We start from the raw sequence: 144,179 nt of genomic DNA, 5'->3' as shown, positions 1-144,179 counted from the left end.
TGGTACGGGAGAGGCAGACTGTCAAATGAACTTTGGTGAGTTGCTAGGATCTTTCAAATGATCTGTGTGAAACAGCACTGATTTTCCAATCTTACATACAAATAATGGCAAAGATAGGTATAAAATGCTGGAGTAACTCAACCGGACAGGCAGCATCTCTGGAGAAAAGGAGAGACTGTCTCAATTCGAAGAAGGGTCTTGACCCTAAACGTCACCCATTCCTGCTTGTCAGAGATGCTGCTGTCCTGCTGAGTTACTCCAGCATTTCGTGTCTATCTTCAATGTAAACCAGCATCTAAAGTTCCTCCCAATACAAATAATGGCAACTTCCGAACGGGGAATAGAGCAGCAATTATGATTTATTTTATCTTCTGTATTACAGCACCAAATAAGGACTCAAACACAAAAACTATGTTTTTTCATGAACCGAAATGAATCATAAATCAATGAATAAAAAAATTGAAGATCTCGTTCTTATGTCAGCTGACCAGATATCTAGTTCTTATGTCAGATGTCCATATTGTGATGGCATTAACCTAAAAACTGCAATGTTCATTGTTATGTTATGAAATTAACGGAGATTTCAGGATTTGCTCAAATTTCAAGCCCCACAGAAAATCCCTCAGCTGATATCGGCATTTCTGAGATAAATTGTTTGCAAGACATCTTTCATGAAATCACATTTAATTTATTGATTAATTTCAGAATACATAATTATCATTTCATTGTAAAAATAATAAATAACTATGATTGGTGTGCAAAGTGTCTCTGATTCTCTTTGGTTTGTGTGAAGGAGGATATATTTGCTAGTACTACAGCTCAGGGGTACTTGACCCTGTTCAGCAACTGCACTTGTTATGAATGTCACTAAAAAACATATTTGCAGACCACTGTTTATCTGGAACTTGCTTCGTCTCAGGAGTTGGAATAATTAAATAATTGCTTAATATTTTAAAATTAAATCAGCTTTTTTAAAATCATAAGGCAACCATTCAGAACTATTTACAAACTAGCCATTCAGTAAATATCCTGAAAATTGTTTGGTAGACAAGGCCTGAGTGAAATGATTATGTAAGCTATTTCTTTAAATATACAATAATGGCGTGTTATGTGAAAAAACGTGTCCAGGAACAGTAATTGTATATGAGCACATTTTATTCCAAATGCCACTATCTCACAAATATTTCAAATATGTGGGAGTTTGAAATATGCTTTACAAGGTTCATGGTATTTAAGCTCCTACTTCTATTGCATACTTTTCAGATATTTAAAACACTAGTAAAAATTCTGCCTTTTTATCCCAGCATGCAATGCTCAAATGTACGAGATGTTTATGAAATTAGAAGCAAGTTGCACACAATTTGCGGCTCCGTTTTATAGCTGAAAACCTGCCTGTTTATTTCATACAGTCAGCAACCTATTTTTAGCATACCTGTTAGTTTTGAGAAGTTACTTGATTTGCACAAAATTGTTACAGAAAAGTCAATTATGGTAACTAATAGCAAACGTATCCCACTGAAAATGGAATAATTGTAGGAAAAAAAACTGCAGATGCTGGTTTAAATCGAAGGTAGAGACAAAATGCTGGAGTAACTCAGCGGGTCAGGCAGCATCTCTGGAGAAAAGGAATGGGTGACGTTTCGGATCGAGACCCTTCTTCAGACTGATAATAATTGTAAGTTGCTGTCGATTTAGCCCTCTTTTCAAAAAGAGAATATAACGGAATTATAAAAGCAAAAGTGGCAGCTATTTGGTCCACACAATCTATGCTAGCTCTTGGTAGAGCAATCCCATTACCTAACTCATTCATGATGCGAGAGTTCCAGAGATACAGCTGAGAAATTGAGATATACAATGTGACTGATGCTAATTTTGTCTGTAAAGATGGCCAGATTTCAATTGGAGAATGTAAACAGATATTATCATTATTTTTAAACTGTGTTCTAGCTGTCCTGGCTGTATTTGTATCAACAACATTTTGGGGTTAGGATTACTTTGCTTCAGAGGCAACTACATTCTGCATCAAATGGACCTAGTACTGTATGGACATGTGTCTCAGTATAACCTACTGCATATGGCAATATACACGAGCATAGAGACTGATTTAGGTGAAGAGGTGAGATGGGAGAGAAGGGGGGACTGGGAGGGGGTGGGAAGAACAGAGGAAAGATAGGGAGGCTGCTTGGGTTTGGAGAGAAAGGATGGGCAGAGAGAGGTAGAGTAGAAAATTAAATGAAACATAAGACAAGTCAAAACTGGGATTGTGTCATGAAGCAGTGTATGGGAAGTTTTAATCAATGTCTAACTTTACAGTACCTGCACTGACAGTGTTTGATGAAATAACATGGAAAGCACTTCACTCTGCCTTGAATTTATTCTGTACTGCATTTGAAACGATAATGAAAAAAGGGATTTATTTTTCAACTAACCTATCTTTGAAATATTTAACAAGACAATCTGAAGATGTAAAGATGTGACATTAGGTTAGGGAGGGTGAATCTGTTTTATATGTCCCAGTGCTGTAACACTATCAAACGGCAACAATGAGCAACATTAATAGTTACAATGCTGTACCTGGAATGGAAAAGTAAAATAAATATTTCAAACCAATTATTTTTCCACTGAGGGCAGCAGACAGGAGCACAGGAGACTGCAGGTACTGGATTCTGCAGCAAAAAAAGTGATCCATGGAAGAACTCAGCAGGTCAAGCAGAATCAGGTGGAAATAAATTGATAGTTGACGATCTGGTCAGGACCCTTCATCTGGACCAACCCACAGATGAGTTCCTCCAGCAGTTCTCCCATTTTTGCACATAGGCAGTTTCATATGTCTTCTTACACTCAAGATCTCTTTAAACTTGTAGGTAGGTCTAAGTTTTAAATTAAGTCACAGAACAAAATATTTATTCCAGCTCCAACCTGAAAATTCAGGACATCATGTGCCAACTGTTCAAATTGCAAACATGCCATGCTTGCAGGGGTGAAAAGTAACATGCATTACATAACACAAGTACAAAGGTTAACAAACATACACAAAGTTAGTGGGTTATGCCAAGCAAGTTAAAATCCAACATGATCAATGTTTTATGAATGCTTTTACACACTCCGAGTATGGATAATCAAAAGTACACTTAGTGTTTATTCACAAAATGCTGGAGTAACTCAGCAGGTCAGGCAGCATCTCGGGAGAGAAGGAATGGGTGACGTTTCGGGTCGAGACCCTTCTTCAGACTGATGTCAGGGGGGCGGGACAAAGGAAGGATATAGGTGGAGACAGGAAGATAGAGGGAGATCTGGGAAGGAGGAGGGGAAGGGAGGGACAGAGGAGCTATCTAAAGTTGGAGAAGTCGACGTTCATACCACCGGGCTGCAAACTGCCCAGGCGAAATATGAGGTGCTGCTCCTCCAACTTCCGGCGGGCCTCACTATGGCACTGGAGGAGGCCCATGACAGAAAGGTCAGACTGGGAATGGGAGGGGGAGTTAAAGTGCTCGGCCACCGGGAGATCAGTTTTGTTAATGCGGACCGAGCGCAGGTGTTCAGCGAAGCGATCGCCGAGCCTGCGCTTGGTTTCGCCGATGTAAATAAGTTGACATCTAGAGCAGCGGATGCAATAGATGAGGTTGGAGGAGGTGCAGGTGAACCTTTGTCTCACCTGGAAAGACTGTTTGGGTCCTTGGATGGAGTTGAGGGGGGAGGTAAAGGGACAGGTGTTGCATCTCGTGCGGTTGCAGGGGAAAGTGCCCGGGGTTGGGGTGGCTTGGGTAGGAAGGGACGAGTGGACCAGGGAGTTACGGAGGGAACGGTCTCTGCGGAACGCAGAGAGGGGAGGGGATGGGAAGATATGGCCAGTGGTGGGGTCCCGTTGTAGGTGACGGAAATGTTGGTGGATGATATGTTGGATCCGCTGGCTGGTGGGGTGGAAGGTGAGAACGGGGGGGAATTCTGTCCTGGTTGCGAGTGTCTTCAGCAATATACCAGAGCTTCCACTAATTATTCAATTCCTTCCAGGTGCAAGGCAAAGATTTTCTAAAGGTCTACAGCATACATGAACAATATTGAAGATCAAGATTTTATGTAAATGTAAATCTTTACCGATTTTGTCAAATATGCATTTTCTGTGATATCTGCCCAAGACACATGTACAGCAATGAAAGACTACACCTAGAATAGATCTTATTTTATCTTGTAATAACATATCTATACTAAGTCATTAATAATTATATAATTTAACATACAATTACACCTTGACCTTATTTAAAGAGGTAACATAAATGAGCATAAGGCATCCGCACTACAGTGCTCGAGGCCCAGTTGCACAGCTAAAGGGTGCAGAGGATCAACAAGACAAACTCACTACTGTTGCTTCATGCAGGTTCTGCTGAATACGGACATCAATTCCGAACACAGAACCAGTCCCGACACAATCCATCCCTTTGTAAACTTTAAACTTTTATAATAAGGTTATTTAATAAGTTTTTATAAACTCCCAGGCATTCCCCTTCCATAAATATGAACTAACAGGCTACCCTTGCAAGTGGGAAAATGTAAAGAGATGCAAGGTGAGAGAATTAATGACAACTGCCTGAGTGTATCCTGTGTCAAGTTAATTAGTCTCTGCTGTTAATGGTCTGTTATGAAATTCAATGAATGGACATTTGCCAGCAATATATCACCGTCAAATTCATTCAATTTTTGAAGAATTAAATTAATTCTGTGTGAACTACTTAAACTCTAAAATGTGGCAGTATATTATGAAAACAGAAATTATTTACATTCCCAAAAGTGAATTTATTATTAACTATTAAGAAATGAGTTAACATACTCCAGATTTGCAGAATCAATTGCAGACATACATACACAGGCCTGAAAGTTTTTTTCAAGTGGAGTTAATTTGGCTGCCTCAAGCAAGTTCACTTGAACTTTCTGGCGTGCAGAGACCAGAAATGGAACATGTTGAAGGGAGAGCTTAAAATGGATAAGATATTGAGAATCATTGGTTTCATGGGTTTCTGGGCACTGCATTGTAATGAAATTAAGTCTAATCTCATATGACCAAGATTTTTGAGGATTTCCTTTGTATTAAAACAGAAATTTGGTAAGCATATTTAATCAGAGTCATATTTGCATCCATTATTTAAATTATTAAATCACTTTTTTTTATTATTGCACTTTACTCTTAAAGACGACCAATTTAGCCCTTGGAGCTCTGAGCTGCACAAGCTTTGTTGTTCAGCTATGTTGTCTTCATTTCTTACCAAAGTCTTGTCCCTACCTTTTTAAAAAGTTATCAAAATCATTACATTGTGCACACTGATACATTTGCAATATAAACATAGCACAAAAAATAAGGAAATTTGTGTTTGGTAGATTATTTCTTTGTTGTAACAATGCTTCTTGGCAATAAATCTTATACCGTTGGAAAGCCTGTTTATTTCCCTTTTAAATGGTGCCACATTTGTAAGGAACATGCATTTGTGGGATGAGCAGCAGAGCTGAGTATGTGGGTTGAGCCCATGAAAAACCTGCCAAATCTTCTCTGCCAATGCCAAACAGCTTATTCTGCCATTGACTCTTGTTTGGTGTTGTTTGGTGGATTGGATGATTGAAGTCTGAAGAAACAAGACATATTGGCAATTTAACAATTTATTCATTTAATAAACGGGAGCCTCAGTAGCGTGTGGAAGAACCATACACAGCCACAACAGCCTGGCACCTCCTCCTCATGCTGGTCACACACTGTTGTGGGATGGCATCCCATTGTTCAACCAGCATTTGTCGCAAGTCAGCCAACGTGGCTGTGTTGGTCACTCTGGCACGAACAGCACGCCCAAGCTGATCCCACAAGTGTTCAATGGGGTTGAGGTCAGGACTGCTGGCAGGCCATTCCATCTTCTCCACTCCCAAATTCTGGAGGTAGTCTCTGAGAAACCCTGCTCTGTGGGGGCGAGCATTGTCATCTTGGAGGATAGAGTTCGGTCCCAGACTGTGGAGATATGGGATTGCCACTGGTTGCAGAATCTCATCTCGATATCTCTCTGCATTGAGATTGCCTCCAATGATGACAAGCCTCGTTTTTCCAGTGAGGGAGATGCCGCCCCACACCATCACACTGCCTCCACCAAAAGATGTTACTCTATCGGTGCAGCAATCAGCATAGCGTTCTCCACGTCTTCTGCACACTTTGACCCTATGATCCAACTGCCGTAGGCAGAATCTGGACTCATCGCTGAACATAACCTTCCTCCACATGTTCAGGTTCCAGTGCACGTGTTGCCGACACCAGCGCAAACGGGCCTGACGGTGAAGGGCAGTCATGGCAGGCCTCCTGGCAGCCCTATGAGACCGGAGATCGGCTGCGTGCAGTCTGTTCCGAATTGTCTGGGCAGAGAGCCGTCGGCCATATCGTCCTGCAAACCTTGACTGCAAATCTGTAGAAGACAGCCTACGGTTCCTAAGTGCTGACAGGGTGAGGAAACAGTCTTCTTCGGGTGTCGTCTTCTTGGGACGCCCACTTCGCGGCCTGTCTCTGACATCCCCCGTTATATGGAACTTGGCCTTCACTTTGGAGATGGTACTAGGGCTCACTCCAAATAATGCCGCAACTTGGTTTTGCGGAACACCAGCTTGAAGTTGCCCTATCGCACAGCCCTATCCAGATCAGTCAAACGTGGCATGCCGATTCTTGGAACAGACACCTACTGACCACTGTAGCAGGGCCCATGCTCACAGATGCTGCCAATCAGGTGCCAATCAGGCACCTGATTGTCAGCACCTGGGGGTACCAGAAGCTCAAAACAAGAGTCAATAGCAACAGCAGAATAAGCTGTTTGGCATTGGCAGAGAAGATTTGGCAAATTTTTCATGGGCGCAACCCATATACTCAGCTCTGCTGCTCATCCCACAAATGCATGTTCCTTACAAATGTGGCACCATTTAAAAGGGAAATAAACAGGCTTTCCAACGGTATAAGATTTATTGCCAAGAGGCATTGTTACAACAAAGAAATAATCTACCAAACACAAATTTCCTTACTTTTTGTGCTATGTTTATATAGCTACTCTTCAGATTACAACCGCCATCAGACTATTAAACACTACAACCTCCAGATAAGCTCTGAACTACAAAGACTTGGGACCACTGTTTTTGGCTTTGCACTAATACTGTTTGTTCATTTTTTTAAATATATTGAACTTTTTTGCTGTTTATTCTGGTGTTTACAGGGTACTGTGTTTATATATTTGTTGTGCTACTAAGTCAGAATTTCATTGTTCTGTTTCAGGGCAATAAATCATTCTTGACTGGACTTTTGACACAAGAAGCTGGAGTAACTCAGCTGGACAGGCAGCATCTCTGGATAGAAGGAATGGGTGACGTTTTGGGTCGAGAGAAAGGTCTCGATCTGAAATGTCACACAATTCCTTCTATCCAGAGACGAGTTACTCCAGCTTTTTGTGTCTATCATTGGTGTAAACCCAGCATCTGCAGTTCCTCCTACGCACTTGACTTTTGGCAGACTGGATGTCAGGAACCTGGTTATATGTAATAAAAGGTCAATAAGTAATCTGCCCACATTATGGTTCTGGTATTTTTTTCACAATGTAATTTAATTAGGCTGCCAGCGCCCCTTCATAATTTGAAAATGTAACACATTAATCACAATCAATCACATACAGCACATTCAATGCACTACCATTAAAGTTGTTAAAGGACTTGAGTGAATGTTGTCCTGCAATCCCAAAATCTTCCCAAGTCACAACTCTTCTTAAATTTGTTGCATCCTTCAGCCTTACATCCAAACTCTTGTAACCATCATATTTATGTCTCTCTTCCTTTCTCGTCACCACTACGATCCATACTTTCAGTCTTGAATGTTTTGGATAACCCTCCGAAAAGGCATTAATCTGCCCGAGTCATGTTGTTTGTTTTTTTCTCCTCATTTGTCCCCTCTGTGAGTGGAGGACACGCCCAGACTGATCTGTCTGGCAGGTCTTTCAGCTCCGCATTTTGCAACTACATACTCCCTTCCTCCTTCCCTCCTTCCCACCCCCCCCCCCCCCCCCCCCACCTTGTAGGACTTGAAACATTCACTCTGTTCCTCTTTCTGCTTTAATTTTACCTCTTCAACTCACACTCCTTTAACATCAACCTTCTAAATTCTTCCACAAGAGTTCATTCCCACCGTACCAACTCCCTTCAGGATCTTATATGTTTCAATCAAATCAACCATAACTGGTTATGCTTATCTCCACGATGTGTTGATAAGTGCTAGATGAGGCCTAATTTGGTGACCTGCCTGTTCTGGATATTCATCTAATAAATCTTCTCTGAACTATTTCCAATATATCGTTTTTTTTAAAATAAGAACAATAGTGTAAAATGTATTCTCGATGTAGTCTTCACCAATGCTCCATATAACATGAGCATAACTCCCTCGAAATAAACAATAACATTCTGCTAACTTTCCTATAACTTGCTATAGTTGCATACTATAGATGGTGTCTGACTGCCAGCTATGTCTAGTATTTTCTATTTTACGTTAATCTGTAAATCATACTTCCAATACACAGTAAAGCTGTGTTTTTATATAAAACTAGCTTTTCCTTGGAGTTTTCCTTCCTGCATTATCCATTCCTTCCAGGCGGACAATACCACAGACGACAGGAATATAAAATAATCAGAATAGCAAATCCTTCTCCAGCAGCAACATGAATGAAAATATTAAAAGTTCCCTGAGGAATTGAAACTTCAGGTCTCAAAGTAAACTGTCAGAATACGTTTCAAAGTTTAGTGAAAATGTAAGAGCTGATCGGAGACGTATGTGCTAATCTAAACTGAATCTGTGCAAGTGTGTATAATGGACACTTACAGAGAGGATGTCTTCAAATCCTTGCAAGGGTGGGCTATTTTCCAATGTTGTCTTGAAAGAAAAAATATTTTCAGCATTGAAACACAGCTTATGAATGACACAGGCTTAATGTTGTTTGTCCGATAATATATCTGGGTTGTATCTAAATGTGCACTGAAAAGGAATGCAGCCCTACTCACAGCTTGGATATGTATAAAAATATGATACTGGAGAGATTTTTTAACGTTATTTTCATTTGTCTGCAAAAGTATATTCTGTTTACTTGATGGGAAAGTTTTGCTTGTATGTGGTACTTCATATAGCCATGTAATACATAATATAAACTTATGGTTCCAGACTTTCTTCAACTGTTGATTTTGACCCATAATTCGACACAAAAATGTGACATTTTTTACACATCATAACTTATGTGAAAATATATACGTATCGCAATGGCCTACATTTGTCTAAACAAATTTTTTTTGAGGACCTTTGATATGCCTTTCCAAACCCGACTTTGCTTGGAGAAATTAGTTGCACATATTCATTTGGGAGAGTAAAAAATATCATGCTCATGTACGTAACTCATCGTGTCCTGAGAGTTAAGTACGTAAGATGCCGTTGGAAGTCATGAAAAATGAATATTTTTCGGATCGATATTCATTTGTTTCTATGATGCTCAAGCCAAGTAAAAAATATATATGTCCAAAAATTCTTAACTCAACATACTTTAAAGCAAACGAGACATAATGTGCTTACTTTGTTCTCCGTGTCCAAATCGTTACGTACATAAGCAGGCATCATTAACCCGCTGTTTTCATGTCTGGTGGATTTGTCAACTTATAAAAACATTTTATAAAAAAGTGCAAGAGTAGTTTGTCAGTTTTCTGCTGACGGTGCTGCAGCCTGATGACCCTTCGTGTCTTCGGAGCGTCTGCTGGTTAAATACAGGAGACGTTCAATTGTCCAGCGCTATCTTCCTAATGAAAGCTGCCCATCGGACACCATCTTATTTGCGTTTTGAAAGGTAAGATTTTGTTTGTATTTTAAATGTATTTTGGGGGAAATATTAGCCGAGTCAGGTCGAGATTACAGCGTCTTCTGAAACATCGTGAAAATTCCCACGCTGTCAATGCTTCTCCGGCGTCCTAATTTTCGCTGAAATCACTGACAAGTCGGTAAGTACTTGAGAGTTTGGAACTATAACATCTTGTATGGGTTACTTAAAAACCAAGCTTCACTGTAACAAGGCATAAACCGGATTTACTTCCAGTTTACTAAGAGATGTATTAAAAGTGGTTACGTGGATTTTTGCGAAAAGTGTGTGGGCATTCTTTGAAAATGTAAGGGAGATGCATATCTGGTTTTTGGGTTGAATATCTGGGTTTGGAGCCCACTTTACATGTAATGGCGGTGGCCAAAAACATCGCGAAAATTCCCACGCTGTCAAACTGTTGCCTCCAATCTACCTGTCAAATGGCCTGACGGTAAATAAATTGGTTTACTGTCCAATTTCATTGTGGACCGCCACGGATAGGATGTATAACTACCATTTAATGAATTAGAAAAAAGAAGTTCTACCATTGCAATAAAATGCCATTGAGACACCATGTTACGTACGTTAACACTTTTATGGTAAATTTTAAATTACCTGAAAAAACTACTTGCAGTTGTGGAACTATCTTTCTTTCTTTTTGATAGAGTCAGACGGTTGTCAAACTTGTAAATAAATGTGTTTGGATTGGTTTTTACAACAATTAATTTTTGGGTGTCTATGTCACGCTTCTATGTCCCAGTATCATATTTATACACATATATTCATGAACTGAGTAACTAGCATGAACTAAAAGTGACAAAATATCACATCTAATAAAACTGTACAGTATTCCAAATGGAAACAGGCCCATTGGCCCAACTTGCCCACACCAACCAACATGTCCCATCTACACTAGTCCCCCTTGCCTGCATTTGGCCCATATCCATCTAAACCTGTCCTATCCATGCACCTGGTCTAATTGATTCTTAAACAGTGCAATAGTCCCTGCCTAAACTACCTCCTCCGGCAACCCGTTCCATGCACCCACCACCCTTTGCGTGAAAAGATTACCCCTCAGATTCCTATTAAAAAATTCCCGCTTCACCTTATACCTATGCCCTCTGGTTTTCAATTCCCCACTCTGGGCAAAAGACTCTGCATCCACCCGATCTATTCCTCTCATGATTTTATACATCTCTAAGATCACCCCTCATCCTCCTGCGCTCCAGGGAATAGAGTCCCAGCCTGCTCAATCTTTCCATATAACTCAAACCCTCAGCTCCTGGCAACATCTTTGTATGTCTTCTCTGCACCCTTTCTAACACATCGAGGATGTTTTCAAATCCTTGCAAGGGTGGGAAAGTGTATTCAAGTTTAAGTATTCAAGTTTTATCAAATGAAAACTCTTAACATAGCCAATCAAATGCTGGTCCCCCATCAAAAAGCAAATAACTGTATGAGGATATCCCAAAATATGTTTTAAAATTTAAAATACAGTTTTCAATGTGTCTAGATTATTAAGGTTTAGTTAACAGGGTGTAGCAGGGTTAAGTTCCATGAGTAATTCTGTTGAATAAGAACCTGGGCAAGTGCCAGTAAGGATTCAGGTAGAAAACTGGTCTGCCAGCTTACAGCTACTTCCATGACAGTGGCTGTTTCATAAATCTACTCAAATCAGGGTTGCAGGTTTAATAAAACTGCTGTGAAAATGCAGAAGTACAGCATTTCATTTTTCATCTGTATTACAGTAATCCTGGCCTCTGTGAATTTAAAGCATTCTGGAGCACAATACCTTAAGATATTGGGGTAGAGGGATGAGGTTAAATGATCCAAAAAGAGCACAATGGTTTCATACTTTTCATCTGATAGCTAACAATTTAAAATTGTTGGATTCTTCTTCAGCAACTGCAGAGGTCTGCTGCAGTGATTTATTTCATTTCCAATGCATGACACCAGACGGTAATCTCACCAGAAGTCTCCCCAAAATATTTAAGTAAGCCTGGGAGTTGATATCAAGATCAAAGGCTTTGCCTACCATTCTAGCCAACAGGTAAGTTGCCAAAAAAAGACGGGCCTAAACATTCTGGGACACCCACATGGTATGGGTGTGTCTAGCCAATGGCTATTTCAGTCATAAATCTGCCATTGCAAGCTTCTGTACGGCCAAAGGCATCATCGGCATTTAAAAGGAATTTCATATTTACTTTTGTTCAAAGTGTGCAAACCAGTCTCGATTGACCCTGTGTGACTGGGCGGGGAGGGAGTGAGGGCCAATGACCAGAGGTCCAATTGGTGCCATGGGGTGGATTGCTGAACAGATTAAGTGACTGAGGGAGGGAATTATTGTGAAAGGAATTTTACAAGCCAGATCCAGGGCCAGGAGGGAGTCATTGTGGTGTCAGTTGAGTTGAGGTGTGGATCTGAAAATAAGATTGTAACTTGGAAATGAAGGATCAGCAAGGACCTGATGGTGGAGTGATAGGGACAAATAAGAGCAGCGAATCTATGCTTCTCATCTGGGTCAGGATCCAGAATAGGATTTGGGTCAGCAATGCTGAGGAAAAAGGGATAACAATAAAAAATCCCTAGAATTACTGAGCAAGTCAGACTTGATATTATCGGAACGTAACCCCATCGTAAGTCAAGGAGCACCTGCAATAACGAAGGAAATTGAGGCAACCTACTAATATATGCACAAAACTGATTAGAAAGTAGGAGATACAATGTAGACATTAAAGCTATGTATTTCAATTGACAGAATATCTTCTAACAATTGGCTCTAGAGCTACAGCTGGTGAAAGATTCTAGATCAACATGCAATGCCTACATTTAGTGTAGGCTCATTCTGGAGGCAAATGGTAAACAGAAATTTCAAATGGTTTCCTCTCATCTCACAAACACACACAAGCAAACAAAGAAAACACTCAAAGCACAATCAATTAAAGATTTCTAAACTCAGGTTGATATTTGTAGTTAAAGATGAAAGACAGATAGATGGAGTTCAGGTACAGATTAACTAGTTATTTTGATGGTTTGCATATTGAATATTCTTTGACTATAATCATAAATTTAAATAAAGTTAATATCTAACTTGGCAAACTGACCAAATATAATGTGCTATTATAAATGAATTATATTCCTACTAAGAGTAATTTCCCAAATATATTTATACACATATTTTTTTACTCTGTGGTTCGTCTAACAGGACAGGGACTATTCTGCCACAAGTCTATCAGCCGCAATGACAATTTTGCATAAAGCGGTGAGGTAATAGAAATGAAGTGATCAACATACATCGATTCAGATTGAATTTGACCAACGGGAATTTTAATTTTCTCCTCTGAACTCACTTTATTTCCCAATGCTGATATCTCTATTTGATTTCCTACACACTACAATAACATTTAGAACTCCTCTCAGAACCATTCTAATTTCTGACTTGTTACAAGTACAGCAATGACTAGAAGAATATCTTTGGCATCAAAATCATCAAATCTAAATCTCAACTGCTTTTTTTAATTCAAAGTTATATTTAAAATCATAGGGCACTGAAATGAAAATATGATTTGGACAAGTTCTCCAATGCCCTGTGCAGCTTTTATTTCTCAGCCAACATCATCAAATGCAAATTATCTGGTTACCCATTTGTAAAATATTTGTGGTGCAAACTGGCACCGAATTTGCTTATTATAAAAAATACATAATTCAAAGTAATTAATTCCATGTTGATGATTTAGGATGTCCGTCATGATAGGTCTTACATTATATCATGCTGATATTATGTACAAACAGAATTAAATGTGCAGTCTTCCCATCAGAAAATTCACCAAAATTAGCACATTTAAAAAGCTGAAGAGTTAACTGAAGAAAATACTTAAAGATGGTACTTACTCCCTGTTTGCCTTGAAAGCAGATGACAGGTTGATCTGGCGAGGAAGCCTAGGAAAGACAGTCACTTTTAGTTTGAAAGAATACAAGTTTTTAAAAGAGTTGTACAACATGAAAAGAGAACCTTCGGTCAACTTTCCCCAAAATGATAGGTTACATTTATCTTTGTAGGTTTGAATCTTTAATTCATTTACAAGTGTAGAATTTGCTGACAGTAACTGCATTTACTGATCATCGACGTAGCTTTACTAATCAGTGTTTCAAAAATAATTTTAATTGTTTACACTCCTAGTTTTATTTTAACTTTGGATACGTAACTGTTGTGAGGAATTATCTGGAAACATTTTGTCAATTCCTTGTATAGTTCTCAAAACAAATCATTTAGAAAACACTAGTTTCCCCATAATATGAAACGACTAAAATAAATGAATATACTCCATGTTTTAAAATAACATGTACTGTATTACCAAAAATGCTGAATTCACTGCTGTCTCACACAAGATTAATAAAACCTTTTTATTCACAAAATGCTGGAGTAACTCAGCAGGTCAGGCAGCATCTCGGGAGAGAAGGAATGGGTGACGTTTCGGGTCGAGACCCTTCTTCAGACTGAAGAAGGGTCTCGACCCGAAACGTCACCCATTCCTTCTCTCCCGAGATGCTGCCTGACCTGCTGAGTTACTCCAGCATTTTGTGAATAAATCGATTTGTACCAGCATCTGCAGTTATTTTCTTATATTAATAAAACCTTAATCAACGAGTGTGAAGCCCAACAATTACAATGTTTCACCTTCAAAATGCTATCAGAATTACACGCAGCCATGGATATTGTCTAAGGAAAGACTGAAATAGATGGGTCATTGTGGCATTAAATGCTTTCTGTATGTATGTACTAGAAAACAAACTTCAATGGTTCCGAGTTTATGGATGAATTATTAAAATCAAGGTTCCATCTGTCAGCTAAATTCTTGCTCAACATTCCTATCTCAATTCACATTATAAAAAGATTCAACTGTCATTATCTCATAGCAATCTGGATGCCCTATATCTTATCGACTTCCAAAATAAATGCTTATTCCTGTGGAATGCTTGAGATTTTGTTAGAAAAGTATTAAATTCCTATTCTAAATTCCATTTTTTAATGAGCAGAACAGATTACTTATACAATGGACAGTATGTGTTTCTCTCCCAGACCAATGCAAGGAAAACTAAAACTCATTAATAAACGAAAATATTTTTCTGTAATCTTAAAGTCCATTGGGCAACTTCACCACGAAATGTAGAATTATTTTTTGTCTTCTCTATTTAAAGATTACCACAACGGAAATCTGAATAATAAAATTTGAGCCCTTAGCTGCAAAACACATCCAAACTAAATATTTCAATATGAACTCTCTTAGATCCTTTGCACGTGCCATTTGTTACGAATACTCAATATTCTGAACTTCCCATGTGTATAGCTATGATTGATTACAGTGTAAGCTAATCTGAAGAACTGTTTCCATTTTACTGAGGCAAAATTCACGAACAAACATCAAGCAAATCTTTTTTAGGGCTGAAAGCACAGTGCAATGTACAAGGCAACTGTATTTGTGAGTGAAATCCTACATAATGCACAATTAGACCCACTTCAGGTCAAATAGCATATGACAAACAGGCTGAAATTCCAAATGTTTCACTAAATACGACTTTGGCCAACAACCAACAGCAAATGGTGTAACAAGTCTTCACTGATGCTCAGAGTAATTTGATTACACAACATAAATATTGAGCCACAAAATTTACAGTTTATACAGCAACAATTAAAATTCACCTCAGAATTTGTGTACTAGAAAATGAAAAACTAAGCCTGGATTACTGCCATTTGATCTTTTGATCTGTAATAACTGATTTACTAAACAAAATAGAACTCTAAAAACAAACACAAAATCAGATTTATATACAATGTCCTTCCAGTTGAATAGTCAATTTATCTTGAGTCTATTTAAATAAGCCATGGAATTAAGATTGCAGATAAAAAATGGCAATTTTCTCAGGTAATAGTTGCTAAAGATTTACATAAATATTGAGAATGCAGGTAAGTTCAATATTTAAGTACTTTGAGTTAAAATTGGAGCCAAGTGAAAATTCATAACCACATCGTAGATCCCGATTACTAAATGAATCATTTTACCAAAAACAACTGTCCTAATTTTTTTCTTTCATTCCGTTTGATTTGTTAGAAACTGTGAACATCTTTAACTCAAAATAAGCAAACTTTCGGTTTGGAGGAGAGGAGAGAGAAGTTTGAAAGCATCAACTAAACATTCTGTTTCACCAACATTTTCAAACACTGGTTGAATCTGGCAGTCTTTCTATACTGAAACCTGCTTTATCCCATTTTGTGGCACAACTCCTGAAGTTTTAGGTGTGCAGGGTGTATTTTCCTGGTGAAAAGATTTCACGGTGAAAATTCTATTTAATTATGAACATACAGAAGAAATTAAAGATAAATGAGCCAGGCAATTATATCCTAGTATTTTATGCAAGCACAATTGTTTTGTACATTTTCACAACACAGATTTGTGCTCTGAATAAAAACCAGAATCAACATGAAATCAATGGTAAATAGAAACAGAAAACACTGCAACTCAGTGGGTCAGGCAGGGTCTTTTTCCATCTATGCCACCAGAGCTGATGGGTGTTTCCACCACTTTGTTTTTACTTTGGATTTCCACCAGCTGCGTTTTAATTTTTATTTTCACTGAATCAACAGTTATTTAATTAACCGAGCCAGCCAAAGTGCAGTTTGCCACAAAAACACTTTAAAAAAAAAATCAAGACTTATTTATGTGGCATACTTATTTTGGTGTACTTTCTATGCTGTTGTCCTGAAAGTAATGCTCCCTTACCGGGGCTCTGTATCATCTTTCTAAAATTACTGGGCTCCATGTCTGAATCAATGGTAAATAGCAGATTTCAATGGTAAATAGCACAATGATAAATATCAGAGGGACACTGGATGGACTTGCTCAAAAATAAGGGAAGCATTTTTGGTTCAATGTTATTCTCAGCTTACATGCCTGTATATTTCCAGTATGGATGAATGGAACATTTCCTGATTTTTTCTTTTTAAATGAATGAGCCTAGAGAGCAATAGCAGTCTTGTTCACAAAATCCTGAAGGAGATGAACTGAATCACTTTTGAATGTCTTCCTAACTCTCTGGGTAATCTATCAATGGTCTTTACCAGCTGAAGCAAAGGACAACTGTCTGTTACAGTTTAAAAGCACAGCCAAGGAATTCTCACTAAGGGGAACCGTAATGAACAAATAGAAAATTACAATTACAATGTAAATGACGACATTTCAGACAGAAATGTAAAAGCATATTGTTTAAATTAAACATTAAATCATTTGAAAACATAATCATAAAATTGTCATATAGATCTTTTAACAAACGTGGACTTGAACAAAACATATGTCATTCCACAGATGTTTAGGATTGATGATCAATATTAGTGATCATTTGGACACATGTGAATTGATTAGGGAAGGCAGAAATAGTTTGTTAAAGGTAAACTGGACTTAAATAATGCAATTTCTTTTGTTTAGATAACAATGAGGAAAATCCTTTGATCCTTTAAATCAGTTGATGTTTTACACATGAATTTCACCGGTGTCACATCATCAAGACTGAACCCCATGCAATACAAAGAGAGGTGGCAACATGGATAGAAATCTGCCCCACACTCTACCTTTAAAAACTTTTCCCCTCTAACCTTAAAGCTATGTGCCCTTCAGTGTTTTATCTTTCCACATGGCAAAAAGACTAACTGTCCACACTATCTATGCCTCTCATGATTTCATAAACTTCTATCAAATCTGTCTTCAGCCTCCAATTCTCCAGAGAAAGCCTCCACATAATTTCTGTAATGGGGCGACCAGAACGGCACATTATTCTCCAAATGTGGCCTAACCAAAGTTTTATAATGCTGAAGTACGTCTTCCTGACTCTTAAACTCAAAGCCTCGAATTATGCTCATCTAAATTTGAGAGTATCTGTCTCCACCTTGTTACAACCACCTTCAAGGTGACACGGAAATTCTTCAAACCCCCTTTATATTTCCTATCCTTTAACTGAAACCTATCTCCGCTGGTCACAGCAACCTCCACAAAGTTGAAAGGTTTCTCACCATCAGCTCAATCCATGCCCCTCAATTTTCTACACCTCAATCCGACTCCCCCAGGCTTCTCCACTCCACATGAAAAAAACAGACCATCTATGTTTTCCTCATAGCTGAAACACTTCACCCCAGGTGGCATTCTGGTGATTTTCCTCTGTACCCTGGTTAAAGGAAGCAAATGACCATGCTAAGGGATCCCTGAAGTCACCTTCTCCATCAATGCCCTATCCTGGAGCATGAACATCAAGGTCCTTCTGCGCCTCAATACTTGCTGAAGTCCTCCACTTATTGTGTATCTACTAACAAACATCACAAGTCCTACTGACATGCATCACCTCCAATTTTAACAGGATTAAATACCATTTTGGTTTATCTTACCAACTAGTCAGTCTTATTCTGTAGTTAAAGACAATCTTCTTCACTATGAAAAACATAAGCAATTTTGATATCACCTGCAAACTTACTAATTATATCGCTACCTTCATATCTAGGTGATTAATACATATTACAAACAAAGGACCCTGCACCAATCCCAACAACACAACTGACCATAGGCATGCAATGGCTAATACAGCCATGCAACATAACACTTTGCCTCCTCCTCATTCGACCAATGTTGATATAATTTGCTAAAATGCCCAGGACTCTAATATTTTTCTCAATTTCACCCAAAGAGAATAGATTCACCCTTTTAATTACTTTCTCTTACACCCCTCAATATATATTTTATACGCTTAATGAAACTCTCTTGTTTTCAGTTCTCTAAACCTGCTAAAAAGTAAATTTTATTTCTCATACAACTCTTGACATCTATCTGCCTTTAAGATTTATGTGTATTTATTTAGTCTTTATTTCAATGTTCAAGTAAAGCTGTGTGAAACATTGAACATTTTGATGGTGGTCAGTCTGAACTTTTATCAAAGCTTTTGCATTTAATTAACTTGCTTAAATACACTAGATACATCTTCCACAAAAAAATACAGCTAATGACTGACAAACTGAGTTTCTGATTCCAAGACCTTTATTGCTATGTGTAGGAAAAAAAGTGCCGATGCTGGTTTAAATTTAAAAAATGCTGGAGTAACTCAGCGGGTCAGGCAGCATCTCGGAAGAGAAGGAATGCGTGACGTTTCGGGTCGAGACCCATCTTCAGACTGAAGGGTCTCAACCCAAAATGTCACCCATTCCTTCTCTCCCGAGATGCTGCCTGACCCGCTGAGTTACTCCAGCATTTTGTGTCTACCTTTATTGCGAAAGCAGGAGTTTAAAGAACTATACACAACATACAAAACATCCAATTGAAAACAGTGACTATGGCAAACAAGGATTCAATGAACCTGCAGTAAACATTAGACACAAAAAGCTGGAGTAACTCAACGGGTCAGGCAGCATTTCTGGAGAAAAGGAAAAGGTGATGTGTTGCGCCAAGACCCTTCTTCAGACAGATAATCGGGGGATAGGAAAACAAGAGATACAGACGGTGATAGAGATATGGAATAAATGAATTAAATATATGCAAAAAAGTAACAATGATTAAGAAAATGGTCCATTGTTGGCTGAGGGTTCAACAAGACGATGAGGATGATGTGGGGGAGAGAGGATCCAAGTGCTACTTGAATGATTCAATTGTAAGCTCCAAAGAAATACGAGGACGCACAGCCAAGGAGACCAACTGCAAGGAGAATAAATTGGGAACCAATTTGACTGAATACTAGTCAGAGAACAGGGTAGAATGGGATGGAAGAGGCTAACAAACTGACTGATGGAGATGGGTGTGGGTATGGGATCGGAGATGGGTGGAGTGAGGGGGGATCCGTGCGGGTGAGGGGGGATCCGTGTGGGTGATGAAAATGGGGATGGTGGAATGGAGCTGGATGCAGTTGAGGGGGTGGGTTCTGATGAGGGAGGAGATGGGTGCCAGTGAGAGGGGGGGGAGATGGGTGCCAGTGAGAGGGGGGAGATGGGTGCCGGTGAGAGGGGGGAGATGGGTGCCGGTGAGAGGGGGTGGGAGATGGGTGCCAGTGAAAGGGGGGGGGGGAAGATGGGTGCCGCTGAGAGGGGGGAGATGGGTGTCAGTGAGAGGGGGGAGATGGGTGTCAGTGAGAGGGGGGAGATGGATGCCAGTGAGAGGGGGGAGATGGGTGCCAGTGAGAGGGGGAGATGGGTGCCAGTGAGAGGGGGGGGAGATGGGTGCCAGTGAGAAGGGGTGGGGGAGATGGGTGCCAGTGAGAGGGGAAGATGGGTGCCAGTGAGAGGGGGGGGGGGGGGGGAGATGGGTGTCAGTGAGAGGGAAGAAATGGGTGCCAGTGTGAGGTGAGTAAATTCGTGCCGGTGAGAGGGGGGGGGGGCGGGAGATGGGTGCCGGTGAGGGGGGGGAAGGGGGGAGATGGGTGCCGGTGAGGGGGGGGGGGGGGAGATGGGTGCCGGTAAGGGGGACACGGATCACAACCTGTAGGACCGTCCGGGACACCGGGGGAAGATACCAGGTGTTGGAGTAACTCCGCGGGAGTGGCGGCGGGAGCCCCAGAACACTGGAGGAGCGACGCATCGACACCGGGCACCCACGGCACGGCACTGCCCGGCACGGGATGGATGGACGGACGGGGGAACCGAGCGGGGAGAGGAATGGGGGCAGTGAGTGTGAGGGGAGAGAGGGGAGTCCGGGCTGAGGGTGGAGAGGGGGTTCTCTCTCCCCGGTTACCGGAGGGGTCGGGGTGGGGAGTGAGTGAGAGGAGGGAGAGGGACGGGGGATGGGGGGGGGAGTGAGGGAGGAGGGAGAGAGAGAAGTGGAGGGAGGGGAGGAGTGACGGACGAGTTCCCGGTTACCGGAGTGAGGGAGAGGGACGGGGGGAGTGTGTGAGGGGGGGGGGAAGAGTGTGAGGGGGGGAGTGTGAGGGGGGGGGGGGAGTGTGAGGGGGGGGAAGAGTGTGCGGGGGGGGAAGAGTGTGAGGGGGGGGAAGAGTGTGAGGGGGGGGAAGAGTGTGAGGGGGGAGTGTGAGGGGGGGAAGAGTGTGAGGGGGGGAGAAGAGTGTGAGGGGGGGGAAGAGTGTGAGGGGGGGGAAGAGTGTGAGGGGGGGGAGAGTGTGAGGGGGGGAGAAGAGTGTGGGGGGGGGAGAAGAGTGTGAGGGGGGGGGAAGAGTGTGAGGGGGGGGGAAGAGTGTGAGGGGGGGGGAAGAGTGTGAGGGGGGGAAGAGTGTGAGGGGGGGGAAGTGTGTGAGGGGGGGGGAAGAGTGTGAGGGGGGGGGGAGAGTGTGAGGGGGGGGAAGTGTGAGGGGGGGAGAAGAGTGTGAGGGGGGGAGAAGAGTGTGAGGGGGGGAGAAGAGTGTGAGGGGGGGGAAGAGTGTGAGGGGGGGGGAGAAGAGTGTGAGGGGGGGAAGAGTGTGAGGGGGGGAAGAGTGTGAGGGGGGGAGAAGAGTGTGAGGGGGGGGAGAAGAGTGTGAGGGGGGGGAGAAGAGTGTGAGGGGGGGGAGAAGAGTGTGAGGGGGGGAAGAGTGTGAGGGGGAGAAGAGTGTGAGGGGGGGAGAAGAGTGTGGGGGGGGGAAGAGTGTGGGGGGGGGGAGAAGAGTGTGGGGGGGGGGGGGGGGAAAGAGTCCCCGGTTACCGGGCGGGCTCCCTCCCTCCCTCCCTCCCTCCCTCCCTCACTCACCGCCAGCCGCTCGTACGCCTCGAGTGCCCGCAGCGCCGTGTCGGTGAGCTTGAGGTGGTAGATGGAGAGGCGCTGCCTGCAGCCCGCCCGCCGCCCGCACGACAGCCCGAAGCTCCGCTCCTCGCCCAGCGCCGCCGCCGCCGCCATCTTACAGCAGCAGCAGCTCAGCGAACGAACGCCGCCGTCTCGCGCCCTCTCCCCCCCTCCCCCTCCTCGCGTCTCCCGGACCCGCCGCCGCCGCCGCCTCCGCCGCCTCTTCCTCGCGCGCCAGCCAGCCAGCCGCTGCAACGGGCACCACTCACTCACTCAGCCCAGCCCAGCCTGCAGGCAGGGAGGGAGGGAGGGCAGTCACTCAATGCACCGGGGAGGGGCAATGCAAAACTGTCTCCTAAATGCACCGGCTGGGAAATGCAAACTGTCACTCAATGCACCGGGTGGGAAACGCAAACTGGCACTCAATGCACTGGGGAACTTAATGCAACTGTGTCGGGGAGGGGCAATGCAAACTGTCGCTCAATGCACCGGGTGGGAAACGCAAACTGGCACTCAATGCACTGGGGAACTTAATGCAACTGTGTCGGAGAGGACAATGCAAACTGTCTCTTCATGCAGCGGGGAGGGAGCGGTGCAAACTGTCACTCAATGCACCGGGGACTCGATGGAACTGTGTCGGGGAGGGCAATGCAAACTGACACTCGATGCACTGGCGACTTAATGCAACTGTGTCGGGGAGGGCAATGCAAACTGTCGCTCAATGCACCGGGTGGGAAACGCAAACTGGCACTCAATGCACGGGGAACTTAATGCAACTGTGTCGGGGAGGGCAATGCAAACTCGCTCAATGCACGGGGAACTTAATGCAACCGTGTCGGGGAGGGCAATGCAAACTGTCTCTTCATGCACTGGGGATAGGGCTGTGCAAACTGTCACTCAATGCACCAGGGACTTAATGCAACTGTGTCGGGAAGGGCAATGCAAACTGTCGCTCAATGCACCGGGGATAGGGCTGTGCAAACCGTATCTTCATGCACCGGGGAGGGAAATGCCAACTATCACTTAATGCACCCGGGAACTTAATGCAACTGTCATGAAGGGCAGTGCAATCTGGCATCCAATGAACCGAGGGCGGTGCAACATATAATTTAATGCATCGGGAGGGAATTGCAGCCTGTCGTTTACTGCACCGGGGAGGCAGTGTAACCCCTCACTTAATGCAACGGGAGGGAAATGCAAACTGTCAGTCTCTCAATGCACCGGGAACTTAATGCAAACTCTCAATGCACCGGGGAGGGCAATGAAACGGTGTCGGGAAGGGCAGTGCAACCTGTCAGCCAATGCACCGGGAAGGCGGTGCAAGTTAACACTTAATGCACCCAGGAACAATCCAACTGTGTCGGGAACGGCAATGCAACCCGTCATTCAATGCACCTGGAGGGCGGTGCGCCCTACCACTTCATGCACCTGGAACTTAATGCAACCGTGTCGGGAAGTGCAGTCACTCAATGCACCCGGAGAACCTATCACTTAATGCACATGGGAACTTAATGCAACTGCGTCGGGGAGGGCATTGCAACCTAGCACTTATTGCACCGAGAGGGCGATGCAACCTATCAGTCCATTCGCGGTCACAGCGCGCCACAATCCAACTTAACATCACGGGGGGCGGCAGTGCAAACTCTCATTCCAAGTCTGCGCTGCCCATATCTCACTGTGTCGGGGCGATGGGAACTCGGTGAGACCTATCGGCCAGCACGCAGGGACCCGCAGGATAGTGCAATCACTCATTCACCGAGAGTACGTTGCAACTTCTCACTGGCTGCACAGGCACCCAGGAGGTCGGTGCAACCTTAATGCAACACAGGGGTACCGTGGGAGGACAGTGCAACCTGTAATGCAACACACTGGCACCGTGTGGGAACAGTGCAACCTGTAATGCAACACAGGGGTACCGTGTGGAACAGTGCAACCTGTAATGCAACACACTGGCACCGTGTGGGAACAGTGCAACCTGTAATGCAACACAGGGGTACCGTGGGGGAACAGTGCAACCTGTAATGCAACACAGGGGTACCGTGGGAGGACAGTGCGACCTGTAATGCAACACAGGGGTACCGTGGGAGGACAGTGCGACCTGTAATGCAACACAGGGGTACCGTGCGGGAACAGTGCAACCTGTAATGCAACACAGGGGTACCGTGTGGGAACCTTGCAACCTGTAATGCAACACAGGGGCACGGGTGAGGGCCAGTGCAACCTGTAATGCAACACACGGGTACGGGTGAGGGCCAGTGCAACCTCTCAACCAACGCAGTATTTAATGCAAGCACATTTGCAGGGCAGTGCGGCTTGGAATGAATCCCATGAGGTGCGGACAGAGTGGAACAACCTGTCGCCCTGATGCACAGAGATAGATAGGAGTGGGCTGGTCATATAACTTGCCAAGAGGTGGGGATCGATCTATCCTGTTGACCGATCGCCGCCACTGAAAGGTGGCTTTAACTAAATACATGGGGCCGGACAGCGCAGCTTCTCGCTCAGTGCACAGGGATTTCGAACAAGACAAATTGTCACAGCGAAAGAGGACTCTTCTTAGATTTGGATAACAGAGAGACACTCGGTCAAGCTGATCCGAAGTGCCACGGAAGCGATGTAAACTATCACGGTGTAAATGTGAAAACAAAGAACTGCTGGTCCATGCACAGAGTGCTGGAGTAACTCAGTGGGTCAGGCAGCATCTGTGGAGGACATGGATAGGTGGTGTTTCACAGAGTGCTGGAGTAACTCAGCGGGTCAGGCAGCATCTGTGGAGAACATGGATAGGTGACGTTTCACAGAGTGCTGGAGTAACTCAGCAGGTCAGGCAGCATCTCTGGAGAACATGGACAGGTGGTGTTTCACAGAGTGCTGGAGTAACTCAGTGGGCCGGGCAGCATCTCTGGAGGACATGGATAGGTGGTGTTTCGGATGGAGACTAGTTTGAAGAAGGGTCCCGACCCAAAATGTCACATGTCCACGTTCTCCAGAGATGCTGCCTGACCCGCTGAGTTACTCCAGCACTCTGTGACCTATTACTGAATGTACATGAGTTGTGTAGCTGTACAACATTCTGTAGAGCATTCTGTAACAGCATATAGTCTTTCAATATCCTGTGAATATAAACACACCAGCAACCTGTCATTGATAAAACACTGAATAGTTTACTCAAAGATAGGGAGCACACAGTATTCTATAACACAGTATACCTAAAACAGACAGATTAAGTCTTATCACTCAGTGGACGTGAAATAATTTGTGCAAAATGACACAAGGTGCTGGAGTAACTCATAAGGCCATAAGGAATAGGAGCAGAATTAGGCCATTCAGCCCATCAAGTCTACTCCGCCATTCAATCGTGGCAGATCTATCTCTCACTCCTAACCCCATTCTTCTGCCTTCTCTCCATAACCCCTGACTCCCATACTAATGAAGAATCTATCTATTTCTGCCATAACAATATTCACTGACGGCCTCCACAGCCGTCTGTGGCAAAGAATTCCACAGATTCACCACCCTCGGAGATAGATCAGCCGTGATTGAATGGCAGAGTAGACTTGATGGGCCAAATGGCCTAATTCTGCTCCAACCACTTATGATCTAATATATGGTACTGATATCACCATGTGTGAAAGAAATGCAGCACTCATCAATGCGCTGGGGCCATTGTGTTCAGCAATGCATGCACTGGAAATAATTTGCACAAAAACAGCAAGAAGGCGTCTTGCGATGTTACCTAATGCAATGGGACTCGTAGGTGCATAAAAATCGGGCATCCTGTGGATTAAGAGAGGCATGTAATTGGAGAGGGAGGGGCACAATGTCCCCTGTCACCCTGCACAGCTGCAATAATGTGTGTACAGTGAAAAATAACACACCTGTTAACCAGTCACTGAGCCATAGAAAAGGCGTGATATTCCGTCAATATGTAGGCAAGGAGAATGGCCAGCGCCCAGCAATTAACAATCCAGGGACAGTATTTACCAATGGACCAAAGGGTCTCATCAAACAAGCAGCACGTCCCCCAAGGGCTGGAGATGGGGGAGAGAGAGAGCCTGCAACGGCAGAATCAGGAGCAAGGGGGGTAAAATGGTGAGCCAGGGTCTGACCTTCTGCTCGCTCAAGGTCGGCTGCGAGAGGAGCCCCTCCCTCCCTCCACGGGGCACGAAGGCCGAAGGGGGCCGGGCGAGGAGAGGAGAGGGACGACTGTTCACGGGACGATCCGGCCGGAAGCGACGGCTGGAGGCCCGGCAACAGCCTGGGGCTTGCCTGGATCGGGCACCGCTCCAGGAGACCGGACTGGTCGTTGAAAATAGCATGACAACCTGGCGACTCTTGCATGCGGTCTCAGTGGACTATTTCTATGCACTTCATACTAATCGGGGATTTCGCTTGAAGTACTAAACTGTACTTTATTGTACTGTACTTCAGATACAATAGACAATAGACAATAGGTGCAGGAGGAGGTCATTTGGCCCTTTGAGCCAGCACCACCATTCAATGTGATCATGGCTGATCATTCTCAATCAGTACCCCATTTACTGAACTGTATTAATAAAAACCATTGAACCATATTCTAACAAAGGACTAAAACTGAACTGCATTATGAGAATACCTTTACCAAAAGGATTGCAGTGGTTCAAGAATGCATCTTTCCTAAGGGCGATTGGGAATAGATGATAAGGTCTAGACACAAAATGCTGGAGTAACTCAGTGAGTCAGGCAGCATCTCTGGAGAAAAGGAATAGGTGACGTTTCAGGTCGAGGCCCTGCTTCAGACTGAGAGTCGGGGTAAATAAGGGCTATTTAGTGACTGAACAATCAGCCACAGGAGTCCAGGATGAGAAGGATGCATTAGCACCAGCTCAGTGCAGCCAAGGTGAGGAGTTAAAAGTTAACATGCCGGAGGCCTTGAAATCTTATGAATCATCCTTTAAAAATAGTGGTAAATTTGCAAAATTGGTTCCCCAGTTCACGTTCAAATTTGCCTTAATATATTTCTATATTTCGAGCAAATAAAGCAACATCAATTTTAAAAAATGACGACAAATATCTATTAAATTGTGTCAAATAAATATTATTTACCAAATATCAGAACCCACTGCATAAGATGGCAATAAACAACAACATTGAAATATATAATATGGGTGATCATTCATACAGGCATCATTAAATTAACAAATGTCTTGCAGCTGGACATGCATGGAGTTGATTTGACCTAACATCATCGAAAACTTAATTAACTGAAACTCTCGTAAGATTTTGGCAATAATGTTGTGCAATCTATGACTCCTTAATGATGTGATACTTATTGATCTGCTGAACACTATATATATCCAGCCAGGTGTTATTTATCGGCTTAGCTAGTATTGATCCAAGCTGCAAAGCGTGATCTGTATTTCATTCGACTACTGGATTGAATTATGTTAATTGGACTGAAATACATTTTTCTGGCACATGCCACAGTGCTAATTCAAAAGACTTGCATTTATAATACCTTTGGGGAACAGAGCCATAGGCTATGAAATTCCATTCAGAAGTTCTCTGAGCCTCTGTAAAACATATATCTGTGAAGATAGACACAAAATGCTGGTAACTCAGCGAGTCAAGCAGCATCTCCGGAGAAAAGGAATAGGTAACGTTTCGGGTCGAGACCCTTCTTCGGACTGAGAGTCAGAGGAGAGGGAAACCGGAGATATTAAAAGATGCAGGGTACCTGTGGTTGTCTATTATTTTTCTCTAGGGATGCCCCCTGACCCACTGAGTTACTCCAGAATTTTGTGTCTATCTTCGGTGTAAACCAGCATCTGCAGTTCCTTCCTGCACATACATCTGTAATGGTTGTATTTATATCACGTTCTTGGGCTGTTTTAGTTTTAAAGATGAAGCTTGGAAACAGCCCCTGCCATCCACCAAGTCCACACGCCATCGATCACCCATACACACTAGTTCTGATTTATCCCACTTTCTTATCTACTCCCTAATCTACACATTAGGAGCACTTTTTTCCAAGTCATATGGAGAACATGCGAACTCCACATAGGCAACCGCTATGATTAGTTTAGAGACACAGTGTGGGAACAGACCCTTTGCCCACTAAGTCCACACATCCAATTGATCATCATTAGTTCCATGGTATTCCACTCTGACCATTGGGGGCAATTTTCCAGAGGCCAATTAACCTACAAATCTGCATGGGTTTGGGATGTGGGAGGAAACCGGAGCACCCGGAGGAAAAGCACCCGGTCACGGGGAGAACGTGCATACTCCACACAGACGCTACCTGAGGTTGGGATGGAACCCGGGTCTCTGGCACTGCAAGGCAGCAGCTCTGCCAGCTGCACCAATTCCCATTCTGCCTGAGTTTTGGTCTACGCTTTGTGGAACTACCGATGACAAAAACTATGTAAATGCGAATAGTTTTTGATGCCATCAAGGTAATTTTAACGTCACAATTTTGAACAGTCTTCAGTCAGTATTAACATGAAATACATAAATGAAAGCATGCAAGAAATACTATTTTCTTCGGCAAAATGAATGAAGTGTGAAGATTGCAATGGTTTCACATGGAGCAGATTTGTTTACATACTGCTCTCCTCGATTACACTGACTCAGTTAGTTCCCGCTGAGCTGTTTGCATTTAGCTTCACAGTTGTCCAATCAGTAGGACAATTATTCTTTTGCAAACATGCATTTTAATTGATCCTGAAGGAAAATGCTACAGAGGACAGGAATCTGAAATAAAAACAGGGCATGCTGCAAATTCTCAGCAGGACAAACAGCATCAATTGAGAGAACTAGAGAATGAACATTTCAGGTAACAAATGTTTCATCCAAACTGCAGAAAGGTTAGATGCAAAGTGTTGGCGTAACTCAGCGAGACAGGCAGCATCTCTGGAGGACATGGATAGGTGACGTTTCACAGAGTGCTGGAGTAACTCAACGGGTCAGGCAGCATCTCTGGAGAACATGGATAGGTGACGTTTCACAGAGTGCTGGAGTAACTCAGCGGGTCGGGCAGCAACTCTGGAGAACATGGATAGGTGACGTTTCCGGTCGAGACACTTCTTCAGACTGAGAGTCAGGGGAAAGGGAAATGAGAGATATAGATGGTGATTACCAAGATATTGAACAAATGAATGAAAGATATGAAAATGTAACAATGATCAAGGAAAGGTGGAACATCGTTACTTTTATTGCATATCTTTCATTCATGTTTAGAATCAATTTGTTCAATCTCATGCAAAGCAGCTGTGCAAATTTCATACCACAGGACAAAAATGTACGACCAAATAAACTAGCTGGGCTGATATTCTAAATAAAAGTAAGAACATTTGCTGCTGGTAAATTCCCCACACAAATGACGTTGGATTTTTGCATTGTTTAAACATTAATTATTCGGGTACAGGTATTGCTTGGAAGGATCCCCTATGTTAGCTTTGGGCCTGGGTCATAGATTCCATAAAGTCATACAGCACAGAAACAGCTCCTTCAGTCCACCATGTCCATGGTGACCGTAAACATCTATCCATACCACTCACACTCACCATGGGTTCATTGCTAGCTATGCCTTGGCGCATCGAATATTATCGGCCGCCTCATCATTATACATAAGTTTAAGATGAAGTTAGTTAGTTAGTTGGTTAGTTTAGACTGGAGCGACTAGGCTTGTATACACTGGAATTTAGAAGGATGAGAGGGGATCTTATCGAAACGTATAAGATTATTAAGGGGTTGGACACGTTAGAGGCAGGAAACATGTTCCCAATGTTGGGGGAAGTCCAGAACAAGGGGTCACAGTTTAAGAATAAGGGCTAGCCATTTAGAACGGAGATGAGGAAAAACTTTTTCAGTCAGAGAGTTGTGAATCTGTGGAATTCTCTGCCTCAGAAGGCAGTGGAGGCCAATTCTCTGAATGCATTCAAGAGAGCGCTAGATGGAGCTCTTAAGAGCGGAGTCAGGGGGTATGGGGAGAAGGCAGGAACGGGGTACTGATTGAGAATGATCAGCCATGATCACATTGAATGGCGGTGCTGGCTCGAAGGGTCGAATGGCCTCCTCCTGCACCTATTGTCTATTGTCTATTTATTTGGCATTCCACTCCTTACGGATCATGCAACGAATGGGATGAAACAGAGTGCCTCCGGGGGCAATAGTGCAATACAAATGCAAAACATATAGACAGGGGTTGACAGTGCAGGACAATACGATACAGTACAATACAATTAGACAGTGCAATACAATACAATACATATAGACAGGGGACTAAAGCATGTAAACGGTAAAAGGTAAAGCATAAAGCAGGGGAAAAGATTTAATAGGAACCTGAGGGGCAGCTTTTTTACACAAAGGGTGGTAGGTGTATGGAACGAGCTGCCTCGGGAGAGGGGGATATATAGATATCTATGTATCTCCCTCTTCCCTGACATCAGTCTGAAGAAGGGACTTGACCTGAAACGTCACCCATTCCTTTATCTACAGAGATGCTGCCTATCCCGCTGAGTTACACCAGCATTTTGTGACTATCTTCAGTTTAAACCAGCACCTGAAGTTCCTTCCTACATAACTGAGACAGGGACTATCCCAACATTTAAGGAACAATTAGACGGAGACACGGATAGGACAGGTTTGGAGGGATATGGGCCAAACGCGGGTGGGTGGGATTAGTGCAGTTGCGACATGTTGGCCGGTGTGGGCAAGTTGGGCCGAAGGGCCTGTTTCCACACTCTATCACGTTCTGACTCTGACTATAAAGAATCTAGAGAAAATATTGCAGACTTGTGGACCTCACAATAACTCGCTTTACCTTGAAGTTGCATTGTTTAGCACAGTTCGACATTATGCAACTTTAAAGAATTTAAAAGCTTATATAGCAGTGATATTTGAAATGAGTCATGACCGAGTAATGACAGCATAGTTGTTCATTTACCATCTAATGTAAAGTTGTAGTCAACAGAAGAATCTACTGATAAATTACTTTAATGAGGGTGTGACCTAGTTAGACCAGATTGATTATGATACCTACTGACAAAAATAAACTCTGGAGTGAGGATTGATGAGATAAAACTGAAGATGTTGGAGGCATTCAGCACGAGCGATGGCATCTGTGGAGAGAGCAGGTGATCAAAGCTGGAAAATTAGGAAACCAACATGCTTTAAGTGGTAGAGACCAGCATCGACCAGCATTCAACCCAAACACTAACACTAGCATACACACACTTGGGACAATTTACTGATTTTTTTTTCTCTGTAACCTTGGAAATTGTATTAGAATTTTTCCTGTCTCCACCTATATCCTTCCTTTGTCCCGCCCCCCTGACATCAGTCTGAAGAAGGATCTCGACCCGAAACATCACCCATTCCTTCTCTCCTGAGATGCTGCCTGACCTGCTGAGTTACTCCAGCATTTTGTGAATAAATACCTTAGAATTGTAATTGGTCCTTAATTTTATTTGTTACACCCCTTTTTCCTTTCTGTATAAAAAAGTAAACAATCGTGGAAAAGTTGTTCTTCCCCTCTCCTGAGTTGAGATCTTTTCAGACACTAGTATTGTGTCTGGAGATTCTCACGGGAAGAACCCCACTGTGGAATAAACCTGATGTGCTCATCCAGTATTACGTGTGATTATTCAGACTGAAGGTAAAGAACTCGGATTCCCATTACAACTTTTACCAGGATCATTTACAATTTTTTGTACTGAAGCCAATTAACCTACGAACCTGTACGCCTCTGGTGATGTCAGGTAGTAACTGTACCGCTGCTCCACTCTGCCACCCGGTAACGTAGAGAGAATAGATGGAATATCAATTATTTAGAAGAGTACAGCACAGGAATGGGCCCTTCATCCCTCAAAGTTTGTGCCAAACATGAAGCCAGGTTAAACTGCTCTCGCCTGCCTGCTCGAGATCCATATCCCTCTATTCCCTGCACTTCCATGTCCCTCTCTAAAAGCCTCTTAATTGGCACTATTGTATCTGCCACCACCTCCGCTCTGACAGTCAGTTCCAGGTGGGTTGCCAACTTCCTCACTCCCAAATACGGGACAAGGTGACGTCACCGCCCCGCGCCCCACGTGACCTCACCCAGCCAGCGGCCACGTGCTCCCGCACAACCAATGGCGGCAATTCTTACATTTATACCAAACCGATTATCCTACAAGCGTGTGGGAGGAAATTGAAGATCTCGGAGAAAACCCAGGCGGTCAGTGGGAGAACGTACAAACTCCGCACAGACAAACACCCGCGGTTGGGATTGAACCCGGGTCTCTGGTGCTGTGAGGCAGCAACTCTACCGCTGCGCCACCGCGCCGCCCGCAGTTTCCTTCCCGAGTCCTTTCAAACATTGCAGTTAGCAGAGAGTGATGATCAGTAAGAGTAGCTGGGTGGAGATACAGACTGTGATCCACAGCAATTAGTTTTAAGCAGCTAAACGTACAGCTGTTCATTAAAGTGCCGCCAGGTAAGCTTAAACCTTGTCAACATGAAATAGCCCCAAAACCATTGGCTCAAAACCAGATTACCAGGCAGGCACATGTAATTCGAGCAGCATCCACCCAGCATCTGTTTTCAATCTTTCACCATAATAACCCCAATGGGATTAGACAAATATTGCAAAGTGACACTAAAATAGGTGGTAGCACAGACTGTGGAGATAGTAATCAAGAATTACTAAAGGAACAGACCACTGCCTCGATTAACTCAACAAGTGGACTGAGGAGTGGCAGATGGAGTTTAATTCAGATATGCGTTGCATTTTGAGAAATCGAACCAGTGTAGGACCTCCACAGTGAATGGTAGGGTACTGGGGAGTGTTGTTGAGCAGAGGGATCTAGGAGCGCAGGTACTCAGTTCCCTGAAAGTGGTGTCACAGGTAGACAGGGAGTGTTGTAGAGCAGAGGGATCTAGGAGCTCAGGTACTCAGTTCCCTGAAAGTAGTGTCACAGGTAGACAGGGAGTGTTGTAGAGCAGAGGGATCTAGGAGTGCAGGTACACAGTTCCCCGAAAGTGGTGTCACAGATAGACAGGGAGTGTTGTAGAGATATATTGTGGAAACAGGCCATTCAGCCCACTGAGTCCACACCGACCAGTGATTCCCATACACTATCCTACACACTATGAACAATTTACAATCTTTACCAAAGCCGATTAACCTACAAACCTGTACGTCTTTGGAGTGTGGGAGGAAATCGGAGCACCCGGAGGAAACCCACGCAGGTTATGGGGAGAACGTACAAACTCCATACAGACAGCACTGTAGTCAGGATGGAACTCGGGTCTCTGGCGCTGCGAGGCAGCAACTCTACCACTATGCCACCTGGATCGTCAAGCATTGATTACATCATTGCTTGTAAAGATGTGTAAGCAAAGATGTACATCTAATTCTGTGACATTCACTGCAGTCTGGTTTACGTAGTCAGGTCCATCTACAAAACCCTTGTCCTTTGTATTGACTTGCTCTTTGTTTGATATCCGGGCCACCCTTCTTTCATAAGAAATGATTAGAAGTGTTCATGAAGAGACAAAACTATGACGTGAATAGATCACATCCAACCTCTCAGCTCTGCAGATAACGGTGAGTCATGAGATATTGCCAGATGAATCAGCGATGACTAAGTGACAAGCATAGCTAATCAGGAGTCTGTTGGTTCAAGTCTCAAACACAAGTTCACAAGTTACAGGGATAGAATTAGGCCATTTGGCATATCGACTACAGTCCGCCATTCAATCATGGCTGATCTCTGCCACCTAATCCCATTTTCCTGCCTTCTCCCCATAACCTTTGGCACCCGTTCTAATCCAGAACTTGTCTATCTCTGCCTTAAAAATATCCACTGACTTGGCCTCCACAGCCCTCTAGATCTAGGCTGGGCATTGTGTAGGATGCTGGGGTTTTTTGACAACTGGTATATTTTGCCTCCTTTTGAAGAATAGAAGAGGGATCGACCATGCAGCAATAGCAAAACACCGCAGGTGCTGAAAATCTGAAGAGTAATCTTTTTTATTCATTCAGAGCCTGGGGGGTTTGTAGGCTGAGCCAGCATTTAGTCTGGCATTTAATTGCTTATGAAGAAGGGTCTCAACCCGAAACATCACCCATTCCTTCTCTCCAGAGATGCTGCCTGTCCCGCTGAGTTACTCCTGCTTTTTGTGTCTATCTACCGTTCCTTATTCAACAGTTTGAGGTGCCCTGGTGATATGTGGCCAAGAAAAGACGGTGTGTTTCTTGGAGAGCAACTCCAGGAGGAGGTGTTGAGATCTTTGGCCCTATTGAGTCTGTGTGGACCATCGACCACCCATTGACACTGATACTACCTGAATCCCATACTCACACTGGACTCCTGTCAACTCTCCACCTCCCATCCCCCAATCATTTACACACTAAGGATAATTCACAATGGCCAATCAAGCTACCAACCCACATGCCTTTGAGATGAGGAAGGAAACTGGATTGCAGCGTGGTCCCAGTGAGAACATGCAAAATCCACACACACAGCACCAGAGGTCAGGACTGAACCTGGATCTCTGGCAAAGTGAGGCAGCTGCCCTACTGTATCAACTGTGCCAGCTCACCAAACCTCTGATGGTTTGATAGTTTAGTTTATAGTCACACAATGCTGGAGTAACTCAGCGGGTCAGGCAGCATCTCGGGAGAGAAAGAATGGGCGACGTTTCGGGTCCAGACCCTTCTTCAGACTGAAGATGTCTGAAGAAGGGTCTCGACCCGAAACGTCACCCATTCCTTCTCTCCTGAGATGCTGCCTGACCCGCTGAGTTACTCCAGTATAAGTGAATGAATGAATGAATGAATGAATAAGTTTATTGGCCAAGTATATATGCATATACAAGGAATGTGCCTTGGTGCTCCACTCACAAGTGACAACACAAACATACAGTTAACAATTAGGAACAATTAAGTGTGTCTACCTTCGATTTTAACCAGCATCTGCAGTTTGTTTCCTACGCACATAGTTTATTGACACGCGTACGGAGGTACAGTGAAAAGCCATTGGTCGCAAGAAATTGGAAACAGTATTGGATAGTGTTCTTAGTTTTTAATTTCGTTTTTATTGTCACATAAAGTTATTATCTTGCGTGCTATCTAGCTATCATATATTGCTGTACTTTTACAAGCACACCAATGCAACAACACAACAAATAAATATAAAATGTTCAATAATACAATAAATTATCAATAGTTTAGTTTATTGGCACATTTACTGAGTCAGAGTGAAAAGCTTTTTTGCTGCATGCTCTCCAGTCAGTGAAAAGGCTATACATAACGCAATAAAGCTGTCCACCATCCACAGATATGGGATAAAGGGAACAACGTCTCGTGCAACATAAAGTCCAGTAGAGTCCCAGTAAATATAGTCGGAGGATCTCCAATGAGGTAGAGACGAGGTCGGGACCACTCTGAGGAACGCTAGTCTGATCATTATTGGTCGCAACTCAATGGTTTCTCTCATCCCAGCCCAGTGAGTTGTTTTGCAGTTTGTGGGCACTCCTAGTTCATTTAACAGGGCCTTTAGCCAAGTTAAAAATAAACTGAATACATTTTGTGGTTGTAAATTCTTTGGTTAAGATAGGTTACATCTCACATTCCACTTCACCGGTGCTGAATGTTGATGGGTTTGTACTTCCAGCAGCCACTGTATGTACTCCACTTAAACATCAATTAGCCCAAAGGCAAATTTCTCCCCCTTATAAATTCATAAGTTCCAGGAGCTGAATTAGGCCATTCACCCTGTCAAGTCTACCCCGCCATTCAATCATGGCTGATCTATCTTTCCCTCTCAACCCCATTCTCCTGCCTTCTCCCCGTAACCCCTGACACCCTTATTAATCAAGAACCTGTCAATCTCCGCCTTAAAAATACCTATTGACGGCCTCCACAGTGATCTGTGGCAATTAATTCTACAGATTCATTACCTCTGACTAAAGAAATTCCTCCTCATCTCCTTTCATTAATATTATTCCATATCTTTTATTTCTGTGGAGTGTGGGAGGAAACCGCAGATCTCAGAGAAAACGCACGCAGGTCACGGGGAGAACGTACAAACTCCACACAGACAGCACCCCTTGTCAGGATCGAACCCGGGTCTCTTATGCTGTAAGGCAGCAACTCTACCGCTGTGCCACCGTGCCACCCTGTTGTGAGAAGAGGAATGGTTGGTGGAGATGGAAGTGTGGACCTTTCTGACGGCTAAAATGTCAGGTGGTTTGCTTTCTCTTGTCTGTGTCAGAACTAATTCTGTCATGAAGTTATTCATCTGAGATATTAACAGTCTCTTTCAGACACAACCTGATGTGTTGGCGATTTCCATTATTCCACTTTTGGTTTCATTTCTCCACACCCACTCATTAATCCATCATCCCTAACAAAGAAACTCTCCATAAACAACATAACGTTGCCACAACTCTGACCTCACTCATGCCATCAGCAACAGCCCGTACACCCTTCCCCCACCCTCACCGTGACCTGCAGCTAGTTTATTGCCACGCTCTTCCATTTCCAATGAAGGGACTTTGACCTGAAATGTGAACTTTGATTCTCCTTCTGTGTACACTGAGTGGTTCTAGCTTATATGTTTTAGGCATCCAGCATCTGTGGTTTTATGACTTTCAATCCTTGTGACAATGGTTGGAGTTGGGTTCTTGCTAGGGTTGCCAACTTCCTCACTCCCAAATACGGGACAAGGTGACGTCACCGCCCAGCGCCCCATGTGACCTCACCCAGCCAGCGGCCAAGTGCTCCCGCTCCACCAATGGCGGCCGCCCGGGCCGAGAGGTGGGTTGCTACGCAACCTCCGTTAGGCGAACACACTAGGCACCGCTCCCCGAACACACTCCGTTAGTCTACACTGTCCCGGCCGACAGTGGCCGGCGGGCTAATACGGGACAAGGGAGGGAGGGGGGAGGAGGGGGAGGAGATTTAATAGGAACTTGAGGGATGACTTTTTTTACACAAAGGGTGGTAGGTATATGGAACAAACTGTCAGAGGAGACAGTTGAGGCAGGTACTGTCACAAAGTTTCCTCTGTCCCTCTCTTTCCCCTCCCTCTTCCCAGTTCTCCCACTAGTCTTCTTGCCTCCTACTACATCCTATCTTTGCCCCGCCCCCTCCCCTGACATCAGTCTGAAGAAGGGTCTCGACCCAAAACGTCACCCATTCTTTCTTTCCAGAGATGCTACCTGACCTGCTGAGTTACTCCAGCATTGTGTCTATCACATAGTTTAAGAAACATTCAGACAGGTACATAGATTGGATAGGTTTAGAGGTACACGAGCCAAATGCAGGCAGGTGGGACTAGTGTAGATGGAGCATATTGGTTAGCATGGGCGTGGTGGGCTGAAAGGCCTGTTTCCACGCTGTAAGACTCAATGACTCTCTATCTCAACCAATTAACCATCAATTTGCTTCACATTTATCATTGGTCCCTCATCCCAAACCCCTTCCCCAAACACGGACTTCTCTGCATTTCCCATCATCTATCCCAGCGCCTATCAACACTCACTTCATTTTAGGGATACAGAAATACAGCGTGGAAACAGGCCCTTCGGCCCACTGAGTCCGTGCAGATCAGCAATCCCCATACACTGACACTATCCAACACACAACTTACAATTTTTTACAGAAGCCAATTAACCGACCAACTTGTACGTCTTTGGAATGTGGGAAGAAATCAGAGCACCATGGGAAAAGCCACGCGGTCACGGGGAGAACGTGCAAACTCCGTACAGGCAGCACCCGTAGTCACGGTCGGACATGGCTATCTTGTGCTGTGAGGCAGCAACTCTACCGCTGCGCCATAGTTATCTTCCTTCACCTCTTGTCTCCCCATTGCTACACCTCCATTGTTACCCTTCTCATCTGTGGCCATTGCCTCCCTCCAACACAACACCATAAAATGGAATGAAAAATTAAAATTGATCAACTCATTTCAGAGATGTAAAAGATTGTGGCTTGGCAGTACCAAAGACACTAACAAACACTGCAACAGCTGCCATGCATCGACATGCTACCTTGTATTTCATGCACCTTTGTAACGTTTTTCTAAACCGCAGTCGAGCCGTTTGGAGCACCGATTTTAGACCTTGGTATGATTCTGCATTTTCTGAGACCAATTAAAGATTTTAAAGAACTAAAAAAATATTCTTGCAGGATGTATTTGTAGATCAGTAACTGTTTGTTTCCTCTCCTTTTCATCTCACCCGCCTCAGGAGGATATCTCAGAGTCAGCAAAACAGTGGAAAATAACAGGGTTTCTTTAGGGATTTTTTCAGCTGTGTTTTCTTCATGTGGCAAGGATCGTACATTAGCTCCCCTCCCACCATTATCAACAACTCTCTCCCACCACCTCATCCTTTCTTCCATCTCCCTCACCCCACTGCAAGCCAATGATTACAACCCAGCTGTTTAACAGGTCCATTCTCACAGGAGAGTTGCAGTAATCTCCACTTGGCCTTCCATGTCACAGGTGAGCTACTTGCACTTTACCTGAGATCCTGGTCTGATTGAAACAAGGGCCAAAGTGCAATTGCTCTCAAGCTTCAAGCGTAGTTCTTCTGGAGCAAAGTCACCCCTTCAACCCATGTCCCAACCTGAAACGTCACCTATCCATGTTCTCCAGAGATGCTGCCTGACCCGCTGAGTTACTCCAGCACTCTGTGAAACGTCACCTATCCTTGTTCTCCAGAGATGCTGCCTGACCCGCTGAGTTACTCCAGCACTTCAGCCATTCAACCCCTGTACTCCGGCACTTTACAATTTACATTGGAACGTTGCAACAATGTCTGCATGGCCTCTGTATGTAGATGTGCTCAAAACCATGATACCGACCAAGCGGGCAGTGCCCTGTCCCAGTGGGACCACAGGAGGTTGGCGGAAGATGGTTTGAATGGTCTCCAACAGGAACAAGAATCCTTGGTGATGATCCAAGAATAGTGCAAAGCATTTCATCCGTGGTCTGGATCGAAGCTGGGTCTCTGGCTCTGTAAGGCAGCAACTCTGCCGCTGCGCCACCGTGCCGCCACGGCGCTCTGCACTCTCCCGGCACGCAACGGCGGAGGAGCAGCGGTGGAGGATGCCGATAACTTTGCTTGGTCAGGCCAACCGTCCAACCTTGCCGGGACAATAGGCCTTTATGGCCAGCTGCAGCTTGGACATGGAAAGTGGTGCCAATACCTGGCGACCCTTGGATATGGTCTCAGTGGGCTATTCCTGTACACTTTGTACTTAATTTTAGAGATACAGTGTGGAAACAGGCCCTTCGGCCCACCGGGTCTGCGCCGACCGGCGATCCCCACACACTAACACTATCCTACACCCACTAGGAATAATTTACACATACACCAAGCCAATTAACCTACAAACCTGCACGTCTTTGGAGTGTGGGAGGAAACGGAAGATCTCGGAGAAAACCCACGCAGGTCACGGGGAGAACGTACAAACTCCGTACAGGCGGCACCTGTAGTCGGGATCGAACCCGGGTCTCTGGCGCTGCATTCGCCGTAAGGCAGCAACTCTACCGCTGCACCACTGTGACTGTCCTGGGATCGTGCTCATGTATAGTAATAATTTACTGAACTGTATGCACAAAATTAGAATTTGATTGTACCTTGGTGCAGGTGATAATAAAGAACCATTGAACCATTGATCAGGCTTGAGGTACCTTGATCCTATTCAATTGGCTGTTATTTTTGTTTCACTGAAATATCATAATACCTTAAGATGGCCTATTTGTTTGATTTGAAATAAAATCAATTTCTACATGGGTGTTGTGACCTTATTTGAGCAGTGATTTACACAGCAATAACTTAAATTAACCAGCTGAAATTGTTGAAATCTATGCAGCTCTAAATGTCAGCTGAACTATACAAACGATTGAGATTTACAGCAAAGGTACAACCATAGGTAGCAGGTTGGGAAAGCAAACAGCGATTAGTTTATAGTCAGAGAGACTTACAGCAAGGAAACAAGGTCCTTTGGCCCAACTTGCCCACAAGTTGTGAATTGCCCCGAGTGTGTTGGATGTCAAAGTGGGATAACAGAGAACTAGTTTACTGGTGACCAACATGCCCCATCTACACTACTCCCACCTGCCCGCTTTTGACCTTCTAAACCTGTCCTATCCATGTACTAGGTAGACACAAAATGCTGGAGTAACTCAGCGGGTCAGGCAGCATCTCGGGAGAGAAGGAATGGGCGATGTTTCGGGTTGAGACCCATTATGTCACCCATTCCTTCTCTCCCGAGATGCTGCCTGACCTGCTGAGTTACTCCAGCATTTTGTGTCTACCTTCGATTTAAACCAGCATCTGCAGTTTTTTTTCCTACACTATCCATGTACTTGTCCAGATAGTTCTTAAACGTTGCGATAGTCCCTGCCTCAACTACCTTCTCCGGCAGCTCGTTCCACACACCCACCACCCTTTGTGAGCAAAAGTTACCCCTTAGCTTCCTATTAAATCTTTCCCCCCTCATCTTAAACCTATGTTCTCTGGTTCTCAAATCCCCTACTCTGGGCAAGAGACTCAAATTGGAGGAACAGCACCAAATATTTTGCCTGGGCAGTTTACAGCCCAGTGGTATGAACATTGACTTCTCCAACTTTAGATAGTTCCTCTGTCCCTTTCTTCCCCTCCTCCTTCCCAGATCTCCCTCTATCTTCCTGTCTCCACCTGTATCCTTCCTTTGTCCCGCCCCCCTGACATCAGTCTTAACAAGGGTCTCGACCCGAAACGTCACCCATTCCTTCTCTCCTGAGATGCTGCCTGACCTGCTGAGTTACTCCAGCATTTTGTGAATAAATACCTTCGATTTGTACCAGTATCTGCAGTTATTTTCTTATACTGTGAGTCTACCCGATCTATCCCCCTCATGGTTTTTTTGCACCTCTATAAGATCATCCCTCATCCTCCTGCACTCCAAGGAATAGAGTCCTAGCCTTTTTAGTGAACCTGTTGGTTTTTGCACGACAAAATGACAGATTGAAACATGCGTATCTTGGCAACCAACAAGATTATTGACAACAGACTGAACAGACTTGGGCTATCAGTCTCTGAATTGCAAATGAAATTCCTAAACTGTCAAGATATATGGGCAGCAATAGGCAACAGTTGATTAGCGTCAGGTCTTGCCATTAACTTGGGACCTGAGTATATTTGTTTGTAAATGCTTGCACATTCTAACAGAGTAGATTTAGTTTAGCTTAGAGATGGAAACTCCCCGTTGGATTGCAACCTTGTTGTGGTCGGGGAGCTTGTGTTTCTCAGTGACCCCTAGAGCTAAGCCAGGGGGCGATTCTTCTCCTGTTAGGGTTTCCCATGCTGGACAGGTCGAAGGGTAGAGACGAGACAAAGAACGATCCACTGGTCCTCCAGGCTGGGGGTTGAGCACAGGGCTAACAATCCCGCCTCGTAAAACGAATATGTTACGCAAACAACAACTGAAGGAATCAACACTACCGGGTGTGACGGTCTTCCAGGGCTATCGACAGATGAATGTCAATGGTGAAAGCCGAAAGGATCTCCTTGCTCAGTGCCAGCAAGAGAGTATGGATACCATCATCATGAGAAAGTGCTGGAACTGGATTGGCCATGTACTGAGAAGAGAACCAGACAGCATCCCACGAATAGCCCTGCACTGGACACCAGAAGGGACAAGGAAAAGAGGGAGACCCAAAACCACGCGGCATCGAACTGTGGAGGAGGAGATGAAAACTGTGGAATTGACCTGGGGTAGTGTCCAGAAACTAGCCCAGAACAGACAGGAGTGGAGAACCTTCGTTGTTGCCCTACATGCCAGGAGGCATCATGGGCAGTAAGTAAGTAAGTAAGTTAGAGATGGAAACAGGCTCTTTGGCCCACTGAGTGCACACCCACCATAATCACCGACACTCGTTCTATCCTATAGTTGCACAGCGGGCAAACAGGCCCTTTGGCCCACAATGACCAACATACCCCATCTACTCTAGTCCCACTTGTCTGCATTTGGCCCATATCCCTCTAAACCTGTCCTATCCATGTACCTGTCTAAATGCTTTTTAAACATGTGATAGTGCCTGCTAATATCTATCCATCCTACACACTGGGGACAATTTACAGAAGCCAATTAACCTACAAACCTGTACGTCTTTGGAGTGTGGGAGGAAACCGAAGATTTCGGAGAACACCCACGCAGGTCACGGGGAGAACGTACAAACTCCGTACAGACGGCGCCCGTAGTCAGGATTGAACCCGGGTCTCGGGCGCTGTGAGGCAGCAACTCTACCGCTGCGCTACCGTGATGAGTTGTTTACACAGTTAATCAAGATGTGCAAATGTGTTGTGGTGGTGGACTAATTGGTTAATTGGCCTCTGTGAAATGCCCCTGAGTGAACTTCTTCCAACGCTGTAGCTCAAAATAAAAGTAGCCAAAATGTTCCTGGGGTGGAAAAATATATAATGGAATATACTGATTGCGACCTGTGTCTGATCCATTGCATATTTACTTACTCTCATTGATATATTCACATGGAAGGAATGCCATTGGAAAGATAACAACTATCTTCTCAAAAATGTGATACATATCCTGACTGATGGAATTAGGACGTATATAGTCCAAGAAATAGAACACCACCCTATTTTAATGGCTTCCTCAGACTCGTGCCATAAGGAATTTTCCAGGTGTTTTTTTTTTAGCCTGATTTAGAAATCTTACAAGATATAAATCGGAGTTAGACACAAAAAGCTGAAGTAACTCAGCGGTTCAGACAGCATCTCTGGAGAAAATGAATAGGTGACGTTTCAGGTCTGAAGAAGGGTCTTGACTCGAAATGTCACCTATTCCTTTTCTCCAGCAATGCTGCCTGACCCACTGAGTTACTCCAGCCTTTTTGTGTCTATCTTTGGTTTTAACCAGCATCTGCAATTCCTTCGCACACATATAAATCAGAGTGTTGGCTCAGCGATGAGCCACTTGTCTCTGAGTTAGATGGTTGTTTCTTCAAATTCGTGGAAAGGTCTTGAGTCTAAAATCGATGCCAATCCACTGGTGAGATAGCGAGGCTGGAATTTAGAAGGATAAGAGGAGATCTTATCGAAACGTATAAGATTATTAAGGGGTTGGACACGTTAGAGGCAGGAAACATGTTCCCAATGTTGGGGGAGTCCAGAACAAGGGGCCACAGTTTAAGAATAAGGGGTAGGCCATTTAGAACTGAGATGAGGAAAAACTTTTTCAGTCAGAGAGTTGTGAATCTGTGGAATTCTCTGCCTCAGAAGGCAGTGGAGGCCAATTCTCTGAATGCATTCAAGAGAGAGCTAGATAGAGCTCTTAAGGATAGTGGAGTCAGGGGGTATGGGGAGAAGGCAGGAACGGGGTACTGATTGAGAATGATCAGCCATGATCACATTGAATGGCGGTGCTGGCTCGAATGGCCGAATGGCCTCTTCCTGCACCTATTGTCTATTGTCTATTGCACTGCCTCAAGCTGCCATATACTTGACAGGACATTAAACTAGACATCTATCTAATCGTACAGCTTCTGCACAAAGATCCGATGGAAACCAGGAGCAGAGCAGTATAGCTGATTATGCTCATTACAGAAAATAGCTGAGAATAAAAAATAACTCAATGACATTTTAATTTAGTTTAGAGATACATGTGGAAACAGGCCCTTCGGCCCACCGAGTCCGCGCTGACCCGCGATCACCCCGTACACTAGTTCTGGCCGACACACTAGGGACAATTTTCAGAAGATAATTAACCAACAAACCTGCACGTCTTTGGAGTGTGGGAGGAAACCGGAGTACCCGGAGAAAACCCACGCTGTCACCTGGGGAACGTGCAGACAGCACCCGTAGTCAGGATTGAACCCAGTTCTCTGGCACTGTGAGGCAGCAACTCTACCGCTGCACCACCGGGCTGCCCTGTCTCCTTCAGTCAATTTGGAATATCATTGTTAAAAATCAGAGGCGGCACGGTGGCGCAGCGGTAGAGTTGCTGCCTTACAGCGAATGCAGCACCGAAGTCCTGGGTTCGATCCCAACTACGGGTGCTGCCTGTGCGGAGTTTGTACGTTCTCCCCGTGACCTGCGTGGGTTTTCTCCGAGATCTTCGGATTCCTCCCACACTCCAAAGACGTACAGGTTTGAAGGTAAATTGACTTGGTGTATGTGTAAATTGTCCCTCGTGCGTGTAGGGTGGCGTTAATGTGCAGGGATCGCTGGTCGGCGCGGACTCGGTGGGCCGAAGGGCCTGTTTCCACACTGTATTGCTAAAACTAAAAAAACGAAGTAAACAGGGACTTTGATCGGAAAGGGTCCCTTATTGCTAACTAGGATAACTCCAAAGTTGGGGTTATTTTATTTCATGATAATTCTTGAGTTTGGTCCTGATTATCAATTTATTTAACGAATGAACTAATTACGCAGTAATACCTAGTTTGAGTACTCACCTTTTTTTAAAAGTTAGGGACTCCTTTGACTCCTAATGTCACACTGCGACCCATTCCTACCAATGCTTTAGCTGTGAACGCAGTTGAAATATACATCAATACCTAAACTACAGAGCTAACAGTAAACTCTTTGGATGCATTTCTCTCATTAGTAAAAGAGTGGTGTGGAATAATTACGGGAAGAACATTAAAAATGCACAGGGTTCTTGAGGTTTTTTTTATGGATCGATTTTTATTACGACAATCGCCACTGGTTTTAAAGCATATTGGAATGACTTAAAGATTGTACAAGGCACTTTATGAAATAAATAGCTATCTATTTTTCCGAGAAAAGGCCAGAATAAATCAAGATTGAAAATAGCTCTCCAGTTTCTGTGTGTTTGGCGTGCTTTCACAACTTCTTGGGTTGATGAGTGTTATTCCAGATTCGATGCTAAATTGAATCTGTGGTCTCTGTGGGCCTGATTCCAAGCTGTAGGGAGATGGAGCTGCACGATCCTCCAATGTGTCCACATCTGTTTCCATCAAGTCTGTCCCTGGAGTGCCCTCCTAGTGAATGTAGAGGACACATTTCAGCCAAGATTCACCTGTCTGCTGAGAGCTACATGTATGTTTTGTGAAAACTTTGGAAACGTATCACTAAATTGAAGGAACGAGAGACTTATTCTAGCACCTCATATTTCGCTTGGGTAGCTTGCAGCCCAGTGGTATGAACATTGACTTCTCCAACTTTAGATAGCTCCTCTGTCCCTCTCTTCCCCTCCCCCTTCCCAGATCTCCCTCTATCTTCCTGTCTCCCCCTATATCGTTCCTTTGTACCGCTCCCCTGACATCAGTCTGAAGAAGGGTCTCGACCCGAAACGTCACCCATTTCTTCTCTCCTGAGATGGTGCCTGACCTGCTGAGTTACTCTGACATTTTGTGAATAAATACCTTCGATTTGTACCAGCATCTGCAGTTATTTTCCTCAGACTAGTCAGGGGTCTGACTAGTCCGACGTGTCGGAAGAAGGGTCTCGATCTGAAACGTCACCCATTCCTTCTCTCCAGAGATGCTGCCTGTCCCGCTGAGTTCCTCCAGCATTTTGTGTCTATCTCCTGTGTCACCTGTGGTGTGATGTATGTGGAGCCACCACAGGGTTGGGCCTGGTGCAGGTTCATTCTCAGCGTGTCTCCACTTCCTTGCTCTGGTAAGTCTTTGGCAGGCGCAGTGGCGCAGCGGTAGAGTTGCTGCCTCACGGCGCCAGAGACCCGGGTTCGATCCTGACTACGGGCGCTGTCTGTACGGTGTTTGTACGTTCTCCCCGTGACCTGCGTGGGTTTTTTCCGGGTGCTCCAGTTTCCTCCCACACTCCAGAGACGTGCAGATCAGTAGGCTAATTGGCTTGGTATAAATATAAATTGTCCCTGGTCTGTGTATGATAGTGTTGATGTACAGGGATCACTAGTCAGAGCGGACTCGGTGGGCTGAATCTGCGCTGTATCTCTAAACTAAACCAAACTAAAACTGCTGTTAGCTGGAGTTTGTACGTACGTGTTCACCACTCATGTGACTTTGCTTTCATCCTTTCTACAGAAAAATTTGGCAATAATGTTGATAATCCCCAAAGTAGTGATTAAGTTTAAATCGTTTAAGCCAATCAAGATCTCCAGTGGTTACAGAGCTGCTGAAAACACTCAGTCAATGAACATTGAATCCAATGTAACTGGCTCTGCATCTGGGTTAGCTGCTGAACTTTATTCCAGAGTCATCAGCAGGACCAAGTAGGCCTTGCACGGCAGGTTGCTCAGCACCTGTTGCAGTTCAGAGCTGAGAAACATTAGATGTAGGTTAATTGGCTGGGTAAATGTAAAAATTGTCCCTAGTGGGTGTAGGATAGTGTTAATGTACGGGGATCGCTGGGCGGCACGGACTTGGAGGGCCGAAAAGGCCTGTTTCCGGCTGTATATATATGATATATGATATGATATGATATGGGTGAAAAACAGACCTCAGCTGAATCAAAATTGTGGGAGGAAGAGGTGGAGGGTCACAGCATAGACAAAGGAAAGTTTAGGGCTTTAGTTTAGAGATGGGGGTCTGTTGAAAGATAGAGTTTGTGGGATCTTGTTGTGTATGAAGGCATTGCCACTTTACAACAATGACTACAACTCACGAGTTGTAAAGGGCTATGGACAACCATTGGCTGGTAGAAGGCACACCACATGTATAAGCTGTACTATTCATGGACATAAGAAGAGCTTTGCTCAAGGTACACCTACTTTGAAGATAAGATGCCTACTTTGAGGATCTCCGTTTCCTTCTCCCCTGACTCTCAATCTGAAGAAAATTCTCAACCCAAAACGCCACCTATTCCTTTTCCCCAGAGATGCTGCCTGACGTGCTGAGTTACTCCAGCTTTATGATGTGTCTATCTTCTGCCTTCATATAACCACCTTGACAGAAATAAAATGGTGAATTGTTCAAAAAGATACATGGGCCTCCTCTTAAATCTGCTTCACCAAACCAATGCATACAAATCAGGGGTAATTTTGATTCTATATGCCGACCAGCGACTACCCCATACACTAGCATTATCCTGTACATGAGGGACAATTTTTACCAGAGCCAATTAACCTACACACATGGACATCTTTGGAGTGTGGGAGGAAACCGGAGCACCCAGAGAAAACCCACAAGGTCACAGGGAGAACGTACAGATCCCGTGCAGACTGCACCCATAGTAGGGTGGCCAACTGTCCTGTATTAGCCGGGACATCCCGTAATTTGGGCTAAATTGGTTTGTCCTGGACTGGAACCGCACTTGTCCCCTATTAGTAGGGTTGCCAACTTCCTCACTCCCAAATAAGGGACAAAGGGTGACATCACCGCCCTGCGCCCCACGTGACCTTACCCAGCCAGCGGCCACGTGCTCCCGCTCCACCAATGGCATCACCTTTTGTCCCTTATTTGGGAGTGAGGAAGTTGGCAACCCCAACCTATAGTCCGAATCGTACTTATGCCACCTCAAATGATTTCCTGTCTCTCATCATTGGTATTCTGCACTGTCTTCATTTAGCATCAGACACACCCACATACCCTAAATAGCACCAATTGGAAACACATTCCTTGCCCAATTAAATGTTCCTGACTCTGCTCATGCATTAGTTTAGTTTAGTTTAGAGATGCAGCAAGGAAACAGGCCCTTCGGCCCACCAAGTCCGTGCCGACTAACCGAATGTGGGAGAAAACTGGAGCACCCAGAGAAAACCTACGCGGGAGAACTTACAAAACCTACAGGGAGACCGTACAAAACTCAGTACAGAAAGCACCCGTAGTCAGGATCAAACCCGGTTCCCTGGCGACGTGAGGCAGCAACTCTACCGCTGCGCCACCGTGCCGCCCCTGAAATGTTGACAGTGGTATTTAAGAGGCCTTTAGATAGGCACATGAATATGCAGGGTGGGGTATGGATCATGTACAGGTAGGCGAGATCAGTTTACATAGAAACATAGAAACACAGAAAATAGGTGCAGGAGTAGGCCATTTGGCCCTTCGAGCCAGCACCGCCATTCAATATGATCATGGCTGATCATCCAAAATCAGTACCTCGTTCCTGCTTTCTCCCCATATCCCTTGATTCCGTTAGCCCTAAGAGCTAAATCTAACTCTCTCTTGAAAACATCCAGTGAATTGGCCTCCACTGCCTTCTGTGACTGAGAATTACTCAGATTCACCACTCTCTGGGTGAAAAAGTTTTTCCTCATCTCAGTCCTAAATGGGCTCTCCCTTATTCTTAACTTTTAAGTTGATATCATGTTCAGCACAGATATTGTGGGCCGAAGGGCCTGTTCCAGTGCTGTACTGTTCTATGTTCACATGTTCACTGCAATGTCTGTCTGATAATAATTCAGGGAGCCTCTAAGAATTCTAAAAGGCAGCAAATGAAGACGGCACAGCCAGTAGCTGTTCTGCAATGGGCTCGTACACATCTAACCATGATTAGAAGCGTGCTAAGTATTTCAATTTCATTGTAACTTTATACGTTAAATCAGAACATTTACTAAAAAGTGCAGCAAGTTGCACCTTTGTGGGAGTGCGGCCATGTATTTATAAGTGCACAATATGCCCTTTCATATGTCCACAGAGACTAAACTGAACCTTGAGATTTTGTTTCTCTTTCTCTCTCTCTCTCTCTCTGTTTCATAGACTTGCAGAACAAGGTAAACTGGTTCCTAATGCCCCGACGTGCCCAGCCCTCTCTTGCCATAGGTATCCTTAGAAAATAAACTGCCTGAAGGTCTAACTTCACTCAAACAGATGCTGCAAATCAATGTGCTTCATAAACACATAGGCTTGGCTCCCAGTCACTAATCCTAGTGCAAATAAGTTTGTCAGCAATTTTAATGCTGCATGTTTTTCTTGGCTGAGTTTTCTGGTAGGTAAATGGCCCTTTTTTTCCCCCCTAATGAACTCCCTGTGAGTAGCTAATGCCACATTTATCAGAAAAGACAGTGATTTAACCAATAATAAACCCAACCCAACCTGGAGAGATTGCTCTGTTGAATTTGGCAGCAAACTGAGGTAAAATTAATATCTCAGTTTAGTTCAGAGATACAGTGCGGAAACAGGCCCTTTGGCCCACCGAGTCCGTGCTGACCAGCGATCATCGTACTCTAACGCTATCCTGCACACACTGGGGACAATTTACAATCTTTTACCAAGCCATTAGTCTACAAACATGTCCGTCTTTGGAGTGTGGGAGGAAACCGTAGAAAACCCACGAGGGTCACGGGGAGAATGTACAAACTCCGTACAGACAGCACCCGTAGTCGGGATCGAACCCGGGTCATTGGTGCTAAAAGGCAGCAACTCTACTGCTGCTCCACCATGCCACCCTGTCACATGTACCGAGGCACGGTGAAAACCTTTATGTTGTTCGCTACCCCGTCAGTGAAAAGACTATACATGATTACAATCAAGCTGTGCACAGTGCACTGGTACAGGATAAAGGGAATAACGTTTAGTCCCTGCCTCAACTACCTCCTCCAGCAGCTCGCTACACACACCCACCACCCTTTGTGTAAAAAATGTTACCCCTCAGTTAACTATTAAATCCTTCCCACCTCACCTTAAACCTATGTCCTCTGGTTTTCCATTCCCCTACTCTGGGCAATAGACCCTGTAAATTTACCCGATAATAAAACTAAAGAGGAATAAAATGCAGGAGTGTGGGGTAGTGAGACTTTATGGATAGGTCTTTCAAACCTTTTGATCCCGACTACGGGTGCTGTCTGTGTGGAGTTTGCACGTTCTCCCCGTGACCTGCGTGGGCTTTCTCCGAGATCTTCGGTTTCCTCCCACACTCCAAAGACGTACAGGTTTGTAGGTTAATTGGCTTGGTAAATGTAAAAATTGTTCCTAGTGTGTATAGGATTGTGTTAAAGTGCGGGCATCGCTGGTCGGTACGGACTCGGTGGGCCGAAGGGCCTGTTTCCACGCTGTATTTCTAAACTAAACTAAACTAAAAGCTTTTCAATGTACCTCGGTAAACGTGACAATAAACTAAAGTGAACTGAAGTGAGGAACCAACACAAACAGAATGGACTGCATGGCCTTCCATGACACACGATTCCTTCATTCTTTGATTAAGCTGGCAAATTGGAGTTACTATCACCCTGAAATAAATGCCTCCGCTGTGAGTGGGTAATCATGTGTGGCACAGCAAGGAGTCAAACATTCTGCTGAACCAGAAGCAGGTTTCAACGAAACCTAAAAGCATTCTAGGAAAATGTAACCAAAACTTGTAGCAAGCAACGTTTAAGTAATTACAGGCCAACTAACGAATCAGGGCAATGAAAATAATTAAGCTGGGCGTGCAGAATATAATAAAATGGGGATAATGTGGAATTCTATGCAGGCACAGAGCTAAATGAGTAGCTCATTCAGAGAATGTGGCAGGGGCTTCTTTCATGGTGGAAACTTGGATAAATTCATGAGCCTGAGTCACGGAAAATTAAACTCCTTCATGTGTTGATCTGTTTGCAATTACGGTGACCAGGAATTGGATGCTTTGATTAGTGTTGCCTTCCCATGCATTGATTGGCCATTGGGCATTGCTTCCTTACAGCACGTACAGCGTCAGAGACACGGGTTCCATCCCGACCGCAGGCGCTGTCTGTGCGGAGCTCGCACGTCAGCACCTTCTCCGTGACCGCATGGCTTCCTCTGGATGCTCCGGTATCCTCCCACATCAGTCTCTTGCCCAGAGTGGGGGAATCGAGGACCAGAGGACATAGGTTCAAGGTGAAGGGGAAAAGATTTAATAGGAATCCGAGGGGTAACCTTTTCACACAGAGGGTGGTGGGTGTATGGAACAAGCTGCCAGAGGAGGTAGTTGAGGTTGGAACTATCCCAACGTTTAAGAAACAGTTTAGACAGGTACATGGATAGGACAGGTTTGGGGGGATATGGACCAAGCGCAGGCAGGAGGGACTAGTGTAGCTGGGTCATTGTTGGCGGTGTGGGCAAGGTGGGCCAAGGGCCTGTTTCCACACTGTATCACTCTATGACTCTGACATCCCAAAAATGAGCAAGTCCGTAGGTTAATAGACAATAGACAATAGGTGCAGGAGGAGGCCATTCGGCCCTTTGTGTCAGCACCGCCATTCAATGTGATCATGGCCGATCATTCTCAATCAGTACCCCGTTCCTGCCTTCTCCCCATACCCCCTGACTCCGCTATCCTTAAGAGCTCTATCTAGCTAATTGGACTCTATAAATTGCCCCAAGCACATAGAGAGTGAAGGAAAAAGAGGGATAACATAGAACTAGTGCGGACAGGTGATCAATGGTCTGAAGAAGGGTCTCGACCCGAAACGTCACCCATTCTTTCCCTCCAGAGTTGCTGCCTGACCCGCTGAGTTACTCCACAATTTTTGTTGCCTCTCTCCAGTGTAAACTAGCATCCACAGTTCCTTCTCTCCTGAGATGCTGCCTGACCTGCTGAGTTACTCCAGCATTTTGTGAACAAATACCTCCCAACACACATGACCGATGGTCGTTGGGCCGAAGGGCCCGTTTCCAAGCTGTATCTCTGAACTAATTATGTCTTTTCATACAATTTCAAAACCCCTGAGAAAATGCATGCCGTTTAATCCCTGCCTGGGGAGAAAAATGTCCAGCTGAAACTCCCTGCAAGCCTGTGATAGTCCCCAGAAAGCCTTATTCCCCAGGGGACTGCTATAACTTGTTTACCTCAATTACGTTGGGTGTGTGTGAGTGTTCTCAGGACAGATCTGACGCTGCTATTTTAATACACAAAATGCTGGAGTAACTCAGCGGGTCAGGCAGCATCTCGGGTACCGAAACGTCACCCATTCCTTCTCTCCCGAGATGCTGCCTGACCCGCTGAGTTACTCCAGCATTTTGTGTCTACCTTCGATTATAACCAGCATCTGCAGTTTTTTATTCCTATACTGCTATTTTTATATCTATGTTCTGTGATACCTGGTGCCATAAACTATATTCAGCAAATACTGAACTCGCTGCACTCGCTGGAGTTTAGAAGAATGAGGGGCGACCTCATTGAAACTTACAGAGTAGTGAGCGGCCTGGATAGAGTGGATGTGGAGAGGTGTGTTTCCACTAGTGGGAGAGTCTAGGACTAGAGGTCACAGCCTCAGAATTAAAGGACGTTTTTATAGAAAGGAGATGATGGAGGAGAAATTTCTTTAGTCAGAGGGTGGTGAATCTGTGGAATTCTTTGCGGCAGGCGACTGTGGAGGGCAAGTCAGTGGATGTAATGGGCCGAAGGGCCTGTTTCCACGCTGTATCACTCTATGACTCTATGACCTAGACAGGCTTCTATCTGTAAGCTCACTCCATCTGGCTTTACATTTCACTCCTTATCTCCTTATCTGACACCTTCTGGTCTTCTTGTCACCTAGAGACTTTGTCACTTACACAACCCATCTGCCATAGAATCTCCCCGCCCTCCCCCCCCCCCCCCCCCCCCCCCAACCTGTATCCACCTATCACTCAATAGATACAAAATGCTGGAGTAACTCAGCGTAAGTAAGTAACTCAGTGGGACAGGCAGCATCTCTGGAGAGAAGGAATGGGTGACGTCTCGGGTCGAGGCCCTTCTTCAGACTGGTTAGGGATAAGGGAAACGAGAGATATAGACGGTGATGTGGAGAGATAAAGGACAATGAATGTAAGATATGTGAAGTGTGCGCATGTGCGAGACTCTCGGGCGGGCGAGGCCTGCAGAATCAGCGATAATCTCCAGACGCTTTGAAGATGTGTATTACCGAAATGAGTTGCTTAAAGCTTAAATAAAGTTTAAGTAAATTGGAATTCTCATTTGCCTCACAACAATATGCAAAAAAGTAACGATGATAAAGGAAGCAGGCCATTGTGAGCTGTTTGTAGGATGAAAACGAGAACCTGGTGTGACTTGGGTGTCACTGCCAGGCTTTGTCCCGCCCCCATCTCTCCTTTCCAGCTCCCCCCCCGTAATCAATCTGAAAAATCTGAAAACATTTATGCAGGAATATGTAATTTCTGAAGATGGTATCGACCCGAAACGTCACCTATCCATGTCCTCCACAGTTGCTGCCTGACCCGCTGAGTTACTCCAGCACTCTGTGAAACGTCACCTATCCATGTCCTCCAGAGATGCTGCCTGACCCGCTGTGTTACTCCAGCACTCAGTCTACCCCACAACAGAAGAGGGAGGGGTTGTGCAGTTTGAGAGCCACAGGGTAAAATAATCTCCCGTGGCGTTCGGCGCTGAGGGGCGAAACACCCTACTCCTAACTCACTCTTGTAAAGAGCCACATATTTATCGGTCTACAGACATTCTCACTGCTGCGGTTCTTCCCATCTTCGTTCCTGAGAACCTGGCGGGTAATCAGTGACCAATATCAACGGGGTGATTGTGCAGGTGGGGCAGCCTTAGGGGATAAGAATGACAAGGAAGTACTGCTTAGTGTCAGAGCTGCAGGGTAATCAACATTTAATGAACGATGGAACAGCCCGAGATATCACAGTCCTCTCGTTCACCTGCACTTACACCGTCTTTTTGTATGTGCAAACAAATGTAAATACGTACAAACCTATGTGCATAAATTGGTCTGGATTTTATCGTGAGGTACTGCACTTTGGGTGTTTAAATGCAAGAGGAAAGTGTACAGTTAATGGCAACAGCATTTATGAGAGATCTTGGGGCACTGGGTCCTTGAAAGAGGCAGCACATGTAGGTAGATCGGTAAAGAAGGTATACAGTATGTTGAAGGTAGACACAAAATGCTGGAGTAACTCAGCGGGTCAGGCAGCATCTCTGGAGAAGGAATGGGTGACGTTTCAGGTCGAGACCCTGCGGGGAGGGTGTGTGGAGGGAGGGGAGGGTGTGTGGAGGGAGGGGGAGGGGAGGGAGGGGGGAGGGGAGGGGAGGGGAGGGGGAGGGGAGGGGGGAGGGGTGGAGAGGGGAGTGGGAGGGGGGGAGGAGAGGGTGCTGCACCAATGCAGGAGAGGTTTGGGCCCAATGGGTCCACTTGGTCTAGTGATATATAAAAGTACATCCATCCCACCCCGGCCACCGTCTGTTTGTTCATCTGCCCTCTGGTCGACGTTTCAGGTCGATCAAATCCCGAACAAACAGACTTAAGAACAGTTTTTACCCCAGGGCCATACGAGAACTGAACACTACCATCTGCACTAGGCAACACTGTTAAAACTTTTGTACTTAATATAATTGTATTTATTTGTTTTTGCATTTATTGCATATATGTTTTTACGCACCGTCAGGATTGGCTATTTTTAAATTTCGTTGTACTCGTTGCAATGACAATAAATGAATATTATTATTATTATTATTATTATTATTATTATTATGATGAGAGGCAAATAGGGTAGTCAGTCAGAAGTTTTATTCCTGGGCTGGAAATGTCGAAGACTAGAAGGCATGGCTCAATGTTGAGGGGGACAAAGGTTCAAGGAGATATGTGGGAGGGTCTCGACCCGAAACGTCACCCATTCCTTCTCTCCCGAGATGCTGCCTGACCTGCTGAGTTACTCCAGCATTTTGTGAATAAATCGATTTGTACCAGCATCTGCAGTTATTTTCTTATAGAATGTGGGACAACTTTTCTTTTCAGAGAGATCGGTGGGTGCCTGGAACGCACTGCACTGCCAGGGGCAGTGGTGGACGTTGATATGGCTGGCTCTTAGATAGGCACATGGTTATTCAGAGAATGGAGGGATATTCAGTAAATCAAGAGCTGTCAGAGGAAAGGAGGGAGAACTTCACAGAGGGTGGGCAGAGGAGATCAGTTTAACTTTCCATCATGTTCGGCACAGGCTTGTGGGCCGAAGGGCCTGTTTCTCTGCTATACTATTCGACGTTCAATTGTTCCAGTCTTTGCAGTTTTTTAATTCATTGAAGTCAATGCTATTTTTCAAATCAGCGAGGTTGAAAGATAAATTGCGCAGGGGAACAGAGGTTAACCATGATATGTCTGTTAATGTCGTCTGGTGAAGTTCTCCACTGCAAAAAGGATTGAATTTCCCGATTTTACTTTCAACCGGATTTAGCTCATTTTGAATACTGTAGCACGGCACTTTTTTTTTGTATCGAGTTATGTGTAGGAATTTCTGGACTGCAGCCTTTTTGGTTCAGCAATTTTAGCAAAGAGAAGAGAGACATAAAGTGCTGGAGTAACTCAACGGGTCAGGCAGCATCTCTGGAAGAAAAGGATGGGTGATGTATCGGGACAGGACCCTTCTTCAGACTGGAAGGCTCTCAACCTGAAACATCACCCATCCTTTCTCCCCAGAGATGCTGCCTGACCCGTTGAAGTACTCCAGCACTTTGTCTCTATCTTTGCTATAAACCAGCATCTGCAGTTCTTTGTTTCTGAGTCCATACTGACCATCAATCACCCATTCACACCAATTCTATGTTATTCTACTTTCCCATCCATTCTACACATTAGGGGCCATTTACAGAAGCTGATTAACCAATTTCTATCCAAGATAGAAAAAACCAATAAAACAACTTCTCATTCACAATATTATAAGAAAATAACTGCAGATGCTGGTACAAATCGATTTATTCACAAAATGCTGGAGTAACTCAGCAGGTCAGGCAGCATCTCGGGAGAGAAGGAATGGGTGACGTTTCGGGTCGAGACCCTTCTTCAGACAGACCCTTCTCATTCACAATATTCATTTTAATGAGTCCATGGATACAATGATTCAACTACAATCTGTGAAGGTCATTTAAGGTAATTCAAGATCCATGCAGACCCTATTTTCACGTTTCTGCCAAAGTAGAATATTCTTGGCCCAGTGTTTGCTTCTCTCTGCTGCCTTCTCCAGCAGCAAATTCCATTTGGCTTTTCTTCCCGCATTTTATCACATTCACGCTTCACTGAAACTTCCCGTTCACATACTGGGACCAGTTCATAGCAATAAAGCTTCACTCCGTGATTAGGTTTCACAGATTTCTTCTCCTGGGCTGCCCTGATCCTGGTCTTGTGATGTGGCCCCTCTTGCCCTCTCTGCTTCTCTCCCTTGTCTTTGAAGATCTTCACCAAACCCTCCGCTTGGACCAAAGTACGCACGGCTCAGCGTTCTCGTGCATGTCAACAGGTCATGTTGCATTGAAGCCAACACTAGTTTGCGTGCTGTATTCAGCAAGCCTTTGTGAATACAGTGATGTATCAATGCAGCAATAAAGTTTGTGAACTTCGTCATTAAGATTCTCACTCCATTACTGACCGAGCTCTGCCCTGGCCCCTCCTCTCTTCCAGCTTTCTTTCCAACCTCCCCCCTTCAAACAATCTAAAGAAGGGTCCCGACCCGAAACGTCACCTATCCATGTTCTCTAGAGATGCTGCCTGACCCACTGAGTTACTCCAGCATTCTGTGAAACGTCACCTATCCATGTTCTCCAGAGATGCTGCCTGACCCACTGAGTTACTCCAGCACTCTGTGAAACATCACCTATCCATGTTCTCCACAGAGCCGCTGAGTTACTCCAGCACTCTGTGTCTTTCTGGGCTGCAGGTGTTATGATTTAAGCCAAATACAAGTCATCAATGGGAAGCACGGTGGCGCAGCGGTAGAACGTTGCTGCCTTACAGCACCAGAGACCCGGGTTCAATCTTGACCACGGGTGCAGTCTGTACGGAGTTTGCACGTTCTCCCAGTGACCTGCGTGAATTTTCTCCGGGTGCTTTGGTTTCCTCCCACAGCTTTGTCGGCTAATTGGCTTTGGTAAAATTTGTAAATTGTCCGTTGTGTGCAGGATAGTGTTAGTGTGCTGGTCGGTGCGGACTCGGTGGGCCGAAGGGCCTGTTTCCACGCTGTATCTCTAAATGAGACTGTAATGGGATCTCAAAACAAAAGAAGATGGATCCTGGTTTACTCTTCGGGGTTAAATAGTAGAGTGGGGAAATAGGGATAAGAAAGCTGGAGCGGAGAGACTTGATATGCTTCAGAAATATAGTGAGACAGTGCGAGAGTTCCATGCTGTAGAATCCTGGTGATTGGAATTGGTTCAAATTCAACATCACAACATTCCTCAACGATGAATGTTATATTCTTTCACCTTTACTCTGAGGCTGACAAAAACCGCAGGCCTCAAAGTTTAGCACCATTAGACCTTTCAACACCAATAGACTCTTGTGTAGGAAGGAACTGCAGATGCTGGTTTCAACCGAAGATAGACACAAAATGTCGGAGTAACTCAGCGGGACAGGCAGCATCTCTGGAGAAAAGAAATGGGTAACGTTTCGGGTCTCCCGTGACTCTCAGTCTGAAGAAGGGTCTCGACCCGAAACGTCACGAATTCCTTCTCTCCCGAGATGCTGCCTGTCCCGCTGAGTTGCTGAAGCACTTTCTGTCTACCAATAGTCTCTTACCTTATTTAATCCAAACAGCACAGTTGAATAATGTGGAAGAATCAAAAAGCACACAATTTTATTCAATCAGCTAATTGTATAGTTTCTAAGTCCACTTACAGTATAAGGTGACTGCCATCTGCACAAAATTCGTGTTGAATGCAAAGCCTAGATTCACATCTCCCCGAGTTCAACTGAAACTGCCTTTTGGGCAACAATACAATACAATATAATACAATATATCTTTATTGTCATTGTACAGGGGTACAACGAGATTGGGAATGCGCCTCCCATACGATGCAATAATTTAATTAGCTAGTCGTTGGAAGAGAAAACCTTCTCGTGCAACGTGTCATAAATGGGGAAAGACGATGATTCTTGATTCTCCTCGATATTGAGATTCATTGATAGTTTAACCTTGTTAAACCTGGCGCATAGAACAGGAACAGGCCTTTCAACCCACAATGGATGTGCCAAATGTGATGTATGTTCCAAGTTAAACTAATCTCCTCTGCCTGCACGCGATCCATATCCCTCCCATTCCCCACATATTCATGTGTCGGCCTAAAAACCTCCTAAAAACCACTGTCATATCAGCTTCCATCAGTAACCCCAGCAATGTGCTCCACGCACTCACCACTCTGAGTAACAAATGTGTCCCATACATCTGTTTTTAAACTTACCCCCTCTGACACTAAACCTATGTTCTCTAGCATTTGACATTTCCACCCTAGGCAAAAAGGTTCTGACTGTCTACCTCATCTATGCCCCTCACAATTTGAGATACTTCTCTCAGGATTTCCCTTAGCCTCTCACGCTCCAGAGAAACAATCCAAGTTTGGCCAACCTCTCCTCTTGCCCTTACACCCAGAGAGCATGCTGGTAAGCCTTGTCAGCAACCTCTCCAAATCTTTTGCATCCTTCCTGAAATTAGTTTAGTTTGGATTAGTTCAGAGATACAACGTGGGAACAGCCACTTTGGCCCACTGAGTCCGCGCTGACCAGTGATCATCCCGAACACTAGCATGATCTTACACACTAGGGACAATTTACAGAAGCCAATTAACCAACAAACCTACACACCACTGGAATGTGAGAGGAACCTGGAGTACCAGGAGAAAACCCACGCAGTCACAGAGCGAACGTACAAACTCTGTGCAGACAACACCCGTAGTCAGGATTGAACCCGGGTCTCTGTGAGGCAACAACTGTGCCTCCCATTTCCAGATCCAGGAACACTTTCTTCCCATCAAATAGCAGCTTCGTGAACCTCCCTGCACAGCCTTAAACACATCCCTAGCCAGGCACCAAACCACTACAGAGGTTAACACCACAAGAATATCTCCATGTACTGTTGGTCCGTAAGGAGGAACTGTTGTTGCCAATCCGTACGGACGATGACAAAGTGGAGGACCCAGTTGCAAGGAGGAGTAGAGACCCATTTCCTGAGATTAACGATGACTTTGGAAGGGATGATGATGTTGAGCACTGAGCTGTAGTTGATGAACAACAGCCTGAAGAAGGGTCTCGGCCTGAAACGTCACCCATTCCTTCTCTCCAGAGATGCTGCCTGACCTGCTGAGTTACTTCAGCCTTTTGTGTCTATCTCGGGTTTAAACCAGTATCTGCAGTTATTTTCTTATACTACATGTCCCTATTGTCCACTTGGCCCAGGACAAAGTGAAGAACCATCAAGACCACATCCGCTGTTGAGCTGTGGTAGTTAGTGGGAGCCGGGCTGAGGCAGCTGCAGGTCATTACTGAGGCAGAGTTGATTATGACCAACTTCTCGAAACACCTCATCACAATGGAGGTGAGTGCCACTGGCCAGTGGTCACTGAGGCATTTCACCTGTGCTGCCAATGCCCATTCAAAGCAGGTGAGGACCTTGCACCATACCAGTAAAAAGATGAAGATTTCCACTAAACCACAGTGGAGCGGTGATAGAGTTGCTGTCCCACAGCGCCACAGACCCAGGTTCGATCCTGACTACGTTTTCTGTCAGTACAGAGTTTGTACGTTCTCCCCGTGACCTCGTGATATTTCTCTGGATGCTCCGGTTTCCTCCACATTCCAAAGACGTACAGGTCTGTGGGTTAATATGGCTTCTGTATAAACTGTCCCTGGTGTGTAGGGCGGAGCTCGTGTACGGGTGATCATTGGTCAGCATGGACCTGGTGGGCTGAAGGGCCTGTTTCCATGCTGCATCCCTAAACTACATTAAACTGAAAACTCCAAGGAGTTGGTCCAGGCAAGTTTTGAGAAGATGGCCAGGTGCACAACTAGGTTCAGACACTTGATCTCTCATTCTCTAGTAAGACTGTAACATCTGATTTATAGTGCAAGAAAGAACTGCTGATGCTGGTGTACACCAAAGATAGACACAAAATGCTGGAGTAACACAGCGGGTCAGGCAGCATCTCAGGAGAAAAGGAACAGGTGACATTTCGGGTCATAGAAACATAGAAACATAGAAACGTAGAAAATAGGTGCAGGAGTAGGCCATTCGGCCCTTCGAGCCTGCACCGCCATTCAATATGATCATGGCTGATCATCCAGCTCAGTAGCCTGTACCTGCCTTCTCTCCATACCCCCTGATCCCTTTAGCAAAAAGGGCCACATCTAACTCCCTCTTAAATATAGCCAATGAACTGGCCTCAACTACCTTCTGTGGCAGAGAATTCCACAGACTCACCACTCTCTGTGTGAAGAAATGTTTTCTCATCTCGGTCCTAAAAGACTTCCCCCTTATCCTTAAACTGTGACCCCTGGTTCTGGACTCCCCCGACATCGGGAACAATCTTCCCGCATCTAGCCTCTCCAACCCCTTAAGAATTTTATATGTTTCTATAAGATCCCCCCTCAGTCTTCTAAATTCCAGCGAGTACAAGCCCAGTCTATCCAGTCTTTCCTCATATGAAAGTCCCGCCATCCCAGGGATCAATCTGGTGAACCTTCTCTGTACTCCCTCTAAGGCTAGAATGTCTTTCCTCAGGTTAGGAGACCAAAACTGCACACAATACTCCAGGTGCGATCTCACCAAGGCCCTGTACAACTGCAGCAGAACCTCCCCGCTCCTAAACTCAAATCCTCTTGCTATGAATGCCAACATACCATTCGTTCAAGACCCTTCCTCAGATATGGATTCAGTCATAGTGTTTTGTTGCTTATGAAGATGGTTAATGAGACCAAATTGGGCTCAGGTGTCACTTCCCCACAGGTAACTCAGATGTAGGGGTACTGAAGCACAGTGGTTCTTGATTTTTGAGATTCTCTTTTCCTCTTTGCTTCTGGTTTCCTCATGTTAGCGAACACCTGCCCACATGGCGATCCAATGCTCTTTGTTTAATTAAAGGATACAGTGTGGAAACAGGCCCTTCAGCCCACTGAATTCATGCTGACCAGCGGTCACCCCTTCACACTAAATGTGTAGGAAGGAACTGCAGACGCTGGTTTAAACCGAAAATAGACACAAAAAGCTGGAGTACTTCAGCGGGACAGGCAGCATCTCCAGAGAGAAGGAATGGGAGACGTTTCAGTCCTAGACTCGATCACTAATGGAAAAATCTTCTCCACATCCACTCTAACCAGGTCTTTCACTGTTACAGAGAACAAAGTATATTAAATAATATACAAAACATATTAAAGAGAACAAAGATTCCCATCTTATTGTCTGAAGTCTGAAGTCTCCCAACCTGAAACATCACCTATCCATGTTCTCCAGAGTTGCAGCCTGACCCGCTGAGTTACCCCAACATATTGTGTCTATCTTTGGTATATAACAAGCATCTGCAGTTCCTTTTTTATTACATTCCCCTTCATAATGTGTCTATTTTAAAGGAGCTTTGTAAATGTAAACCAATGTAATTGCTGTCCTGAAATAAATTATTTTTCAAAGTCTTGAATGCAAGGCCCAATCCCAGGTGTCCATGCCCCATGCCCCATGCCCAGGAGAAATAATAACTACAAGGATGCATTGATAAAAACATTGGTGCTACAACCAATATTTTGTCATGAAACATAATCAACCCGAACCGATTGAGCAATAGGAATGTCCTGGATGTGCCGGTGAGTTTAGACTTTCGAGATACAGCGCGGAAACAGGCCCTTTGGCCCACCGAGCCCATGCCGATCAGCAATCCCCACACACTAGCACTATCGTACACACTAGGGACAATTTTCCATTTTACAGAAGCCAATTAACCTGCAGAATTGTACACCTTTGGAGTGTGGGGGGAAACCGGAGCACCCGGAGAAAACCCACGTGGTCACTGAGAGAATGTGCAAACTCTGTACCAACAGCACCCGTTGTGAGGATGGAACCCGGGTCTCTGGCGCTGTGAGGCAGCAACTCTACTGCCGCGCCACCGTGCCACCACTGAGCCTTTATTAAATCTGTGGTGGGTGGATACTGTTTTATTGTTGTTGTAAGTGCCAGTCTAATCCGGGCATTAGGTTCCTAGGGGCACTAAGTGCTGGAGTAGGGTTGCCAACTTCCTCACTCTCAAATACGGGACAAGGTGACGCCACCGCCCAGTGTCCCACGTGACCTCACCCAGCCAGCGGCCACATGCTCCCGTCCGGGCCGGGCGGCCGCCATTGGTGGAGTGGGAGCACGTGGCCACTGGCTGGGTGAGGTCACGTGGGGCGCGGGGCGGTGATGTCACCTTGTCCCGTATTTGGGAGTGAGGAAGTTGGCAGCCCTACTAATACGGGACAAGGGCGGTCCCGTACGGGACAAACTAATTTAGCCCAAAATACGGGATGTCCCAGCTAATACGGGACAGTTGGCAACCCTAGTGAAGTGTTAAAATGGGACCAAGCACTTGCCCTTTCTGATCCTCAGCAGGTCAGGCAGCATCTGTGGAGAACATGGGTAAGAGTCTTTTAGATGGAGACCTTTCTCCAGACTTGACTCTCCTTGGATTAGTCAACAGGATGTTGCCAAAGGAGGCAGGAAGAGTGGGTGGTGTGACGTATGTGCGGAAAGTACAGTGTAAATACTTCTCTCAGCCTATACCTTGCAATGACTGGGATGGGAGTCAGAGCTCGATCCATGAGAATTAATGACTCACTGGAGAAACATAACCAACCTCATCCTGTCTCAGTGGATCGCGGCATCTGACACAGAAACAAACAGTTTCCTCCAACATTTCCGTCACCTCCAAAGGGACCCCACCACTGGCCACATCTTCCCATCCCCTCCCCTTTCTGCGTTCCTCAGAGATCGTTCCCTCCGTAACTCCCTGGTCCACTCGTCCCTTCCTACCCAAACCACCCCAAACTTTCCCCTGTAACCGCACGAGATGCAACAACTGTCCCTTTACCTCCCCCCTCAACTCCATCCAAGGACCCAAACAGTCTTTCCAGGTGAGACAGAGGTTCACCCGCACCTCCTCCAACCTCATCTATTGCATCCGCTGCTCTAGATGTCAACTTCTTTACATCGGCGAAACCAAACGCAGGCTCGGCAATCGTTTTGCTCAACACCTGCGCTCAGTCCGCCTTAACCAACCTGATCTCCCGGTGGCTGAGCACTTTAACTCCCCCTACCACTCCCAGTCTGACCTTTCTGTTGTGGGCCTCCTCCAGTGCCATAGTGAGGCCCACCGGAAATTGGAGGAACAGCACCTCATATTTCGCTTGGGCAGCTTACAGCCCAGTGGTATGAACATCGACTTCTCCAACTTTAGATATTTCCTCTGTCCCTCTCTTCCCCTCCCCCTTTCCAGTTCTCCCTCTATCTTCCTGTCTCCACCTATATCCTTCCTTTGTCCCGCCCCCTTGACATCAGTCTGAAGATGGGTCTCGACCCGAAACGTCACCCATTCCTTCTCTCCTGAGATGCTGCCTGACCCGCTGAGTTACTCCAGCACTTTGTGTCTATCTTTGGTGAAAGGCTGGAGCAATTTGGCTTGTATACACTGGAATTTAGAAGGATGAGGGGGGATCTTATTGAAACATATAAGATAATTAGGGGATTGGACACATTAGAGGCAGGAAACATGTTCCCAATGTTGGGGGAGTCCAGAACAAGGGGCCACAGTTTAAGAATAAGGGGTAGGCCATTTAGAACGGAGATGAGGAAGAACTTTTTCAGTCAGAGAGTGGTGAAGGTGTGGAATTCTCTGCCTCAGAAGGCAGTGGAGGCCAGTTCGTTGGATGCTTTCAAGAGAGAGCTGGATAGAGCTCTTAAGGATAGCGGAGTGAGGGGGTATGGGGAGAAGGCAGGAACGGGGTACTGATTGAGAGTGGTCAGCCATGATCGCATTGAATGGCGGTGCTGGCTCGAAGGGCTGAATCGCCTAGTCCTGCACCTATTGTCTATTGTCTATTAACTGAAAGGCCCGCTTCCATGTCTAAACTAAATTAAGAACTACATAAATGACCATGGATAGACACGAAATGCTGGAGTAAATCAACGGGTCAGGCAGCATCTCTGGGGAAAAGGAAAAGGGGACGTTTCGGGTCGAGACACTTCAGACCCGAAAGGTCTATAAATCTGGAGACCTTTGTTGCCTCTGGAATCTCACGTGCAGTTAGTACTAAGAGGCAATCAGCCAGCATCATTAATGTGGCATTTGCAAGGGTAGATTAGCCTTGCAGAGGGCAAAATAAAGACAGGAAACCCTGGGTTTATATCTGAGCATTCGAGGTGTACAGTAACACTGCGACCATCAAAGATACCGCTGGGATAATTTCCCGTGTCGATTATACAAAACTTGGAATTATTTTTATATTTAAAACTGAAAGGAATCATGGGTTGCTTGACATAATTAACTTTGAATGATACCTTGTAGACAGGATTTTCCCACTCTAATCTGCAGGGATTATCCCTGCAGAAGCCTTACTGGTATTGTTTGGTGGACTTGTGACACCATTTTAGCCCTTCATGGTGTATCGCTGTCTGCCTGTGCTGTCTTTGCTGTGCATATCTTGGTCTGTTGGTGAACTAGTTCGCCCCTTTCTCACATTGTGTGGCTTTAGTTTGTGAACAGGAGACTAATGGACTGATGGCCTCCAAGTGACTCTGCAACTGAGCGTTGTCTTGCAACACTTTGCGAGTCTGGAACAAGTGACCGAGGGGAAGGAGGGGTCGGTTGGTTGAAATGTTCTTCCACTCAGTGCATCCGCCGGGCAGTCCAGATGGCGAGGCTTGGGCGGAAGACGATGAAGAGTCGGGAGATAATTGGATCGACGAGGAAGAGAGTCAGCCGTGTACACAACACAAAGCCAGTGCAGATGGCAAGGCCATGGTTGCTGAAAGGGATAAGCACCATCTCACGCCGGCAGCATCATCAGCTGAAGGTCCAAAGCCTGTTGACAACGCAGCTCCGAAAACCATGAACGAGTCCGACAAGGGATCGGTGGGACCCGACGAGACAGAACAAACGAAAGTGGACAAAGTTGCAAGGTTGTGCAAAGCCGTTCGGTTCCAGCTGCCTCCCAACACAAGACGAGGTTCGGGAGCTGATGACTCACTGGTTCCATTTTTTGAGATTGACGGTTTTGGAGAGCGTTGTGTTGGCACTTCTGTGAATACTTGTCACTCCGAGAGCTGGATTGGCATCACAGGCAAGTACTGACCCCCTGACCCGCTAAGTGGATAATTTGGCTTTTGTCTCCATTTTAAGCTAGAAATGGGCGCTTTCTAAAGCAGTAAACTGTAAATAAACATCTCGATCCAAATACACAAATTAAATCATCCTATTGTTTTAAATGTTAAAAACTATAGCCTGAGATAACATTTTAAATCACGAGTGATTAAAGATGATCTCTTATAATTTACAGTGTTTAACAAAAGCATAATTTCTTCATTTATCAAATGATTATTTTATTTCTCTGGAACCCTGACAAATAGATAAAGCATTCAGTCATTTTAATTGTTAGCAGGAAGCATTGAATGTTCTCAAATGCAGGAGTAAACACACATTTTCAACGATGAATAACATTTTCCATGAGACTAATTTTGAAACAGGCATTTTCTTTAACGACAAGGTAATTATATCTGTGTGACTTCATTTCTCTGGAAACTGGTTACAGGATTTTTAAATCAATATTTGTTATGTTACACTACTTACAATTTTACTATTAAATATAGTAAAGGTGGTGCAACGGTAGAGTTGCTGCCTCACAGCGCCAGAGACCCGGGTTTCATCCTGACTACGGGCGCTGTCCGTACTGAGTTTGTACGTTCTCCCCGTGACCGCGTGAGTTTTCTCCGGGTGCTCCGGTTTCCTCCCACACTCCAAAGACGTGCAGATTTGTAGGTTAATTGACTTCCCTAGTGTGTGTGTGTAGGATAGAAGTAGTGTATAGGTGATCGTTAGTCGGCACGGACTCGGTCGGCCGAAGGTGTTTCGGCGCTGTATCTCTAAACTAAACTAAAAAGAGTTGAAAGGGGGAACCTTCAATAACTGCAGAGCACCCCTTGCCCTTTCCACCAACTAAGTAGTTTAAAATGGCCCTTGCTTTTACGTAGGGGAATGCAACAGCCAGTCAGCGCACAGAAGGCCTCTATAGTCAGCAAATGCAGCAAATGCCAGACAATCTGTTTTACATAGCTGATGGTTTACAAGTTTACAGATCATTACTTGGAGGTTTGGACAACATATTTTTAAAATTATTTTCAAAGTCACGAGTAAGCAGCTTCTAATATTGTGAATAGTTACACTTCAAGAACAACTCTGTTGCTTTTGTGAAGATAGACACAAAGTGCTGGAGAAACTCAATGAGAGAGAATGATTGGGTGACGTTTCAGGTCGAAGACCCGACCCAAAATGGCACTGATGCTCGTAGGCACTTTGTGCTTATCTTTGGCAGTAATCAGCATCTGTAGTTCTTTGTTTCTAAATCTTTAGCTTGTATTGCCAGGCAACCTGCAGTATAATTGGGTTAGCCAGTCAAGTTTGGTTTCCTCAACACCTCCGGTCCTTCACTTTAGAAACAGATGCCAAGTGACCACTCCATCATCTTCACCTTTCAGGCAATTGGCTTCTTCAGAAACAAATACTGAAGGAAGGGCAAGGGGAGAAGACCAGACCTACTGTGGGCCAAGAGGTGACCATGAAGCTGCTGGGAGTTCTGGAGGACGGGACCATCATAGACAGAGACCCAAAGTTGACGTTCCACCTCGGTGATGGCGACGTTATTAAGGTCAGTCTTATTTCTATGCATTCACATTATTCCGATTTTATAGAGTCGCAGAGTCATATACAGCACGGGAACAGGCCCTTTGGCCCAACTTGTCCATGCCAACCAAGATGTCCCATCTACACTAGTCCCACCTGCCTGGGTTTGGCCCATATTCCTCCAAACCTGTCCTATCCATGTACCTGTCTAAATGTTTCTTACACATTGCGATAGTACCAGCCTCAACGACCTCCTCTGGCAGCTCGTTCCATACACCCACCACCCTCTGAGTGAAAAAGTTGCCCCTCAGGCTCCTATCAAATCTTTCTTGATTTCCCAATTCTGGGTGAAGACTCTGTGAATCTATCCGTTCTATTCCCCTCATGATTATACACAAGATCGCTCCTCAACCTCCTGCGCTCCAAGGAATAAAGTCCTGTCCTGCCCAACCTCTCCCTGTAGCTCAGGCCCTCATGCCCTGGCAACATCCTTGTAGATCCTTCATTGGTACGCTTGCAACTACATTGTCATATCCATTGAATCATATCCTTGTTACACCTGATTAAAAATAGAAAATGAGGAACATCTAAACAAAACCTAGAAACCAGAGTTTACATAAAAGTCAGTAGACTCAGAAGGGGAATGAGAATTAACATTTTTTGAAGGATGTGTTTTAGGGTCCCTATTTCCAACATTTTATTTTTATTTCTTATGAATGACAGATCATTATCCATTTATAAAATTTACATCCTCATGGAAATGGAAATTAATAAATAGAAATGAGTTGAGATTCTCTTTGGATTCTCGTGAGATGTTGACTTCATTATCACCTATTGTTTGTCCATCGTTTGGAATTACTCAAACATTCGATTCTTGGAAGTTAAGGATTCCTTGGGGGTGGTTTCTATGTTTGAACATAATACCAGTTTATAGAATTTGATAAGGATCTGAAACTGTGACCAAAACAAAAAAATCAAAACAAACCAAAAAAAAGGTAAAGATATCACAAAGTTTCATATTCACAAGACAACCAAAGCATTTACATAGCATTTTAAACATGGAAATTGGCCATTGGATGCAACAGGGATGTATTGTGCTCACACTCCACTATGGTTGCCAACTGTCCTGTATTAGCCGAGACATCCCGTATTGTGGGCTAAATTAGTTTGACCCGCACGGGACCGCCCTTGTCCCGTATTGGTAGGGTTGCCAACTTCCTCACTCCCAAATACGGGACAAAGGGTGACGTCACCGCCCCGCGCCCCAGGTGACCTCACCCAGCCAGCGGCCACGTGCTCCCGCTCCACCAATGGCAGGTCTCGGGGAGAACATACAGACAGCACCCATGGTCAGGATCGAACCCGGGTCTCTGGCGCTGTGAGGCAGCAACTCTACCGCTGCGCCACCGTGCCGCCATAACCCTGCAGGTTACTAAATTTTTTTAATGTATTATATTTTTACAGGGTATTATGTTTACATATTCTGTTGTGCCGTTGCAAGTAAGAATTACATTGTTCTGTTTGGGACATACGACAAAAGAAACAGTCTGGAAGAAACTACAGTAATGTAAATGACCAGGTTTTTTTCTACTTCACAAAATGCTGGAGTAACTCAGCAGGTCAGGCAGCATCTCAGGGGAGAAGTCCCGAAACGGGTCCCGAAACGTCACCCATTCCTTCTCTCCTGAGATGCTGCCTGACCTGCTGAGTTACTCCAGCATTTTGTGAAATAAATACCTTCGATTTGTTCCAGCATCTGCAGTTATTTTCTTACAGTTTGTTTCTGCTGATGCTGATGCAGGATATTCTATGATTGCTCGCGCTGTGGAATGTTTTTGCATTCAAATGAAAAGCAGGAAGAAACCTGCTAAATATTTTATCCCAAAAATAGCACTTGTGGCATTCCTCAGATACTTTAATGCTGCTCTGAGATGCCGGTCAAAACTAGTGATGCAGGGCCAGAGGCCCGGGTTTGATCCTGACCAAAGGTGCTGTCTGTACGGAGTTTGCACGCTCTCCTTGAGACCTGCGTGGGTTTTCTCCGGGTGCCCCGGTTTCTTCCCACATTCCAAAGACGTTCAGGTTTGTAGACTAATTGGTTTTGGTAAATTGCCCCTGGTGTGATTGTTGCTCGTCATGGAATCAGTGGGCCTAGGGTCCTGGTTCCGTGTTGTATCTCTGAACTAAGTATCAAAGTTCCTACACATGCCTAAATAAACATCAGTCTAAAGATGGGTACTGACCCAAAATGTCATCTATCCTTGGACAACAGGCATTGAGTCATCGACTATGACTCTCCATGTCTAAGACTCTATCCATGTTCTCCAGAAAAGATGCCTGACCCACTCAGTTACTCCAGCACTTGTTGGGCGGTCACGGTGGTGCAGCGGCAGAGTTGCTGTTTCACAGCGCTTGCAGCGCTGGAGACCCGGGTTCGATCCCGACTACAGGTGCTATCTGTACGGAGTTTGTACATTCTCCCCGTGACCTGCGTGAGTTTTCTCCGAGATCTTCGATTTCCTCCCACACTCTTAAGACGTGCAGGTATGTAGGTTAATTGGCTTGGTGTATGTGTAAATTGTCCCTAGTGTGTGTAGGATAGTGTTAGTGTGCGGGGATCGCTGGTCGTCGCGGTCTCGGTGGGCCTGTTTCCGCGCTGTATCTCTAAGCTCTTAAAAACGTTGTAGGTTTCTAGAGTTTAGAGTTTGTGGATACAGTGAGGAACACAGCGAACACTCTCAGTGCTGTGTGAACCGGGAGGGATGTGCACTCACCAAACTCCTTTGTTTTCACAAGGAGGAAATGTTCAGTTGCGTTGCAGGAACTGTTGTTGCTCAGTCACAGGAAACCTTCAAACAGCTCGGTCTCACTGGCCCCTCCGGCCCTGCTTCCACACCGCTGCGATAACACACATTCATTGGCACTCCCTGCGCACAGAATCAATACATCTCGTGCAAAGCCAAGCTAGGTGAAGTCAACAAGCTGCCTGTCATTGCCATGCTGGCCCTTTCATCTTCCTCTGCCAAGGCTACGTTTAACAGGCGTTTGATTTTTATATCTGCTCAGCTCCCAGCATCTTTGTTGTCGTGCTCCTTGGACGGTGGGACATCATTCTAACGCCATGAAACACGAAGCCAGGAGCAGTGGGCAGCTGGCCAGACACGTTGAAAATCATGAAAGAAAAAATGCTCAAAACATCCTTTCAAAGGGTTTCGAGATTCCCTTTTATCTCATGCGTATTTCATAGTTTTATCAACAGTCCTGTTTTTGAATAGCCAATGCACAGACAGCACGCAGAACATGCACCCATTAGGTGGTGCAGCTGGTCGAGCTGCTGCCTCACAGCGCCACACATCTTTGGGACATGGGAGGAAACCGGAGAACCCGGAGGAAACTCAGTTTGCCCCCCTAGATTCAACCACTCACCGAGAGACTAGGTGCAACTTACAGTGGCCAATTAACCAATCAATCTGCAGATCTTTGCAACGTGGGAGAAAACTGCAGCAGCCAGGGACATCTGCAGAGTTACAGGGAGAACATGCAAACTTCACAGAGACAGCACTGGCAGTCAGGATTGAATCTGGTCAATGGAGCTGTGAGGCAGTAACTCTACTCTACTCTCAGTAACTCTACTAGATGTGTCACGATGCTGCCCTGCCTTAACAAGCAGCAACACCTACCAAACTACAGGCATTGCAAACCACAATGTAGTGAAACTCGTAGACATGAAGAATCAATACGAGTAGAAAGATAAGGTTGTTTTACACATCTTGTGAAAGTATGGAATTCTCTACCTTGACGTCTACCTTGACCCAGATAGAAGACCTTGTGCATCAGCCTTCGTCCTTGATACAAAACTTGATAGTTTAGTTTAGAGATACAGCGCAGAAACAGGCCCTTCGGCCCACCGAGTCCACACCGATCAGCGATCCCCACACTATCCTACACACGAGGGATAATTTTACAATTTTACCGAACCAATTGCCCTGCAAACCTGCACGTCTTTGGAGGAAACCGGAGCACCCGGAGGAAACCCACTCGGTCACGGGGAGAACGTGCTGACAGCAGATGGTCTCCCATCAAGATCATCAACTCTTGGTAGAAAAAGTCAAGACTTTCCATCTTGACTAAGTCAAGGTATCTTGACTTTTCTCTCAACTTAAATTCTGAGAATGATTGAAGTTAGACTAACATGAAGTGGAAATCCTGGGCAGCTTTGTGCCTGATGCCATCAATGTTCAGCCCATGACAGCAAGGTCAGGTCCAGGATCTGAGGGACATTAGACCAGGCTCACGCATCCTATTTGGGAAGGTCATTGAACAGGTGTCTAAGGAAATTCAATGCATATCTTTTAAAATAAGTTAATCAGATTCCATGTCTAACTCTAAAGTCATTTTGGGATTCATAACAATGCAGCTAAATTGATTGAAAAGTGTTCAGGTGGCAGGCATAAAAGCTTATCATTATCCAACCCAAAACGACCAGAAACGTCACCCATTCCTTCTCTCCAGAGATGCTAGATATCAAGCATTTGGACTGGATCCATTAAACGTCCATGAATATCAGTTTGGCCACACAGATGGTATTTCACTGCACTGGAGGCAATTCATCTGGACTTGCCTTGACTCCTATCATCAATGAGAATTTTTGCATTGGGGCCAAAATCACAAAATGCTGCCAGAGATGTTGGCAATCCATATGTAAACAACTTTAAACAACATTGATAATCAATCTGACAAACATTAAATGCTTTTCTTGAGCCAGGGGTCAACCTGTCACTGCAACAACCTATGGAGAAATAGCTCTTTTGGTGTTTTAGTTTAGTTTTTAGTTTTAGAGATACAGAACAGAACCAGTCCCTTCGGCCCACCGAGTCAGCGCCGACCAGTGGTCCCCGCACACTAACACTTTCCCACACACACCAGGGACAATTTGCATTTATACCAAGTCAATTAACTTACAAACCTGTATGTCTTTGGAGTGTGGGAGGAAACCGAAGATCTTGGAGAAATCCCAAGGGTGGGAACACGTCCTAAAGCCCATCAAAGCCGTGCCCACCAGTAATCCCGCACAGTAGCATTATCCTACACGCACTAGGGACAATTTACAATTCTTTAAAAACCGAGGCCAATTAACCTACAAACCTGTACGTACATCTGTGGAGTGTGGTAGGAATCTGGAGTGCCTGGTGGAAGGAAGGTGAAAGCTAAATAAACAGCCCTAGATTGTGGGAAAGAGAAATAATAGTTTGTGTTGTGCACAAGGCGTTGGTGCGGCTTCACTTGGAGTCCTGTGTTCAGTTTTTGTCATCGTGCTCCGGGGAAGATGTCATTAACCTGGAACGGGCGCAGAGAAGATTTATGAGGATGTTACCAAGATTAAGACTTGAGCTACAGTTTGGATAGGCTAGGGCTTGATTCCGAAGAGCATAAGAGGCTGAGGAGTGATATTATAGGGGTGTGTAAAATCATACGGGAAATAGATAGGATGAATTTCACAGTCTTTTTCACAGAGTAGGATAATCAAAACCTAGACTGGAGAGGTCTAAGGTACGAGTAGAAAGATTTAATTGGAACCTGAGGGGCAACGTTTTCACACAGAGGGAGGTCAGGTATATGGAACAAACTGGTAGAGGAAGCATTTGAGATAGGTACCACAACAACAATGAAGGAAGAAACACAATCTAACTGCAGATGCTGGGATCTTGCAGAGAACATAAAGTGTAGGGTAACTCAGTGAGTAAGGCAGCATCTCTGGAAGAGAGGATCAGAGAGGAGGTGGGGGGGGGGGGGGGGGGCAAGGAAGAAGGTTCCGAAGAAGGGTCTTGGCCCGAAACATCACCCATTCCTTCTCTCCAGAGATGCTGCCTGCCTTACTGACTTCAGCTTTTCGTGTCAAGCATCTCTGGAAGGCATGGATAGGTGGTGTATCAGTTTATGATCCGTCCTCAGACATTTAAATGATATTTGGACAGGTTCTTGAGTAAGAAAGGTTTAGAGGGATATCGACAAAATGTGTGGAAATGGAACTAGCATCCATCCTGCACCCCAAAGGACCTGTTTTCGTGCTGTTTCACTCTGTGACTCTAGAGATGTGGCCTGAACAATGGTGTTGTAGACTTAAGAAGCCAGGTTACATTTCAAAAGTGGAAGGGTTGGTAATGGATGAGATTGAAAATCTTCAGTGTCAGCTGAGAGTTGAACCAAACGCTCAGGACAAGAATCGTGACATTCAGCCCAGCTGATCAACTGTAAAGATATGTGTAGGAAGGAACTGCAGATGCTGGTTTAAATTGAAGGTGGACACAAAATGCTGGAGTCTCTCAGCGGGTCAGGCAGCATCTCTGGGGAGAACTGTAAAGGTAAGTGGAATGAGTTGTTACGGTTCTGATTGATCAGGGGAGTGGGGGGGGGACGTTTGATGTTGTTTGGGGCCAGACAGAGTGGAGGAAAACAGATGCAAGCAAATGGAGAAGGTATGTGATCATTCCTCACTTGGCATTGAGCATGAATGGGGGCCGCCAGGTCACAGATAATAGATCACATTCATCTATCATTCTTTGTAAAGTACGCCAAGCCTGCATTCATTATTTAAGAAATGTTTTGACATTCAAAAGCAAATTGTTAGCTGTGCAAGGAGTCAATAATATCGTAAGCTTTTGACAACTTGGAATTGATTGTAACCTGTTTAATCAAATAACGCATTGATATTTTCACGTTGGCTGCAGGTACTTGAATACTGTGCGTTGTCAATGCAACTGGGCGAAATTGCTCTTGTAATCTCCGATGGACAATATGCCTACGGTCACATTGGGAGGTAAGGTCATCTTTTATAGAACCTTGGTATCACAAAATGCTGGAGTAACTCAGCGGGTCAAGCAGCATCTCAGGAGGGAAGGAATGGGCGACGTTTCGGGTCGAGACCCTTCTTCAGACTGTTATATCTTTATAGATCCTTGTTCTGGGAGCGAATGACAAACTAGGTTCCTTGATATCAAAATGTCACAGAGTCGAAATCGTGCACATAGATAAAATTGGTCATTGGCAATGAAATGCAATATGTCTCGGATCTGGCAGTATGGTTTTGTTTTGCAGCAAAAGTTTCATTAAGTCTTGACGCTTTAAGAAACATAGGAGCAAACAAATCTCTATATATTTACTAAAACGCTCATCTTGTCTGTTTGTGGATATATTTATTTGTGGGTTTGTGGATATATTTGTCCCCGAAATGCAGCCAAAACAGAGCAGGGTAGCGCAACAGTTTTAGGCCCGCCTTACTCACCATTGGCCTGCGGATCAAAAGGTTGTTATATTTTAAAAGTTTTCACTTTTTAACCTTTAATAAATCCCTTCTCCACTTACCCTGCCCGTCAGCCGCACCTGCGCAGTAATACCTCCGTGTTCGAAGTCGCTATGGGAACCCAACGGGTCCGCACCCGCGCAGTTGGGGCCCGTTGATCTAATACTTACGTAAGATGGCCGCCGGATCAACGCGTGCGCAGAACCCAATGGGTCCATGCCGGCGCAGTTGGGGCCCGTTGACGTTGAGGGGAGATGGAGTGGGTGAGTGGGGGGAGGGGGGGAGGGGGGGGGGAGGGGGGGGAGGGGGGGGGGGAGTCGGGGAGGGGAGGGTACTATACCAATGCAGGAGAGGTTTGGGCCCATTGGGTCCACCCTTTACTAATTGCTTATAAAGATACAGGATGGGGGCTTATCATCTGTGGATCTGTGGAATTCTCTGCCTCAGAAGGCAGTGGAGGCCAATTCTCTGGATGCATTCAAGAGAGAGCTAGATAGAGCTCTTAAGGATAGCGGAGTCAGGGGGTATGGGGAGAAGGCAGGAACGGGGTACTGATTGAGAATGATCAGCCATGATCACATTGAATGACGGTGCTGGCTCGAAGGGCCGAATGGCCTACACCTGCACCTATTGTCTATTGTCTATCATGTAATGAATTTGACCAGTGACTGTGCAGATTGGTGTTAACAGACTAGTGCAGCAAAACCCTGATGTGTCTCAAAGTTTAGCTAATATCGTTGGTAAATATTTAAATTATTAATGTTCAGACAGTCATTGCCCAAGGGGCTGCTGCAAATATATCTTCTGGTTGTTCAGCATTCCTGTTGCTTGTTGGTGAGATATCTTGCAAACATTACAAGGAATTCCTTTGCCATTCATTGTGTAATGTAGAAATAGATTAGATTTGTGTACAGGAGCTAATCTTACATCAAAGATAGACACGAAAAGCTGGAGTAACTCAGCGGGTCAGGCAGCATCTCTGGAGAGAAGGAATGGGTGACGCTTCAGGTCGAGACCCTTCTTCAGACAGTTCTGTTCAGTTGAGTTTATGGTCACGTGTACTGAGGTATCATGAAAAGCTTCTGTTGCATGCTAACCAGTCAGCAGAAAGACAACACATGATTACAATCGAGCCAGTTACATACACACATAATAAGGGAATAGTGTTTAGTGCAAGGTTAAGCCAGCAGAGTTCGATCAAGGATAGTCCAATGGTCACCAATGAGGTAGATAGTAGTTCAGCACTGCTCTCTGGGTGTGGTAGGATGATTCAGTTGCCTGATAACAGCTGGGAAGAAACTGTCCCTGAATCTGGAGGTGTGCGTTTTCACACTTCTGTACTTTTGCCTGATGGGAGAGGGGAGAAGAGGGAGTGGGCATGGTGCGACTGGTCCTTGATTATGCTGCTGGCCTTGCCGAGGCAGCGCGAGGTGTAAATGGAGGCAATGGAAGGGAGGTTGGTTTGTGTGATGGGCTGGGCTGTGTCCACAATCTGCTGCAATTTCTTGCGGTCTTGGGTGGAGCATTAATTTATTCATGGTTTGTTTTAATCCGCGTCATCATACAGCTGTTTGCCAATAGCGAGCAAATGTTAGTGCCACGTGGTTGGCCTCTGCAAGATCCTTCACAGTGCATGTGTCATTTAGAGATACAGCGTGGAAACAGGCCCTTCGGCCCACCGAGTCCGTGCCGCCCAGCGATCCCTGCACATTAACACTGTCCTACAACACACAAGGGACAATTTTTACATTTACCCAGTCAATTAACCTACATACCTGTACGTCTTTGGAGTGTGGGAGGAAACCGAAGATCTCGGAGAAAACCCACGCAGGTCACGGGGAGAACGTACAAACTCCGTACAGACGGCGCCCGTAGTCAGGATCGAACCTGAGTCTCCGGCGCTGCATTCGCTGTAAGGCAGCAACTCTACCGCTGCGCCACCGTGCCGCCCAGCCGATGTTCCATAATCTGGAGGCCCTGTCCACACTCGCAGTCTGCCGCATCTTCAGTACATCCCCACTTCAGCACGTTCGGTTTGCTCCTCCCCATGCCTGCCCACAGTCCGTTGAGATTGATGTTCAAACAGTCAATGCCCAAGGGGAGCTGCAAATGTATCTTCTGGTTGTTCAGCATTCCTGTTGCTTGTCGGTGAGATATTTTGCAAACATTACAAGGAACTCATTTGCAATTCATTGCCTAATGTAGAAATAGATTAGATTAGTGGGCAGGAGCTAATCTTATATACAAAGGGTGTTCCAGATTGATTACATGTGTTTTTGCAATTGTCATTTTGCGACCTGTTCTCAGGGATCCCTCTGCTTGTTGCTTTTCGAGGCCTCCCAGCTTTGCTTTGAGGCAGAGGCTATGCCTGAGCCAGAAGGTTCATCACAGTGAGTCCATTTGTGGAGAGATTAGATTGCATTAGGGTGTGTTCATTAAACGTTAGAGATGCAGCGTGGAAACATGCCCTTCGGCCCACCGAGTCCGTGCCGACCAGCGATCACCCCGTACTCTAGCATTATCCTACACACTAGAGACAATTTACTATTTACAGAAGCCAATTAACATCGAAACCCGCACGTCTTTGGAGTGTGGAAGGAAACCAGAGCACCCGGAGGAAACCCACGCAGTCACGGGGAGAACGTACAAACTCCGTACAGACAGCACCCGTAGTCAGGATTGAACCCGGGTCTCTGGCGCTGTGAGGCAGCGACTCTGCCGCTGTGCCACCGTGCCCACCCCCCCCCCCCCCCCCCCCCCCTCCGGGTGCTCCGGTTTCCTCCCACATCTCAAATCATTGCAGCTTCTAGGTTTATTTGTCCGTCCGTAGGGCCAATTGCCCCCCGTGTGTCGGGAGGGGGGTAACAGCGAACTAGTGTGATCGGGTGATCGGTCAGGGGTCTTCAAACCCGAGTAGAAAGTCTAAGGCTCCTCCAACACGACCTTCTGCATCCCCAGCCCCACCTCACTCACCATCACTCCTTTGGTTCCTCTTGACTAAGCAATTTCACAGAATCTAAGAAAGGCCCCCAACCCGAAACGTCACCTGTCCTTTTCCTCCAGAGATGCTGCCTGACCCGCTGAGTTACTCCAGCACTCTGTGAAACGTCACCTATCCATGTTCTCCACAGATGCTGCCTGACCCGCTGAGTTACTCCAGCACTCTGTGAAACGTCACCTATCCATGTTCTCCACAGATGCTGCCTGACCCGCTGAGTTACTCCAGCACTTTGTGTCTATCTTCATAGAATCCAATCCTTTCCCAAGTATTTTCAGCTGCTTCATCAAATGACCTTCCTGCTATCATAACGTCGGAAGCAGGAATGTTCTCTGGTGTTCACAGTGTTCAGTTCTGTTTGCACGACATTAGATAGCGAGCTTGTTCCTGCGTGCACGCTGGAAGACCAGGGTGTTACTCATCCAAAGGATAATACGTGGCAAGTAAACTCAGCAATACTCAAGTACAAGCAGTGCTCATCTCCAACAAGATAAAGTCCGATCCCCTCCCCACAACCTTCAATGGCATCATCAGCTTCTGATGCATAGAGGTTGAGGGGTCACGTTGCAGTTTCGTTTTTTAGTTTGGAGATACAACGCGGAAACAACTCTTCAGACCACCGAGTCCACACCGGCCAGCCATCCCCACACATTAACACTACCCTACACACACGAGGAACAGTTTACACATACAGCAAGCCAATTAACCTGCATACCTGTACGTCTTTGGAGTGTGGGAGGAAGCCGAAGAACACGGAAAAAACCCACGCGGTCACGGGGAGAACGTAGAAACCGTACAGACGGCGCCCGTAGTCGGGATCGAACCCGGATCTACCGCTGCACCACCGTGCTGCCCTTAAAGTTACGTAAGATGTTGATGATGTAAGAAAATAACTGCAGATGCTGGTACAAATCGAAGGTATTTATTTCACAAAATGCTGGAGTAACTCAGCGGGTCAGGCAGCATCTCAGGAGAGAAGGAATGGGTGACGTTTCGGGTCGAGACCCTTCTTCAGACTGTTGGTTCAGATGTTGGTGAGGTCACATTTAGAGTATTGTGTTCAGTTTTGGGCACCATGTTATAGGAAAGATGTTGTCAAGCTGGATAGGCTGCAGGTGAGATTTACGAGGATGTTGCCAGGACTCGAGGGCCTGAGCTATAGGGAGAGGTTGAGCAGGCTAGGACTCTGTTCTTTGGAGTGCAGGAGGACGAGGGGTGATCTTATAAAAGTGTACAAAAATCAGGAGTGAAATACATCGGGTAGTGGGTGTATGGAACGAGCTGCCGAAGGAGGAAGTTGAAGCACAATATTCAAGAAACATTTAGACAGGTACATGGATTGGACTGGTTTCGAGGGATATGGGCCAAAAGCAGGCAGGTGGGACTAGTGTAGATGGGACATGTTAGTCATTGTGGGCCAGTGTGCACGCTGTTGTGAAGTGGGTCACTATTGAGTGGAAACTTAATGGATCAACCTGATAAATTCTTGTGTTGCAAAAGCAAGTCAAGGCTGGTCACTCTGTGGAGAGCATTTCACCTCCTGACCCCACAAGATTCTCCAGAGTTACAAAGCAAGAATAGAGCTGCCTCTAATGAGAACCTCAATACAACAATGGGTGGCGCCAAGGTAGAGTTGCTGCCTCACAGCGTCAGAGATCCGGGTTCGACCCTGACTCCGGTTGCTCGAGTTTCCTCCCACATTCCAAAGACGTCCAGGTTTGTCGGTTAATTGTCTTCCGTAAATTGTCCCTAGCGTTTGAGGCCCTCTGAGGGGGCGCTGTGAACTGTTTATGTATGTGCTGTTATGTTTGTGTGCCATTGTATGTTCGTTCTTAGTACCTGAACTGATGTACAGCACTTTGGTCAACGTGGGGTGTTTGTTTAAATATGCTATACAAATAAAATTGACTTGACTAGCGTGTAGGAGAGTTTTAGTGTGCTGGGATCGCTGGTCAGTGTGGACGCGGTGGGCCGAAAGGTCTGTTTCCGCGCTGTACCTCTAAAGTCTAAAGTAATGTCCAAATCCTAATAATCAACGTATTTAATTGGCGCCCAGTTCGACATTGTAAACATTCTACTTCTCCAGCACTGTGGCTCAGCTGGCAGAGTTACTGCCTCACAGTGCCAGAGACCCAGGTTCAATCCTCACCTCAGCTGTTTTTCTGTATGGATGTTTGGTGTTTTCCATGTAACTTTGTGGGTTTCCTCCAGCTGCCCCCGGTTTCCTCCCACATCCCAAAGACGTGTGGGTTGACAGGTTAATTAGACACTGTCATTTCCGCCTATGTGGAGGTGAGTGGTAGAATCTGGAGAGGGTTGAGGGTAATGTGGGGAGAATAAAATATAGTATGAAAGTAGATAGGCACGAAATGCTGGAGTAACTCAGCGGGGTAGACAGCATCTCTGGAGAGAAGGAATGGGTGATGTTTCAGGTTGAGACTTGACCCAAAATTACATCCATTCCTTCTCTCCGGAGATGCTGCCTGTCCCGCTGGGTTACTCCAGCTTAATCTGGTCTATCTTTGGTGTAAACAAGCATCTGCAGTTCCGTCCTACACATTTAATATGTAGGTAGGGTGGTCAGTATGGACAGGGTGGGCAGAAGGGCCTGTTACCATGCTGTATCTGTCTACGATTCCTTGTATGACATTGGGCTAATTACATGATGCACAGGAACTCAGCAGCATCTCCTAAACCCTCAACCTCAACCACCGACAAGATGAAGGGGAGCGAGCAAATGTAAAAAACCATCACCTGCAACCTCTCATGAAAATAACCAATGTAGAAATAATGTCATGTGGGGTCAATACCTGGGGCTTGTGAGCTTCTTGCAGCGAGAGCACTTTCACCACATGGTTTGTCGAAAATAGTGAATCTGTGGGATTCTCTGCCTCAGAAGGCAGTGGAGGCCAATTCTCTGAATGCATTCAAGAGAGAGCTAGATAGAGCTCTTAAGGATAGCGGAGTCAGGGGGTATGGGGAGAAGGCAGGAACGGGGTACTGATTGAGAATGATCAGCCATGATCACATTGAATGGTGGTGCTGGCTCGAAGGGCCGAATGGCCTACTCCTGCACCTATTGTCTATTGTCTATTGTCTACAGTGCTCCATGGATAGGACCGGTTTGGAGGGATATGGACCAAGCGCAGGCAAGTGGGACTAGTGAACCTGGGACATTGTTGATCGATCGGTGTGGGCAAGTTGGGCTGAAGGGCCTGCTTCCATACTGTATCACTCTATGACTCTATGCATTTCTCAAGTGATGGATAAAAGAATGTTGATCTCTGCCAACTACTGCCAACATCTTGTGAGGGAATTTGATTTAAGTTTAATACATTTGGTTCAGATTGCTCAGGACGCACATCTCCAGATTCAAGGACAGTTTCTTCCCAACTGTTATCAGGCAATTGAACCATCCCGTCAACAACTAGAGTGTAGCCCTGAGCTGCTATCTGCCTCATTGGAGACCCTTGGACTTATCTTTGATCTGACTTTAAGGCAGAGATAGATAGATTCCTGATTAGTACAGGTGTCAGAGGTTATGGGGTTAGGTGGGAGAGATAGATCAGCAATGATTGAATGGCGGAGTAGACTTGATGGGCCGAATGGCCTAATTCCTCTCCTATTCCTTATGACCTTAACTTGTCTTTACCTTGCACTGATTGTTGTTCACGTTATTCCCTTCATTATGCATTTGGATGCTGTGGATGGCTTGATTGTAATCATGTATTGTCTTACCGCTGACTGGTTAATACGCAACAAAAGCTAAAAGTTTAGACGATAAACTAAAAATTTCAAGATTCAACTTGAGTAGACTTAACAATGACTGTGTTCCTTTGGAACCTTGCAGACCCCTGGTACATTATTTCTAAATGTTGGTTAGCCAACCTGTGATCATTACACCGGTCTTGTTGAGACTCTCGGTTACGTCCATTCCATTCAATGAAATCTTAAACGGTGCTTAAATAAATGTTGAAGGTTGTACTTCAGTAGAAAATGTACAGCCGATTATTGCTGACCCACGAAACATTCCTTCAAAGCTAAATGTAAACTTTGTCATGGTGAATGTGTTAGACTTGAACCAAGGCCAGCATTGAAGAACAAAGAAATTAGTCTTTCCAGAACAGACAACTGAAAAGAAACAATTCTCTTATTTTACTATTTCCAGTAAAAATGTTAATTCAATAGTTTTTGGTTTCTGTTGTCCAATCCCAACAGTGGAACTGCTAGTAATTGGCTGGTGCTAAGCTAAAGAGTGAGTTATTATTAGTAGGACATTAAAAGCAGAAGGGAAGCATTTTGCACCTTAATGTGTCGGAAGGAGCTGCAAATGCTGGTTGATACTAAAGATAGACACAGAATGCTGGAGTAACTCGGTGGGACAGGCAGCATGTCTGGAGAGAAGGAATGGGTGACGTTTCGGGGTGAGACCCTTCTTCAGACTGCTTATTGGTGCTCTGTGCAGTTGATGGCCGATGAGATTGTGACAGAACAGATGGACATTGGACAACGTTAGAACACCAAGTGCTGGAGTAACTCAGCAGGTCAGATAACATCTCTGGAAGACCTGGATAGGAAACAGGCCCTTTGGCCCACCAAGTCCACGTCCAAGTCCACCATTCACCTGTTCATACCTGGTCTTTGGTTCATACCCACTTGCTCATCCACTCTCCCACACACCAGGTAAAATTTACAGAGGCCATCTAACCTACAGACCTGCACGTCTTCGGAATGTGGGAGGAAACCGAAAGTGCCCTGAGGGAACCCACCCGGTCACGGAGAACGTACAAACTCCGTAAAGACAGCACCCGAAGTCAGGATCGAACCGGGGTCTCTGGTGCTGTGAGGCAGTGGCTCTACCAGTGGTGCCACCGTGCAATGGTCCTTTTCCTGAATTGCTGCAGCCAATATAATGATGTTGGCCTGGGATGAAAGGGAACTAGCAGCAATGGTATTCATGTGCATTAGCTGTCTATGCCCTTCTTGATGGAGGTGGTCACAGATATGGGGGAAGGCTGTTGAAGATGCCTTGGTCAGTTGCTGTATGTGCTACACACTCCAACCAAGGTCTTAGAAGGTGTGGATAACTTAGGATTAACGCCAATGGAATAAATGCAAACAATGAATCAGTGTGGTTGACTTTACACTTGGTATCTGGGTCAATATTGCTGTTCTGAATCATTTGGCCACTTTACAAACTCCTTGTTTTTCAAACCAGCAAGTTCCTTGAAATAACACTGGTACGTTCTCTGTGAGACATCGAGCTCTGACACTAGCTCTCCCCCAGAGTGGCAAATTCAAAATGTTTACTTTACTTCAGAGGTACAGCGTGGAAACAGGCCCTTCAGCCCACCGACTCTGCGCCGACCAGCGATGATCCCGTACACTAACACTATCCTACACACGCTAGGGACAATTTCACAATTTTTACCGAGGCCAATTAACCTACAAACCTGCACATCTTTGGAGCACCGTGAGAAAACCACGCGGTCACAGGGAGAACGTACAAACTCCGTACAGACAGCACCCAAGGTCAGGATCGAACCCGGGTCTCTGACGCAGTAAGGTTGCAACTCAACCACTGCGCCACCGTGCTGCCCCTCACTTTCTATCACTAGAAGAGGGGATTAGAGAGCAGGAGGTTCTGTGTGGGAGAATAGATAGAAAAAGAAGAGAAATATAGAAATATACGTTTTGAATTGTGCTGAAATATAGAATTTGTGACCAATGTCTAATGCCCAATTAATACTTTAAGGCAATTTATCACTCTGTATCCTTGCGGCTAAGCTGATTCCTATTGTCTGGCCAACAGTAATTAATTCCTGATGTGTTTGGATTGAGAACAAATTCTGCATTAGAGTCAACAGAAAAATATTTGCCTGAAACTGGGCAAAGAGTTGAATCTAATCCATTGACATTTCTGCTTACATTGTTTGCAACCATTATTCTCCACACCGTCCCGTCCCTTACCCAAGTTACAAAGCTTCAGGCACCGGGCGCCTGAGTTGTACACAACAGAACGTGAGTTTTAAGTGTCAATTGCATCCGGTGAGAAGTGAGGTTCGGCAGTCATGTACACAAATTTACAAAGTCTTGGTCAGTTCCAATCAAATTAATTAACACAGTCAGAATTATACAGCATGGAAACAGGCCCTTCAGCCCAACTTGTCCACACCGACCAACATGTCCCATGTACACTAGTCCCACCTGCCTGCATTTGGCCCATTTCCCTCTAAAACTATCCTGTCCATGTACCTGTCTAACTGTTTCTTCAACGTGTGATAGTAACTGCCTCAACTACCTCCTCCAGCAGTTCGTTCCATACACCCGCCACCCTTTGTGTAAAACAAGTTACCCCTCAGGTTCCTATTAAATGTTTCCTCCCTCACCTTAAAACTACGTCCTCTCGTTCTCTATCCCCCTACTCTGGGCAAGAGACTCTGTGCGGTTACCCGATCTAGTCCTCTCATGATTTTGTGCACCTCTCTAAGATCACCCCTCATCCTCCTGTGCTTAAAGGAATAGAGTCCTAGCCTGCTAAACCTCTCCCTATAGCTCAGGCCCTCGAGTCTTGGCAACATCCTCGTAAATCTTCTCTGCACCCTTTCCAGCTTGACAACATATTTCCTTTCACATGGTGACCAAAACTGAACACAGTACTCCAAATGTGGCCTCGCCAACATCTTATATAACAGCAACATGATCTCCCAACTTCTGTACTCAATACTCTGACTGATGAAAGCCAATGTGCTGAAAGCCTTTTTGACCCCCCTATCTACCTATGACGTCATAGTTCCTGCTAATTGCTTTCAAATGGCAAATTGTTTTGAACAAAGGGCTGTCTCAGAGATAACAGTACGAGGGTAACTTTCACAAACCAGAATTATTCAGCAATCATTTCACAAGTTCACAAGTTATAGGAGTAGAATTAGGCCATTCGGCCCATCGAGTCTACTCCCCCATTCAATCATGGCCGATCATTTGGCAATCATCTCAGCCTCCTAATCCCATCTTCCTGCCTTCTCCCCATAACCCTTGCCACCCATTCTAATCAAGAATTTGCCAATCTCTGCCTTAAATATCCACTGACTTGGCCTCCACAGCCTTCTGTGGCAATGATTAACTGCCCTCTGACTGAAGAAGTTCCTCCTCACCTCCTTTATAAAAGAGCGCCCTTTAATTCTGAGGCTGTGACTCTCCCACCAGTGGAAACATCCTCTCCACATCCACTCTATCTATGCCTTTCATTATTCTGTGAGTTCCAATGAGGTCCCCCCTCAACCTTCTAAACTCCAGTGAGTACAGGCCCAGTGCTGTCAAACGCTCATCATATGTTAACCCACTCATTCCTGGAATCATTCTTGTAAACCTCCTCTGGACCCTTTCCAGAGCTAGCACATCCTTCCTCAGATATGGGGCTCAAATTTGCTCACAGTACTCTAAATGCGGCCTGACCAGCACCTTATAGAGCCTCAGCATTACATCTACTGCAGTGGTGAAGGCAATCAATGAGTAATTCTGGTTTGACACCAGTGCTACTTAACTGGAGCTAAGTCACCAATAATGGAGTCAAGCCAAGTATTCACCTCTCATTGAAAACCCACCGTTCAACAGCAGGAAGCCACTGCCACCAAAGCTACTCAGAGGGAGTGTCTGTAACTGCCAGGTTTCTTGGTGATTGGATTCTTGGAGGGAAGTTCCTGGAGAGAAAGTCTTTGAAGAACTTTTCACAGTTCTAGAAGTTGGCGGGAAATGCTGTGGCAGAAATTAGACTGTGTCTCGACTGCTGAATGTCACCAAACCTTGTTATTCCCACATACGTCAGGTCAATCCTTACACTTTAGACCTTAGAGATACAGCGTAGAAACAGGCTCTTTGGCCGATCGAGTCCACGCTGTCCAGTAATCACCCATAGCACTGTCCTTCACACTGGGGGCAATTTACAATTTACAGAAGCCAATTAACCTACAAACCTGTATGTCTCTGTCCCTGTGACGCAGCAGCTCTACCACCGCACCACCGTGCCACCCAATCCTCTCCATCTTCAACAAGCTTGGGAGAATGACAAGTGGGTCCAAGGATCGAAACTGCGATGCAGCGGTAGAGTTGCTGCCTCAGATGCGTCTTAGACCCGGGTTCGATCCCTACTACAGGTGCTGTCTGTACAGAGCTTATACGTTCTCCCCGTGACCTGCGTGGGTTTTCTCCAAGATCTTCAATTTCCTCCCACATTCCAACGATGTAAAGGTTTGTAGGTTAATTGGTTTGGTGTAAATGTCAAAATTGTCCCTTGTGTGTGTGTGTGTAGGATAGTGTTAGTGTGCAGGGATCGCTGGTCGGTGCAGACTCGGTGGGCCGAACGGCCTGTTTCTGCGCTGTATTTCTAAACTAAACTAAACTACAAAATGAGGACATGTAGGTCTTGCTGTCAAAGGTCGAAGAATCTCATGGGAGATTAATTACCTTCAAATTTATGGTGAAACTTTCCTTCAGTGGAAAATAGTAATGAGTTTATTAGCTCATTTGTCAGGTGAAGCTGCAGAAGCCCCAGTGATGTTGTGCCTATTCTGTCAGTTAGTATTTGACAATGTATCTTTGCTAATGGTTCAGCTGTATAACATCTGATCAACTGAGGAGGCTTCTAGACAGCTACCAGGAGCTCACTCCATCCACCTCACATTTAATGGGTCGTCAGAAACAGAGTGGCACGGTGGCACAGCTGGTAGAGTTGCTGCCTCACTGCACCAGAGACCCCGGTTCGATCCTGACCTTGGGTGCTGACTGTGAAGAGTTTGTGCATTCTCCCTGTGACCACATGAGTTTTCTCCGGGTGCTCCGGTTTCCTCCCATATCCCAAAGACCTTCGGGCTTGTAGTTTAATTGGCCTCTGTAAATTGGCTCTTGAGTGTAGGGAGTGGATGCAAAAGTGGGATAACATACAGCTAATGTGAACGGTATTTATTCACAAAATGCTGGAGTAACTCAGCAGGTCAGGCAGCATCTCAGGAGAGAAGGAATGGGTGACGTTTCGGGTCGAGACCCTTCCTCAGACTGATGTCAGGTGGGCGGGACAAAGGAAGGATATAGGTGGAGACAGGAAGATAGAGGGAGATCTGGGAAGGAGGAGGGGAAGAGAGGGACAGAGGAACTATCTAAAGTTGGAGAAGTCGATGTTCATACCACTGGGCTGCAAGCTGCCTGACCTGCTGAGTTACTCCAGCATTTTGTGAATAAACACCTTCGATTTGTACCAGCATCTGCAGTTATTTTCTTATGCTAGTGTGAACGGTGATCGATGGTTAGCGTGGACTAGATGGTCCACCATATTGAATTCAGATCTGCAGGGTCCTTGAACTACATGGACAACCTGATTACGCAGATATCCATTGATCCATTTGCATTGTTTCCTTTTAACAACGTAGCTCTTTTTTTTTCTAAACAATGTTTTATAAAATACGAAGGATACTCAGTAAAATCTTACTTGACTGAGCTCAAATTTTACTGACCAACATCTGTCACTGTGGAAATATACTTCCAACACAAAGATCTATAACAATCGAGCACATTAACGATGGAACAACAGGAGAATTGTTCCCCAGGCTGCTTTTAGATTTAAGTGGAATCATGCTAATTATTTTTAAGCTTTAATTATTTTAATTGACTGCTATTCTTATAATGGGAATGACAATAATTCAATAAAAATGTCGTTCGTTGTGTATAAAGTGCTCTGTGAAACGTCACTTATCCATGTTCTCCAGAGATGCTGCCTGGCCCACTGAGTTACTCCAGTACTCTGTGAAACGTCACTTATCCATGTTCTCCAGAGATGCTGCCTGACCCGCTGAGTTACTCCAGCATTTTGTGACTATCTTACTGCTTGCCCTGTTGGATAATGGTTCGTGACTGCTGCTGACCATTGGGTCAATAGGTATTGCTCAGTTTCATAGGTTCATAAGTGATAGGAACAGAATTAGGTCATTCGGCCCATCAAATCTACTCTGCCATTCATTCATGGGTAATCTATCTTTCTCTCTCAACCCCATTCATCTGCCTTCTCCCCATAACCTCTGACACCTTTCCTAGTCAAAAATCTGTTAATCTCCGCCTTACAAATATCCTGTGGCAATGAATCCCACAGATTCACCACCCTCTGACTTGAGAAATCCCTCCTCATCTCCTTTCTAAAGGTACATCCTATTATTCTGAGGCTGTGCCCTCTGGTCCTAGACTCTCCCACTAGTGGAACATCCTCTCCACATTCACTCTATCCAGGCCGCTCACTATTTGGTAGGTTTCAATGTTATTGGAGCTGCTTACTTGTGGCTGTGAATGTTGCATCGTACAAGTTCCGAGCCCCAGGGTGATGTGGCGTTGATCTGGATTCCATCTGTGTCTCTTGGCTTACATGCTGTATATTCTTAGCTTTAGCTTTGCTCGTGCTAGATCATCTATACTGTGGAGTATCTCTGGAAGACGTGGACACATACTGTAGGCGGTCCAGAAATGAGTGTTGTTTGTTTTCGAAAGTGAGGTTAATCTGTAATACAATAGACAATAGACAATAGACAATCGACAATAGGCGCAGGAGGAGGCCATTCGGCCCTTTGAGCCAGCACCGCCATTTAATGTGATCATGGCTGATCATTCTCAATCAGTACCCCCGTTCTTGCCTTCTCCCCATACCCCCTGACTCCGCTATCCTTAAGAGCTCTATCTAGCTCTCTCTTGAATGCATTCAGAGAATTGGCCTCCACTGCCTTCTGAGGCACAGAATCCCACAGAAAGTGAGGTTAATCTGTAATACCGTGAAAAGCAGTGCAGTTCTTACTTCCATGAGCAATGCAGAAACTATCTTCAGCATTGATGGTTCCTCTTCACTATTAGCTTGTGACCAGGGTTTGTGATGTGTAAAGGCTAGGCACACTGCAAGCCTTCTGAATTGGGCCAACAGAGCTCGTCTCCATTGTTACAGTCATAAAGTCACACAGCATGAAAACAGGCCCTTCAGCCCAACCTGCCCACACTGACCCATCTACACTAGTCGCGCCTGCCTGCCTTTGGCCCATATCATTCTGAACCATTCCTATCCATGTACCTATCAATATCTTTTAAATGTTGAAACAAACACTTGTATACACTGGAATTTAGAAGGTTGAGAGGGGACCTTATCGAAACATATAAGATTATTAAGGGGTTGGACACGTTAGAGGCAGGAAACATGTTCCCAATGTTGGGGGAGTCCAGAACCAGGGGCCACGGTTTAAGAATAACGGGTAGGCCATTTAGAGACAGTGCAGAAACAGGCCCTTTCGGCCCACCGGGTCCGCGCCGACCAGCGATCCCCGCACATTAACACTATCCTACACATACTAGGGACAATTTTTACATTTACCAAGCCAATTAACCTACAAACCTGTACGTCTTTGGAGTGCGGGTGGAAACGGAAGATCTCGGAGAAAACCCACGCAGGTCACAGGGAGAATGTACAAACTCCGTACAGACAGCACCCCTAGTCAGGATCGAAGCCGGGTCTCCGGCGCTGCATTCGGTGTAAGGCGGCAACTCTACCGCTGCGCCACCGTGACCGCCCACATGTTTTAACATGTTTTATTTTTGTTCTTGATTTGCTTGCATAATCTGAATCTATTTGAACTGCTTGTGAATCACTCTGCATACAAAGGGAATCAAAGACTCTTCAAAAACCTTTGATAGCTGGTGAACTGGCAAAGATTCAGCTCACGAACCACCTCCCAACTCTAGGAGATTAAGGGCATTGGACGTGGGTGTCCAGGCCAGGTTTCTACACGATAAACAATAGACAATAGACAATAGACAATAGGTGCAGGAGTAGGCCATTCAGCCCTTCGAGCCAGCACCGCCATTCAATGCGATCATGGCTGATCACTCTCAATCAGTACCCCGTTCCTGCCTTCTCCCCATACCCCCTCACTCCGCTATCCTTAAGAGCTCTATCCAGCTCTCTCTTGAAAGCATCCAACGAACTGGCCTCCACTGCCTTCTGAGGCAGAGAATTCCACACCTTCACCACTCTCTGACTGAAAAAGTTCTTCCTCATCTCCGTTCTAAATGGCCTACCCCTTATTCTTAAACTGTGGCCCCTTGTTCTGGACTCCCCCAACATTGGGAACATGTTTCCTGCCTCTAATGTGTCCAATCCCCTAATTATCTTATATGTTTCAATAAGATCCCTCCTCATCCTTCTAAATTCCAGTGTATGCAAGCCTAATTGCTCCAGCCTTTCAACATACGACAGTCCCGCCATTCCGGGAATCAACCTAGTGAACCTACGCAGCACGCCCTCAATAGCAAGAATATCCTTCCTCAAATTTGGAGACCAAAACTGCACACAGTACTCCAGGTGCGGTCTCACCAGGGCCCGGTACAACTGTAGAAGGACCTCTTTGCTCCTATACTCAACTCCTCTTGTTACGAAGGCCAACATTCCAGTGGCTTTCTTCACTGCCTGCTGTACCTGCATGCTTCCTTTCAGTGACTGATGCACTAGGACACCCAGATCTCGTTGAACATCCCCTCTTCCTAACTTGACACCATTCAGATAATAATCTGCCTTTCTATTCTTACTTCCAAAGTGAATAACCTCACACCTATCTACATTAAACTGCATCTGCCATGTATCCGCCCACTCACACAACCTGTCCAAGTCACCCTGCAGCCTTATTGCATCTTCCTCACAATTCACACTACCCCCCAGCTTAGTATCATCTGCAAATTTGCTAATGGTACTTTTAATCCCTTCATCTAAGTCATTAATGTATATCGTAAATAGCTGGGGTTCCAGCACCGAGGGTCCAGAGGAGGTTTACAAGAATGATCCCAGGAATGAGTGGGTTAACCTGTGATGAGCGTTTGTCTGCACTGGGCCTGCACTCGCTGGAGTTTAGAAGAATGAAGGGGGACCTCATTGAAACAAACAGAATAGTAAAAGGCTTGGATAGAGTGGTTGTGGAGAGGATGTTTCCACTAGTGGGAGAGGCTAGGACTAGAGGTCATAGTCTCAGAATTAAAGGACGTTCTTTTAGGAAAGAAATTAGGAGGAATTTCTTTAGTCAGAGGGTGGTGAATCTGTGGAATTCTTTGCCACAGACGGCTGTGGAGTCCGTCAGTGAATATTTTTAAGACAGAGATAGATAGATTCTTGATTAGTACAGATGTCAGAAGTTCTGGGGAGAAGGCAAGAGAATGGGGTTAGGAGGGAGAGATAGATCAGCCATGATTGAATGGTGGAGTAGAATTGATCTCCATTCACACCATACACTTCCTTATCTACGTTTCTCCCTCTCAGTCATCTCCCTCATCAGTCTGAAGAAGGGTCTCGACCCGAAACGTCACCCATTCCTTCTCTCCAGAGATGCTGCCTGTCCCGCTGAGTTACTCCAGCATTTTATGTCTATCTTAGTTTGATTTAGTTTAGTGCAGTGCGGAAACAGGCCCTTCGGCCCACCGAGTCCGTGCTGACCAGCGATCCCCATACACTAACACTATCCTACACGCACTTGGAACAATCAACGTTTACCTTAGCCGATTAACCTACAAACCTGCCCTTCTTTGGAGTTTGGGAGGAAACTTGGAGAAAACCCAGGCAGGTCATGGGGAGAACGTACAAACTCCGTACAGACAGCACCCATAGTCAGGATCGAACCCGGGTCTCTGGCGCTGTAAGGTAGCAACTCTACCGCTGCGCCACCATCATAGATAGACTCCATCAAGTATTGATGTGGGGAGAACAAAGATAGTGAGTCAAACAAAGCAAGATTTAGTCCAACACGAAAACAGGAAGACGCAGTGCACTGTACCCATAGTCAGTATCGAACCGGGGTTTCTGGCGCTGTAAAGCAGCAGATCCACCATTGTACCACTGTGACCTTGAGCTTATCATTTGGTAAACTAGAAGCACGTGCCCAATCATGACTCCCTTCCCTGGAGTATTTTTATTGAGGTCATTAACCACATAAAATATGCCCGTATCTGAAGGTTAACGAGTTGCCTGGTCCCTGCACACATCAGCATTTATCTATTTTGGAATGGATGAAGTTGACCTGACATGCTAAACTATAATGCGTTAAGTTTAATACAAGAACAGCAAAGCCAGGAACCACCCTTGAAACATTAGCCTTGCTCACATCTGGTCTGGTGCACAGACCCAGCTGTGTTGCGAGAATCGGCATGGCATGGTTGAGCTATTTTTCTCCAGACCTAGAATGGCATTAGGGATAACGTATCAAGTGAAAAACTCCAAGGGTAGAAATCGTATGCGTTATGTTTTAAATTCTTATCCCAATACCCCGCACAGAGTTGACTGTGAACCTTTTAAACCAAAAAATAATTGGGGAGGGTATCTGAACTTGGTCTCTAGTTTGCATTGAAAATACAGGCATAACACTCACTGTAAAAGACTGAAGTCCATTTAAAGCTCTGCTATGTAAACATCACTCTGTTTATTGACTTAGAATATTCCAAACCAGAGTAAGCTCTACTGATTACATCTGGATTACATTAGGTATTCCAAATAGATTTAATTGCAAAATTATAGTTTTATTTGAAAAATCTCTGACCCTGAGATTATGTATGATTCCGAGACCCTCTTTCTTTCAGGCACAAGTCCAGTTGAGTTTAGTTTATTGTCACGTGTACCGAGGTACCGTGAAAAGCTTTTGTTGCGTGCTAACCAGTCAGCGGAAAGACAATACATGATTAAAATTGAGCCATTCACAGTGTACAGATACATGATAAGGGAATAACATTTAGTGCAAGGTAAAGCCAGCAAAGTCCGATCAAAGATAGTCCGAGGGTCACCAATGAGGTAGATAGTAGTTCAGCACTGCTCTTTGGTTGTGGTGGGATGGTTCAGTTGCCTGATAACAGCTGGGAAGAAACTGTCCCTGAATCTGGAGGTATAAGAAAATAACTGCAGATGCTGGTACAAATCGAAGGTATTTATTCACAAAATGCTGGAGTAACTCAGCAGGTCAGGCAGCATCTCGGGAGAGAAGGAATGGGTGACGTTTCGGGTCGAGACCCTTCAGTCTGAAGAAGGGTCTCGACCCGAAACGTCACCCATTCCTTCTCTCCCGAGATGCTGCCTGACCTGCTGAGTTACTCCAGCATTTTGTGACTGAATCTGGAGGTGTGCGTTTTCACACTTCTGTATCTTTTGCCTGATGGGAGAGGGGAGAGGAAGGAGTGGCCGGGGTGAGACTGGTCCTTGATTATGCTGCTGGCCTTGCCAAGGCAGCGTGAGATGTAGAGGGAGTCAATGGTCTAGTGATCAAATCTAGTGATTTGCCAGAGACCAACGTGAAGAGGGGGCCATCTTCCTCAGGCATTATGAGTTTATATTTAACAGGGAGAATTTGCAGGACATACTTTATTTATCAGACCTACACTCTGAAGAAGGGTGGAATCTAAAACTAAGTCTTTACGTATAAGATTATTAAGGGAGAACTGAGATGAGGAAAAACTTTTTCAGTCAGAGAGTTGTAAATCTGTGTAATTCTCTGCCTCAGAAAGCAGTGGAGGCCAATTCTCTGAATGCATTCAAGAGAGAGCTAGATAGAGCTCGTAAGGATAGCGGAGTCAGGGGGTATGGGGAGAAGGCAGGAACGGGGTACTGATTGAGAATGATCAGCCATGATCACATTGAATGACGGTGCTGGCTCGAAGGGCCGAATGGCCTCCTCCTGCACCTATTGTCTATTGTCTATTGTCTATTTGGAACTGATAAACTGCTATGGACCTTAACCATGGCCGTTAATTCCTTCTGAATAAGTTGAAACATTACAAAAATAGGGCTCAGTAAAGTTAATGCCAGCACAAAGAAAAACAACGTTTCCGTGGCGTAATTATTCCAGTTATAAACGTGCGCATATGTACGATTACCAAAGCCTCGATCAATGACCTTTTTGTGGTAAGCAATTGTAAATGTGACTTACTTTCCAAGCAATGTGCTGAGCTCCTCCTACGCCAGTGTGTGAAAACCCCGTACAGAGTGAAGGCTTTGTGTCCGGGGCAGTACTAATTACATGTAGGTATCTCACGGAAGTTTAGAATGCCTGGTTTTATTTTTCCTGACTCTGGCTAAAACTTGCCTCTGTGTATTTTTTTTTTTCTCCGGATTTCTCAGTTCTCACTCCACAAATTATCTTCAAAAAATATAATGAGTCCAGTGATTGGTGCAATAACATTGAACCTAAGGTGGTCTCTCAAAAAAACATTAATGCTGTTTCCTCAACAATTTACAAGCCATAGAGTCCAAACTAGAATAGATGAACTTCTCATGCAGAGTATAATTTGTGGTTGTTGTGATAAATGAGGGGGAAGTTGTTATTTGATTACAATTTTCGCTGATCCAGTAAGTTAAAAGTCCATTATTTTGCCCAGTGATTTTCATGTGTAACAGATGCCTTTCACTCAAGATGTAGTGACCAATAACCTGAAGAAGGGTCTCGACCCGAAACGTCGCCCATTCCTTCTCTCCCGAGATGCTGCCTGACCTGCTGAGTTACTCCAGCATTTTGTGAATAAATACCTTCGATCAATAACCTGATGGTTGTTGGGAAGAAGCTGCCCCTGAACCTGGACGTTACAGTTTTCAGGCTCCTGTTCCTTCTTCCCGCTGGCAGGGGTGAAATGAGAGCGTGGACAGGCTGGTGTGGGTCTCTGATGGTGCTGGCTGCCTGTTTGAGGCAGCGACTCCTGTAGATCCCTTCAATGGTGGGGAGGTCAGCACCCGTGATGAACTGGGCAGTGTTGACCACTTTTTGCAATCTTCTTCATTCCTGGCTGTTCGAGTTACCCAACCAGACTGTGATGCAACTGGTCAATATACGCTCTACTGTACACCCTGTAGTAGGTCAGGAGAGAATTTGTCGACAAGAGGGAACAAGAGATATAGGGAAAGAGTTGTTACAGGGCAATGACTTTGGAGGGATCTTGTAGAAACGTACAAAATTCTTAAGGGGTTGGACAGGCTAGATGCAGGAAGATTGTTCCCGATGTTGGGGAAGTCCAGAACAAGGGGTCACAGTTTAAGGATAAGGGGGAAGTCTTTTAGGACCGAGATGAGAATGTTTTTTTTCACACAGAGTGGTGAATCTGTGGAATTCTCTGCCACAGAAGGTAGTTGAGGCCAGTTCATTGGCTATATTTAAGAGGGAGTTAGATGTGGCCCTTGTGGCTAAAGGGATCAGGGGGTATGGAGAGAAGGCAGGTACAGTATACTGAGTTGGATGATCAGCCATGATCATATTGAATGGCGGTGCAGGCTCGAAGGGCCGAATGGCCTACTCCTGCACCTATTTTCTATGTTTCTATGGATGATCAGACATGATCATTCAGGTTCCAAGGAACTAATTTCCTATAGATTAACATCCCTTTGGAATTCAAAGATTCTATATCCTAATTGTTCATACTCCTAGTTTCATCCTCAAATTAATTTGTGAAATTCAAGTTCCCTTTTGTAATCTTGTGCTAACTTTGCCCAATTATCCTGATGTCTCTTCCTCAATGACAGATACCAACATCTCCCCAATGACTGTGGTCACCCATGATCACATTGAATGGAGGTGCTGGCTCGAAGGGCCGAATGGCCTACTCCTGCACCTATTGTCTATTGTCTGTTGTCCATTGACTGATGTCAAGTGCAGTTAGCTAATAAGTTGTCTAATTGTTGGAAATGGCAATAAATCTTTAAATGTGGTGAGGGGGCATATTATCCACAGTGCTTGACATTGCTTCCACCCAATTGCATTGTGGTCCACATCATCAAGAGTCACAAGATCATCAAGCATGAATGTCATGCATCTGTGCTCCAATTTAGTTTAGAGATACAACGTGCCCACCGAGTCCACGCCAACCAGCGGTCACCCCGTACACTAACACCACCCTACACACACCAGGGACAATTACAATTCATACCGAAGACAATCACCTACAAATCTGTATTTATTCACAAAATGCTGGAGTAACTCAGCAGGTCAGGCAGCATCTCAGGAGAGAAGGAATGGGTGACGTTTCGGGTCGAGACTCGACCTGAAACGTCACCCATTCCTCCTCTCCTGAGATGCTGCCTGACCTGCTGAGTTACTCCAGCATTTTGTGAATAAATACCTCCGATTTGTACCAGCATCTGCAGTTATTTTCTTATACCTACAAATCTGTAGGTCTTTGGAGTGTGGGAGGAAACCGGAGCACCCGGCGAAAACCCACTCAGGTGACGGGGAGAACGTACAAACTCCGTACGTACAAACAGCACCCGTAGTCTGGATCGAACCGGGGTCTCTGGCGCTGTGAGGCAGCAACTCTACCGCTGCGCCATTCCAGTGTTTACATCACAGCTGCAGCAGCTGTGCCCTATTCGTTAGCTGTGGGCAGCTGCAGTTACCAACATCTGCACTGCTGTAGGGAGCCAAGTCAAACATCACTACCCTTGGTGCAAGAGTCAAGAAGGCTCATTCTGCCAGAGACCATTGACAGGACCAAAATAAATCCTGTACATTTTTTCACCCACTCTATAAATGAGTCCAAAATCTGTCAAGCATTACCCTCATCTGGATTAGCAGACCCTAGCAGGTCAAAGCCCGTGGTTAAATAATTAATTTAAACGATTAAATACCACAGCAGAGTTGCTGCCTCACAGCGTCAGAGACTCGGGTTCCATCCTGACTACTGGTGCTGTCTGTATGGAATTTGAACGTTCTCCCCGTGACCTGCGTGGGTTTCCTCCCACACTCCAAAGACGTGCAGGTTTGTAGGTTAATTGGCTTGGTATAATTGTAAATTGTCCCTACTGTATGTATGATAGTGTTAGTGTGCATGGGATTGCTGGTCGGCGCGGACTCGGTGGGCCGAAGAACTTGTTTTCGCACTGTGTCTCGAAACTAAACTAAACTAAACTAAAATTTCAGTTGTCCGTTGATCGAACAGTGTGAAGCAACTAACCACCAACTCTGTGACAATGATTAGGGATGAACAATAAGATTCAAGATTCAAGATTCAAGATAGCTTTATTTGTCATCCAATATTGTCACCCACAGTCCAACAATAAAAGCATTAAATAGGCATTAAAATTACACAACCCCAAAAACACACAAAAAAAGAAACATCCATCAAAGAAACATCCATCACAGTGAGTCTCCTCCAGTCCTCTCCTCACTGTGATGGAAGGCCACAATGTCTTTCCCTTCTCCTGCCGTCTTCTCCCGCAGTCAGGTTGTTGTGGTTGCAGGCCGCGCCGGACGGTCCGCAGCGGCCCGAGCCTAAGGCGAGTCGCAGCCGCACCCACAGCCTCCGAAGACGGCCGGCTCCGCCGATGATAAGTCTGGTCCGGGCGGGTGAACACGCTGCCGCTGTTGCTGCACGTCGGGGCGGTCGTGGCTCCCGACATTGAAGCCCCCACCCGGCAGAGAAAAATCCCGCGGCCTATTTTAGGCCGCGCCGGATGGTGAAATGTCCGCGATCCGGGGCGGGCGAACACGCTGCCGCTGCCGGAGCTCCCGATGTCGGCATCCACGCAGCCCGAGCCTAAGGCGAGTCGCAGCCGCTCCCGCAGCCTCCGAAGACGGCCGGCTCCGCTGATGGTAAGTCCGATCCGCGGACTCTGCGAACCAGAGCCCTGGAGGCCGCCAGCTCCAGGAGTTGGGCCGATGGTAGGCCGCAGCAGGAACGGAGACAACACCCAGAAAACAAAGGTCGGGTCTCCGTTCGGAAGGGACACCTATTTACAATTTTACAGTTCCCCCCCTCCCCCCCACATACACACATAGTACACAAACACAAAAACACCACATCACAACTACAATTAAGACAAAAAAACAACAAAAACACAAAGACAAATGGACCGCAGGTAACCGCAGCTGCTAGGGCAGCGCCACCATAAGTCCTGGTGTTGCCAACGATACCCACCCTGTTAATGATTTTCAAAAGATAATATTTAATTAATGGTATTATTTGATTTCTCAAAGAGATTACTGGGCAGCAGAATGCCTCCGCTGGTCGAGCTGCTGCCTTACAGCGCCGGAGACCCAGGTTCAATCCTCACCTCGGGTATTGGCTGTGTGGAGTTTGTACGTTCTCCCTCTGACCACATGGGTTTCCTCCCACTTCCCAAATACGTGCAGATTTGTAGGTTATTCGGCCTCTGTGAAATTCTCCCTGGTGTGTTGGGAGTGGATGGGAAAGTGGGATAAATGAATCATCGAGTGATACAGTGCGGAAACAGGTCCTTCGACCCAACTAGCATGCAGGGTAGTACTAGTAGTGTGCGGGGATCGCTGGTCGGCATGGACTAGAAGGGCCTGTTTCCACACTGTAACTCTAAAATCTAAAGTGAACATTGTAATTAAGGCTGACAAACCCTGCCAGTGATTTGACAGACTGATCAGTTCTGGACCTCAGCTATTAATTATCTAACGTTAATTATTTAGATGAAAGAATAAGATCTACAAGGGTCTCGACCCAAAACGTCACCAATGACTTCTCTCTAGAGATGCTGCCTGTCCTGCTGAGTTACTCCAGCATTTTGTGTCTATCTTCGGTTTAAACCAGCATCTGCAGTTCCTTCCTATGCAGACTACATTACAGGTTGTCGGTGATACAAAGATAGGTGGGAAAGTTGTAAGGAAGATTCACAGAGCCTGCAAAGAGACATAGACAGGTTTACCGAGTAGGTAATATGATGGCAGATGGAGCATAATGAGAATGAATATCAAATTTGACTACATTAGAAGCAAGAATAAAGGCAATGACATTTACGTAACCTGAAATATTAAACTGTGGTGTTGAAACAAAGTCTGTTGTCTTTGCACAAACAGGACATTGCTAATTACTAATTCCATGCTCATGTTAACATCCTGAACAGGAAGTTAACATGTGTGTGGAATGAGAAATGAGTAATAAAAAATCACCATGTTGGTTTTTATCGCAACCAATGTGGAATACAAAGTAGGGGCATTTTGCTTTAGGCTTTGATGTGACTTAACCTGGATTATAATCTACAGTCGTTGTTCGGTTTCAGTCCTTTTCCATTGTAGACCATTTGAGATAAATAGAAGTATCCCCTCGATCGTTCGAAGATAGCATTTCTCTTTCTTTGAGTGAATTTTGCATTTTGAGCCTTAAAGCTCTTGCCCATCAGTTGGTCACGACTGGGTGATGTTTCGGGTCCAGACCCTTCTTCAGACTGAAGGGTCTCGACCCGAAACGTCACCCATTCCTTCCCTCCAGAGACGCTGCCTGTCTTGCTGAGTTACTCCAGCATTTTGTGTCTACCTTCGATTTAAACCAGCATCTGCAGTTCTTTCCTACACAGTTGGCCACGACTTGTCCATTACAAAGAGACTGATTTAAATTTCGTAGGTCAAAAATTGTTGACCTTGAGTTTTCCCATTTGAAATTCCATTGTGCCCATTGCAACTTTCAACTTGCAAAGCTGTGGATGGGTGTTGTCAGAAAACTGAGATAGATGAGGCTAGAAATGTATGTAGCACAGTGCAGGCTACTGAACTCTGCTCTGAAAATGAGGTCTTTCCAGAGTGGAATGCAATGCAATGATATCCAGGTCAGATCGCACCATTCCACAAATTCAACCAGGCATCTCCGCCACAAAACATGTGTGCACAGATGATGCATTTACTGTGTCTGACATGTGTGGAATGTTGCCCTTCTCGTTTGGAGTATTGGCTTGAATCTAGCTGGTGAGAGGATGGTTCAGTCACCTGATAACAGCTGGGAAGAAACTGTCCCTGAGTCTGGAGGTGTGCGTTTTCACACTTCTATACCTCTTGTCCGATGGGAGAGGGGTGAAGAGGGAGTGATCGGGGTGAGACTGGTCCTTGATGATGCTGCTGGCCTTGCCGAGGCAACGTGAGGTGTAGATGGAGTCAATGGAAGGGAGGTTGGTTTGCGTGATGGTCTGGGCTGCGTCCACAACTCTGCAATTTTGTGTGGTCTTTGTGGTCTTCTATTGATACATATAAGATCTCAAAACCTATTTCTACTCCCTAGCATTTGAGGCCCACTGAGGAGGCGCTGTGAACTGTTTTGTATGTGCTGTTATGTTTGTGTGCTACTGTATGTTTCATTTTTTCCTTAGTACCTAAACAGATGTACAGCACTTTGGTCAACATGGGTTGTTTTTAAATGTGCTATACAAATAAAATTGACTTGACTTGACTTGACTTAAGAGGACATGACAGGTTACATGTTGAGATGCTTTCACCAGTGCAAGAGTCTCGATTGAGGAGATATAGTTAAAGCTAAGGTGGTGTTCACTATAACTGAGGTGCGTAGACATTTCTTCTTGTAAGCGTTGATGAGTCTCTGGAATTCTTTACTCCAGAGGTATTCTTTAGGCAGAGATGGATAGATTATTGGTTAGTACGGGTGTCAGAGGTTATGGGGAGAAGGCAGGAGAATGGGATTAGGAGGGAGAGCTAGATCAGCCATGATTGAATGGCGGAGTAGACTTGATGGGCCGAATGGCCTAATTGTGCTCCTATCACTTATGATCTTATGAACCTGATTACTACACGCCAGTAATCTGTCGCTGGGAATTCCTGAATCCTTTTTTGACCATCACTGACCATAAATTGTCAACTCTTCAATCATTTTAAGTTGAAACTGTTAATGAAACCACACCTGGAGACACAAATTAAGTTTAAATCTCCTTGTGGGAAGTCGGCACATTGACTGGCAGGATCTGCGGCAGATAGACTCGATGGGCCGAATGGCCCAATTTTGCTCCTATCACTGATGAATTGATGAACTTGTCAGCTAACCAGAGGCAGGACGGCAGGTGGTGTGTGGAATAGCTGCAGGATCATTAAATCTCTGCTTTTCTGACCTGATTGATGACGTTGCCAGGTAGCATCTGACGTTGCCAGGGCTGACTGCAAATGTCGCAAGATTTAAAAAACCTGCGTCAGAATGAATTGTTTTCCCAAGCAAAGTCAAGGGGCTAAGCCTGTCCATCCATCAAACCCAAACCACACCAACCATCACCTCACTACCCTGGAACCAACAGATTTCATCAACATGCCTCTAATCACCTTTTGGGAGAATTATGCTTTGATCTGCTTATACACCCTTATAAACACCCTTATACAGAACAAAATGGTGGAAGAGGGCAATACTATGCCATGTGTAAATATTTTTACATTTAGATTTCGGGATTACGTCAGATAGATAGACTCGATGGGCCGAATGGCCTAATTCTGCTCTTACCACTGATGAATTGATGAACTTGATTTAGAAGGATGAGAGGAGATCTTATCGAAACGTATAAGATTATTAAGGAGTTGGACACGTTAGAGGCAGGGAACATGTTCCCAATGTTGGGGGAGTCCAGAACAAGGGGCCACAGTTTAAGAATAAGGGGTAGGCCATTTAGAACTGAGATGAGGAAAAACTTTTTCAGTCAGAGAGTTGTGAATCTGTGGAATTCTCTGCCTCAGAAGGCAGTGGAGGCCAATTCTCTGAATGCATTCAAGGGAGAGCTAGATAGAGCTCTTAAGGATAGCGGAGTCAGGGGGTATGGGGAGAAGGCAGGAACGGGGTACTGATTGAGAATGATCAGCCATGATCACATTGAATGGCGGTGCTGGCTCGAAGGGCCGAATGGCCTCCTCCTGCACCTATTGTCTATTGTCTATTGTCTATTGTCTATTGTCAGCTGACACGTCACTTTGCCCTTTGTCATTCTCTTTGCATCAGCAATGACCTGCACCTGGTTTTATAAGAATTGTCTTGTTTGACCAGAGAGTTAACTGTACATAATTGGAGTGGGTTTTCATCCAGTTGTTTGCTTGTTGTTATCTTCAAAGGGATTTCCACCCCATCACAGTGCCAAATGCTTTCATCTGGAAAGGGTGCGGAGAAGATTTATCAGGATGTAGCCAGGACTCGAGGAGTTACAGGGAGAGGTTGAGCAGGCTGGGTAGGACTTTATTCCTTGGAGTGCAGGAGGATGAGGGGTGATCTTATAGATGTGTAGGGAAAAAAAAGTGCAGATGCTGGTTTAAATCGAAGGTAGACACAAAATGCTGGAGTAACTCAGCGGGTCAGGCAGCATCTCTGGAGAGAAGGAATGGGTGACGTTTCGGGTCGAGACCCTTCTTCTAGTCTGAAGAAGGGTCTCGACCCAAAACGTCACCCATCCCTTCTCTCCAGAGTTGCTGCCTGACCCGCTGAGTTACTCCAGCGTTTTGTGCCTACCGGTGATATTATAGAGGTGTACAAGATCATGAGATGTATAGATAGGGTGAATGCAAAGAGTCTTTTACCCAGACTAGGGGAATCAAGAACCAGAGGGCACAGGTTTAAAGTGAGGGGGGAAAGATTTAATAGGAACCCAAGTGGCAACTTATTTTTACACAAAGGGTGGCAGGTGTATGGAACGAGCTGCCGGAGGAGGTAGTTAAGACAGTTACTATCACAATGTTTAAGAAACATTTAAACAGGTACATTGATAGGAAAGGTTTAGAGGGATATGGGCCAAACGCAGGCAGGTGGGACTAGTGTAGATGGGGCATGTTGGTCGGCGTGGGCAAGTTGAGCCAAAGGGCCTGTTTCCACGCTGTATGACTCTAAATGGTTCCAATCAAACTGACAAACAACAGTGTCTGTTGTTATGCAAAATACAAGCTTTTGGAGGCAGCTCGGCTCTCTGGCACTGCAAGGCAGCACCTCTACCGTTGCACCACCACGACTTGAGTCTGAAGAAGGGTCTCGACCAGAAACGTCACCTACTCCTATTCCCCAGAGACGCTGCCTGGCCCGCTTGTTAAGTCTTGTCAGGCGTGGAAGGGCATGCTGTGACAACCCACGCAGTGGCTTCTCGTAACAAAAAGTGGAAGGATGTGCATTAAGCATTAGAAACAGTGATAAAACAGAAACATGATGCAGACTGCACTGCCTCAGCCTCAGGCTCTCATTAACAGCAACGCTGTCGCTGGGTGTGCTCGGTGGGTCTCCTGAAAGACACAGCTGACATACGGTTCACTCCAGGGTGTCCCCAAAGCAATTAGCAACTCAGTAAAATGGTTTATTTCATCTCTCGCTCAGCCACTTTCTCATAAACTGTGTCTCTTTGGTTTCACTGTCAGCACCTGGCTATCACCCATACGTTGGAATGTAGTAGACAAATCATCTCCTGATGTCACGACACCACCCAGTCATTACAGATGAACGCCCATGGCTTACAGCCAGTGTATGGGTGATCACTGGTCGGCTTGGACTCAGACATAACCTGCTAACATTGGACCTCATGTTGCCTTCGTGAGTCAGGTGTTTGGCACTGTGGGGTTGGGAGACTGGGCAGGTGAGGAGATTGAATCAGAGACTCACAATAGACAATAGACAATAGGTGCAGGAGGAGGCCATTTGGCCCTTCGAGCCAGCACCACCATTCAATGTGATCATGGCTGATCATTCTCAATCAGTACCCCGTTCCTGCCTTCTCCCCATACCCCCCGACTCCGCTATCCTTAAGAGCTCTATCTAGCTCTCTCTTGAATGCATTCAGAGAATTGGCCTCCACTGCCTTCTGAGGCAGAGAATTCCACAGATTCACAACTGGGGAATCTCAGGTAATGGTTGTGATGGTAGGGTGGGTTGGGTTCACCGATGTAGGAGGCCGGCAGGGAGGTGGTTCGTTTGCACGGATCCCAAAGCAGTGCCAAGATAAATAAACCACTGAAAGGCAAACCCACCTTAACCTGGTTCCCAGCATTGGTCCGGGACCTGTCTTGGGAGGTCCACTCTAAACACACACCGACAAGCTTCATAGGGATGCAATGCATGAGCAATGCGTATTGGGGTGAAAGAAAACCTTGATTCTTAATTAGTTTAGATGAGTTTAGTTTAGAGATACAGCGTGGAAACAAGCCCCTCGGCCCACCAGCGATCCCCGCACACTAACACTATCCTACACCCACGAGGGACAATTTTTACATTTACCAAGCCAATTAACCTACAAACTTGTATGTCTTTGGAGTGTGGGAGGTTAGTTAGCTTGGTAAATGTAAAAATTGTCCCTAGTGTGTGTAGGAGAGTGTAAATGTGCGGGGATCGCTGGACGACGCGGACCCGGTGGGCCGAAGGGCCTGTTTCTTAATTTAATCTCTAAATTAAATTAAACTAAATTAAACTAAACTTTGAACCTTCCCTCAAAAATTAACAATGTGTTTTAAAACTTGGAATTAAATGCACCTTAACCCAACATAGAATATCAGTGAGTTGCAGTACGTTTACACCTACAATGGTTCCTCAATGACATTAAATCCCTAAAATTTCCCGAAGATTATCAGAAATATATCAACGTTATTTTGACAATGAAATGGAGTCCGAGTTACAAAAACAACCAAAGCAGAGAATAAGCCCTAGCAATGTACGAAAAATAATTCCGCATTCTTAACCTACGAGCCAGAACTCAGCAGATTTTTAAACCATGACAAAGCTCTAAAATATCTACATTAGTGAAGCAATTGGAAAGCATGGCTTCTTCGTTAATATCTTACTTAATCTCTTTGATATCATAAAAGAAATTCAAAAGAAGAATGTCCGAACTATCTTTGGTATTTGTCATGTCTCCATGGTATGTCCCAGCATTACCAGAGTTTGTTTATTCAGAGGTAATTAGTAGAATTATTTTTACCTAGGTTCCAGGAATGAGCAGGTTGCTGATTGTCAGCATCTTGACAACGTTCTATGTTCCTGGCTGGGTGTGGCGTTATCCATGACTAGAGTCCATACACCTTGCTCATCACTAATGACACTTCTTCCCGTGACACTCTCCATTAAATGTGTGCGTGTGGTGCTCTCTGCAAATTTGGAATCGACTCAACACAACATGGGTGGTGCAGCGGTAGAGTTGCTGCCTCCCAGCGCCAGAGACCCAGCTTTGATCCTGACTACAAATGCTCTCTGTGCAGAGTTTGCACGTTCTCCCTGTGACTGCGTGGGTTTTCTCCGGGTGCTCCGGTTTCCTCCCACACTCTAAAGACGGGCAGGTTTGTAGGTTAATTGGCTTGGTAACATTGTAAATTGTCCCTAGTGTGTGTGTAGGATAGTGTTAGTGTGCGGGGATCGCTGGTCGGCGCAGACTCGATGGGCTGAAGGACCTGTTTCCACGCTGTATCTCAAAACTAAGCACAACTGGAGAGCAGATCAACCACTGAAGTTGCACTGTGGCCTTCTATAATCAAGGGGAAGATTGGAGCTTCTCCTTTACAAAGTTACTCACTGCATCTATTCTCCAACTGAGCATCACCTGAACTTACATTTGTTCTGCATTGCTTTGTCCGTTTGTCCTGACACTTGCATGGATAACGTCTCATCACACTTTGTGATACCAACACATATCACAGGCATCTTTGGAAAGCCCATTGGTCTCTGTGTTTGAGCGAGCATCCAGCTAGAGAAGTCAGGCTTCTACCTCCATTGATGTCTCGAATTCCAAGTAACCCTTGCATTCCCTCCCTCACCCTACTCATTCTACCAGCTCCACTGTTTGCATCCCTGTATCCCCTTGTTATCACCTCGTTCCCGGCCAACAATGGACCATTATGGGATCAAGAGATACAATTTCTTCCCAGCTGTTATCAGGCAACTGAACCATCCTATCGCCAACTAAAGAGTAGTCCTAACCTACCATCTACCTACTTGGAGACCCTTAGACTATCTTTAGTGTAAGAAAATAACTGCAGATGCTGGTACAAATCGAAGGTATTTATTTCACAAAATGCTGGAGTAACTCAGCAGGTCAGGCAGCATCTCAGGAGAGATGCTCCTGAGATGCTGCCTGACCTGCTGAGTTACTCCAGCATTTTGTGAAATAAATACCTCAGACTATCTTTAATTGGAGGTTTCTGGACTTTATCTTGCACGAAATGTTAAACCCTTTACCCTGTATCTGTACACTGTTACGGCTTGATTGTAATCATGAACTGTCTTTCCGCAGACTGGTTAGCACGCAACAAGAAGCTTTTCACTGTACCTCGGTACACGTGACAATAAACTAAACAAAACCAAACGACAAACCCCAATCATGTCATAGGAATTGGCACCAGTCCATTCATGTGGCTGAACCACCTACTGATTGTAAACTTCTCTGAAATGCCAGTGGTTCTGTCAGTTGTTCACAGTCTGCAGAGCCATCTATAACATCGCTGGTCTCATCAGTCAAGTATCAGTCACTGATCACTGAGTACAGCCTTTCAGATTTTCACTGTGCCTCAGTACAGGTGACAATAATAATCTAAACTAATAAACTAAACTAGATTACAAGGAATGGGTGACGTTTCGGGTCGAGACCCTTCTTCAGACCCGAAACGTCACCCATTCCTTCTCTCCTGAGATGCTGCCTGACCTGCTGAGTTACCCCAGCATTTTGTGAAATAAATACCTTCGATTTGTACCAGCATCTGCAGTTATTTTCTTACACTTCTTAAACTAGATTACAACCTCTCCACAGATGATGCCTATCCCGCTGAGTTACTCCAGCTTTTTATGTCTATCTTAGACTGAAACTAATTCTGATCCTGTCCTTGCTATCAGCCTCTCTCTCTGTAACTTTGCCAACCATTCTGTCTGACGAATACGCCTCTTAAAAAAGCTGATGGACGTTTTTAAATTATGTGCTGGCCTAATAATGAACAAAGGCCGTGAGACTTTTTATACCATCCCAACACTCACCGTCTCTCCAAGCCACTCCCTAGATCTTTAGTCTGCTGAGAAAAATGAATGATGCCTCACACAGGAGGGTTCTTGGGCAGAGCCCTGCGTGAAGCTAGCTTTCATTACCATCCTTGCTGCTCTCACAGCCAGCCTCTTTAGTGCCAGCTCCACACAGCATCTCTTTGATATGAAAAGAAAAACACACGCAATCACTCAGCTGGTATTTTATTTTTCCGCCTATTTAATCAGGCAATGCGGCGCACATTGATCTCATCGTTAAAGCAGCATGGGCGGATGATGGTGGGAGAGGGCGTGGAAAGTTTCATTATGTTTTTGAACAACACAATTAGTTATCGGCCGATTCAGAGTGAAGGTGGAGAACAGTGCCATCACCGTTTGCGGACAGCAGCCAATATTCACGGCATGTCAAAACCACCAGAGGTCAATTATCATCGTTGTTTTCAGGACTGCACGGGATAAAAACAAATGGGCGGACTGATGGCGCATCAGTAGAGGTTCTGCCTTACAGCGCTTGCAGCGCCAGAGACCCAGGTTCCATCCCGACTACGGGCGCTGTCTGTACGAAGTTTGTACGTTCTCCCCGTGACCTGCGTGGGTTTTCTCCGAGATGGTTTCCTCCCTCACTCCACAGACGTACAGGTTTGTAGGTTAATTGAATTGGGTTAGTATACTTGGTATAAGTGTAAATTGGCCCCAGTGTGTGTAGGCTTGTGTTAGTGTGCGGGGATTGCTGGTCGGTGCGGACTCGGTGGGCCTTTTTCTGTGCTGTATCTCTAAACTAAACTAAACTAAAATTATAAACAATGGCAGGATGCAAACAGTTTCTACAAAGGGAACTGGTGGTCCTGTTGCGATCTACTCTCATCCTGACCAACAGTATCAGAGATATTAGTTTGGGGCGGCACTGTGGTGCAGTGGTAGAGTTGCTGCACTGTCTGGGTGGAGTTTGCATGTTCTCCCTGTGACTGCATGACTTCGGTTGCTCCAGTTTCCTCACACATCCCAAAGACATGCAGGTTTGTAGGTTAATCGTCCTCTGCAAATTGCCCCTAATCTGTAGGGAGTGGATGTGAAAGTGGGATAACATAGAACGACGATGAATGGGTAATTGGTGGTTGGCATGGACTTGGTGGGCCGAAGGGCCTGTTACCGTGCTCTATCTCCAAACAAAACTAAAACTAAAGATAGACACAAAATGCTGGAGTAACTCAGCGGGACAGGCAGCATCTCTGAAGAGAAAGAATGGGTGACGTTTCGGGTCGAGACACTTTTTCAGACATCTTCGGTATAAACCAGCATTTGCAGTTCTTTCCCACAAAAAACTAAAAGTAAACTAGACAGAACTCTGTAGAATGACTGACCACTGAAGGGAAGTACTTAAAGCAGAGCAGTTTTAATTGATTAGCTTCTGTTGTGAAATTATCTCCTCAGATTGTGGGCTTCAGTCTTGTGTTCCAGATGCGGGACTGAAAGATTCGCTGGAGAACCTTTCCCCAGCAGTGGGGAAGCTTCATCTGGGAGGAATGTAGATTACTCTCTCTACAGTGTTGAGCCCAGAACTCAGTTCAAACACTGACAAGAAACAAAATGGCAGCTTTAGGTGTTCTGTTGCGTGAAGTAGCATTGTATGCCAGGACTAGAGGGTCTGAGCTATAGGGAGAGGTTGAGTAGGCTGGAACACTATTCCTTGGAGCACAGGAGGATGAGGGGTGATCTTATAGAGATGTATAAGATCATGAGAGGAATAGATCGGATAGATGCACACTCTTGCCCAGAATAGGTGAATCGTGGATCAGTGGGCATAGGTTTAAGGTGAAGGGGAAAAGATTTATTAGGAATCTGAAGGGCAACTTCTTCACACAAAGGGTGGTGGGTGTAGCTGCCAAAGGAAGTTGTTGAGGCAGGGACTATTTCAACATTTAAGAAACAGTTAGACAGGTGCATGGATAGGACAGGTTTGGAGGGATGTGGGCCAAATGCTGGCAGGTGGGTTTCGTGTAGCTGGGGCATGTTGGCCGCTGTGGGAAAGTTGGGCTGCAAGGCCTGTTTCAACACTGTATCACTCTATGACTCTATGACATGCAAAATCATCTCTTGAGCAGGAGCCCAGTCAGGCTAGTCTGTTAGGGCCAGGCCATTTTTAGTTTAGTTTAGTTTAATGTTACATGTACCGAGAAACAGTGAATAGCTTTTGATGTCTGCTAACCAGTCAGCGGAAAGACTATGGCAGCTATATGGTTATAGTCGAGCCGTCCACAGTGTGCAGGTACAGGATAAAACGTTTAGTACAAGATAAAGTCCAGTAAAGTCGGATTAAAGATAGTCCGAGGGTCTCCAATAAGGTACATAGTGGCATGAACATCTTATGTTCAAGATAGAGCATTTTAAGGGCAATGCTGAAAGGAGATTTGTAACAAACAAGCTGAATCTCTGATAAAATCATTGCTAAACCTGTGTGATTTACTATGCGAGACTGAGAGTTTATTCAGTTCTTGATGAAACCTGTTAATGTGGACTTTGAATAGCTATCAATGACCTGAATATTGAGCTTAACTTCGTTTCATCCTTCTGCATCTAATTAATCGGGTTTGAATTTTCAACTCACAATAGAAACCCCAAAACAGCTCGTGATATTATATCATAATTTTATTACCAGTAGCAACACATGCCTGACTACTTGAAATATTAATATTGCCCTGAGGCAAAATTCTACTGCGATTTACAAAACGTAAGTAGATCAGCTACAATTTATGAAACCATGATACAAATTGAATAATTAACTTCAGATGTGGGATTGAAAAGAAACAGAAGTGAACTACGTTTTGAAAGAATACTATCTTAAAATATTTGAATGATAGTTTTGGTTTAGAGATTTAAATTTAACTTTAGCTTAGAGATGCAGCGTGGAATGTGGCCCTTCAATCCACCGAGTCCACACCGACCATCGATCACCTGTACACTGGTTCTATGTCCTGCACACTAGGCCCAATTAACCTACAAACCCGCACGTATTTGAGATGTGGGTGGAAAGCGGAGCACCTGGAGAAAACCCACATGGTCACAGGGAGAAGGTGTAAACCCACCAGACAACACCCGACGTCAGGATCGAACCCGGGTCTGTCCTGCTCCTCAATGCTGCCCTTAGGAACAAGAGGTTTGTTCCAAGTTTACAAGCCACTTTTAAAAGGTAAAGGCCAATTATTCAAAGACCTCTTGCCTGTATCTTCGGTCACACCGAGTCCTGTTTACTCTCCATCCTTCATCTGCACTGGTTTTCACCCCACATTTAAAAATGTGTTCCTCTCTTTCTCTGTAGCTCCTTCGTCCCATCAGGATTTCTGAATCTCCAGTTGAGGTCTTGCATGGATAAATTATATCCTTGAACTGATAGAACATAGAACAGCGCAACACATTAACAGGCCCTTCGGCCCACAATGTCTGTGCTGAACACGGTGCCAAGATCAATAATTACACCTACTTGCGCATGATCCATTTCCCTCCATTCCTTTCCTATCCGTGAGTCTTTCACCCTCTGCTCCCTCTCCTCCATTAATGCTCTCCTTAAATGCTCTCCTTAAAACGACTTCTTTGACCAACCCGTCCTAATATCTGCTGAGATCATAGTTTTTAGTTTAGAGATACAGTATGGAAACAGGTCCTGCACCTGTTACCCGCGGTAACTACACCTGCCCACTCAGGACAACTTACAATTTTTTACCAAAGCCAATGAACCAACAAACCTGTATGTTTTTGAAATGTGGGGGGAAACTGAAGCAGCCGGGAAAAGCCCGCACGGTCACGGGGAGAACGTACAAACTCCGTACAGACGCCTCCCTTAGTCGGGATTGAACCTGGGTCTCTGGTGCTCTGAGGCAGTTGCTCTACCACTGCCCCACCGTGCCAGCCTCTGTTGTGAAGTGTCTTGGATGTTTTAGTGTTAGATAACGTAAATGCAAACTGTTGACCCAGATGTATCTTTACATCGAGGTTCATGTGGATACATCCATTTAGTTTGACATTTTTTAATCAAACAAGGTCTGTATCATTTTACTTTATATTGCTTTTTAATAAGTCGGCTTGGGTTGTTGAAGCAACTCTGTAAAGGTCAGTACATGCTTCCAATTTCGTCATGAAGGTAATATGCTGACGTTAATCACTTTAATAAACCAATACAACAAAGATCTTTTATTCCCCAGTGCCAGATAAACATGATCATTCTCAAATGTGCGCTTGCCCAATCTATTCCTACAACACAATGAGTTCATGTATTTCAAATGTCTAACAATTACTTTAGTTACCAATATCTTTTGACTTGCTATCAAGAGTTGCAAATGATGTTTAATATTTGTCTTCAGCCAACACGGTATTTAGATTTAGAGCCACATTTAAATGTTACTGACTTCATTGCAAGGAAACATAGAAAATAGGTGCAGGAGTAGGCCATTCGGCCCTTCGAGCCAGCACCGCCATTCAATATGATCATGGCTGATCATCCAAAATCAGTGCCCCGTTCCTGCTTTCTCCCCATATCCCTTGATTCCATTAGCCCTGGAAGCTATATCTAACTCTCTCTTGAATACATAAGAGAATGGTAACAAACAGGGTTACACATAATAAGTATTGTGTAAGAAGGAACTGCAGATGCTGGTTTATACTGAAGATAGACACAAAATGCTGGAGTCACTCAGTGGGACAGGCAGCATCACTGGAGAGAAGGAATGGGTGATGTTTCGGATCGAGACCCTTCTTCAGACTGAGGGTCATAATGAATAGAAATTGAAAGCCAAAAGAAACTGTAGAGGCTGGAAATAAAAATGAGAAATTATAGTATAGTTTCGTTTAGAGATACAGCACGGAAACAGGCCCTTCGGCCCACTGTGTCCATGCCAACCAGCAATCCCCATATGCTAGCACTATCCTACACACTAGGGACAATTTACAATTTCTACCGGAGCCAATTAACCTACAAATCTGTACATCGTTAAAGTGTGAGGAAACCACAGCAGCAGGAGAAAACCCACGCGGTCACGGGGAGAACGTACAAACTCCGTACGGACAGCACCCGAAGTCGGGATGGAACCCGGGTCTCTGGCGCTGTGAGGCAGCAACTCTACCGCTGCGCCACCGTGCCGACTTCCCACAAGGAGAATTAAACTTGATTTGTGTCTCCAGGTGTGTTTTCACTAACAGTTTGAAATGATTGAAAAGTTGACAATTTATGGTCAGTGACAGTCAAAAAAGGATTCAGGACAGATTACTGGCGTGTAGTAATCAGGTTCATAAGATCATAAGGATAGGAGCACAATTAGGCCATTCGGCCAATCAAGTCTACTCCGCCATTCAATCATGGCTGATCTATCTCTCCCTCCTAACCCCATTCTCCTGCCTTCTCCCCATAACCTCTGACACCCGTACTAATCAAGAATTATCTTTCTCTGCTTTAAATATATCCACTGACTTGGCCTCCACGGCCTTCAGTGGCAATGAATTCCAAAGATTCACCACCCTCTAACTAAAGAAATTCCTCTTCATCACCTTCCTAAAAGAACGTCCTTTAATTCTGAATCGATGACTTCTTGCCCTAGACTCTCCCATTAGTGGAAACATCCTCTCCACATCCACTCCTTTATCATCGTTACTTTTTTGCGTATCTTTTATTCATTGTTCTTTATCTCTCCACAACATGGTCTATATCTCTCGTTTCCCTTATCCCTAACCAGTCTGAAGAAGGGTCCCGACCCGAAACGTCACCCATTCCTTCTCTCCAGAGATGCTGCCTGTCCCGCTGAGTTACTCCAGCTTTTCGTGTCTATCCACTCTATCCAAGCCTATCCAAGGTTCAAGAACGATCAAAGAGTACAATGAAATACTAGGCTTCTTTAAGTAGGCAGCAAAGAATATAAAGAGGTGAGAGTTTTGTTGTAGTTATACAAATCCTTATCGAGACTGTATCTGCCTTGCTGTATATAAATCTGGGCACTGCTCCTTAGAAAGACTTGAAATCGGTTCTGGACTTGTTTCAACAGGAAGTTTCCAAGACTGCAGTGGTTTTATTATGAGGATACATAAACCAGCCTTGTATTTACTGGCAGGGGAAAGCTTCTGGGAAGTTTTGATTGTTCCTTAGTAATTTGAAAAGAATAAAACAGCTGGGTAAAGAGACGATTGGCTTTGATGAAGACCTTTAGAACAAGGGCTGTATCCCTTATACTTCCTTCAAGATGCTACAGAGAGTAGGCGGAGGGGGTGTTGAACGCGCTGCCAGGGGTCGTGGTGGAGGCAGATCGGGGCGTTTAGGAGGCTTTTAGATATGGATCACGTGCAGGCAAATGAGATCAGTTTAACTCGGCACAAGCTTAGTGGGCCAGGGTCTGTAACCCACCAACCTTCACTAGCGGCACGGTGGCGCAGCGGTAGAGTTGCTGCCTCACAGCGCCAGGGACCCAGGTTCCATCCTGACCACGGGTGCTGTCTAGTTTAGTTTAGTTTAGAGATATCGTGCGGAAACAGGCCCTTCGGCCCACCGAGTCCGCACCGACCATTACCACACATTAACACTATCCTACACACACTAGGGACAATTTTACACATACACCCAGCCAATTAATCTACAAACCTGTACGACCTTGGAGTGTGGGAGGAAACCGAAGATCTTGGAGAAAAACCCACGCAGGTCACGGGGAGAACGTATACACTCCGTACAGGCAGCACCCGTAGTCAGGATTGAACCTGGGTCTCTGGCGCTGTAAGGCAGTTGCTCTACCACTGCCCCACCGTGCCAGCCTCTGTTGTGAAGTGTCTTGGATGTTTTAGTGTTAGATAACATAAATACAAATTGTTGACACAGATGTATCTTTACATCGAGGTTCATGTGGATACATCCACTTAGTTTGACATTTTTTAATCAAACGAGGTCTGTATCATTTTACATTATATTGGTTTTCAATAAGTCGGCTTGGGTTGTTGGAGCTACAGGCGCTGTAAGGTCAGAGTATTACCTGAATGGGGGCCGATTAGGAGAAGGGGAGATGCAACGAGATCTGGGTGTCGTGGTGCACCAGTCATTGAAAGTAGGCATGCAGGTGCAGCAGGCAGTGAAGAAAGTGAATGGTATGTTGGCATTCATAGCGAGGGGATTTGAGTATAGGAGCAGGGAGGTTCTGCTGCAGTTGTACAGGGCATTGGTGAGACCACACCTGGAGTATTGCGTGCAGTTTTGGTCTCCTAATCTGAGGAAAGACATTCTTGCCATAGAGGGAGTACAGAGAAGGTTCACTAGATTGATTCCTGGGATGGCAGGACTTTCATATGAAGAAAGACTGGATAGACTCGGCTTGTACTCGCTGGAATTTAGAAGATTGAGGGGGGATCTTATAGAAACTTACAAAATTCCTAAGGGGCTGGACAGGCTAGATGTGGGAAGATTGTTCCCGATGTTGGGGAAGTCCAGAACAAGGGGTCACAGTTTAAAGATAAGGGGGAAGTCTTTTAGGACCGAGATGAGAAAGTTTTTTTGCACACAGAGAGTGGTGAATCTGTGGAATTCTCTGCCACAGAAGGTAGTTGAGGCCAGTTCATTGGCTATATTTAAGAGGGAGTTAGATGTGGCCCTTGTGGCTAAAGGGATCAGGGGGTATGGAGAGAAGGCAGGTACGGGATACTGAGTTGGATGATCAGCAATGATCATATTGAATGGCGGTGCCGGCTCGAAGGGACGAATGGCCTACTCCTGCACCTATTTTCTATGTTTCTATGTTTCTAACTCTACCGCTGCACCATTGTGCTGCCCGTAACTGACACCGTCTGTACAGAGTTTGTACCTTCTCCCCGTAACCTGCGTGGGTTTTCTCTGGGATCTCGGTTTCCTCCCACACTCCACAGACGTGCATGTTTGCAGGTCATTTGGCTTGGCATAATTGTAAATTGTTCCTTGGATAGTGCTAGTGTGCGGGGATCGCTGGTTCACTCGGATTCAGTGGGCCGAAGGACCAGTTTCCGCTCTGTATCTCTAAACTAAACTAAATCCCAGACACATTGTCATGCCCAAGATTCCTCGGTGAACTTGTAAAATACAAATATCACATTTTTAAATCCATTCATTCAGATATCGTCCTCAGCCAATGCAGACAATCTCCAACCCCATAAATACAACCTTCTATGCCAGTGTGTGTGTTGATTTAGCAACTGCTGTTACCCTATTTACACAACGGGTTAGTTGGTATTACATTTCCTTGTGCAGTTAATTCATCTGAAAGACTAGTCAAACACCAGACCTGGTTTATCCTCACACAAAGATAGCACACGGTTACCACTGAAGGTAAACACAAAAAGCTGGAGTAACTCAGCAGGTCAGACAGCATTTCTGGTACAGCACGGTGGCGCAGCGGTCGGGCTACTGCCTCACAGCGCCAGAGACCCGGGTTCGATCTCGACTACGGGCGCTGTCTGTACGGAGTTTGTATGTTCTCCCCGTGACCTGCGTGGGTTTTCTCCGAGATCTTCGGTTTCCTTCCACATTTCAAAGACGTGCAGGTTAATTAGCCAGTAAAATTGTGAAATGTCCCCAGTGTGGGTAGGGCAGTGTTAATGTGTGAGGATCGCTGGTCGGTGCGGACTCTGTGAGCTGAAGGGTCCGTTTCCACGCTATATCTCCAAACGAATCTAACAGGAATAGGTGGCATTGCGGGTCACCTATGAAGTAGGGTCTCGAACCGAAATGTCACCCATTTCTTCTCTCCAGAGATGCTGCCTGTCCCACTGAGTTACTCCAGCATTTTGTGTCTATCTTTAGTTTAAACCAGCATCTGCTTCGTACACAGTTACTACTGAACTGGTTCATCTGTACCCACATGACTAAGCTGCTGTGGGCGTGGACTGTCCAAGTGAAACTGCATCACGGTAATCAATTTAGTTTAGCTTTTAGATTAGAGATGCAGCATGGAAGCAGGTCCTTGGGCCCACCGTCCACACTGACCAGTGATCACCCACACACTAGGTCTATGTTATCCCACTTTCACATCTTGCACACTTGGGAGACAATTTACAGGAGCCAATTAACCTACAAACCCGCACGTCTTTTGAATGTAGAAGGAAACCGGAGTACCTGAAGGAAACCCACGCAGTCACAGGGAGAACGTGCAAACTCCACGCAGACAGCACCCATGGATAGGATTGATCTCGGGTCTCTGGCACTGTGAGGCAGCAGCTCTACCGCTGCGCCACCGTGCCGCCCCAGCTCAGATAGAACACCACAGGTACAAACCATTGGGATCCTCAGTGCTCAGTGCATCAAACAAACTAGTGCCTGCTTGCAAGGAGCAAGGCTTTGACGGCATTCACACTAGTGACACCCATGTGTGAACGGGTGATCGATGATCGGTGAGGAGTAGATGAGCTGAAGGGCCTCTTTCTATTCCATCTTTAAACTAATCACAACTATCCAAACTCAATCGTCAATCCTGGAAACAGCCTCTGCACCACACTTGCAGTTGGAGATCACAAACAATATTGTATAGGAAAAAAAACTGCAGATGCTGGTTTAAATCGAAGGTAGACACAAACTGCTGGAGTAACTCAGTGGGTCAGGCAGCATCTTCGGAGAGAAGGAATGGGTGACATTTCGGGTCGAGACCTTTCTTCAGTCTTGTTGTGGAGTCTCATTGTCTGTAATTCATTCTCACCTAGCCCACAGCTAACAATGGCCTGTTTCTTTTATCATCGTTACTTTTTTGCATTTCTTTCATTCAATTGTTTTATATCTCTCTATATCATCGTCTATATCTCTCGTTTCCCATATCCCTGCAGTGACTCAGTGGGTCTGGCAGCATCCCTGGAGAAAAGGAATGGGTGACGTTTCGGGTCGAAACCTTTCTTCAGACCCGAAACGCCACCCAATCCTTTTCTCCAGAGATGCTGCCTGATCCGCTGAGTAACTCCAGCTTTTGCGGAAAAGTAAGTTATTTATTTTATTAGGCTGTGAGCATCATTTACACACACAGGAAACTTCTCTTTGAGGTCAGCAAGAATTGCTCAGAACAGCTGGGCCCTCAACAGGAAACCAAATCATGATATCTCACTATCTGTTTCAGCCTGTGTGCAGTGTTTGTTTTGGCATGTTCCTAGACTGTCAGCAAACACGTGAGAACTAATGTTACTGTCGCTGAGACATTAAACGCTACTGTCAGTCTTGCCACTGGTCCAACACAATCTGATAACGGCTGCAATTCTCCGCAATTGTGTTTGATTGTGACAAGTCTGACATCTATTTCTTTGGGAGAAACTGATTTATCAACCCCTTCAAAACCATGGGGTGCCACGGTGGCACAGCGGTAGAGTTGCTGCCTTACAGCACTTGCAGCGCCATAGACCCGGGTTCGATCCCGACTACGGGTGCCGTCAGTACGGAGTTTGTACGTTCTCCCCGTGACCGCTTGGGTTTTCTCCGAGATCTTCGGTTTCCCCCCACACTCCAAAGACGTATGGGTGCTGTTTGCAAGTTAATTGGATGGGTATAAATGTGAATTGTGTATAAATGTAAAGTGTCTCTGGTGCGTATAGGATATTGTCAATGTGGGGGATCGCCACTGGTTGGTCGGTGCAGGCTCGATGGGCCTGTTTCCGCGCTGTATCGCTAAAGTAAACTAAAAATAGTTTGCTAACTGCTAAACATTGCAACTTGGTGAGAATACTGTTCAGTTTGCAACTATTTTCTTTGAAAACTATATACAAAAAACATTTTAAATGTTCTCCAGAGATGCTGCCTGCCCTGATGAGTTACTCCAGCACTTTGTGTCTTTTTTCAAAACCAGTATCAGTAGTTCACTGGAATTTAGAAGGATGAGAGGGGATCTTATTGAAACGTATAAGATTATTAAGGGGTTGGACACGTTAGAGGCAGGAAACATGTTCCCAATGTTGGGGGAGTCCAGAACAAAGGGCCACAGTGTAAGAATAAGGGGTAGGCCATTTAGAACGGAGATGAGGAAAAACCTTTTTCAGTCAGAGAGTTGTGAATCTGTGGAATTCTCTGCCTCAGAAGGCAGTGGAGGCCAATGCTCTTAATCCATTCAGGAGAGAGCTAGATAGAGCTCTTAAGGATAGCAGAGTCAGGGGATATGGGGAGAAGGCAGGAACGGGGTACTGATTGAGAATGATCAGCCATGATCACATTGAATAGCGGTGTTGGCTCAAAAGGCCGAATGGCCTCCTCCTGCACCTATTGTCTATTGTCTAGTTCATATTTTCTACAAAAATGCAGTAGCACCCAGGCAGCACGGTGGTGCAGCAGTAGAGTTGCTGCCTCACATCGCCAGAGACCCAGGTTCAATCCTGATTGTGGGTGCTGTCTGTATAGAGTTTGTACGTTCTCCCCGTGACCTGCGTGGGTTTTCTCCAGGATCTCCGGTTTCCTTCCACACTCCAACGACGCACAGGTTTGTAGGTTAATTGGCTTCGGTAAAATTGTAAATTGTCCCTTGTGTTTGTGAGATCTCGCTAGTGTATCGCTGGTCGACGCAGACTCGGTGGTCCAAAGGGCTTGTTTCCGCGTTGTATCTCTAAACTAAACTGCACATCATGCTGCATGATTTCATTCACTACAAATGTCCTTCAAGCAGTAGCCCTTTGGGTGGATCACCAGCCTCAGACACCAGAGAGAACTCTGCTTTTATTCAGAGAACGTGTATGAATGAATGAATGAATGAATGAATGCGTATATTGACAAGTATGTACACGTACAAGGAATGTGCCTTAGTGAACTGCAGATGCTGTTTTACACCAACGATAGACATATAACGCTGGAGTAACTCAGCGGGTCAGGCAGCATCTCTGGAGAGAAGGAATGGGTGACGAGGGGTCTGAAGAAGGGTCTCGACCCGAAACATCACCCATTCCTTCTCTCCAAAGATGCTGCCTGTCCTGTTGAGTTACTCCAGCATTTTGCGTCCATCTTTATTCAGATAATGTTCTCCTAGCCTTGGATTAATGGCTCATTTGCACAGTGGCACTTATTATGTGATTATTCAATACTGCACTGAAAACTCGGCCTTGGTTCTGGCTCGTAGTGTCCGCGGTCTGATTTCTACTCTCGGTGACGAAACTCCTTCCATTGGTTTTAGTTGCAGTACAGTTGTGTTTTTTTTGTGTGCTGCAAAACGTGAATCAGGTCACGACTCTGGAACATGGTCAATGAGTGCCTGAGTAATCAAATCATCAGATGATTTAAATCAAGTAACTGATATCATTATTCACAAAATGCTGGAGTAACTCAGCAGGTCAGGCAGCATCTCGGAAGAGAAGGAATGGGTGACGTTTCGGGTCGAGACCCTTCTTCAGACTGATATCATTATGTGTAGGGCCAGACAAAACAACACTTGCGGAAAACAAGTTCAAATGAGGGGAACTCTGCCGCCAAGCTTATCTACGAGGATTGTAGACTAACTACTAACTCAACATGAGAGAGCTCCATTCACAGCATACCACAGAGACCCAGTGTTAATAATATGATGCAAGAAACTAGTGTCATCAGTTTATTAGTGATAGGAGCAGAATTAGGCCATTTGGCCCATCAAGTCTATTCCGCCATTCAATCATGGCTGATCTATCTTTCGCACTCAACCCCATTCTCCTGCCTTCTCCCCGTAACCCGCAGCGGTAGAGTTGCTGACTTACAGCCCCGAGACCCGGGTTCGATCCTGACAACGGGTGCTGTCTGTGCGGAGTTTGTACGTTCTCCCAGTGGCCTGGGTAGGGTTTCTCTGGGATCTCCAGTTTCCTCCCACACTCCAAAGACGGTAGATGATGGTGGTAGCAGAATTAGCTCAGGGCTGTTCCAGTTTCCAGCCCCACGACATGGACGCTTCTGCTATGGGGCCGTTCCTGTCACTCCCGTCACCCAGCCCCAAACACAGTGGAGGAAGAGCTTCCTTCACACAGTCCAGCCCCTGTCACAGTCCCCGCAAGCAACCAGACCAGCCTTGTGGGAAAAGAAACCCAGTGAAAACCACCACCACGAAAAGCTGCCAATCCCAACCAAGGAGAGCAGCTACTACCTGGTCACAGGTGTGACTGGAAGACCTGGAAGTCCCTCAATAGGCTTCGTACAGGGATGGGCCGATGCAAAGCCAATATGAGCAAATGGGGCAATGCAGATGCGGCAGACGCAGAATGTGAATGTGGAACATCTGTACAATCTGAGCGGCACGGTGGCACAGTGGTAGAGTTTGCTGCCTTACAGCGAATGCAGCGCTGGAGACTCAGGTTCGATCCTGACTACGGGCGCCGTCTGTACGGAGTTTGTACGTTCTCCCCGTGACCTGCGTGGGTTGTCTCCGAGATCTTCGGTTTCCTCCCACACTCCAAATACGTACAGGTATGTAGGTTAATTGGCTGGGCAAAAGTAAAAATTATCCCTAGTGGGTGTAGGATAGTGTTAATATGCAGGGATCGCTGGACCCGGTGGGCCGAAGGGCCTGTTTCCGCGCTGTATCTCTAAATCTAAAAAAAATCTAAAATCTAATCCATGCCACACCTACTAAGATGCCCATTTCTTGGTGAACAATGCTGCCCGGAAGATCTAGCTGTGGCAAACGAGAAGGCTGTCCTCTGTGCAAGAGCCTGGCCCAACACTTGAAACATAGATGAAGAACATGAAAGAAAGAACACTCCAAAGACATACAAGGGCTTGCTTCCGCGCTGCATCGCTAAACTAAAAAACGAAACTATCCAGGCCTGCACTGCATGACGACAAGATGCCACAATTCAGTGTGTATGTGATTCAATTAAACACATGGTAACATGCACAATGTTGGTGGTTTTCCCTCTGGAATGTTTGGGTTCACCAAGCAAGAAGTGGATCCGGAGACACCCAATTTTCTAAGTGGTGCTCAGCGACATTTAAAAGCTCAATATAGGGCGGCACGGTAGCGCAGCGGTAGAGTTGCTGCTTTACAGCGAATGCAGCGCCGGAGACTCAGGTTCGATCCTGACTACGGGTGCTGCACTGTAAGGAGTTTGTACGTTCTCCCCGTGACCTGCGTGGGTTTTCTCCGAGATCTTCGGTTTCCTCCCACACTCCAAAGACGTACAGGTTTGTAGGTTAATTGGCTGGGTAAATGTAAAAATTGTCCCTAGTGGGTGTGGGATAGTGTTAATGTGCGGGGATCGCTGGGCGGCACGGACTTGGAGGGCCGAAAAGGCCTGTTTCCGGCTGTATACATATGATATGATGATGATTGTCGCAGCGGTAGAGTTGCTGCCCACAGCGCCAGGGCCCAGGGGTTCGATCCTGACTACAGGTGCTGTCTATATGGAGTTTGTACATTCTCCCCGTGACCATTCGGGTTTTCTCCAGTAGCTTTTCAAAAAGGCAGCTCACCACCCACCTCTCACTACTAAATAAGGCAGGCAATAAATGCTGATCTTGTTTAACATTTAAACAAATAATACAATACAGCTCCTCTGATCAATTGGTGTTGTCCTTAAGAAATTTCTTTCAAACTCAGGAAAAAAGGCTAATTCAAGATAATGTTTGCAGCCAAGCCTCAATGCCCGGGCTGATGTAGCAGTGAGTAAGTCCCCCATCATTTCACTCCTGAGTTACCTAATCTCAGGTGAGATGACTCTGTGTCCCTCAGCAGGAGTGAGGAACGGCAGGTTTTGTTCAGTCACTGTCCAGTGATTAGTTGAGATGCAGCGCGGAAACAGGCCCTTTGGCACACCGAGTCCGCACCGAACAGCGATCCCCGCACACTAACATTATCTACATACACCAGGGACAATTTACATTTATACCAAGCCAATTAACCTCCAAACTTGCACGTCTTTGGAGTGTGGGAGGAAACCGGAGATCCCGGAGAAAACCCACGCAGGTTATGGGGAAAATGTACAAACTCCGTACAGACAGCACCCGTAGTCAGGATCGAACCCGGGTCTCTGGTGCTGTGAGGCAGCAACTCTACCACTGTGCCACTGTGCCATCCATTTCTCCCTTCATCCCTTCTCACAAACATCTGTCTGCATGTTAACTCAGCATGGTTGAAATTGGCCGTGATGATCCATTAGTCAAATAGCTTGTTGACATTTCACCTCGGTCTCACCAGTAGAGATTGGTCATGCCTGACAAAGCTTTAGAGCTCCTGTGCACATCCATTGAAAACAAAAGCCAGCTTAAGGCATCTCTTCAAAGACTGGAACATTATTCTTGTCCGGTGAATAGAACAACAATGTTGGCATCTGCCCAACACTTTTGGCAGCCTGCCCCTTGAGGATTATTTTCTCCACTCTTCACAGAACCTCGAACAACAATCGAGCCAGTGAAACATACTTTATACAAATGCCCACACCTCTGTCAGAGGCAAGGAATGTGAACAAACACTCTGAGGAGCAGATTTTTGAAGTAGTAAACAAGAGGCAGACCACGATTGACTTACAATGAACTTACTGTGACCCGTGATATTGTTATCAGTGAGTGGACACACTCCCTCACACACGCACACCCTTACGCACACCCTCACGCACACCCTCACGCACAGGCACTCACACTCATACACTGGTATACACACACACTCTTACACACACAAATGCACTCACACTGACACACACACACTGGTGCATGCATACACACACAGACACACAAAACTCTCACTCACACACTCACACACTCACACACTCGCACACACACACACACACACACACACACACACACACACACAGCCACACACACTCACACACACATTCACACACACACTTACTCACAGACACACACACACATATATATAGACACACACTCTCACGTGCACACATTCATTCACACACACGGAATGGGACCAATATTTTCAATGAAATCTCACATGCCCAAACTAATTTTCCTTCACACACTACACTAATACGCCTTGGAAAGTATTTGCAAAAAAATCTGCCGATCCGTACATACTGACATTGGGTAATGGTGGACAATGTTAAGGCAACTTTGAACAAAGGAACATCAGAAGGAAAATCTGGATTTTAAACTTCTCAAAACAAAACGCACAGCTTTACATAGCTCCTGACACAATCTACAACAAAGACTGTACAGTCGACGAAGAACTGTGCAAGTGTGGTCACTGGTGTAATGGTGGAAACTTTAAACAGGTTTGAGTTCAGAAGAGAAAGATTTTAATAGGAACCTGAGGAGCAACCTTTTCACTCAGAGGTAATGGGTGTATGGAACGAGCTGCCAGAGGAGGTAGTTGAGGCTGGGACTATCCCAACATTTCAGAAGCAGTTAAGACAGGTACGTGGATAGGACAGGTTAGGAGGGGTATGGAGGAGGAGGGGAACAAACCCATTTAAAATTAATGTGCTGGAAGGAACTGCAGATGCTGGTTTAAACCGAAGATAGACACAAAAAGTTGGAGTAACTCAGCGGGTCAGGCAGCATCTCTGGAGAGAAGGAATGGGTGACGTTTCGGGTCGAGACCCTTCTTCGGATACTTAGACAGGTGCATAGATAGGAAAGGATAAGAGGGAAGATTAACACAAAATACTGGAGCAACTCAGCAGGTCAGGCAGCATCTCTGGAGAAAAAGAAAAGGTGGTGTTTCAGGTTGAGACCTTTCTTTAGACTGAGAGTCGGGGGAGAGGGAAACTAGAGGTATGGAAAAATACAAAGAACAAATGAATGAAAGGTATGAAAAGAACATCAAAACCGAAAAGGGAGAGGGATTGGAGGATGGTAGAACAAAGCAGTTCATGTTCCAGTTCTGCAAGGCGCTGGTGAGGTAGCATTCCCACTTGGTCACCCTGCTACAGCAAGGAAATCTTAGAAGCTGGAAAGAGTGCAGAGGAGATTTATTTTGTTCAAGGTGTTGGATAAATACAAGTCACTGCTGGCTCCACCACCCAGCCCTTTGACAGGAGATTGCCTGTTTTCTGCACAAAGCAGGACTACTGAGTGAAACATCATATAAGATTATTAAGGGGTTGGACACGTTAGAGGCAGGAAACATGTTCCCAATGTTGGGGGAGTCCAGAACCAGGGGCCACAGTTTAAGAATAACGGGTAGGCCATTTAGAACGGAGATGAGGAAAAACGTTTTCAGTCAGAGAGTTGTAAATCTGTGGAATTCACTGCCTCAGAAGGCAGTGGAGGCCAGTTCTCTGAATGCATTCAAGAGAGAGCTAGATAGAGCTCTTAAGGATAGCGGAGTCAGGGGGTATGTGGAGAAGGCAGGAACGGGGTACTGATTGAGAATATCAGCCATGATCACATTGAATGGTGGTGATAGCTCGAAGGGCTGAATGGCCTCCTCCTGCACCTATTGTCTATCATCTCCACAGAAGGCTGTGGAGGCCAACTCAATGGGTATTTTTAAGACAAGAGATAGATAGATTCATGATTAGTATGGGTGTCAGAGGTTACGGGGAGAAGGTAGGAGAATGGGGATGAGAGAGATAGATTTAGGGTTGCCAACTTTCTCACTCCCAACCCGCCTCCCGGCCCGGGCGGCCGCCATTGGTGGAGCGCTGGCTGGGTGAGGTCACGTGGGGCGCGGGGCGGTGACGTCACCCTTTGTCCCTTATTTGGGAGTGAGGAAGTTGGCAACCCTACTAATAGGGGACAAGGGCGGTCCCATACGGGACAAACTAATTTAGCCCAAAATACGGGATGTCCCGGCTAATACGGGACAGTTGGCAACCCTAGATAGCTTAGCCATGATTGAATGGCGAAGTAGACTTGGCTTAATTCTGTTCCTATCACTTATGAACTTATGAATTCCAATTATAGAAACATAGAAAATAGGTGCAGGAGTGGGCCATTCAGCCCTTCGAACCAGCACCGCCATTTAATATGATCATGGCTGATCATCCAAAATTAGTACCCCGTTCCTGCTTACTCCCCATATCCATTGATTCCGTTAGCCCTAGAAGCTATATCTAACTCTCTCTTGAATACATAAGAGAATGGTAACAAACAGGGTTGCACATAATAAGTAATAATAATATAATAATAATGCATTTTATTTATATAGCGCTTTTCATATACTCAAAGACGCTTTACAGAGATTTTGAGAACATAGGGAAATGAATAAATAGATAAATAAGTAAATAAATAAATGAACAGAGAAAGGAGACAGAAGGTGAGGTGACCTTCAGTGGTTGAAGGCAGTACTGAACAGGTGAGACTTCAGCGATGTTTTGAAGTAGTGTGTAAGTAGTGTGTAAGAAGGAACTAGATCTAACTCTCTCTTGATTATTACTGCTTCTCTTTGGCTTTAGGGCTCCTGATATCCCTCCAGATGCAACCGTGATATACGAGGTCGAGCTGCTCAACGTCAGAAACGCTGCAGATCCAAAACAGCTGTCACCGTCGGACTGCATCCGCGTCTGTAAGCACAAGCGGGAGCGGGGAAACTACTACTTCCAGAGAGGAGACTACCGCAGCGCCATGAAGTCGTACAAACTCGCCCTGGAAATCCTCAACGCTTCTTCAAAACGTAAGACATATGCCCCTCGGGATATTTTGTGATACGATGTTGTAGGAAGGAACTGCAGATACTGGTTTAATCTGACGATGGACACAAAAATACTGGACCAACTCAGCGGGACAGGCAGCATCTCTGGATAGAAGGAATGGCCGTTGTTTCAGGTCGAGACCCTTCTACAGACTGAAGAGTCGAAACGTCACCTGTCCTATCCAAAAATGCTGCCTGTCCCGCTGAGTTACTCCAGTATTTTGTGTCTCTCTTCGGGATATTCTGTGACATTGTTTTATACTATTTTGTTCCCATTCTCCTTTCCATTTGGGAGGTCATGTTGCAGTTGTATAAGACGTTGGTGAGGTCGCATTTACAGTACTTTTAACATGGGGGGAACCTACACAATGAATGGCAGGGCTCCGAGGGAACAGAGGGATCTAGGAGTGCAGGTACATACATCATTGAAAGTGGCATCACTGGTAGATCGGGTGGTCAAAAAGGCTTTTGGCACATTGGAATTCATCAGTCAGAGTATTGAGTATAGAAGTTGGGAGGTCATGTTGCTGTTGAACAAGACATTAGTGAGGCCGAATTTATTAGAATATTATGTTCGGTTTTGGGCACCATGTTATAGGATATTGTCAAGCTGGAAAGGGTGCAGAGATTTACAAGGATGTTCCCTGGACTTGAGGGCCCGAGCTATTGGGAGAGGTTGAGCAGGCTAGGATTTTATTCTTTGGTGGTCAGAAGGATGAGGGGTGATTTTATAGAGGTGTACAAAATCATGAGAGGAATAGATAAGGGAGACACAAAGTCTCTTGCCCAAAATAGTGAAATTAAGAACAAGAGGACATGGGTTTAAGGTGAGGGGGGGACAATTTAATAGGAACCTGAGGGGCAACTCTTTTACACAAAGAGGGGTGGGTGTACGGAATGAGCTGCTGGAGGAGGTAGTTGAAGCAGCATTTAAGAAACTTTTAGACAGGCACACGGATAGGACGGGATTAGAGGGATACGAGCCAAACACAGGCAGGTGGGACTAGTGTAGATGGGACATGTTAGCCGGTGTGGGAAAGTTGGGCTGTCGTGCTTGATTCCACGCTGTATGATTCTAACTTTCTCTGCTGGCCTAGAGCCCACCACATTGCTGACAGGTGTTAGCTTTCAGTTTTCATCATCTGATCCAAGTGGGACATTTGAATCATGGAAGGCACAAGATGAGAAGGTCACAAGCCTAGACCCTTGGGCTAGGTATCTTGGTCCTTGAAATAGAGTGAATGAAAAGAACATTGCAAAGGCATATGCATCTGCATGTGGGACAGAAAGTTAATCTTGGCCACTTCAACAGGGCTGCAGAACAAAAGGTCATTGGCATGAACTGGTAGTAGGCAAATCGGGGCATAAGATACACAGAGTCCTTTGTGTCCTAGCAATGTTTTAAACCACTTCATGGCCGATGAATAGGTCATCATTTGTAGTTATAATTTTTGCGTAGGAAAGTATGACAGAAATCTCCACACAGTTATGAGACAAATGAACAGCGAGTCTATTTCTGGTGATGCTGACAAAATAATAATCATTTTTCTGACTGCTTGGTGAACTCTCTGCCCCTAAATAGTGGCTGCAATCTTTAACATTTTCTGAACAGGTGCATTGATTTTGCAGCTTAGATTATACAACACTCATTCAGTACCGCATCCAAACATCATAGAAACATAGAAACATAGACATAGAAAATAGGTGCAGGAGTAGGCCATTCGGCCCTTCGAGCCTGCACCGCCATTCAATATGATCATGGCTGATCATCCAGCTCAGTAACCTGTACCTGCCTTCTCTCCATACCCCCTGATCCCTTTAGCAAAAAGGGCCAAATCTAACTCCCTCTTAAATATAGCCAATGAACTGGCCTCAACTACCTCTGTGGCAGAGAATTCCACAGACTCACCACTCTCTGTGTGAAGAAATGTTTTCTCATCTCGGTCCTAAAAGACTTCCCCCTTATCCTTAAGCTGTGACCCCTGGTTCTGGACTCCCCCAACATCGGGAACAATCTTCCCGCATCTAGCCTCTCCAACCCCTTGAGAATTTTATGTTTCTATAAGATCCCCCCTCAGTCTTCTAAATTCCAGCGAGTACAAGCCTAGTCTATCCAGTCTTTCTTCATATGAAAGTCCTGCCATCCCAGGAATCAATCTAGTGAACCTTCTCTGTACTCCCTCTAAGGCAAGAACGTCTTTCCTCAGATTAGGAGCCCAAAACTACACACAATACTCCAGGTGCGGTCTCACCAAGGCCCTGTACAACTGCAGTAGAACCTCCCTGCTCCTAAACTCAAATCCTCTTGCTATGAATGCCAACATACCATTCGCTTTCTTCACTGCCTGCTGCACCTGCATACTTGCTTTCAATGACTGGTGCACCATGACACCCAGGTCACGTTGCATCTCCCCTTCTCCCAATCGGTCACCATTCAGGTAATATTCTGCTTTCCTGTTCAGGCCGACAAAGTGGATAACCTCACATTTATCCACATTATATTGCATCAACCACAAGTATTCGCTCAAGATGTACACAAAAAGCTGGAGTCAACCATAGGGTCAGGTGGCATCTCTAGAGAAAAGGAATCGGTGATGTTTCGGGTCAAGACCTGATTAGTGCAAGATAAAGTCCAGTAAAGTCCGATTAAAGATAGTCTGAGGGTCTTCAATGAGGTAGATAGTAGCACGGACCACTCTCTAGTTGTTGATTGGAAGGTTCTGTGGCCTGATGACAGCAGGGAAGAAACTGTCCCTGAATCTGAAGGTCAGGCAGCATCTCCGTAGAACATGGATACATTTCACTTTGAGACCTTTCTTCAGACTTGTCCTGACCCGAAACGTCACCAATCCGTGCTCTCGAGAGATGGTGCCTAACCCGCTGAGTTACTACAGCACTCTGTGTCCATTTGTGTAAGACAGATGTTTAATAGAGTCTATTGAAGGGTCTTGACCTGAAACATCACCTATTCCTGTTCTCCAGAGATATGCTGCCCGACCCACTGAGTTATTTCAGCAGGTAGTATCTATCTTCAGTGTAAACCAGCATCTGCAGTTCCTTCTTACACACTTTATTTGCAGAAGTCCTACCTTGCTGCAAGAGACAATAATCAACTAGGTGAGGAGAGGACGCTAAGTACTGAATTAAATAGGTTCTAGTTTGCAGACAGAATTTCAGCTGGATCAGTGCGTAGAGTGGCCAGAGGCATGAGATGGGAGTGAAATATTCGGGAGACACTGACACCGACACTGGCTCAGACATCTCACTGGGTGTCAATGAAATAGACTGAATGACTCAAAGAGAGGCAGGCAGCATCATCCAAGACCCACAACACCCTGTCCACACTTTCATTTCACTCGTATCAACGGGGAAAAGGTGTGGGAGTCTGAAAAAGGTGGCCCAGGAAAAGGGAGAGGGATTGGGTGATTATTATCGTGCATCATGTACACTGTATATCAACACGATACAATAGAACTTTATTTATCCCAAGAGGGTAATTGGTCTGCCAACAGTCATAAAACACAAGATACTGAACATGAAACATGAAATTAAAGTGATGAGTGGAGAGTGCAGGATTGGGGATGTGCAAAGATCGGGGGTAGAAGGGGAGTCAGTCTACCCCACGACTGAAGGGGGTGGATATATATCTGTATCTATCTCCGCACTGTAAATGGCTCAATTGCAATCATGTGTTATCTTTCCGCTGACTGGTTAGCACGCAACAAAAGCTTTTCACTGTACCTCGCTCGGTACACGTGACAAGAATCTAACCTGAACTGGAAAGTGCTTACAATTGGAGAATTCAATGTTCATGAGGTTGTCAGCCGCCCAAGTGGAATACGAGGCGATGTTCCTTTGGGGAAACACGGCTTGTTCACTAGGAAATTAATAAAGATCAAAGTAAGTTTAAACGTGACATGATTTCTTGCTGAAAGGCTTGTTCTAACGTGCGTGTTTGATGCAAGTTCCAGTTAAACCCTCTGCTCAGGAGGCAGCAGAGCTCCGGGAAAATGGCCTGAAGTGTCTCAATAATCTAGCGGCCGCCCAGCTGAAGCTGAACCTCCCTGAAGAGGTGATTGCAGCCAGTGACGCTGTGCTGCTACTGGATCCCAACAACGTGAAAGCTTTGTTCAGGAAAGGAAAGGTTCAGTATTTCTCACAAACCCTTTTGAGATAAATTAGTTGGTCACTTAATTTCGTGAAAACGTTAACCTCGATCCGAAATGTCACCCATCTATCCTTCTGTCCAAAGATGCTGCCTGGCCCGCTGAGTTACTCCAGCATTTTGTGTCTCTCTTCGGAGTAAATAGCACCGGCAGTTCCTTCCTAAACATTCCTACTCATTAATTTTAGATGGACGCGACAAGCTGGGGTAACTCAGCGGGTCAGACAGCATCTCTGGAAAAAAGGAACACTCTTTTCCTGCAGAGATGCTGCTTGACCCGTTGAGTTCCTCCACCTTTTTGTGTCTACATTTGGTTTAAACCAGCACCTGTAGTTCCTTTTATTCACAAAATGCTGGAGTAACTCAGCAGGTCAGGCAGCATCTAGGGAGAGAAGGAATGGGTGACGTTTCGGGTCGAGACCCTTCTTCAGCAGGAACCTGTAGTTCCTTCCTACCCATTAGTTTTAAATGTGTTTGTTCCCTTCCTCGACTGCAGAAAAAGATATCAAACCTATTGCATGGGGAATATTCCCATTGCTATTCTCGGGAGCAGGCAAGGTGAAAGATTTTTTTTTTTAAATAGGTGTGGTCCTTGCTGAAAGGCAAGCAGACTGATGAGTCAACTTCTTAACTAAGGTGGTGCCTTAGTTTAGTTGAGTTTAGAGGTACTGCACCAAAACAAGCCTTTTGGCCCATCGAATCCGCACTGACCAGCAATCCCCACACACTAACACTATCCTAAACCTATCCTGGGGACAATTTTACAGTTTTACCAAGCCAATTAACCTACAAACTGGCACGAATTTGGAGGGAGAGGGGGGGGACGGGGGACTGGAGCACCCGGAGAAAACCCATGCAGTCACGGGGAGAACGTACAAACTCCATACAGACAGCACCCGTAGTCAGAATCGAACCCAGGTCTCCAGCACTGTGAGGCAGCAACTCTACTGCTGCGCCACCTGTATTTTGTGATAAATTATTTTGTCTAAAACCCATTCATTTTTTAACCGTTCATTCCGCTCCTTGACAGCAGAAAAAGATATCAAACTTATGACTCAGGGAATTGCCACGACTAATCTCGGGAGCAGGCAAGGTGAAAGATTTTTTATAAATAGGTGTTGTCCTTGTTGAAAGACAGCAGACTGATTAGTCAGCTTCTTAACTAAGGTGGTGCTGATAGAAAAAAACATTCCCCGCCCATCAATGTACATGTCACGGGTTATGGGGAGAAGGCAGGAGAATGGGGGTAGGAGGGAGAGATAGATCAGCCATGATTGAATGGTGGAGTAGACTTGATGGGCTGAATGGCCTAGTTCTACTCCTATCACCTATGACTTATTTAATGGAGACGAACAAACCAATAGGCTAGTAGGTAGTGAATGCAGGGCTGGAAATGACTAATGGATCTGATAATCGTAAAGAGGGACAATCGCTGGGGTCCCCGTACATTAACACTATTGTACACACCAGGAACACTTTAAGCAAAACCAATTAACCTACAAACCTTTATGTCTCTGGAGTGTGGGAGGAAACCGGAGCACCTGATGAAAACCCACACAGTCACAGGGAGAAGGTAAAACTCCATCCAGACAGCACCCATGATCAGGATCGGACCCGGGTCCATGGCGCTAGGAGGCAGCAACTCTATCGCTGCACCACCGTACTGCCCTGAAGGTGCATTCAAGTACCACAAAGTACGACAAACATTGGCTTCATCCATGAAGTCTGATGATGAAGGGTCTTGGCCACCTTTGCAAAAAGAGGCCTCTGAATTCCTTGCACGACATAACTGGGTCAGTGTAATAAGCCCCGTGTACAAACGTAAATGAGACAGCAGAGATGCTCATGCTCCATAAAGTGCACATTAGCCTACATATTAACCATTCATAATTCTCCGTTGCTTGGAGCCAGTTGCCGTGAGGATTTCCAGCCACTGAACATCAGTTTAAAATGACATATGGTCATGAGGCAAATTGCCATCTATTGAACTGCTTATCCGTCAATCTCGATTCCTTATCTCCGACTTCTGTGAGCACTCTGGCAAATTGATTAGTTTTTGATGGGTACCTTCATTCAATGCTAATCAGAAACAGGTGCCTTCCTCAAGCCCAGCTCACTGAATTGACAGTCTTTAATAATTTACAGATCTGCAATCATTACCGTCTCATACCAAAAGCGCCCCATAGATGTGGTATTACTCCTAATTTAGTTTAGAGATACAGAGCGGAAACAGGTCCTTCGGCCCACCGAGTCCGCACTGACCGGCGATCCCCGCACATTAACACTATCCCACACATGCTAGCAACAATTTTTACATTTACACCAAGCCAATTAACCTACAAACCTGTGTTTTTGAAATGTGGGCGGAAACCGAAGATCTCAGAGAAAACGCACACAGTCACGGGGAGAAGGTACAAACTCTGCACAGACAGCACCCGTGGTCAGGATTGAACCCAGGTCTCTGGCTCTGTGAGGCAGCAACTCTCCCACTGGGTCACTGTGCTGCCCCAAAGGTGCATTGAAGTACCACAAAGTACAACAAACATTGGCTTAATCCATGAAGTCTGATGAAGGGCCTTGACCCGAAACATCACCTATTCCTTTTCTCTAAAAATGCTGCCCGTCCCGCTGAGTTACTCCAGCATTTTGTGATAGGGGAAAGAAAGCTGGAAGAGAGGTGGGCTGGCACAAAGTTTATTCAGAGGGCAGTTAATCTGTGGATATTTTTAAAGCAGGGATAGACAAATTCTTGATTAGAACAGATGTCAAGGGTCAGGGAGAGAGGAGGAAGAAAAATATGGAAACATAAAAACATAGAAAATAGGTGCAGGAGTAGGCCATTTGGCCCTTCGAGCCAGCACCGCCATTCAATATGATCATGGCTGATCATCGCGCAGCGGTAGAGTTGCTGCCTTACAGCGAATGCAGCGCCGGAGACTCAGGTTCGATCCTGACTACGGGCGCCATCTGTACGGAGTTTGTACGTTCTCCCCGTGACCTGCGTGGGTTTTCTCCGAGATCTTCGGTTTCCTCCCACACTCCAAAGACGTACAGGTTTGTAGGTTAATTGACTGGGCAAATGTAAAAATTGTCCCTAGTGGGGGTAGGATAGTGTTAGTGTGCGGGGATCGCTGGGTGGCACAGACCCGGTGGGCCGAAGGGCCTGTTTCTGCGTTGTATCTCTAAATCTAAAAAAATCTAAAATCTAAAAAAATCAGTACCTCGTTCCTGCTTTCTCCTCATATCCCTTGATTCCTTTAGCCGTAAGAGCTAGATCTAACTCTCTCTTGACTACATCCAGTTAATTGGCCTCCACTGCCTTCTGTGGCAAAGAATTCCACAGATTCACAACTCTCTGGGTGAAAAAGTTTTTTCCTCATCTCAGTCCTAAATAGCCTACCCCTTATTTTTAAACTTAAATTATTAAAGGGAGAGGGGGTTTATTTACCTAAAATTCACTGTTCATACTGTTGGGGTGTCAGCATATGAGGTGCTGTTTCTCCAGTTTGTGAGAGCTTGAATATTTCCTGACTCTTTAAGCAGATTCTGTAGTAATCATAAACAATCATAAAAACTTTAGAGCTGCTAGGTGCTGGATGATGAGAAAAGAGGATTGCAGTGGATTTATTTTACAATTTGAACAGGCAATAAACCAGAGAGAAACACAGACTAAAGGGCCTGTCCCTCTTAAGCGATTTGAAGGCGACTGCTGGCGACTAGGCTGTCGCCGACAGTTCGCCAGGATATCGCGGGCATGATCGTGAGGAGTCTTCCAAAGATCGTAGTGGATCTCGGCGCATCGCTGAGAAATCATCCGGTTTGAAATCCCTCGGCGACAGCTGGCTTGTCGGGAGGTATCGTTGCTTATTGCGGGCGCTGTCACATGCTGTCCCCAGGGTTGATAGGTTCTCTTAGATGCATTTAGAAGCACATAATATTAAAATAATAAAGTCATTTCAAAATACCATAAAACACTTGTGTTTAACCAATTTATTTACCGTCAAGACATTTGACAGGTAGATTGGAGGCGACAGTTTGACGGTCAGGTAAGCGTGGGAATTTTTGCGATGTTTTTGGCCTCAGCCATTACATTTAAAGTGGGCTCCAAACCTAGATATTCAACCCAGAAACCAGATATGCATCTCCCGTACATTTTCAAAGAATGCCCACACACTATTCACAAAAATCCACTGAACCACTTTTTAAATTAATTTTATTAATACAGCTATTTGTAAACTGGAAGTAAATTCGGTTTATTCCTTGTTCCAGTAAAGCTTGGTTTTTAAGTAACCCATACAAGATGTTATAGTTCAAAACTCTCAAGTACTTTCCGACTTGTCAGTGATTTCAGCGAAAACCAGGACGCCGGAGAAGCATTGACAGCATGGGGATTTTCGCGATGTTTCAGAAGACGCTGTAATCGCGACCTGACTCGGCATTGTCGTGGCCATTGTCGTCGGGTAAAAGAAAAGTTCGGCGATCTGCTACTTTTTAAGAAAGGAGGGAGAGAGAAAGCGGGAAATTATAGACCAGTTAGTCTGACATCAGTGGTGGGGAAGATGCTGGAGTCAATTATAAAAGACGAAAATGCGGAGCATTTGGATAGCAGTAACAGGATCGTTCCGAGTCAGCATGGATTTACGAAGGGGAAATCATGCTTGACTAATCTTCTGGAATTTTTTGAGAATGTTACTAGGAAAATGGACAGGGGAGAGCCGGTGGATGTGGTGTACCTCGACTTTCAGAAAGCCTTCGACAAGGTCCCACATAGGAGATTAGTAAGCAAAATTAGAGCACATGATATTGGGGGTAGGGTACTGACATGGATAGAAAATTGGTTGACAGACAGAAAGCAAAGAGTGGGGATAAATGGGTCCCTTTCAGAATGACAGGCAGTGACTAGTGGGGTACCGCAAGGCTTGGTGCTGGGACCGCAGCTATTTACAATATACATTAATGACTTGGATGAAGGGATTAAAAGTACCATTAGCAAATTTGCAGATGATACAAAGCTGGGTGGTAGTGTGAACTGTGAGGAAGATCTATGAGGTTGCAGGGTGACTTGGACAGGTTGTGTGAGTGGGCGGATGCATGGCAGATGCAGTTTAATGTGGATAAGTGTGAGGTTATCCACTTTGGTAGTAAGAATAAGAAGGCAGATTATTATCTGAATGGTGTCAAGTTAGGAAAAGGGGACGTACAACGAGATCTGGGTGTCCTAGTGCATCAGTCACTGAAAGGAAGCATGCAGGTACAGCAGGCAGTGAAGAAAGCCAATGGAATGTTGGCCTTCATAACAAGAGGAGTTGAGTATAGGAGCAAAGAGGTCCTTCTGCAGTTGTATAGGGCCCTAGTGAGACCGCACCTGGAGTACTGTGTGCAGTTTTGGTCTCCAAATTTGAGGAAGGATATTCTTGCTATTGAGGGCGTGAGTTTACTAGGTTAATTCCTGGAATGGCGGGACTGTCATATGTTGAAAGACTGGAGCGACTAGGCTTGTATACACTGGAAATTAGAAGGATGAGAGGAGATCTTATCGAAATGTATAAGATTATTAAGGGGTTGGACACGTTAGAGGCAGGAAAGATGTTCCCAATGTTGGGGGAGTCCAGAACCAGGGGCCACAGTTTAAGAATAAGGGGTAGGCCATTTAATAATAACAATAATAATACATTTAATTTATATAGCGCTTTTCAGGATACTCAAAGACATAAAAACAAACAAACAAACAAAAGATTTGTCCAGAACTGAGATGAGGGAAAAACTTTTTCAGTCAGAGAGTTGTGAATCTGTGGAATTCTCTGCCTCAGAAGGCAGTGGAGGCCAATTCTCTGAATGCATTCAAGAGAGAGCTGGATAGAGCTCTTAAGGATAGCGGAGTCAGGGGGTTTGGGGAGAAGGCAGGAACGGGGTACTGATTGAGAATGATCAGCCATGATCACATTGAATGGCGGTGCTGGCTCCAAGGGCCGAATGGCCTCTTCCTGCACCTATTGTCTATTGTATGATCACATTGAATGGTGGTGCTGGCTCGAAGGGCCGAATGGCCTACTCCTGCACCTGTTGTCTATTGACTTTGACAGTCGCCGGCAGTCACCAAAAAAATCGCCTAAGTAGGACAGGCCCTTAAGTGGAGCTGCCTCTGACCTTTAGATAACCCTGGATTATAGTCAGTGTCGAGTTATACATCATTGTGCTTCAAGATGCCCTGTGAAGCCTTTAAAAATGATTTCTTTTAAATTAAATTTCCACACAGACAAACTGCTAGTCCACCCGTGACCAAAGAATAGCAAAAGTTGTTATATTTATTTTTTGTCTCCTTCCTGTGATTTATTCTGTTTTTGATTGTACTGCAGTTGTTATCAGAACAGGGTGACTATGAAGCAGCAATGGAAACACTCATGCGAGCGTTGAAACTCGAACCAAGCACAAAGGTAAAGAAATGCTCTAATCTCCTTTTTAATCTTTGCACAGATGCACAAGGAAATCAGTGTGTACCTTTCCAAGAGGATTAGAGATAGCATTTGTCAGGGTGCAATAATATTATTGCCTGAAAACAGGATGTACTAATAGTACAGGATATATTACGGTGGCACAGCGATAGAGTTTCTGCCGCACAGAGACCCGGGTTCGATCCTGACTACAGGTGCTGTCGGTACGGATTTTGTACATTATACACGTGACCGCGTGGGTTTTCTCCGGTTTCTTCCCATACTCCAAAGACCAACAGGTTTATAGGTCAATTGGCATTGGTACAAAAATTGTAAATTGGCCCTATAAGTGTGTGCAGGATAGTGCTGGTGTACGGGGTGATCGCTGGTCGGCCGAAGGGTTTGTATCCACACAGCATCTCTAAAGCCTAAAGGACGTGCTAGAGAAGGGATATTTGTAGTGAGGTTTAATGATATAAATGCTCTCATTACTCTGGGTAATCAGGCTTTGTTATGTTCCACTGACCCCAATCCTCCAGTGTCCACAGTAAGAAACAAACATCATTTAACGATTGGAGCTTAAATAACTAATCCGTACCAAAACATTACTGTAAGAAGTACAGTCTCTCCTTCCTTTGCGGCCTTTCGAGTATCAAAGGTTCTTTGCAGCTTGCAAAAGATATCTTACGTCCCCACACAGGAACTACAAATACACAATGCTGCAACTTAAAGCAATCTGTGAACAAACTAAATACACTGAAGTGCTTCTGAATTACAACACAGCCTGGCACTCTTAAATAGAGAAGGCGGCACGGTGGCGCAGTGGTAGAGTTGCTGCTTACAGCGCCAGAGACCCGGGTTCGATCTTGACTTCGGGTGCTGTCTGTACGGAGTTTGCACGTTCTCCCTGTGACCTCGTGGGTTTCCTCCAACACTCCAAAGACGTACAGGTTTGTAGGTTAATTAACTTGGTATAAATGTAAATTGCCCCTAGTGTGTGTGTAGGATATTGTTAGTGTGCGGGGACCACTGGTCGGTGCAGACTCGGTGGGCCGAAGAAGGGTCTGGACCTGAAACGTCACCCATTCCTTCCCCCAGAGATGCTGCCTGACCCGCTGAGTTACTCCAGCATTTTGTGTCTATCTTCAGTGGGCCGAAGGGCCTGTTTCCCTGCTGTATCTCTAAACTAAACTAAACGAGACCTTTCCCAGAACAGGTTGTGCTTACACAGGCAGCCATCTGTGGAGATGATTCAAGATAATCCATGTCATTTTATCCCATGTCATGTCATACTTATTTATACTCCAAAGCTTGTTGCCACAAATACACCTCACTGAAGCAGAATGATGAAAACAGAACATGTAACATGAACCAATTACTCCACATTCATACTGGATATGGCTGAAAATATTGCAGTGTGTGGAGCAGTTTATTGTTGGACAATATTTAGGGCGGCACAGTGGTGCAGCGGTAGATTTGCTGCCTCTCCGCACCAGAAACCCGGGTTCAATCCTGACTACGGGTGCTGTCTGTACGGAGTTTGTTCGTTCTCCAGGTGACCACGTGGGTTTCCTCCGGGTGCTCCGGTTTCCTCACACAATCCACCAAAACGTACAGCGATCACCCGTACACTAGTTCTATCCTACACTCACTAGGGACAATTAACAGGTCAATTAACCAACAAACCTGTACTTCACTTAAGTGTGGGAGGAAACCAGAGCACCCGGAGGAAACCCACGCGGTCACAACGTACAAACTCCGTACAGACAGCACCCTTAGTCAGGTTCTCTAAATCCTAACGCCCAGAGCACTCTGAGTGGAAATTGCACCTCAGGACACGTGACAATAATAAACTCAAACCTCAATCACTATCCTTACTGTTCCCTAGCTAGTTTAGATTAGGAGCTATTTAAGCTTTAGAATTTTATTTTTTAAGTAGACAGTCACACCTTGCCTCTGTTCTGTTTTCAGAGGGATTGGTGTAGGTTTTCATCAAGAGAATTAACAGCAAGAGATGTCAAGATCATGAAGCATCACTGTGAAATGAATTGTTGTAAACAGATGTCTAATGAACGATTCACCTTGTGGTTCGAGAGTCTTTTCATGCATAGGTCAAGCAGGGGAATACAGAGGGAATGAACTTTCTTTTATTATGTTCATTTTTCATGTCATGACCTGTCAATGCACTGTGTAAATAATGAACTGTAGTCATTTTTAAGATTGAAAACACAACAGCTCAATTACACATAGCAAGATCTCTCAAACCCACAATAAAGACCAAATCATCTACTTTTAATGATGTGGCGAAAGATAAAATATTAGTCAATGCTGCCCAAACCTACAGTGAATATTCATATGTAAAGGAATATTCATATGTAAATGACTTGTTGGAACGAATGTACCTCTTTTGGGCAGCACCATGGCACAGTGGTAGAGTTGCTGCCTCACAGTGCCAGGGACCCAGGTTCCATCCTGACTATAGGTGCTGTCTGTACGGTGTTTGCACGTTCTCCCCGTGACCGTGTGGGTTTTCTCCAGGTGCTCTGGTTTCCTCCCATACTCCAAGGACGTGCAGGTTTGTAGGTTGATTGACTTCTGCAAAATTGTAAATTGTCCCTAGCGTGTAGGATAGTGCTAGTGTACGGGGTGATCGCTGGTCAGCGAGGACTCGGTGGGCCGAAGGGCCTGTTTCCGCGCGAAAGTGGAAAGTAAACAGAGCAGGATTTCCTATTAATGGACTAGAGCAACAGACTCTAGGGGGGGGTTGCACCTACAATCTTCGGATTCCAGTTCCAGCATGCTACCTATTGGGCCAAGGCAGATTATCAGTAGCAGATAGTGATTAAACTCTTGAAAGGTGAGAAAAGTAGGTAGAAATATGAGAAGTAAAAGTAAATCTACATCACGCAAGGTCAACCTGTGGGGGGGCTTGTGGGTGAAAGAAACACGCACAGAGTCATCCAGCACGGAACAGGCCCTTCAGCCCATCGAGTCCATACTGCCCATTAAGCAGCCATCTGCATTCATTCTATTTAATTCTTCACACGATCCCATCAATTCCCCCCAGGTTCTGCCATCACCCACAGTGGGGAATTTACAGGGGCCAAATAATCTACTGACCAGCACGTCTTTGGGGGTGTGGGAGGAAACCGGAACAGTCACGCAAAATCACGCAGTCACAGTGAGAACATTCCACATGGACAGCACGGGGTCAGGAATAAACCTGGGTCAACCTGGGTCACCCGAGCTGCAAGGCAGATGTTCCACTGGCTGTGCCATTAACTCATAAGTGATAGGAGCAGAATTAGGCCCAATGGCCCATCGAGTCTACTCCGTCATTGAATCATGGCTGATCTATCTCTCCCTCCTAACCTCATTCTCCTGCCTTCTCCCCATAACCCCTGACACCCGTACTAATCAAGAATCTATCTATCTCTGCCTTAAAAATATCCACTGACTTGGTCTCCACAGCTTTTTGTGGCAATGAATTCCTCAGATTCACCACCCTCTGACTAAATAAGGGTGCCACATAAAAACATTCTTGCAAAACATTCTTCACATTCACTTCACATCAGTGATTGGGATATATTTTAGAGTCTGACATGTGTCATGAATTACAGGTGAAGACCGACCCCTGGTGGAAGTTTTAAAAATTCAATTTCTGCATTAGCGTCAGGAAATTAAGTGTGGGAAGGAACTACAATGCTGGTTTATACTGAAGATAGTGCTGGAGTAACTCAGCGGGTCAATGAGTGCCTGAAACACACTGCTGAGATTGGTGATTGAGGCAGATATGATAGTGGCATTTAAGAGACGTTTGGATAGGTACATGGAAATGCAGAGACTGGAGGAATATGGATAATGTGTAGATTATGGCGAGTCTGAAGGCTTGTAACTTTGTCAAAGAAGTTTATTGCGGTAGCAATATTCAGTTACAAAAGATAACAACCGAGATCGCAGATGACCATTAAACTCAAACTATTCACATCAAAGTCCTCTTCCAACTGACTGGTTTTGGGCGCCAAAACCACCACGTGACCTTGCTGGCCAATCCGAGGGTTCGACTCTCAGGACCAATCCCTATGGTCGCTACAAGATCGATGAGAGATGGTTTAGTTTAGTTTGGAGATACAGCGTGGGAACAGGCCCGTCGACCCATCGAGCCAGTGCCGCCCAGCGATCCCAGCACATTAACACTATCCTACACTCACTAGGGCCAATTTACAATTTTACCAAGCCAATTAACGTACAAACCTGTACGTCTTTGAAGTGTGGGAGGAAACCGGAGCACCGGGCGAAAACTCATGGAGGTCACGGGAAGAACGCACAAACTCCGTACAGACCGTACCTGCAGTCAGGATCGAACCCGGGTGGCTGGCGCTGTAAGAAGCAACTCTACCCGCTGTGCCACCGTGCCGCCAAGATGGTCTTGGCATCATGTTTGGCACAGACATTGCGGGTTGAAGGGGCTATTCTTGAACTGTACTGTTCCATGTTCTAAGTTCTAAGTTCTATGGTCTATGTTCCATGTCTAATACTCAACCGATGATAAATAGATATCTCTCTTTTTTTTTTCACCAGGCCATTCATGTAGAACTTTCCAAACTGGTTAAGAAACGGGCTGGCCATACACACACCCCGAAGGAAAAGACCAGTAAGTGGCAGAAAGGTTCAGCAAAGCTCTTTTTGCTGAAAAGAGTAAATCCTCCAACTGCAGAAGAATCTGCTTCGGTACAGAGTCTGCCTTTTTAATCCAAAATAAGAAGAGCATTCTGAAACAAGCTTGCTTCCTGTCACTAAACTCCACGTTGTGTTTCAGGCTGTCCCATGGAAGTGGCTTTTCGGGTCAGCGATGGTGGCTATTGGATGTGTGGTGACCACAGTTGTGTTGGCAGCAAAGGACTAAACTAACAGCAGACTGGCGCAGACACACAAATGACCTGAGGAGAAGATGGGTCTAATTTGGATGAGTTTGCTCTGGGATAAACCAACATGTATACATTTTCCAATCTTGATATATATTACAAGGAGAGGTAAAGGTGGGGTGAGGAGAGAATTGAAACTACGTTATTAAATAGCTTTTTGCTCAATTAGAGTATAGAATTTTTTAAGCAGCACCTAAAATCAATACAGAGGTGAATTTCTGTGTTTTGCTTGCCAAACAGAACTGTAATGTTGAATCAGTCCAGCAACCAAGCAATTCACTATATAATAATCAATGCTGTTAAACAGAGCTTGTTCATTACAATGCTGTACATCACTGAGAAGTCATGGAGTTACAGTCATACAGCATGGAATCAGGCCCTTTGGTTCAACTTGCCCAAATGCCCCAGCTACACTAATCCTTCCTCATAAGTTCATGTTATAGGAGCAGAATTAGGCCATTCGGCCCATCAAGTCTACTCCTCCATTTAATCATGGCTGATCTATCCTTCTCTCTCAATCCCATTCTCCTGCCTTCTCCCCATAACCCGACACCCGTACTCATCCAGAATCTCCTTCCTGCATTTGGCCCATTTCCCTACAAACCATTATTGTCCATGTACATGTCCAAATGTATTTTAAATGGTGTTATGGTCCCTGCCTCAACCACCTCCTTCCATATACCCACCAACCTCTGTGTGAAATGGTTGCCCTTCAGATTTCTATTAAATCTTTCCCCTCGCAATTTAAACCCATGTCTGCAGGTTCTTGATTTCCCCTACTCTGGGTAAGAGACTCTGTGCATTCACCCTTTCTATTCCCCTCATGATCTTATACACCTCTATAACCTCCTCCACAGGCACACTCCCACCTGCACCCTCCGCTCTGCTGCTGCCAATCTCCTGTCCCCCCCCATCCGGACCAAACTCAGATCCTGGGGGGACAGGGCTTTCTCCATCGCTGCTCCCACCCTATGGAACTCACTACCCCAAACCGTCAGAGACTCCTCCTCACTCACCACATTCAAAACATCACTGAAGTCTCACCTTTTCAGCACTGCCTTCAACCACTGAAGGTCACCTCACCTTCTGTCTCCTTTTTCTGTTCGTTTACATATTTATCTATTTATTCACTTCTATATGTTCTAGAAATCCCTGTAAAGCGTATTTGAGTGTTTGAAAAGCGCTATATAAATGTAATGCATTATTATTATTATTATTATAAGATCACCCCTCAGCCTCCTGTGCTCCATGGAATAAAGTCCTAGTCTGCCCAACCTTTCCCGATAGTTCAGGTCCTCAAGTCCTGGCAACATCCTTGTAAATCTTCTCTGCTCTCTTCCCAGAGCAATAACATCCTTCCTAGAGTGCAGGAAGCACACATGACACAATAGCAAGTATGTCTGAAGAAGGGTCTCGACCCGAAACGTCACCCATTCCTTCTCTCCAGAGATGCTGCCTGACCTGCTGAGTTACTCCAGCATTTTGTGTCTACCTTTGACAAATCAAATTGTACAAATGCTTAACAAAAATAGCTGGTCATTGAACAATGACTTCCACTAGATACATGCCTATTTAAATAGACATTATTAGAATGCCAGCCCAGCACGGCGGTGCGTATCGAAATCTTATATCGAAACGTATAAGATTATTAAGGGGTTGGACACGTTAGAGGCAGGAAACATGTTCCCAATGTTGGGGGAGTCCAAAACCAGGGGCCACAGTTTAAGAATAAGGGGTAGGCCATTTAGAACTGAGATGAGGAAAAACCTTTTCAGTCAGAGAGTTGCAAATCTGTGGAATTCTCTGCCTCAGAAGGCAGTGGAGGCCAATTCTCTGAATGCATTCAAGAGAGAGCTAGATAGAGCTCTTAAGAATAGAGGAGTCAGGGGGTATGGGGAGAAGGCAGGAACGGGGTACTGATTGAGAATGATCAGCCATGATCACATTGAATGGCAGTGCTGGCTTGAAGGGCCGAATGGCCTCCTCCTGCACCTATTGTCTATTACAGCTGTAGAGTTGCTGCCTTACAGCGCTTGCAGCGCCAGAGATCCGGGTTCAAACCTTACTATGGGTGCCGTTTGTACAGAGTTTGTCCGTTCTCCACATGACCGCAAGGGTTGTCTCCAAGATCCTTGGTTTCCTCCCACACTCCAAAGACGTACAGGTTTGTAGGTTAGTTGACTTGGTATACCTGTAAGGCGTGTGTAGGGTAGTGTTAATGGTTGGCAGAGACTCCTTGGGCCGAATGGCCTGTTTCTGCTCTGTATCTCTACACTAAGCTAAAATTTAATTTTATGCTATTGTGAATATATTTTCAAGCTCATTTCATTGCTTTGAAAGTTTTCAATCATTCTACAATTAATAAGACTGGTTAAGATACTTCAGAGTTCTCTTCTGCTGATGTACAGTAGGCTGGAAATATTTTTTCAGGCTATAAGAATCGATGAACAAATTTCATGAGTTAGTGTCAGTATTTTGTCTGACTCAAACAATTCTCATGTCTATTAATTTGGACAATAGCAGCACAGCATTTTATTTTGGAGTCAGTGAAGAGTTGTGGAGGAAGCATATCAAGGAGGTATTCATGAATTTCATGCTTGTTCTCTCCGGCTATTTCGTATGTTTTCAGCTACAGAAGATCTAAACGATCTAATAAGTGGCACTTTGCAAATATAGTTATAGTAATATATGTGGATAATCAGCTACCCTGTGGACCGTTCTTCCACTGGACATTTTTAACACATAATTGATGGATTCATTAAAGAGTGGAAAATAAATGTGCTCTTATCTAATTTGTGTGTTTGCATTCAATATCAGAGTTTCAAAGACCTATTTCATATGTGTGAATGCGCATCGTACATTTTCATTACAAGCATAATTATATGGGTGGCACAGTGGTGGAGTTGCTGCCTCACAGCACCAGAGACCCCGGTTCAATCCTGACTATGGGTGACATTTGTGCAGAGTTTGCACGTTCTCCCTGCGACCATGTGAGTTTGTGGGTTTCCTCTGGTTGCTCCAGTTTCCTCCCACACCCCAAAAACGTGCAGGTTTTGTAGGTTAATTAGCTTCTGTGATGATTGTCCCTACATGATCTAATTTTTTTTTAGTTTTAGATTTTAGAGATACAGTGCGGAACAGGCCCTTCAGCACATCCTTCCTCAGATATGGTGCCCAAAATTGCTCACAATATTCCAAATGCGGCCTTACCAGCGCCTTATAGAGCCTCAGCATTACATCCCTGTTTTTGTAAACAAGCCCTCTTGAAATAAATGCTAGCATCGAGTTTGCTTTCTTTACTACCAATTTGACTTGCAGATTAACATTTGGGAATACTGCACCAGCACTCCCAAGTCCCTTTGCACCTCCGATTTCTGGATTCTTTCCCCATTTGAAAATAGTCTACACATTTATTCCTACTACCAAAATGCATGACTCCACACTTTGCTACACTATATTCCATCTGCCATTTATTTGCCCACTCTCCTAACCTGTCCAAGTCCTTCTGCAGAGTCCCTGCTTTCTCTACACTACCTGCTCTTCCACCTATTTTCATATCATCCATAAACTTAGCCACAAAGTCTTCAATCCCTCATCCAAATTATCGATATACAACGTGAAGAGTTAAGGGGCAACGTTTTTGTCTTTGCACTATATTGTATGTTTGTTTTTATGTTTTGAACTGTGGAGAATAGAAGTAGTATACGAGTGATTGCTGGTCAGAATGGACTCGGTGAGCCGAAGGGCCTGTTTCTACGCTGTGTGTTGTAGAGGACGAGACACAAACTATTGACTCCATTAACACTTTAAAAAAGTACTATCACAACATTTAAGAGAGTACATGGATACGATGGATTTAAAAGGATATGGGCCAAGCACGAGCAGGTGGAACTAGTGACTAGCTTTAATCAGCCTTTGCTGGAATTCACCTTGCACTAAACATTATTCCCTTTATCCTTTATCTGCACACTGTAGACGGCTCGATTGCAATTATGTATAGTCTTTATGCTGATTGGATAGCACGCAACAAAAAAACTTTTCACTGTACCTCGATACACGTTGTCAGTGAACTAAGCTAAACTAAAACTTAAACTGTAGGGACATACGGACTCACTACAAAACCATCCAATAATCATGAGAAGCGGATGTGAAAGTCCCAAAGGTGCTGGATTATCATACTTGTAGAGTCTGTACTTTATGTAATTAAAGAACAATTGCCGATGCTGGTTTATACCAAAAATAGACACAAAATGCTGGAGTAATTTACCAACAAAAAAGCTTTTCACTGTACCTCACTACACATGATAATAATAAACAACTAAACTACACAAAACAAAACAACTGAACTAAACAATTAAACTAAACAGCTAAACTAAACCAAAGTAAAGAACTAAACAGGGCACAAAATGCGTAGTGGAGCAGATGTCTGAACTAACACAAACTGAACTAGCAGCAAAGGCAAGGGGCTATAGGGCCCGTTTCCACACTATCTCCAAAGCTTTTCACTACCTCAGCACACATGATGATAATAAACGATACTACTAAACAAATCTAAATTACTAAACAAAACAAAAACTAATTAAACTAAACATCTAATCATAATCATACGTTATTAGCCAAGTATGTTTTGCAACACACGAGGAATTTGTTTTGCCATACAGTCATACCAATTAAAAGCAACAGAACACACAAAATACATTTCAACATGAACATCCACCAGTGACACCTCCACATTCCTCACTGTGATGGAAGGCGAAAAAAAGTTCAATCTCTTCCCTTCCATCTAACCTAAAGAACCTAAATGCACTAAACAAAACAAACTAACCAATTAAACTAAACCAAACTTTTAAACTAAACTAATTTAAACTAAACTAATTTAAACCAAACTAATTTTAAAAAACTAATTTAAACTAAACTAATTTAAACCAAACTAATTTAAACCAAACTAATTTAAACAAACTAATTTAAACCAAACTAATTTAAACCAAACTAATTTAAACCAAACTAATTTAAGCCAAACTAATTTAAACTAAACTAATTTAAACTAAACTAATTTAAACTA

At 45.2% G+C, this 144,179-nt stretch overlaps 2 protein-coding genes across 5 annotated transcripts in view; one reads left to right on the top strand and one right to left on the bottom strand.

The window, feature by feature from the left end:
* The window catches only part of LOC144608854 (RNA polymerase II elongation factor ELL), a 79,809-nt gene extending 58,064 nt beyond the window's left edge, over positions 1-21,745 (bottom strand). For all 4 annotated transcript variants that reach the window (XR_013549245.1, XM_078427036.1, XM_078427035.1 and 1 more), the window contains exons 1-2: positions 21,584-21,745; positions 13,776-13,823 (exon numbers count right to left, since the gene is read on the bottom strand). Coding sequence is in view for 3 of the 4 variants with exons in the window: in XM_078427036.1 (XP_078283162.1) it covers positions 13,776-13,823; positions 21,584-21,730 (195 nt within the window). In the remaining variant the exon portion in view is untranslated. The remainder of the gene's footprint in view (positions 1-13,775; positions 13,824-21,583) is intronic.
* Positions 21,746-63,969: 42,224 nt separating this feature from the next.
* On the top strand, positions 63,970-139,098 carry fkbp16 (FKBP prolyl isomerase 16). Its single transcript, XM_078427039.1, has 8 exons — positions 63,970-64,520; positions 65,932-66,101; positions 72,805-72,893; positions 123,361-123,578; positions 127,568-127,740; positions 134,118-134,195; positions 138,774-138,923; positions 139,012-139,098. The coding sequence occupies exons 1-8, from the start codon at positions 64,055-64,057 to the stop codon at positions 139,096-139,098; spliced, it is 1,431 nt and encodes a 476-aa protein (XP_078283165.1). The 5' UTR covers positions 63,970-64,054.
* Positions 139,099-144,179: the final 5,081 nt, after the last annotated feature.

Source organism: Rhinoraja longicauda, chromosome 33 (assembly GCF_053455715.1).
Source record: "Rhinoraja longicauda isolate Sanriku21f chromosome 33, sRhiLon1.1, whole genome shotgun sequence".
NCBI lineage: Eukaryota > Metazoa > Chordata > Chondrichthyes > Rajiformes > Arhynchobatidae > Rhinoraja > Rhinoraja longicauda.
The sequence above is the reverse complement of the archived record's forward strand: the minus strand, read 5'-3'. Positions and strand labels throughout refer to the sequence as shown.

Coding starts and splice junctions, on each gene's coding strand:
- fkbp16 (XM_078427039.1), top strand. CDS start 64,055: ATGTTCTTCCACTCAGTGCATCCGCCGGGCAGTCCAGATGGCGAGGCT. Junction 66,102..72,804: donor GTGATGGCGACGTTATTAAG/GTCAGTCTTATT, acceptor CGTTGGCTGCAG/GTACTTGAATACTGTGCGTT. Junction 123,579..127,567: donor CCTCAACGCTTCTTCAAAAC/GTAAGACATATG, acceptor TGCAAGTTCCAG/TTAAACCCTCTGCTCAGGAG.